Source organism: Bemisia tabaci, chromosome 2, assembly GCF_918797505.1.
Source record: "Bemisia tabaci chromosome 2, PGI_BMITA_v3".
Classification (NCBI taxonomy): Eukaryota; Metazoa; Arthropoda; class Insecta; order Hemiptera; family Aleyrodidae; genus Bemisia; species Bemisia tabaci.
The window spans coordinates 58,286,619-58,406,152 of NC_092794.1; the positions used below are offsets into that span (position 1 = coordinate 58,286,619).

Genomic DNA, 119,534 nt, shown 5'->3' on the forward strand with positions numbered 1-119,534 from the left:
TCATTTAAACCCATGAAAAAGTATCGATGAACAGGGTGTTCGCAGCGAACACCTTATGGATCGATTCTTCGTCATAGCTTCAAATGAGGAAACATCGATAATCGATCATTCACGCCTCGCCATTGGTATAGATCGGAATTCAGAAGGGAGGAAGGGGGAGTTGCCCGATAATTTCCACATCTTTAATCCTTGAATTCTTTACACAGTCAATTTTTTTCCTCCTAAAACACTGTGTACAGGGTGTCTAGCATCAGGATTTTCCCGATTCTCTCAGGATTTGAGGTCAGCCATGATTCAATCCCGATTTAATCAGGATTCGAGGAAAAATCGGTCGTGAAATCAGGATTTGAGAAAAATCGGCCGTTCGGTCGGATTTTTTTATCGAGCTATTTTTGTGAAGTTACATTCGCTTAATTTTTTCCGCAAATAATCAGGATTTAACAGTCAAATATCAGGGAAAATCAGGATTTCCAAAAATGAAAAAAAAAAACCAGACACCCTAATGTAATTTGCTTTTGGTTGAAAGTACACAAACCTCAAAATGTTACCTACATACGAACGACGCCCGGTTTTCACTTTTTATACGGAATGTAGTATTTATGAAGAAAGACGCCACGCAAAAAAAAAAAAAAAAAAAATAGTTTCAACCACCCTCCTTTACAAAAAAGGGGATAAATGACCTGTCAAGTTCTTTAATTGTGATTGAAGACTAGACACTACTGGACAGATGACGATGGAATCGTTTTGAATGATTCCAAATGTAATTTTCACCAATAATTCCGCCCAATGGCAGAGTGCAAAGAGTATTTCACTATGAATATAACGCCTAGACATGATGCAACTATTCGGACTCCACGGATGTCTGCGTTGCATACGCCCAGAATTGAAGGCGTTTTGACTCTTCAGTTACTCACCGCTTCACTCGCGTGGTGGTGGCAGCGGGCAGCCGGCAGCACTGTGAGGATTCTGAAAGGACATCAGATCGCCATCAATTCTTCGGCCTTATCCACTCGAGTACTGTTTGGGCGAATTGTATCCAGAATAGGGAGTTCGAGGAACAAGTTTTAGCCAAAACATGTTATAATAAGTCTCTGGAACAAGTTTGCCGAAGTTCCGCGAACTGCGCTCGTGATGGACAGGTTATATTTGTACTGAAAGAATGAAATAAATTTCTTTTAGGGAGAAATACACGCTCAAAAAATCATGCTATGCGCATAGCGATATCAAAACTGGAGCACAAAAGATACTGACACCCCACGCCTTTGTGCAACTATGAGTGCCCAAGAGTTGTCTTTGCGGTAAAAATGAATAATTGGGCTACATTTTGCAATTTGGAACTAAAAATTCTAGCTCGGGTTGAAAATAACGTATGTGTCATTAGTTTCCCTATGCACATAAGTGTTTTTTCAGGAGAGCCAGAATTTATAGTTCTAAATTGCAAAATGCAGTCCAGTTGAAGGTGGTCTATCCTTCTGGAGCCTTGCCGCGTGAGCCGCGGGTGAGACGGTGAGTGTCAGTGCTTGTAGAGACAAAACGCCTTCGCTCCCCTGCGTATGCAACACGAACCTTACTGGTGCCCGTTTAGTTGCATCCAGGCGTTACAGTGAAGATCATTTAATGTAAGTCGCATGCGGTACTAACGAAGGGCGTTCTGTGATACTTTGAGGCTTTGAGGGCTGCATGATGCCGTCACTTACACCTTTACTTACTATCGGCTTCGTGTTACGCGCCAATATGAAGGGAACTATCGCTGATTTTTATAGCGAAATCGTCCATTTCCCGAAAAATGCTCTGGTTATTTTCACGTATTACAACATTTTCCTCCTAAATCCTCGTCTGCGCTGCTAGAACTCGTCGTTTTTGTGACGGAAGAACGATTTTTTATTTTCATCGAAAAATAAACTAAGGATGTCAGGTTCGGATTTTTGTCAAATATCAATGTAAGCCTTGAAAAAATTAAAGAAATTGTAGTCACGTCATAAATAACCGACTTGACGAGTAACTTTAAAACTTTATTCACGTATAGAAAAAACGCGAAAAATTCCTAAGTTTCATCACTCGTTTCACCATCATTCAAGTGTCTATTCTGCTTGTAAATAAGACGTTTTTCTCGAGCTTTTTACACACTAATACAGAGATAAGAGTTTTGCTCGGACACACGATCAAATTTAGAAGTTTTAACCTTTCCTTTACAAAATTAAGCCCAACGCGGCGTAGGACCGGCCAATTCCAATTCAAGTAATAAACTAGAAGTTCTTGACCCGGCCGTGACTTTTAATGATAAGCGCAAAGATTAGCTGCCGAGGAAAAATTAAATAAATAAACCAAAAAGGCTTTTGACGCCTGTATACCGTATTGAGATAGCCAGTGCATTATATATAATTTCACGATTAATGAAAATTTCAAGGTCAGATTTTCGATTTTAAAGTCGTGGTACCTATAGGCGAGTAGAATACAGAATCACATTTCGCGATCATTTTTTAGTTTCTTTTAAGTGCTTTGTGCGTTGTCATCTCCCTCAAGGCCATCGAAGCTTTATTCTGTCTCGCCGCCGTTCGTTACAAAACATCAAGATGAAACTGTTTTTCATTTTTATTGGTCTTCTAGCCTTCTTTGGTAGCTTCCAAATGTATGAGTCCGTGTGCTGTATCAGATGGCATCTGCTGGCAAAGTGCTGGCAGAGGGACCACATCCCTAGCAGACTTCCTGGAAGCTTGACATGCTGTGGAAATAAGTGTAACTCGTCTACCTGTTGTGGTTGTGACAGTTGCCACGACTAGCTTTTCGACGACTTTTCCTCACCAATTCCTCCACTTACAAGTATGAAACACCACAAATATTCATCTCATTATTGTGAACGTCATTTATTCACTTTGTTTACCTGCCAACTCAAAATATTTCTTTCACGTATTCTGTGTGTCTCTACGGCACTTTTTTGTCAACATGTTTGATTAGCTGATATTAAAATTAAATATTCTGATATAGACGTCTTTTTTAATTTTCCTCCACGTGGGCCAAATCCCATCCGCAAATTTAAAGAAAATTAGGTGTATTAGGTACATCATATGATGTGATATGAAATTCATTTACAATTGAAACTTTTTAATGAGCCTGCTATAAAATTTTGCTTTACGTCAATTTGTGTGTAAAATTGCACAAAAATAACATTCAAAAAGCCCCACCCCTCCCCCCCCCCCCCCCCACGGAGATCCAACGAATAAGGCGCATCAAGCATAAAGATCCAGAAGTCCCAGAACCATTCATGAATGTAAATGTTACGAAATTGCATAACTCAAAGTTGTGCGATTGAATCTTCAACTTACAGCGTTACATATCGATAGTGGAACTCCCAAATCACGTATCTCGGTTTGCAACGTTGCAGACTTCCCCTCACACTATATTTTTTGAATGGAAAAATATTCTGCACCAATCCTTGAAAACTTCCGTGATTTTTCTTCTCTGTGCGAAGGACCTTCTGTGAAAACGACTGCAAGGAATGACGTTAAATAATTTGTTCTTCCTCAAGAAAGTAAAATAAGAGCGGAGATTCTTAAACACCACAAATGAGATACGTGGTTTCAAGGCCGCATTTACTTACTTGCCGCCCATGGGCCGCCTGTATTTTGCCGCCCCCTTCTCATTCGTTTTGAAACATCAATAAAAACCTTCAAGGGTACGTGCCAGAGGGGGAGGGGTGCATAAGACGCGTTTACTCATGTTGGATACATTTCATGCGAAAGCCCTGTTAACACTATTAGCAAAAGTTCACGGAACTATGCGCGAAAGTTAAGTTCCGTAAACCTATTTCTGTGTGGACAATTAAAGGCCTTCCATTTATAGGAAACGAACAAAAACATTATGAAAGAACAAACTTAAATGTGGTTTAATTGTTTTAACTTCCGCCGCCGCCCCGCGCTGACCACACTGTGTTTAATGCAATGCGTAAATTGTATTCCTACAGTCGTGTATGCCCTATGCGTTTCACGCCGACCGCTCCTGAACGCACTGTGTTTGACGCAATGTTTGAAGTATTCATGCAGTCTTGTAGGCGCTAATATGTTTTACATGCCGACCGCCGCCGCCCGCGCGCCGAGCCGAGCCGAGGGGTTTACCCTTTTCATCTCATGTCCTCGTCATCATTTCTTCCAAATTGCGTGGTCGGTTTCTCTCATAAGTCGACTAATTAAAGGTGCTGTCTCTTGTATCACCGAAAGACGACAAAATTAGAAATATACCCTCAGGAAATGAGAGATTTTGTCACCTTTTCTCCTTTGGAATTTTTTTTCTGAGTCTGATTTTTTTTATACCTACATTTAAAAAAATTGCAAAATGCGCCGCCTCCTAAATGTGCCGCCATGGGCCGCGGCCCATGTGGCCACCCCCTGAATCCGGCCCTGCGTGGTTTGGGAGTTTCATCCTCGATATTTTATGGCCTGGTTACACGCTCAAATTTCCGTCAAATTCCGATCAAAATGATGACCAAGATGGCGGTCGAGAGATATCTAGATTGATGAGTAAAATTAATTAAAACAGCGTGTTGATTGAAATAAGCATGAAATAAGCACGGTTGTGTGGAAATTAGATAAAGAATGAGCCCCACAGCTCCATCATCTACCATCAAATGTTTGCAGGCCGCAGAAATTTGATAGTAGATGGTGCGCACCAGTCATCATTTAATCGGAAATTGATGGAAATTCGAGCGTGTAACCAGCACATCAAGCGTAGAAGATGCATAAGAAAAGCAGTGGTGTTCCGTGCTTTTCGCGAAATACTTCAGGTGGATGATGGTTATAAATCGAAAATCCACGCCGACCGCTCCTGAACGCACTGTGTTTGACGCAATGCGTGAAGTATTCATGCAGTCTTGTAGGCGCTATGCTTTTTACGCCGCTCGCTGCTGACCGCAGCGGCGCAGCGCGCAGCGTCCGCACTGTGTTTGACGCAATGCGAGAAGTATCCTTGCAGTCTTGTAGGCGCTAATATGTGTTACATGCCGACCGCCAAGCGCCGCCGCCCGCGCGCCAGCGGTTCATGGTGAGCGGGTTCATTGCAAGATCTATCACGAGGGTGCGGAGTCTTGCTTGAAAATAAAATATCAGCCACAACAAGAACGGTGACGTCAAAGAGACGTCTAAGGATGCCTCGATTTTTCTCGGGCGAGGGATCGATTCCCTCCGTTTTAATATCCGTCGCCTCCGCGCGCCCCTCCTTTCAACGCGATCACTTAATTGTGAGCGATACACATTTTATTTTTTCGCCCGAGTCGGAGGGAAACCTCTCAAAGCCTTTCGGGAAATACTTTCATTTGCATTATTCCGAGGGCGTGTTAGAATGTAACGTTCAGCGAGGAAATTTACCCCGCTTTTGTTTCGGTCTCCGTAAAGTATTTTTACTTCCATTCCCCCCCCCCCCCTCTTTCTTTTTCCTTCTCTTTCGTTACCTCCCCATGCTGTTTCCCGCCTTTGGCTTCAATTTTCGACCCGGCGGCTAAAACCGTCCTCGATTTCACAAAGGCCGATTTCGTCACCTTTCGGCCGATGTATCACAAGCGCTATACGACGTTTCAAAATCTCCGTCGCCATTTTTATTCTTTTACAGAGAAATTGTTCGTAGAAGCTGACCGAAAATGTCGCTAAATTTCCTTTGTGCTGCCAATAAAATTCAGTGAAATTTTCAAACAGGTTCACCCAGACAATTTCTCCGTAAAAAAATCGAATGGTGGCGGACTTTTTGAAACGTCGCATGGCGCTTTTGATATTTTGGCCGGAAGGTGACGATTTGAGCAATGCCCGGACGCCATCATGCAGGAGGAGGGGGAGATCGCACACTTTCCATACATTGAAATGATTTAAGGTGATTCGTCAAGCTTAAGTGACGTAGTCGAACTGGCATGCGATATACCTATGGCATCGATTAGGTAAAACAACTCGGCAGATTTTGAATTTTTAGCAAAAAAAAGGACGATAGCCCCTGCGCATGAGCCTAAGGAATCATTTCAAACCCAAAAATCGGCAAAATTCAGAGAAATGAAAGCAGAGTAGTGTTTGGGAAAAAAACCTCGCATTCGATACAGAAATCGATATCTGAATCGAATGCGAGGTTTTTTTCCAAACACTATTCTGCTTTCATTTCGCTGTGTTTTGCCGATTTTTGGGTTTAGAATGATCTCACGCGCAGGATCTATCGTCCTTTTTTTTGCTAGAAATTCAAAATCTGCCGAGATTTTTGACCTAATCAAAGATGCGATATATCGCACGCCAGTTCGACCACGTCACATGAACTTGACTAATCGCTTTAAGCGCGAGACCACGTATCTCCGTTTGCGGCGTCGCACTGTGGATCGAGTCAATGGGAGAGGTCGGACAAAATTTTGAAACTTTTAAAGCTTATAACTCCGTTTATATAAAACTTTGAGTTTTTGAAAGTGGTTCCATTGGTTTTCTCGTGAAATTTTCTCCTACTGGCACCCCTTAAAATTTAAAATTTGACGAATTTAACATCAAAATTTGCAGTTTTAGTCAAAAATTTCATGTCCGACCTCTCTGATTGACTCGATCCACTGTGCGTCGTAGACTTCCAGCCATTCTTTATGTGCTTCTTGGATAACCAGCCAACGTATATTTTCTTGAAAACTTCCTCAATTTTGCTTCTCTGTTAGGTAGTAATACTCTGTATATTTTTCAAGACGTGAAGTTTACTTGTTCCTCTTCTAAAGAATAAACTAGAAGCGGCAATTTTGAAACAACGGTCGACATACCTTGCATCGATACCCCCAGACTGACGCTCCAGAGGGGCCATTGAGAGGCGCTAAAATTTCTGGAGAACGATATCTGGGGAGGCGCCAATTTTTTCGCAGAAAAACCACCCATTTGCTAAATACAATTGTAGCTGAGGCGCACTTAAGCGCATTCATGACTGCAAAAATGACAAAGGAAATCGACACGTCCAGCGTGCATGGAGGCTATTCCCATTTAAATCTTCCGTCACATTCTTACGGCGCAATGATACAACTATTTGAACTCTCCGGAATGCGTGAGGTATCACGTCGCATTTGAAGGCGTTTTCAAAACAGCCAAGTTCCGTTATCGGAATAATCGTTTTGCATAGTTCATATTATTTTGTTTCCATTTCTAACCACTTGTTTATTTATAATCCTCGTAGAAAAACCACCCATTTGCTATATACAATTGTAGCTGAGGCGCACTTAAGCGCATTCATGACTGCAAAAATGACAAAGGAAATCGACACGTCCAGCGTGCATGGAGGCTATTCCCATTTAAATCTTCCGTCACATTCTTACGGCGCAACGCTACAACTATTGAACTCTCTGGAATGCAGGTAACGTCGCTTTGAAGCAACTCATCCGTTTGACATCGCTTAAGACGAGTAAACGCAATTCGTCTGAATTAGAACGTTTCTAAGGTTAATTTCCATCCAAAATGAAAATAGAAATTATCCAATCATTTTTTTGATCAATGTTTGTTGTTCAGACATCGCAGATTCGATCCTTATTCATATCGTTTTGCACTCTTTCCATAAATCAGCTGATAATCGAGTTGCTTTCTGATAAATAGTTCCGTTATCGGATAATCGCATAGTTCATATGTTTCCATTCTAACCACTTGTTTATTTATAATCCTCGTAGAAAAACCACCCATTTGCTATATACAATTGTAGCTGAGGCGCACTTAAGCGCATTCATGACTGCAAAAATGACAAAGGAAATCGACACGTCCAGCGTGCATGGAGGCTATTCCCATTTAAATCTTCCGTCACATTCTTACGGCGCAACGCTACAACTATTTGAACTCTCTGGAATGCGTGAGGTATCACGTCGCATTTGAAGGCGTTTTCAAAACAGCCAAGTTCCGTTATCGGAATAATCGTTTTGCATAGTTCATATGATTTTGTTTCCATTTCTAACCACTTGTTTATTTATAATCCTCGTAGAAAAACCACCCATTTGCTATATACAATTGTAGCTGAGGCGCACTTAAGCGCATTCATGACTGCAAAAATGACAAAGGAAATCGACACGTCCAGCGTGCATGGAGGCTATTCCCATTTAAATCTTCCGTCACATTCTTACGGCGCAACGCTACAACTATTTGAACTCTCTGGAATGCGTGAGGTATCACGCCGCATTTGAAGGCGTTTTCAAAACAGTCAAGTTCCGTTATCGGAATAATCGTTTTGCATAGTTCATATTATTTTATTTCCATTTCTAACCACTTGTTTAATTTTAATCCTCCTATAAAAACCACCCATTTGCTAAATACAATTCTAGCTGAAGCTCACGTATGTTTTGAATGCAACAATTCGCAAGTATTTTGTGCTGAAAGTATAAAAAGAAAAACATAATTATTCCGTAGAAATTGATGGAAAAATTCTTTATGGAAGCTTCAAAATGCGTCCGATTAGTCGTATAAATTCTCAAATTTCTCGGAGGATGCCCCTCGGACCCCCCCCCCCGCCCCCCCCTCCGTGCTTGGGGCCCGGACCTTAAAACTGATACCAGGGCCCGAGATGGGGTGTGGCGAGCCTGTGCCTGATAAGAGAATCCCTAAGTTTCCGATTAAACTTTTTGGATAAATAGAGAATAAGTATGGAACCATTTAGATTTCCCATGAGATCTATATTACAAAGACCTATCCGGTATCTGGTCAATGAGTCGTCCGCAAGATCAGTTGAAGGTCTGTATCCCGTCATATCGTATTTTTAAAATTCGCCTTCAATTTTGCCGCATAGGCAATGTATCCACTGAGGACACGAATCGTATCCCGAACAACGCAAAAATGTCTTATTCCAGGGGAACTTGAGCTTATGGCTCATGATTTTTATACTGATAACATGTATACTATTATATATTATTATTTACACGTATGTATATTATTTCATAAGTCTCAGAAAGCTACAAAATAAATGTAAATCTTACGATATTATAAAATTGTAAGCCCTAAAATTGTGAAGATCCGGTCCGCGCTGTCCTGAAGTTACCGCCGTCAGAGCGAGAATATAAAAGGTTAACGGAGATGTGAAACTTTATGTCTTGTCACGCGGTTCAATCTCCTTTTTTCGAATTTTTCATTTTTAGCCGAGTTAATACGAAAAATCTGCAAATCTATTTTTGCCTATTTCATGACTAATATTGATCCTATGAACTTGAAATTCGTCATGATGAAAGGGCGAGCTGAATTGGTTATCTACTTGATCTACATACTTGAGTCTATAAAAACTTCTCGGGCTGGAAGTCGTAACAGAATTTTTGACAATTTGACATTTCTCGTAAAGATTGTGGATTTGACGTAAATTTGGGATGGGAAAATTAAAACTTGGTCATCGCATGCAGACTGTCTGTAAATTACATAACGCTAAATATCAGGTGTTTTAATACCCATCTTCAAAGTTCAACGCTTCTACAACGTTTCAAAATTCAGGTTTGTACGTAAAGATTATAAGCTACCTACACGCATCTATGCTCTTTCGTATTCTCGTAATTTGAAGGCGATTCAAAGCCTCTGGGCTCTCCTACTGAGGTCGTAAGTTTATTATTCTGAAAACAAAGGTTGCTTATTCTGGAGGTTAAGTGTGGTTTTGTGTGTGATGGTGGAAATTTCATTCCTAACTTGTTTTGCACCTATTAATCGTTGCCGGATTTTGCGTTAAATGAAAATATTTTACATGGATTTGCATCAGGGCCGGATTTATCTACTTGCCGCCCATGGGCCACCTGTATTTTACCGTCCCCTCTTCATTCGTTTTGAACATGTTTTGAAACATCAATAAAAACCATCAAGTGAACGTGCCGGAAGGGGAGGGGTTTATAAGACGCGTTTACCTACTCGTATTGGATACATTTTTTGCGAAAGCCCTGTCAACACTATATACTGGCAAAATTTCACGGAACTTTGCGCGAAAGTTAAGTTTCGTAAATCTATCTCTGAGTGGACAAGGTCCTCAATTTAAAAGAAATGAACCAAAAAATTATGAAAGAACAAACATAAATGTGGTTTAATTAATATTTTAATTTCCGCCGCTGCACCGCGGCCGCGCTGATCGCACTGTGTTTGGCGCAATGCGTGAAGTATTCCTACAGTCTTGTAGGCGCTATGCGTTTCCCGCCAACCGCGCCTGATCGCACTGTGTTTGGCGCGCAATGGATGAAGTATTCATGCAGTCTTGTAGGCGCTAATATGTGTTACATGCCGATTGCCGCTTCGCGCCTAGGCGCGAGGGCTTGTCCTTTTCATCTCAAGTCCTCGTCATCATTTACATCGTCTTCGTCTCAGCTGCGCTGAGCTCCAGGCCAAACTGCGTGTTTAGTCCCTCTTTTAACTCGACTAATTAAAGATGCTGTCTCTTGTATCACCGAAAAACGACAAAATTAGAAATTACTATACTCTCAGGAAATAGAGATTTTGTCCACTTTTCCTCATGGATAATTTTTATTTCTGAATCCGATTTTTTTTACCTACACTTAAAAAAATGGCAAAATTTGCCGCCCACGGCGGTAATTTTTTTTTTTTTTTTTTTTTTTATTTTTTTATATAAAAATGGTAAATTTTTTTGATTAGCGGTGGTCAAAACTATTTCCATGGCATTTGTCAGGAAAGGGAAGGGACACTTCGGCGTCGCAAGTCACCAAGCGCAATAATAAACTGGGATACGACGTTTAGTTTTTGTTGTCTCCCCCCCCCCCCCCCCAAGTCGCTCTTCGAGGACCATTTGCCTACGTCATTTGAATGGCGGCCTTTTCTGCTGTGCCAAGTGCCAACTTTGTTCATTCCGAAAATGCACGTGTTTACATACATGCACCTAACCTAAAACTAAGGCATGCAGGGTCAAAAGTAGCCACTTTTTTGTTCCACGTCCATCTCCAAAGCTATATCTGCAAGAAAGGTATTCTTCTAATGCCCATCAAATAAGGTAAATTTTTAAGTCCCATACTATACATCTTTCTTACTTTCTGAATGTACCCCTATAGTTAAATTAGTTGATGTATTCATTCAAGCCTCATCATGGAACCACCGCAAAAAGTTTTTACTATTAGATGTTTAATCCTATAGAGAGTAGACAAAAATCCTTTTCAAATATTTTTTTTCCCAGCTGTTGATACTTACCGAAATAGGGGCATCCTAGAACAAGACTATCCTGAATGTCTCAATGAGAAATTCCTCTTGTTGGAGGAAATAAGTACTAATCTGACATCACTCACAACTCCTACATAAAAGCTTAAATACCATAGATTATTTAAGAGGGGCGCTCAAGCCGTATGTTTCCTGGCATATTCAAACATTGCCTCAAAGCCATAAGGTCCTTGGCTTGGTTTCAAGATTGAACTACGCAGCACCTTTAGAATCTATTCAGTTCCGAGGCTAAATTTTCACCAGCTGGTTTTAGTTATTGAAAGTGGCTTTTTAGTTACATTAGTACAACAGTCTAGGAATAATTTTCGGTTTTCAGCCTGCTGTGACTCTATTTTGACCAAGCAAATGAATTGGTTATTTTTTAAAAAAAAGTTCTTGTGCTAGAGGTTGCGCCCAGAGTGATAGATAGATGATCCAGAGGTCTAAATTCCTGGCCAAACTCAGTAAAGACTGAAGTGGTTATTAGTAGTTATTCAGTTAAAAACCTTACTTTCCTGTTGGGAGGGCTTGCAATTCTCTTAAGGATTTTTCTAATGAATATTAACATGTAAATTCACATGAACTTGTTGACTCTTACGTTGAGCCACAATATGTGACATTTTTGTACGTAGGTAATTGTAGCTAATAAAAATTAGTTCTCTCAGTTTTTAATTTCAATTGAACTAAATCATACAAATGCATACTACTTTTGAATTTACTGATAACAGTTTTCTCCCTTTTTTAGATGCAGTTTGATCTGATTTTATTCATCTCAGCAGCATTTCATCTGTGCCTGTGCCCTTTTACAAAAGTGGAGGAAAGCTTCAACTTGCAGGCTATTCATGACATTTTATACTTGAAGGCTAACTTTTCCGAGGTAATCCATGGTAGAAAGTTAAACATGCAAAACCTGCTCAGGTTTTCATCATCTTTCAAGACCAGTTGTCTTTAATTTTTTGTTTACCTTTTCACAGTTTGGAAAACTGTCATCCTCATAAAAGTAAATGATTTGAATGAAAGGGAAAATATCTCAACACTGAAATAGGTTTGGATGAAGCTTGTGGTAATAATAATATTTGGATTGTAGATGGGTAAACTGTAGGAAACATGTCAAATTAGTCAGTTGACTTCCTCAAAGTAAGTAATGATAGACTGCCCATCTTAATTGATGGATTGAAATCTAATAAAATAATCAAGATGACAAATCATCTGCCCCTCCACACTGACGAGGGACGCCTTGTGAGCCTTCAGACGTTTTCACATTTCCTTCAATAAAACAAAATCAATTGATAAAATTGTGAATATTTTTCCTCCGATTTTTTAACAATTTCCTTAGCAATTGAGGCTTTGGATGCAAAAAAGGGCACTTCTCGATTGCAGTGTTTCAGAATCTCTGTTGCTAATTAATCCCTTGGAAAAGAATTTAATGAGTGATTTTTCCAGAATTCTCTTTGTAGAAAATTGTAAAATCATGAGGAATATTCAGTAAAATTCTCAGTGAAATGGATGCATTCACTTTCCTTACAACGCATGAAATATCAGAGGAGACTCTGAAACACTACAACCGAAAAGTGCCCTTTTTGCTTCCAGTGCCTTAATTTAATCTAAAATATCTGAAAATTTTAAGGAAAATATTCATGACTTTCCTAAAAGATGAATGTTTCATTGGGAGAACTTTGGCAACATTTGGAATTTCATACAGCATTCCTCTTTAGCAAGGCAGCTATGCACTGCCGAAGTTGGTTGAATGATGTTTTAGCCCCCTTACACAAGGAGCTTCATAGAATTTCAGGACGTTCCAGGTATTTTTTTCTAACTCAGAATTTTCACAGATAAAAATATCAGATTTCTAAGCTGTCAAATGATTTAATGATTAATTCTAATTCAATGTAATTTGGTCTCTAATGTAGGCATTATCTCTTCATTTCAGTATGACCATCATGTTTTTCCTGGTGTGGTGCCTCGTACATTCATTGGACCCCTCGTGACCTCTGCCCTAGCCGCCCCTTTGGTATTCCTTCTTCAGTTTCAAGAGATGAACAAATTTTTCTCTCAAATCGTTGGTAAGAAATTGTATGATAAATCAATATTAAGGGAAGAACTTTACAGTATCATCAGCACTTTGTTTCTTTTTTGCCTTAACTCGTTGCATTGTCCTTTTATATTTACTTAAAAAATATAAGGAAATAGTAAAAACCACAATTTATTATAACAATGTGCATCAGAAAAATGAATCACAGGAGCAGTACTCAGCAACAAGAGCAGCTAACTCAAAACCAGCATATGTCAATATTCACCTCGTCTTAAGATGTATTCAGATCTTTTACCCTGTCTTAAAATGCATTCCAGATCACTAATTAACTATCTTAACTAAAATATTTTGCCTATCATTCTTGTTACAATCACTGAAATGAATGTAATTTTGATATTTTTTCAGTCAGAGCTGTTTTTGGTTCCTGTGTTCTGTTCTCTCTTATGAAACTGAAACGAACAATCATCCACATTTTTGGAACACATGTTGCCAAGTGGTTTGTTCTAATCTCTGCCTCGCAGTTTCACTTCATGTTCTACCTAACCCGGACCCTACCAAACATAATGGCGTTACCATTAGGTTAGTCTTATGAGATGGGGGTGGTTTCACCCATCATCTGTGCTGCCTCTTGACTTTCTGGTTCCCATCCTCGGAGTTATTGTGAAAACTACCCCTAGATTTGGCATGCGGCTCCAGGGGACAAATGAACTTGCACACCATCCACGGAGAAATGTATCCGAAAAGCAATGCCAGGCTATGATGACACAGCCAAGTTGCTGCAAACATGGGTGGTTTGAAGGCATTAATCATACAGACAGTGTTGTTGTTTGGTCCTTAAGAGCTAATTTTCTAAAATGAAAAAGCATCTGAAAATTTTTAATTAAAGAGAAAAAATAAAATTTTGCTGATATATTCCTCAAAGAGAGAGACAGCAATCTGATGAAAGTCATGAAAGCCAATTACAGAGCGTTTCCTTTTACCAGTTTGAAGTACAGAATATGTGACTTGATTTCGAATTGTAGAATGTTGTACGTGCACCGTTTCGAATTACAGAGCTGATTAACCTGCTGATCAAGGTCTAAAATTTTGGAATTAATGAGAAGAAGACAGACATATGCATCTTTTTTGAGTATATAAAGTTGCTATCATTGAGTTTTTTGAATTAAAGAGGTTTGAATTAGCTAGTTTGACCTGTTATGAAAACGCAAATAGTTGCCTCAAAATCACCGTAACTCAATGAATTTTTAATCAAATGAGCTCTGCAAGGTTTGTTAGACAGCTATTAAAATGATTATATAAAATATATAAAACTCGCACAATTTGCAATCGGCTGACTTTATTTGTTTGATAAGAGGGTTGATGATAAGACTTCGGGACACTCATTGTATATCAAAAGAATGTGAAATACTAGAGTTTCCACCTTATTGGCCTTTTCCCTTTTTTTTAAACAATTTGTCTCACTTTTTTCAATAGCATGGCAGAAGTGAGACTTTAAATAACAAATGAATTAATCCTTATCTTTCTCTGTTCTAGTTTTGATGGCTTTGCATTGGTGGATAAGGCGTCAGTATATGTCATTTCTCTGGGCTAGTGCTGCGGCTGTCATAATATTTCGTTTTGAGCTTGCCCTATTTTTTGGATTTCTAGTGTTGTTTGAACTGTTCTATAGACGAATCTCTCTCCTCAAGTAAGTTTTACCACGGCCTTCCTATGGAAAAGTTTTGGTCTGTAAATATTTATATGATTCTTCACACTGGAATATTAAATTCTCCTCTTGGATATAGACATGTTTTCCGAAGATATAATTTTTAAAATACCTTCAGGAATCTTATTTATTTAAAAGTGTTCCATCCAAGAGTATGCTCTGGATGCTCTATCCAAAACGTTTGCCCTGAACTTAGGTGCAAAAGTGTATCCTTTAGCTGAGAAACGCTTTTTAGAAAAACTGCAATTTCTCAAGAAGTGACAATAACCAAAGAAATACTGATTGGAAAAATTAAAAAGTATGGTTCATGTTTCCTCATAATATGTATCCATTTTCTATTTCCTTCAAAGAACATTAATCAATATCCCTCCTCAGTTTCGTACTGGTACGCATTAGAGTTCAAAAAATAATTTTGACCCTAATTTTAATTTTTGGAACTTTTCATTAATCAATATCTTTGCATACAATTTCATAAACAAGTAGTGATTTGTTTATCTTTTTGAAAGTAAAATGTGACAAGACAAATAATAAACAATCAAATAGAAATTTCTACGTGCGGCGAAAAGATAGGTAGATATTTCTTCTTTTTTTTACTTTCATAATGTTAATTTTTCTTTCAGGGTCCTTCGAATTGGTATTCCTGCAGGCATCGTATGCTTGATCATAACTGTCGGAGTTGATTCATTCATGTGGCAGAGACCGCTTTGGCCAGAAGGAGAAGTACTCTATTTTAACCTCATCCTAAATCGAAGCAGTGAATGGGGCGTATCCTTTTGAAACATTTTTACTTTAACTTACTTTTGTATTGCGCAATGATGGCTATCTGTATTGCAGAATTTTTATAAAAATATTCTGCTACTCTGCATGGAACAGCTTAATGGAACTAGGATAGAGCACCACGACGGCATAAGTCTGCAATCACATATCTTGTTTGCGGTGTCTGAAAATCTCCGCCTCTGTGTCATTTTTTTAAAAAGAACAAATTGGCATCATTCCTTGAAGTTTATGTAGAATTTTCTTCGCACAGGGAAGAAAAATCACGGCAGTTTTAAAGAATTGCTGTTGAGTAGTTTTCCGTTTTAAAAATAAAGTATGACAGGAAGTCTGCGACGTCGCAAACCGAGTTATGTTATTGCTAACTCATGCCGTTGACTAATATCCTAAAGTATTGCAAAAAATGAAGCTGCACTATGCTTGTGTTGGTGTGGAAATGAGTACAGCAACTTTGGTTTGAAGTGGTTGTACATTTAAATCTAATTTCTCCTTCTCAAGCTTGTACTTGTGTCATTTGATTCAAAAAATTTTCCTTGACAGGATCCCTCAGACATCTCCATTCTTATGGTACTTCTACTCAGCAATTCCACGAGGCTTGGCATTTTCTTTGATTTTTGCAGTTTTGGGTGCATTTTTTGATTCTCGCATACGGAGACTGCTGATCCCGCCAATCCTATTTGTGTTTGCGTATTCATTTTTGCCTCACAAAGAACTCAGATTTATCATCTATGTTTTTCCAGTATTCAATATTGCTGCTGCAGTAGCTTGTGCCAGACTGTAAGTTATCAAATTATTTTACTTTTGAATAGCTGACAGTGGCTCATTGTTTGACAAAAAATGCATTATGTTAGTGGAATGGAATGACATGGCGAATTTCCACGACTAAACATGTTTAATATTTTATCATACTACATGGGAGGTTCTTTGGTTGTTCCTTCTTTTTTTTTCTTTGCCAGATTTCTCTTTCTTATTGTTCACATCCGAAATTATCAAATAGGCTCTAGACAGGGCTAGAAATTCAAGGCTCCTGGCGGTCTGGAAACCGAGAAAGTCAGGGAATTTACACCAAAAGTCGGGAAATTTAATGTACTTGCATCCAGCAGAAGTGAGTGTAATTTAAAGGAAAAAAACCAAAGTGGAAGTTTTATTCTATTGTCAAAAAAGTTAGGGAATCAGAAAATTCCAGCATCAGGGAAAAGCAAAAACAGTCAGGGAATTTGAAGATGAAAAAAATTATGGCGACACCGTAAATTAAGCATTGTAGCAAATGCTTTCTCATCAAAATTTCTTGCAAAAATGTTGAAAATAGCGAATAATTTGATTGAACTAAGTCAGAAGTGATAAGTGATAAGTATATGTTTGTAATTTATGTCATAAACAGTGAATTCAAACTTCTTGCTCGCAGAAAACCGACGACCAGAAATTCAACGTGGGCCTACTTTGGCATTGAAATCAACATATGCTTTAGGCAAATAACTAGAGCTTACTTTTGTATATATTTCCACCCTCCTCCGATACAAGGTATCTTTGATTTTGTCAAAATAAGTTAGTACACAGGAAAATTCTTCCATTGTAAAATATACTATAACTAGTTCAGTGCTTGATTTGACTTGAGCATTTCTGTGAAATAATTAAAGTCGTTCTTTGAAACTGTTTTTTTCTCACTCATCAGTTAAGTTTGGAAAGTTTTAATGCCTCCTTCGTATTCTATGAAAAGTTTAAGTAAAGAGTCATATATTATGGCTCTCAATGTCGTACCCTATGTAGTCTTTAAACAAAACTTTGCATCTCCAATTTCTCTGCATAGAGCTCAATAAAATGAATATGTTATATGACATGGGCAAAGTTTTATGTCCACAGGCACTGACCTTACCTTTAATTATTTTTTTATTAGATGGATGCTGCGTTTTAAAGGTCCTTTTCGAGGGTTTCTCTCCTTGGCTGCTGCCTCGCATTTAATAGGAAATGTCCTGTTCACTGCATTTTTGTTGAGTATCTCAGCAACTAACTACCCTGGTGGTTATGCAATATCCAAATTGCATCAACTAGAATCGCCGGATGCCAATGTTTCGGTTCATATCACAAATCTGGCAGCTCAAACAGGAGTGACTCGCTTCACGCAATGTAATTCAAATTGGAAGTAAGTCTTGCCATTATTATCTATGTATCTTGCTCAAATCACGGCGAGTTTCTCAAAAAAATAAGACTCGTCTATCAAAAATTTTCATTCAGTTTAAAAAATTACAAATACTCCAATGGAACGTGAAATACTTAGGAATTAAGATCAAAACAATCCATGTTCCAATACATGTTCATGATTTGCTGTGGAGCACAGTGCCTATATTAATTTTAGTATTAAATGACAATTTTCCTTGTAAATCAATTCAAACAACTCACCCGCTGAGTAACCAAAGTTTTCTTGGCTCATGTAAACTTGGGTTTAACTAGAATCAGCCGAACTCATGTTTAATTTCATCTACAGAGAACTAAACTACGTATTGCCTTTAAACTCTTTGTAAATTTACCCTAAATTATGAAGAGTATACTCACAAAATTCCAAGTTTCAGTGTTGCATAGTTTTTTTGTTCAAAGAATGAAACTTTTAAGAAAACGAGGCAAAGTCTGATGTAATTGGACTGATTTTGGCTCAATCCATGCAATTTGATACATTTAAACTACACCTATTGTGACGGAAGCTCTTTCATCCATCTATTCTTAAGAATTTCAGGGCTTATATCAACATAGCTATAGTTCCTGTTGATTTAAATACGTCCAATTGTACTCCTCACTAGCACTAATTTTTTTCTTTAAAAATAAAAGTTCCCTTTAAAATGATACATTCTTAAAGATTCTCAGAACTACAAGTTACTCGACAGTGATTGATTGCTCGCAAATGTTCAGTTTCCGAGGGTGCATGCTCAGGTTTTCAGTCTTATTGTGTGATAATTGAATGCTTTAACTTTAATAACATTCATCTCAATTTAAAAATTCCAAAATTATGCGGGCATGCGTTATTTTTTGAGAGAAGAAAAAAAATCAAAATTATTGCTTTCAATTTTTACAAAATAAACTCAGTATGGTCAAAAATAATAATAATAATAAAGAAAAAAACCCAAACTATGAAGATCATATTTTTTCCTTTATAAAAATGAAGTACACATGAAAATTAAGGATGATTGAGATTGAAAAACTTAATTTTGTAGTGAAGCCATCATATTCTCTCTAGCTTAGTGTGTGTGTGTGTGTGTGTTTTTTTTTTATGCTTTCATTTCTTTTCTTTTTGATAAACATTTTCCAAACCTTTTTAGCTCTCCTTACCGATGAAAATGCTTGCCTATACCCCTGCAATTTCTTTTTTTTCCAGTTATGACAAGCGAGAAAATCTCACGGTTGACAGTCCTGAATTCTCAGTTTCACGCATCTTCTTTTCGAAGCTAAAACTCGTCACTCATCAAATATGAAGGCACTATCAGAAAGCCATGAGATTTTGGACACCATTCAAGGTTTTTCGCATGTCGCTTTTAATTACAACTCGTTTCCTCCCATGAGGGTGAAAACGAAGCCACGTATTTTTATTTTAAAGAAACGAGAAGGTTTCACCGGTAAGAAAATCACTGCAAAGAAAGACAAAGCATCCACCCAAAATGGAAAAATAAAAGACGATCCTACCAAAAAGAAAATTGTGAAGACTGAAATGAATCCAAATTCTAGCGTAAAACGCCAGGAAGCAACGCCCAAACCGCAAAATGTTTTACCAACTGCAAGTGTGAAAGAAAAAATCAAGAGCACAGTAAAAGCTGAGAAAGATCTGATAAATGGAAATCTTTCTGAAGTGCAGAAAACTGAACCAGGTAAAAAAAAATTAAAATCAAGTGGTAAAAGCGTCGATGAAACCAAATCGTTGAGGAATAAATCTGAAGCTGACTCTTACTCTAACAAATCTTCCGTCAAATAGTTTTGACAGGAAAATAAAATCTGTGACTTGATCTGGACTGAAATTTTTCTTTGTCCTCCAGCTAATTTTAGAGAGCAGAAGCTCTCTAGAAGAAGATTGCATTTCAATATGAAATCTGTGGCTTGAGTGCTTGGGACTTGCAATAGGTAAGACAATGGGGCATGCCACGCTCTCCTCCCCTAGCTCAAGAGCAAAATTCTTCCATAATATTGTGGACTATATTTAAGGTGGATTCACAGATATAAGTGCAAGATTTTGCTATCGCGTGGCAATAATTTTTTTGCGATCCATAGCAAGTACGTTGTTTTCAATACAAGCAGAAAAATTTGGGGTTTCATCCCACCAAACTCAGTCTAGGTTTGGATAACCATGTATTAGTCTCTAGGCAAATCATTAAAAAATGCTCATGCAAAATGTCATACCTCAAAATCTTAATATGAAGTTCAAAGTAATGGCCCGATTTTCAATTAATTTTAGTGTATCAATTGTGATGATGAACTGAACTTTTAACTCCACTTTAAGATTTCATAGGAAGATTTTTCTACCTCCTTAACCACTGATTTTTAAAAAATGACCAAGATTGTTGCCGTCCTCTATGAATTACCTTTAAGGGTCTATGATAAAAAGAGCTGTGGTTCTAGAAAAATCAGTCAAGATTTCTGCTGCATTAAACAAAAGCAGTAGCACTCCAGTCCAGATTTTGCTGATTTTTCGAACATTAACGCATCTCTTCCATTCACATGATTTGTTTCTTTAAGTAAAACGAATTTTGCCTAGTGTCTGATGACAACATGATTGTTTGTAATCTTCAATACTTTGTGTTTGGTACCATGCACGTGCCCTGTAAAAGAATTGAGACGCACTAAGCATTCGTAAAAACAGTACTGTTTTTATAGGTATGCTCTTCTAACCTTTTTAGAATTATGCTCCTTGTAAGTATACTTGAAAAGTGTTCTGAAGGTCTGGGATTTTATCTCTGTTGAGGTGACTAAGTTATTTTGTCAAAATAGCACTTCAGAGTATTTGACTCCCAAAAATGAACCTCTTCTTTGTTGTTCTGTATATATTTTTAAATGTCCTTTTTGTTTTGTTGTTTTGAAATCTAGTCTTCAAGTTCTCATGAATGTTGGGTTTTTTATCTGAATAATGGAACTCTAGACAAGGTTAAGTACTGAAGCATCACATCACAAGTATTCTCATCAAATTTTCGTGTTGAACATGGTGGACACTTTAAAATTTTCTAATTTTATCTTTTGAGCGAGAAACCAACAAGTTTATGTCCATAAATTCGAACTTCCTGCTCAAGAATAGAGCTGTTGATGCAAAAATGTCGGCCTTTTATGTGTTTTTACCTTAAATCTAAATTTTAGGTTTTCAGATAAGCTCAGATAATTCTGAACACCATCTTTCTAGGAAAGTTGAGTACTAGTAAAGGAGTCAATATCCGTTCAGCCTTTTGAACAACTTTGTTTAAATTTCCCTAGAAAATAACAAGCAATTCTCAAAGAGGGTGTTTGCTTGCCCCTTTGAATGGAAAAGCCATGAAGAATATCAACATTTTACTATATTCAAACAACTTCTTACTGAGAAAAAAAAACAATTCCTCACGTACCAAGGAATAAAGATGTAATTGACAGTAAAGTACAGATGGATGCTTTAGTTCTTACTTTGCCTATCATTCTGATCAATGTACTTAAGAGAAATGAATTCTTTCATACACCGCACAGTGTTAATTCTGGTTGTCAAGTAGAATTCTTAGTATTTTTATTTCAAGCATTCTAAGTGATAATTTGCAGCTAGCTGTAAAATTTTATCACCAGTGACGCTCACTCAAAACTTTTAAGTGCTATCAAAATTGTCGATAGTCTTAACCAAAAACTCATGAGCAATCTCAAACAGAATGTAAACTTTTATCTTACATTCCTTGCTCTACCATTGTGCCTTGTTTTGGAGTGTCATATCTGCAGAGCTCGTGGCCAACATTTGGTCAAACAAATGCTAAAATTTTAAAGCTTTGGAAATTAATTTGTTCAAGCGATTTTATCTTGATTAGCAAGTCCAGCACAAAAATTCAGAGTCACCGTAGTCAAGGCAAAAAGTGATAAGAGAAAAGAAAAAGCTGAATTTGGGGGAAACCGAAAATAGTAAAGAAAGACTAAAGAGAGCGAGGTAGTTTCCCCCAAAAATAGCTAAATATTCAGAAGAAATTTTAACTGGAACATTCATGCTGATGTGCCCTGAATTTTCCTAAAATGGACAAAATAGGCAGGAAAAAACCCATTGAATGTCAGTCGGTTTTCAAGTGAATCTGAAAAACACTTGGTCTTATGTACCAAAGGTTGCATTTTTACATCCTCAAGCATTCATTTATCTTTTAAAGATGCCTTCATCAAGCCCATCGTTTTGCCATTCAAGCTGTTCAAATTTTAATGCAGGTTTGGCGAAAATTAAATGATGTTTTGGAATAACGTCTTCATTTGCTCCTTTTTTGATGTTGATATTAATTTTAAGTTTACCAATGCCAAAGATTAATTATTTATTCGCACTTTGTAAAGTGATATTTTTTATAGCTATTTTAAGTGATGTGTTACTGTGTGAAGTCCCAAAATATAGTCAGCAGGCATCTCACAGTGGTTACTGTCACAGATACAAGACTTTTGAGGGGCTCAAAAGAACCTCCCAAAAACTCACTGACAAAAATACTAAAACAAGTCAGTTTAAGTTTTACTTGAACTCTCATTTATGATAAATATTATTAAACTCTGAGGTGGAATCATTGTGACTTCCAATCGTTAATGTAATTTGGGGAGGGGGCGCTCACTGAAACTACTGAAAGCTTCAATAATGTGAAGGAGGCATTGAGATAGTATAGAATAAATTTACAATTACCTGAAGTTTTGAATTCAAGCTCAAAAGTATTTTACCAATTAGGAATTCTAAATACTATGCAATAGGTTTGGCTATTTTAATTCTTTTGTGTTCTAGAATAAAGTCCTTGGTTCAGAAAGTTAATTATTGTCATACATAAAAAGTTAAATTAATTTTGTTTTTTCTCTTCTTTTTTAAAGAGTTGGATGTTTTTGTATATTGAACCTACCATTAGATTTACTTATTAGTTTTTTTCTTAATCGCGCTTTTAAGCAAAATTCACATTCACATATCATAGAAGAAAGGATCTATTATTCATCAGGTTTTCGAATTGTTTTTAAGTAACAATAGCAGAATTGTAATTTTAAGTTCAGACCATTTAATTACGGAAAAACATCTGATCCGTTTCACTTTTGAAATTGTTTTACTTACAGTTTAATAACTATGTCTTTGTTACTTTTGTGTTCTTTTTTTAATTCCTTTTACTTTGGCCGTTTTGATCAAGCACTTCTCGTTACATAAAATGAATTCTCTTAGTTTCCTCTTCATTTCTTTGTGATGAAGTTACTTTCTGTCAAATTGATTTTGTCTTTCATCATAATAAATCTATGCATTATTGCAAGTTATCTGTCTCTTTTTTTTGGAAAGACAAATCATTGCTGATGCACTAAATATTGTGTAATTTTTCCTTGCTCTGCTGTAAAGAATTTTCCCCCAAAACGTGATGCAAAATCGCTTGGAAATACCGCTACAAATGCATCAGGAGCAGAAGTACAAAAAAATAAATTAAATAAAACCTGCAGTTGAAATATTAGTTTTTGCATTCTAACCATAAGTAGATCAGGATACCTAAAGTATCAACAATTAAAACTTAAAAATTTTGGTTTCACCTTAAACCACTTTCTTGTGAGGTGATATGTCTCGAAAGGTTCATGTACAGAGACAATATTTCAAATGCCAAAATGCAAACCATGTAAGAGACATTAAAAACTTTTAAGCAATGGCTGGAGCTGTTATTTTAACATGAAATTTCACACGTGAGTGTTGAATATGTTCACTTAAATGTAAGTAGGTGCCTATAATGTAACCAAAGTTTAAAAAAAAATCTAATTTTTCCCTATAGAGTTAGAGTTTTGCAGTTCAGTAGGATGTCAGATGAGTCTACCTATGAGAGGTGAGAGGGGACTTCCTGAAACACATTAACATAAAAAATTTGAAAATGCAAGCAAATCCAACATGTTATTTTCAACGATATTTTAAACCAGTTTCAAACTGTAGAACAAAACAGGACCTTAGTCACTTTCTAAGATAGCTCTACAAAATTACTTGTATGAGACCCACATATCGACGGTGCAAGTCGGCAATCACATAACTCGTTTGCGGTGTCTGAAAATCTCCGCAACTATGTTATTTTTTTAAAGGAGAACAAATGGACATTATTCCTTGAAGTTTTTGCAGAATTTTCCTCGCACATAAAAGAAAAATCACGGAAGTTTTAAAGAATTACCATTGAGTAGTTTTCCGTTTAAAAAATAAAGTATGACAGGAAGTCTGCGTCGCAAACTGAGTTATGTGATTGCCGACTTTCACCGTCGATATAACTAATAAATGTTTCAAAACAAAATGTTTACAAGGTATGAAAGGGGGAAGGGGGGGTGTGATATTAAAATTCTCTGCTTGATGGTAGTAAGCAAAATGTTGAAATTCCAGAATTTTTTCATGATAGTCACCCTCTTATACTATTTTCTATATCATACACCTGGACAAATAATATCCTGCGTTTCATGTATACTGAATAGCTTTACTTAAAATCCGTAGGCACTTTCGGGTAAATCTATTGAACTCGCCCAGGAAAATTCCGAAATTTAATGTTTACCCATATTTTTTGAATTCTGTAACATCTCTAAGTGGTTCTAATTTCAGTGGTTATATCATTTGACTACTCGAATAGTAAAGGCATTCCTACTTCATTTTAACCATAGCTTTTGAAGTATTAGCAATGAGCTTAAAGAGCTGCGGAGGACAAGCGCTCGCAAGGTGCAACTGTGATCGCGAATTTGAAAATTTGCGCGTCGGCACCTAATTAAATTAAACAGCGCTACCAATCCTGAGGAGAAATGTTCCAAGGTGGCAAATGAATTCCTGATAATTATTTGATGGTTTGAGTCATTGAAAATTGTATGAGAAACTTGGAAAAGTAAAATCATCCATCTTGAGTCTAATTTTTTACTCTTTCTAAATCGAGGGATATGAAAAATGACTGAAATCAATTGCCATAATCTACTTGTCTCAGCATGTTCAGGTTGACCTTCCTGCCAATATCGTTTGCCATTTTCCCAATGTTGTCGTTGCTCTTGTTATTTGCAAAAAAAATACAATCGATTGTTTACTTCTTTTGGTGTTTACATAACGCACTGTTGTCAAGTTGCTTCTTTCTGATTGTTCAAGAACAAAACATGGCTTTCAGTGACGTAAGTGATGGCATCAAATTCTGCACAAAAAGAAGAGGGGAGCGAATCGCGACCGTCCTTTTCGCTAACCCTGGTCCCCTGGTACTGTTTGCGTCATTAAGATGGCGATCGTGCACTCTGCTAACTCAACCTGATTAGTTTGTTTTTGTCATTTTTCTTACACAACAACATTTACATGTCGGGTTCATCAATTTCTTATCACAATCTGAGGTATCGAGTGGAATGTGAGAAGTTTACTACAACGCAACTCTCGATGGCAGTCAGCTTAATTACGAGAGATTTCTCACGGTGAAGCCACGTAACTAAGTTTCCTCCGTCAAGTATAAAATACAGTTCATCTCGCTACTTAAAAAGATCAATCCTTTAATTTCAGGAATTCCATAAAAACAGCGAGGTCGCGCACCACGCTCATTTCCTGATTATATAACGTGTTTTCCACTGAATATTAGCGTGCGCGGACAATACTGCATGTTACCTGAAAAGTTTTTTCGCGCTTGATTTTTCATTCCAGTGTTTTATGTTATCAGTTAAATACTGCTAAGTTCTCGTATTTTTTGACTATTGGTGCCACAGCAAAATGAGGTCAATTTTAGTTTTCGACCAAATGAATGGTCTGACTTTTCATAAGTGTGATTCTGCCTTCATCATACACATTTTGAAATTGGGAAAGGAACAAGGATTGTACCATAACTCTCAAGGCGAGGTAATTACAGAAATTCGCATCCTTAATTCCTTGTGATTTTCTCCTGAGTTTGGGTCACTCATCATTTCGATGTGATCCAAATCCTACGTTTTGGAGTTGTGCTTGTCTGGAAGTTTTAAAGTGCATACTCACCTCGCAAGTCTTTACTCTGCGAATACAATTTGATTCATCCCATCACTCTTCTTATCCGCTGTTCTCCAACAACTTTGACCAAGAACAACATTCCCTCACGGTCTACTTTAATGGAAAGCACTTCTAGAAACACCCTATTAGCAGAGCGTGCATGATACCTATGATTCTGCCTCATAACAGTTGGCATGGACTTTTTAGGGTACTGTCATGTGCTCAATACAACATACTGGCCGGGGTCTAATTCTACTTTCATGCCAAATTAATTTTTTCTTCATGGAATTTCTGACCAATAAACTTGGTATTTATGAACAATGAATCTATTGTGCAACTCGTTCAGATTGTGTAATTTTTTGCAGGTGCAGGCTGCATGTACTCTCTTGATGCAAGCACGTATCTTGATTTTTTGCAATGCATGCCAGATAGTCATAGGTAGGAAAGATATCAAGCCAACCAGCACGACACAGAAAAGTCTACCAAATCCAAAACTCAGTATTTAAGCATGTTAAATTTTGAATCAATAATTTCATTTGCATTTGTTTGTTACAGCTTGAGAAAATTGTCGAGAAAGAAAAGAAGTTAACCACGGCGGAGATCGATGAAATTGTCAACACACCTTGGTGCACAAATCTAATCATTCAATTGTTCTCACCAATACTTACTTCTTATAAAGTTTTGAATTCACAATTTGCCAACTCATACTCATCACTTCAATGTGAAAACAATGTTAACTTCATATTTGAACAGGTAAGCTTGGTTCTCTTTGTCATTGTTTCTCTGCAAAAAGGATGACTTTTATTTCTGCTCCAGGTACTGCTCTTACTTTCAGCAATCCTTAAGCATCAATTGATGAAGTATAGCTCCCTGAAACATGTACTGCTAAACTTATTTCTATTCTAGGTACTGCTTTTACTTTTAGCAATCCTCAAGCATCAATTGATGAAACATACACTGCAAAACTTGTAAACGATGTAAACAGACTCAAGTGTAATGTAATGAACTTCTTGGCAAATGGTTTTTTATTACAGGGTAGTGGCAAGGAATTTTTGCAGAGTTATAGTATAGTTTTTCCAAAGTAAAATTTCGTGAGGATACCACAATTTTTGTCTATTCTCTTACAAAGCTTCACCTCGCGCCAGTGTTGGTTTTTTGCCCCCCCCCCTCACCCCCCGCCCCCCCTCAGGTAACCATACCAAGATGAAACACACTACAACAAAACTTTTTATCTGATATGCTAATAAAATCAGAAATCATTGAAGATAAGGAATACATGGAGGAAAATGGAAAAGTCGAATATGACAATAGGAACAACGTGATTTTACACTTTAAGCGGATGTGTTGCTGCTGTTGCCAAGCTGGGGGGGGGGGGGGGAGGCTCTGAAGGAAGCTTTTTTTTCTTTCTCTTCTGAAAAAAATTCAATTAAATATCATGAAACTCTGCAGAAATCAAAAAACATTAAATAGATAGCCTTTTTGATGAATAAATTTGAAATATTGCCTTCCTATTAAAGCAAAATATGCATATTGTTTCAGTTTATGGATCACATATTTACTTTTATCGGAGACCACGATGTGAGCTACATGAAGAAAATCTTGAATTTCCTAGTCTCAGCAGTCAAATACTTTTGTGGCCCTGATGTTGCACTGTAAGTCATATCTCTTCGCAAGTTCTTCCGCTCACATTGCACTATCATTTTTTAGCTAAATCCAAAAGAACAAAGTCTTGTGATATCCTGTGCTTGATAAAAAGTCAACACCCAAATAATTATTTAGAGAGAGTAGAAGTTTATTTAATTTTGCTTTGTGTTTGACATTGATAAAAATTTGTTTACCCATCCATCTTCAAATTTAATAAGATGTTGATAAAAAAAAAAAAAAAAACCCCTCTCTCACTTTCCTTGCATGCAACATGCCGAAAGTCCACAGTTAGTTTTTCCCCTTAATTTTAAGACTTTCATTGCTTTTGCCCTTTTCATAATTTGCCTTATCATTGGGGGTTTTCAATATTTTTGTCAATGTGATGCCTAATTATTGAATTAAGTGTAAAAATGTAACAAGGCTGTTCGTGTGAATGTCGCCTGCTTTTCTTGCATGTTTTGCAAATCAAGGGATCTAACCACATGCTCCCATGACATCACTAGAACTATCCCTTTTGTGTTGTATTGCACAATACCCAGTGTAATTTTGTTCAAGTACACGCAAGAGCCACTTTCACAGTGTCCTGCGACAACTACCTGCAATAGTCCCCCCCTCTCCAAGGAGTGTACACTCTATCATTCCTTTATCATCCCTTGTCACCACCCTTTTACAGGGTGTCTCCTTTCCTTTATTCCAGGGGAACCCAATTGAGCATCTTTTTGGCAGCCTTTCTCTATCATCCTGATTTCATGACCACATCAGACTACATAGCTAGAAAATGCTTTAATTTTCGACTTCCATGATCTGATAAAATCCATCACTTTTGCTATTAAGATATACTGTGTTCACTTTTTTATGCCTCCGTAATTTCAGATCATCTGTCCATATCTCTCTTCAGTATCCTCAATTTTTATATGTTATTTCATTTTTCAGCCTTGCCAAGTACAAGCAGTTTGTCTCCTTGATGATGGATACCTGGGATCAATTAGTGAACAAAGATCAAGCATTTCTGCTGGAAGCAGTTGAGCAGCTCAGTATCAATGGACAAATCGCTGCAACAACTATCAGTGTTCTGGAAAACGCTGCGGAGAAATTTGAAGCTTTGATAAGCTACCCTAAAATACACACCCTAATTTTTGTAGAAAATAAACTCCTATCCCTTTATTCAAGGTAAGGTGATTTCTTCTTTTCCTTTCTCATGTATTACACTTTTTTTTTTTTTTTTTAGAAAGTTTAGGTTTTCTTTTCCTGGTAAAAGTGTTTTGTTTTAAAAAGGTTGACAGTTTTTAAGAAATTTAAAAAGTCAGAAATCCAAATTTTTAAACATTTTGATTTTTCTTTATTTATAGTATTTTTTATATACTTCTTTACTTTTTATAGTGTTATTTATAGCGGCTTCCTACTCCTTTTTTTTGGACAAGAAAATGCATGGCCCTGTATATGCCCAAGTTGCAAGATCATGGTGTCATTTGCCTTGATACTTCAGTATTGAAAATTTATTTAATTCATTGTGTAACCTGAAAAACGTTTATGTATAATATCATTTATCCATGTGACTTCAGACTTAACTATCTATTGAGCTGACTGGTATAAAATTCAAGTTTTACTCCTTTGCTTTTTATTTACTTGCAAGGAGTATCAATTTTGAGTATAACAATGTCTCAGAGCTGAGTGTGACACTCAATTGTCAAAAATTTATTTAATTCATTGTGTATATGTATAATATCATTTATCTATGTGACTTCAGACTTAACTATCTATTGAGCTGACTGGTATAAAATTCAAGTTTTACTCCTTTGCTTTTTAAATTTACTTGCAAGGAGTATTCCCCTCAATTTTGAGTATAACAATGTCTCAGAGCTGAGTGTGACACTCATTTTAACGCGAACTTTGGCCTTAAAGAATCAGCTTAAAAAATTTCTAACTTTAGCATAAAGTAAAAAAAAGGAAAACAAAACTGTAATATTCTTAATGCTATTTTGTTGCTCACAGCAAAGGAATTTACTATGCTTGGAAAGTACATAATTTATTCTAAAAAAATTCAGTAGACCTTGTATCCTGGATGCTAAGATTAGTGATATCCTGTTGCATTTGATTAGAAGATCATTTGTTGACAGGAGCTATAAAATTACAAGTCCGTCCCAAACAACCAGAACAAATTTTAAGTCTTTAATTACTTATATCTTGAGGCTATCTTGAAGTTTGTCCTTTCACTATCTGTAGATAATCTCTTTTGTTGCTGTAATTTGTAAGTAAAAATTTTCTCGAACATCAATTTTTATTTTCTCTCTTGGTTTCAGCCGAAAAGCTAAGGAGTTGACGCCAGCAGACATCTTATTTTTAACTGTTGTTGCAGACACAATTAGGTATCAAACTCCTCACAATCCTATTTTCAAAACTGCAGAAAAGAAAGCAACATCTTTAGAAGAGGTCCCCGAGACTAACACACTTAGTAAGTCCAAAACGATTTTATTTATGCGCAATAGATGCTATTAGTATCACATCAAAGAAAAGTCTACTTTAAGTCTAGGTGCAATATTTTACATTTGGATGTGGTTTTCAAAAGAAATTCTTTGATGATAGATAGCCAAAATCTGATTCCAGACCATAGATCCATGTTTTGCTACACACTTGAGACAGTCAAAAGTTTCAACAAAAATTTCTATATCTTCATGATCAAAAACTTCTGATGAGATTATTAGTAAGTAACTTCAAAGTAAGTGAATAAAGTTTAAATACCTATAAAATAAACTTACAAAACAAAAACTTCTTTGAAATCATCAATAACAGTTTTTGTATTTTTCCACAGAAAATTTCCTTCCAAAAATATTTGGCCGTAGCAACAAAGTCTCCTACCTTGGAAAAGTTTATTATTTCCTAATGATGATGGGCCCACAAAGTTGTCCCAGTTATGTGTATATAACGTATCTTGCAGATGGCATTCCTTTATTTTTCATCTGCGAGGTTAGTATTCTGGTTTCTATAGCCTTTTTTTTATTTGGTGCGTTGATGCAGTTTATTTCTTATTTTACATGTATCTAAGATTACTTCTACCAAGGCAATACGCTTTGCAGCCCAAGCCAGGTTTTATTTTTTCAATTTTTTTTCCTTTTGTTTGTTATGTTGAATGACACTTCACTCTACCGAAGTACATAATACCTTTGTTTGCCAAAAAATCAAAGTTTGGCTAGAATTTTGACCTAAGTAGTACAATATATAGAACATTATTCTAACCAAAACTAGTCCGAGGAAGAATTGATAAATTTTGTTATTCTTTAAAATCCTAAAGAATAAGGTAACAATTTTAAATGAGTCCTAATATCTAATGTCTACACTTTCATAAACTTGTAGCTTTTACTCGGAACAGTAGGGAGTTCAGAAGCAAATTGAAAGAAACCAGAAAACTTTTTACTGTTTTTGGTAGTAACTATGCATGCGTTATGTCCCTTGAATAATAAAGTATCATCTCTTTGATAGGTTTGGAATGAACTATTCAGTCAGAATCTACAAGAATGTCTCAAACATGTCATGAAACTCCATGATATCCAAAATCAGCCAAACCCAAGTAGTCATGCAGAAGAGATCAAATCAATTAGTTGTCTGATTGATGTTTGCCTCAGCAAAATGTTGAGCAATTGCAAGAAGAAACCAGCTCAATCATTTGTTGAAGAATCTATCAAACAGCTCTACGTCAGATGGGAACAAACACAAAAGTATGACTCTTTCTTTATTTAACAATTTTTCCTCTTCCTGCCTTTTTTTCTTTCTTCATTTTTCTTGTAAAAATTCTCAAAACTTTAAATGGTCTTAGGTGTGATACCTGCTATTATTACACATGAGAATATCTCTCTCCACTCCTCAGCAGGATGCAAACATCTGATCTGATATTATCCGCCATCGTAAGAATCTGTGTATGTAATATGGATTTTGGTTCTAAAAAAGATTCCAATTATTTGGGTCATTTCAAAAATGACATTCCTGGTGTTTTTTCTCTTTCGCAAATCTACCTCTGCAAGTATATCCATGCATGTAACTCCTTTTTTATGTAAATGTTAGTCATATTTGATCCTCCAAAACAAGAAGTCTCTTATGGGTTTTTTTTCTGCCTCTAATCTACTCAAATTGCCTGAAATTGCCTGAAGTTATGGAGGAATTAAACGTAGAAACTAGTACTCTGATGCCTGTCTGTTCGACAAAATAAAGCACATGATTTAGTAGACTTCAGTAGAATAAAAGTGATCTCTCTACATTTTGAGATTTTTGAGTTTAACTGTTGTAGCAACTTAATAATGGAGAGGTGGAAAATCACTCAAATCTCTATTGTATGCATCATGTCAAAGTCAAAGGCTAAGTAGTCTGTGTTATTTATCTGTTGTAAAATTTTTCTGATCAATTGGTACTAACCATCTTATGCAAACTCAACTGTCTAGCGGCTGAAACTAGTTTTGACGTGTCTAATTGTTAGGTCCCATTAAGAACAAATCTGTGTCCACTTAATTTATTTCTCAAGCAAATTCTATTATGTCTAATTTTCTGGTCAATTTCTTTTTCTTTCAGTAAATTCAAAGAATATTTAAAGAATCAAGATGCGGAGTGTCTCACGCGCTTAGAAACTTGCACATCAAATTTGGTCCATAACTTCAAAGACCTCATTAGAAGAACACTGTTGGATACTTCCAGGGTAAACATGTTTTGTGACAGTGCCAAAATCGTCACACAATTTGTAGATAATCAGCTCAAAGACTTTATCGAATTTCTCAGGGCCAAAGCACTGAAAAATTTTACGCTTGAATCTCGTTCTTCCTTGAATATTAATAGGTATCTAGAAGAATTCCCAGGTCTAGTCCACTTTATCTACATAGACCGCAGCAACCATCGTATCATCGCTCCTTCATTAAACTTCTCGGATGAAGATACCATTGAATTCATCAAGAAAAAAATTTGGTCATCAGTGAAGTTCTGCCAAAAACATTTGCAGAATGGTCATATGTCTGTGATATGGCGGGATGCAACTTTTAACTATGCTTATTTCCTCTGGTTCGAGGATTCCTCTGGTATTGCCATGAAACCCAACGTCTTTCCTTCAGGATCCTTAAAACCCTTACCAATGCCTGGCATGTTGACATCCAGTTTTTATCCAAATTTGATTAATGTTTGTTTTCCCAACTCAAATAAAACCATCAACTGTTATGAATTATACTGCGTACATTTAGGCATAGCATCTTCGTCCTGTGTGCTAGAGCACACGCGACGAATTCATGCAACCATTTGGGAAGTGACAGGTTTTCACAATAATTCTATTGATCTTCTCTAGCCCAAGAAGAAGGAGGATATGATTTTTGAATCAAAATCCTCAAAGAAATATTAGTGACTGTGTTCAGTGTTCTCCATAGTCTTGTGTGCTATTTATTTTATTTATTTGTATTAGCATTTTTTTTAAATAATTTTAACCTTACATTTCATCACTAAACGGTTGTTCTTTCAACTGAAATGATAAGTCTTTCAATCAATCAATTAATTATTTTTACCTATGCTATTATCCAACGAGGAATTTTAAGTACTCCGTTTTTCTTTTTTTTTTTTTTTTTAATTGACTGTTTTTGTATACACTTTGGTATGAATCACTGGATGGTAGAATAGTGCTGGTTCCACTCTGTTCTGATGGATAATCAAAGTGCAAAATACCAAAAATTAGAATCAGAACTAGGTACTAGAAGCACGCAAATGCTAATGAGTTTCAGCGGAAGACTAAGGGGAGAGCAAACAGTTCATGTTGGTGCATTGAAAATTCGTTGAAGGTGTTCTGTTGAGAGATCGGCACTGGTTTCACTCTTACTTGAGCATATTGGCCAGTGGTATCCAATCAGAGACCATTTAGCAAACCTGCATATCCTTTGCAGCACTGAACAGCTATTATAGATATTCTGCAAGGCATGGAACTGAAGCGCAATCGTTGTGTCATCTGCCATTGCTGCCAAACCCTTGAACAAAATTATAATAACATCTGAAAAAATGTATTGTCTACCTTCTCGTTATTTACAGTATTCAGGCCACATTTTACATGTTTTTTTTCTCCTTGGTGTGCTAATGTGAGATTAAGATAGGTACTGCTTGTTTTCGAAAAATTGAAATGTGTTTTACTACGATAATTTTATTATTGGAGTACAAATCTGGTGCTTCGAAATGTTACAGTGGTATTTTTCAGCTTTTTTTTTGTAGGTTTGCTGATAATGATATAATTTTTGACATTGAAGCCTTTCACTAAACGATGTACCGGCCAGCAAAATTTTATGCATATATTTCTATCCCATAACTTTAATCCAACCCGATTATGTTACTCAAAAATTATTTTTACTAAAATTTAAATGTAATTTCAATACTCAGGGACTAAAAGCACCTTTCAAGATTAGTGGCTTCCTTAATTTCGAATTCATTCATCAACAGGGGCGGACTGGGACCGAAAAAGTGACCAAGAATACTGGCTCATCAAAGCTCAGATTTGCCCAATTTTTTTTTTTTTTTTTTTGGGGGGGGGGGGGGTCCGTTTGAAGGGCACAAACCAGCCCAGAACTACATTAAATGTCCAGGAATTTTCCGGATGCTCTCGCCTTGTTCATAAAAAATAAGCATTCTCTCTCCGATATTACCTGAAGAGAACACTTCAATTATTGTAACTTCTGTTGAAGTCAGGTTGAACAAAAAATGAGTAGGTAATTTCTAGCAACAAATTGAATGTTTCACAAGCATGTTACTTTTTTGTACATGTTATTGCATACGACCAAATTATTAATTTTTATTCTACATTAAAACTTTTTTTTCTGTAAAAAAAAAAATATTAAAAAAAAGGTCCGAGAATATCTCAGTACGAAATACATGAAACATTTTCCAAAATATTGTGTACCTGCAAGTTACTTTTTTAAAACTTTGTAATTCAGTATTAAGTTGTAAGATTTCATTCGGAAACACCAAACTTTTCTGTTTACCACCTATTCAAAAATCTTGTTTTTAGAAGAAAACTGATCAAAATTATGACCTGTTAGCTCAGAGCCTGTACATTATACTTTGCTTTTTTAGGTGGGTGAGAGTCATCATTATTGTCATGTTAAACGGGATGGAATACGATTTTTGACAAAATAAAAAACCGAATGACTCATTAATTCTTAATGTTTATTATATTCTCAACTGTAACAGCAATACTCTCGATTTTTTTAATACTGAAAGAAAATCGATTTATCTGATGTATTAAACTCTTTAAAACAATGTTTGAAATTGACAGGGAGAGGGATGCTTCCAGACTTACAGACAGCCCAATGGAGTGTTATGGTGGGTTGATAGGCGCTGTAAATTTAGATTTACGTAAATCATAAACAGCCTATAAAGTAAGCGGAAAGCATTTAAAATTTTATCAAGTTTCTCAAACCAAAACTCCTCTAATTTTTTGTAATTCGAGCATCTTATCAGAAGAGACAGCCACTCTTTCTCGCCAGCAAAGGAATTCGATGACTCATTGCACATAATGATGCACAATGCACATTCCGTAGCCGGATTCCTCCTGCCAATGAAAGAGGGTAGCAGTTCTCTTTGTAATGGTGCTCAGGGAAACATCTGTTTAAAAATAAGTTTGTTTTAAGACATGACTTAAAAAAATTGAATCAAAGTAGTCGGCTGAATTTGATAATAATAATATAATGTAAACTCCTGTTAGGCAAGATTTCCTCTCGAACGATTCACTGTTAGTCAGCTTTTAAGTAACACTAGAATTTAAAATTTGTCATTTTAAAGGCGCAGTTATGTGGGGCTTTTTTCTTTAACATTTTTAAATTCAAGTCATTGAATGAACTGTTTTGAAATTTTTTCAGTGCTGTCAAGTGAATTTTTCGGAGTCTCAGTGTTTCTCCTAGATTCACATATTTAATTTGAGTGTCAGTCTTTTTATGGCAAATTGTGATGTGTGTGTAAATCAGCGAAATAAACGATGAAGGTGCATGATTTTATCAGTAATTATCATCAGATTTCTTCTTTTAAGAAATCGCTTACCTAAGTATGTGCATCGTATTTTAAATTTTGTATTTACTCTCTATATTTTTCTGTCTCAGATCACAGACTTTCCATGAGTGATGAATCAAAAAAAAAATAAATAAAATTATTTTCCTTTTCAAATGTATCTTTTTTTTATCCTCCAACTAATATTTTTTGTATAATTTTCATGCTTAATTAGGTGTTTAAAATTGTAATTTTGACTGTTGAAGTCCCACACAAGGAGGCTTTACTTGTGTTTTCAGCCCTATCACTGCATAGAAAGTTTGACTGAAAAAGAGACAAACTCTCTCCCAGGGCAGGTATGCTCCTCCATTACAGCCTCAACTTTAAAAGCTTTTTTTTACAACTTGAAAGTTGCCAGTCGACAAAATCAGAGTTACTTTTGGATGTTTTTCTGCCAAACGGAACTATGTGTATTAAGACATGAACCCTAAGACCCATAAGAAGGTATGCTTAAAAGGGCTCATGTCATAGTACACATAGTTCCGTTTGGCAGAAATATGTCCTATCGTGCCACTACCAAAATTCCATGAAGGAATGGTTTATTGAACTAAAGCTCCAAGACTCTTGCGGGAACTTACAATTCGTTGCTAAGTATGTCATGGGAAATAGAAGAACTGCGCGATTTTCCCTTAGTATCAAGAGTGTAAGAAAAGAAGATATGATTCTGTGATGCTTAACTGCAGGAGTATCGTCAGTGCATAGGAAATATGGATTGCATTTTGCAAAAAGGAACCACTAGCATTGCAATATGCTAAGATTGTGCAACTTCATCTTTTGCAATAAAATTGCGGAAATCGTGAAAAACTATGAAATTTAGATGGTAATTTTTGTCTTAAATTTACAGTTTTTAGCGAGTAAAATAGAAACTATTAATGGATAATCAGGTTTTTCCTCCAAGACAAAAGAAGTTGCACAATCTTAGCAACATTGCAATGCTAGTGGTTCCTTTTTGCAAAATGCAATCCATATGTAGTTCAGCTAAAAAAGAAAAAGAAAGAAAAAAGTTTCATAAGGATGGTAGTTTGTGTATTTAATGATAGATTAATTTGTCACAAAATTATGTCCATGAAAAAAAAATATATATATAAATACACTTTAAACACTTTTTGACACATTATTTTTTCAGAAACATGAATACATCATGAGTTTGACGACATATTAGGTTTGATCAACAGTTGGACATCACCAAGTGGAATGAATCTGTCTACGTAAGAAAAGGGGTTAAAAGAACAATGTCATTCTACTTACATATTCACTACGTACATACTTTTCAATACTCCTTTCACAGATACATGTGTTTAATTCAGCGATGTTCAGTCAAAAAAAAGTGGGATGTACCTTTTCAGGTAGAGATATTGAAAGGATTCCTAAAAACCACAACAATATATTTTTTTGGACAAATGGAAAAGTAGTGCCCGTTGAGCACAACATTTGATCAGAGGAATAAAAATTTGAAATTCAACATAACTTGGATGTAAAAGAACTTGCCAGATAACAATAAAAAAATTGTCACCATCGAAGAAAGAGTCCTGAATATAGTAACCGAACACAAGTGTACTTTCTTTGAGATAATGCAAGGAAAAACTCGAAAATTGGAAAGTATAAAAGTACTATGATGGTTTTGTCTCTTTTATCAGTCTAAAAACTTTAAGAGCACATTTGATCATAAATGTAGAAGGCAAACTGAGCAGAAAGCAGGGTTTCATTCCTCCAAGAAAATCCATTAAAAACGATCACAGCGGAAAAAGGTTTGAAAACATTGTTTCTTTTAAAAAAGAGTATTAAAATATGAAGCAAATTAACCATTTACCACAGCCACTGCAAAGTTGTTCTGACAATATATAGACATTATCGGGGGAAATATCGAGGTCTAACTCATAAACACCAGAACACCTACGTAAATATCCCGATCATTTGATACAGCAATGGTTCTTTTGAAACTTTTGAACTTGAACAGTTTTTTCCAAGATCTAAAATTTTGATTGAATTTTTCTCGAAATCCTTGAATTTTTTATTTTTTTTTTTCGAATTTAAGAGCTTTGAGACGAGAACTCATTTCTTGAATTTCGAAATTTTCTCCATAACTTTAATGAGAACTCTATTGTATCAATATCAACTGTGAGTGATAAAAGCATTATGAACTAGTGGATGGAGGTACCTATGTGACCATACTTGAAAAAGAGACCTAGGTCCAAAAAAACTCAGAATTGAGGTATTCATACCAAAGCACAAAAAAGTGTGCTACAAACACTTTGAGCCCCCCACCACCACCAACAGAACCCCCAAAAATGTCGAACCAAAGCGGATTCATGGTGGTCTGCAGTTTACAGTTCGAAAAAATGTTGTTTCAAGACAATGTTACATGAAATTCTAATCTGCCATACTCAGGGCACAGAACTGTAGAATTTTAATGCCATTTCATGCTTAGTTCAGATATTTAAACTGATTTAACTGCTCACAATAAGGTCTGTAAGACGTATTATAGTTTTTTGTTGAAAACTCAAAATCTGATTTTACGGCCTGACTTGACAGCAATTGCCGAACTGAAAATGTTGCCTACATGGACTATCTCTTTTCCCATGGATGCTCACTAATAAAGTATTTTTTTCACTCTTCAAATTCGTGCTCTTCAAAATTACAAAATTCATTAGAGGCTCCAAGTAGTTTATCACAAAAATCCGTTTTATTGAATATCAAAGAGGTGATTACTGAGCTAAAGCCTTTGAAAAATTGGATCCCTTTAATATTGATCAAAAGAGAGGCTCAGATGTTTGCAAATCGAAATTCTAATTTTTTATTCGCATGCAACTCATACATATTTTCTAGGGAATGTTTCTGTAGGAAGTATGACCCTTGCTTTTTTTACAGATTATAAGCAGGACACTCTGCATTATGTACTTTTGATAGTGTTGTTAGAAAATAAAACAGAACTATATTACGTTGATATGAAATCATTATAAAGAAATGTTTAATGTAAAGAAGTTACAAATTCAATGTGTAAACAAATTGGATGAACCCTCTTCCAACAAAAATTTACATTTAATACTTTGATAATACCTTGATTGCAGTGTAACAAAATTTTTTGTTTCACTTCATTTGTTCAGAGAAAAACTGATCACTAAAGAAAAATCATGCTAAATTTTATACTTTGAAAACACTTGATTTTTCTGCATTGAATGGTAGACATTTTGCCAAATGGTGGATCATCGTAAACTAAAATAAAGGCACTACTAGTTTAACAAATTACAAGTATCTGTTTTACTTGGAACAACTTTGTTATTAATGACAATGAGACTCCAATAAAACTAACTTTGTAAATGACTTTCGTAAAAAAGATATATTTTAATGTAGATGAATTCGATAAAGACTGAGAATGAATGTTTCCATTAAAAAACTCTGAGAATTATGGATCCAGAAGAGTGACAGTTCACTGTATGACAATGAGATTCTAAATGTAAAAACATCAATACGTGTCCAGTCTTTCTGATCTGATTTTGAAGTCAAGCTATAACTTCACCATTTCAGGTCAGCAGTAAGATATATTTACATAGCTAGCAATAATAATACTAATCTCATTTACAAGGTTGAGAGGAAAAAGGGAGGGGAAAATAATACAAAATACTTATCCCATACTTATAACTAAAAGGCACATAGTAAATGCATGTTTCAAATGCATAATCTTGGACAAGTATTCAATTGCGGAAGACGAGAAAATCACATACAAAAATCACAAATACGAAGACTACGTTCTATTTAAGCTCTTACGATAAACAATAACAAAGTTCTGCAAAAAAAAAAGGTCAAAAGTTTTCAATGTCAGCGAGAGAATGATCACACATACATTCATTATGAAACACTAGATCCTAAGATAACTGCCGCTTTCTTTGTAACAAACCTAGCATTTTTGGGAGAAATCAGTTTTCTGCTGAAATGTATTGCTTTCATAACGATCATTTCACACGAAAAAAAAAAAAAATAGCGGTGTCAGATGTGAAAGAATAATTACACATTGTTGCACAAAATAGACCTATCTACAAAGGGTGGTTAAAAAAACAGGTACTTCAGGGACAATATAGTAGACTATACACTGATTTTTAAACCTACCCTTGTAGGTGAATCCATTCAGCTGGAAAAAGTTAAGTTTTAGTGTATTTGGTGCAGCAGCATCCAAAAATTGACTACCACTCTCGCCATTCCTTCCAAGTTTGAAAAAAATGCTTATAACAGTTTGATACGGTACGTTAGAATCTGTTGCATTGACAGCTCTTTCATACTCTCTATGGTTCTTAGTGTGTAATTTGAACCATATTCATTTTCAGCGATTTATTTCTCCACTCTTGTAGTGCACATCAAATTAGTTTGGATTTATGACTAATTTTGTATTTTATTACGTTAATTGATCCCACAGGAGGTAGTTAATTGTCCAAAGGGTAAAAAATTAAAATCCCAAAGTCAGTGTGCCAATAATCGAAGGGCCCTACTGAGGGTTTACTATGTCGCAGTTTGATAAACTTTGATAGATTTTTTTTTGCAGAATATATGTGTCAAAAACTAATGGAAATATTATTAAGGAAGGAAAATGAGTAAAAGGATACAGGAGGATGATAGAAAACTTTCCAAGTACATACTTGAAAATTAATATGAAGTCATTTAGACTAAAAACTACAGATAATGTACATCAATGGATGCAATGGATGATAATTTTTCATTCTGACGACAAGATGGATTTCGCATGGGAAATTATTTTCTGCATACAATTCTTTCCATAAATGGAGCCCTTCATATGGGAACCAAAGTTTATACATTAAAATGTTAGACAAAGGAATTACAGATCTTCAAACTTCATTTTAAAACAATGATTAGGTTTAAAAAATTAAAAAGAACTGATATAAAAATTTAAACTGGACATCCACTTGAGAAACAAAAATATAAAAATCAGATCTCCTAACAATTAAGAAATTTAATACTGACCTCTTAAAAAACTTAAAATACATTGCAAAATCCCTCTAGAATCCTCTTCCTTGAATTTTTAATTAATACTGACTTTTTACAAAACTTAAAATACATTGCAAAATCCCTCTAGAACCCTCTTCCTTGAATTTTTCGGCATTTTTGGGGACAATGAGTAATAATATTCCTCAAATTAAATAATACTGACGTAGCAAAAATGTATGGACATTCATTCAGATAAAGGGACTCAGATCTAGCAATTTCTTTCTGTGAATAATTTTAAGATTGAATTTTAGCCTCCTTTCTGATGTAGCTATGTAAACACAGAAGCACCTTGAGATTACACATGAAATGGATCAATAGGACGAAAACAATCTAAAAGGCAGAGGGTAAATCTTGAAAATATATGCAAAAATTTACTTTGACTGACTACAATCGCCAAAAAATTACTTTGAGGCTACAGGGAATGCCGCTTTTTGTTAACTCGGACAATGTCAATGAAAAAGGAGTACCTACAGTCCAAAGTTTGTTCGTGTTCACTTATATTTTGTTCTATAATTGATTACATTAATTTACGTAGGAATATTTCCAAAGCATTCAAACGATTAATGAGTCTTTCTACAAAATGGAGAGAAATATAAATAAAATTTCACATTCACAAATAACAAAAATCACATGATTTTAAGGAGTAAAACCACTCATGCATAGATAAAATTATTAACAGCTGAGAATCAGATCTAAACTCCATCCAAATTTGTCATTTATAAGTCTAGATAATGGAGGTTTTTGCTCAAAGGTGACACTTACATTAATGGGTAAATATAAAAAAATTAATTTTCTAAAAAAAAAAAAAATAAAAAACAAGCTATTACTATGTGTCTGAATTGTCTACTTCACTTTGAGAGCCAGGAGATGAATATTTCTAAAAATTTCGGCACTTTTTCTTCATACTCCACGTAAGGTTTTCAAAAATATTTAGGCATTCAGTCTCCTGGGTTACAGGTAACGGGATGAGACAGTGTTCTGCCTTCCATAAGTCTAAAAATCGGGCTTGGCACCTAAAAATTGGGAAAGCTGGGTCATCGAGGTGCCTGGAAAATTGACGCACCCAGTAGATTTTTTCCAACTCGCAAGCGCAAAGCAGCGTTAGTCCTCTTCATGCACTGTTCACCGCATGGACGCAAGAGAGCAGCCCAAGAAAGAGAAGATTTGAGAATGGGACAAAAACTTTCAGCAAAACAGCATAGCCTATGCAAAAACTTGATTTGACTCCGAAAAATTGAGCTTTCCCGCTAAGGTAGCTCCTAAACATTTGAGGGTAAGGCAGCACACTGGGATGAAGCAGTACAACTCTGGAAAACAGTAATAGATAAACCCCCTGCAAAAAATCCATTCGACTGTAGTTTTATTTACAGAGGCAGAAGTTATTATTGTTTTACTTATTTCTTCTCGAAATCAATGGAAGGTTAAGGAGGAAGAAAGCTCTTCCTCACTTTCTCTTCTAAAAACAGTCAATTGGTAACCAATTTGACTGAATTGGACGTATTTCTGTCAAACAGAACTATGTGCATTATAACGTGAGCCCTGTTATGCATGCATTCTTATGGGTCTTAGAGCTCATGTCATAATGCACATAGTTCCGTTTGACAGAAATGCGTCCAATTTTCTATTCAGAGAGCGCTGTAAATCGATGGTGAGAACTAGAAAAACATGTACCTAGGTTTAGGTCAGTGTAGATTTTTTGTCGCAGTTAACTTTAGAGATGAAAGATCAATGATGATTGTTGCACTGAATTCCTAAGGATTTCTCTTTAACTTTTCAAGAATAATTCCTGAAAATACCTTGCAGGTAATTCTCACTTGAAAACATTGCGATCAAGATGTACATTTTTCTAATTTCACCATCAACGAATATTATATGCCTTAAGCTTTCTTTGTAATAATAAGCTCTGGTTTAAAGTTTTAATTTCAGAAAATAAAAAGAAAATCACCTACTCCTGAAATACATACAGCCTGAATTTGTTAACAATTAATTACTTTTAAAACAATTAACTGCATACATGCAGTTTTTTTACTAGTTTATTTCAATTTGCTCGTTAGTTACATTCAATGATTTGTCAAAATAGTATTTTTACTGACATTGATAATTGTAAAGTAATGAAATGAACTTTTGAGATAGACAATGGGCCTGTGGGCTTCTAAAACATGATATCTTAAAATAATAACAGTCAAAAGTTATTAAACCATTCACAATAAAAAAATGGGATTATAGCAGTCAGAACATTTCTACCTTTTAGCTTTGCTAATATCAAAACAGTGCATCGCAGCATTCCGATCACGAGAAACGCCTGAATGCATCTAAGTACATATAGTGCGAGTATTCAGACTACTGGTTGCCCCCGAAATTGAACAGAGTCAAGCTCTTTCTTTGAAAGAGCAGTCAAAACTTCCGATACAAAAAACATAAAATACTGTAAATGAGACTTATAAAACAACGCTTAGTATCTAATAAATGGACAATGTCATCTACAAAAGCATTTGAAGTTAATATAAAATAAAAAACAAAGTTTCAAAGAACAATTTCAAACTATATACACACAATTCAATGGTTGGTAATGAAACATGATTCATGTTCCCGATACTTCTGGTAAGGGTGAAACCAGATTGAGCTATGGTCTCGGTGTGTTTCTATAAATAGAATCTTTAAAATTAAACAGTTTTTTTAGAAGAATTGAGTAAAATTAGGAACAATCTCTCAGTTTTATTACATAGAGAGGTAATGGAAACTCATCATTTTAAACGCGCTAATGCCTATTAGTGCAAATGCTTTTACAGAGGTATTTACATATTATGATTTAAAATCGTTTTCTGTATTGTAATCTATGAACAGATGAATCTCTGGCTAGGTTCATAATGTCATCTGAAAATTTTCGGCAATCAGAAATTTTCACTCAAAATTTGGAACATTAATGATGGCAAAGTTCCCAGATGAAATATGATACACAGATGGAAAATTGTGAAAAGTCCAATCAAACAATTCTATAAGGTCTTTCACTTAAAGCAGAGGAAATTGACAATTGGAGGTGACTAAGCAATATGATTGAGAGATTTCTAAAAGAACACATCTTTCCTGCCAGTATAATGTCATGATGTTCTCCTTCAAAGTTCTCTAAGGGAGATTTCCTCATTAAATTTCAGACTAATTTGTTGCCACAGAGTGGGCTAAATCAATATGATCTAACCTCTACAATTCAGAATATAAGCTCAGCTTGATCATTTCGAAGAAACGGAAATTCTTGTGGGATATGCTTATTGTTAACAGGTTTGCTTAGGATTTTGCTTGAATGAACAGGGCATTTTGATAAAGATGTTTCTTCTGATAAAGAAGAAAAATTCTTTCGGTAAAAATTCAACATATTTCAGACAAAAATGATTCAATTAAAGGATTATTAATTGACTTAATTCTGCGATTTTAGGTTGCCCACAAATTTTATTGAGAACCAAGGTTGATTTACCAAGGCTTCTTTAGACCTTAATTGTGAAAATGCATGACATTTTTTGAGTAATTATTTCCTGATATGCATTTTTAAAAAGGGCAGCTACTATCATTAATTCTAAAACTGACTCTAAGTTCCCGGTTTTCCTAATCAATAATTGGAATTTTCCAAAAATCTTATTCGTGGAGCAGAAATTAATTACTTAAACCATTCAGAGAAATAAGGTAAGAGGTAAAAATTACCATCTTTTTCTTGACAGTCTCCGTTATACTGCAAATTTGTGGGTACATTATTACCCCTTATTCTTTCCAGCTTTTAAAATCCAGTGCTCACTCAACATTCTGAATTTTAGTGGTGATCAATAAGATTCAGTTAATACATAACATTCAAAACAGGGAATTCTACACACTCATTATACATACATATGAAAAGGGTGAAAAAGAGAAGATGCATTGTCATGGGCTAATGATGAGTTCCATCAGAACAAAAACGGGACACCCTCATACTTAAGGGAAATTGAAAATTTCAAATCTTGTGCCTTGGCTCTTTTAACATTATGAGAGAGGCCATTTGACTGTTTGTCTCACTGGATACGATTCAAAACGTTACTTGACGAATAAGAGCGTGATGTGATATGATACGTTAGTTTTATCAGAAAAAAAATAAGCTGCTCTTCTTTGAAAGGTCAAACAAATAGTCAAACGATCAGTTGAGCAGTCAGTTGAACAACTGCCTATACAGTTGTGTATAGTTGATTGCATTGGGTAAAAAGGGCTTTACAGAAAGTCCAGAGATATGAGATTAGGGCCTAAAATTTTGAGTCATAGATCATTAATTATGTCAAAATACAAGATGGTAATAAATAAGAAGAAATAACCTAAAATAACAAGCGAGATTCTTGAAACGAAAAGCTTCTTCCTCTAGAAGGAGTCCAATCAAGTTAGTTTCTACTGACTTATTTGACGCACACTTGGCTTCAATTACATAATACTTATTTTTGATCATGATACAGCATCAGAAATATGGACAAAAATACGGACATGGGAAAAAGATTCCTGGTCAGCTTTAAAACCTTTCGAATACTAAAGGCAAAAGAAGATTTACAAAATTTTCCTTCATCTTGTGCAAAGATCTTATCTCTTTTGAAAACAAACTCGACCAGCTCCAAATTTTAAGGACAATAAAATGCTAAAATATCATGAACATTTGATGACATGAGTTTCACAAAAAAATTGGGGCAATTTGGATGCATTGTTTCAAATTAATCGATCTAGTTATTCCATGATTCACAACGAACTGACACATACTTCTGGAATCCTTTTCCCACATCTTAACTTAGATTGCTTCCCCAGTCGGATAACACAGCCTTTAATGAACAAATAAAAAGTCAAGGATACTTAAAATTTATCACTTCCACTTCAGGAAGTTTTAGCAGTTTCAGATTCCTGACTCCGCAATACCCTCGTCATCTGCAACAAAACCACATTAATTAAAACTGAAGTCCTGAACAAAAATTGAGAAGTAAGAAATGTATTTGAAAACAGAAACAATTCCTGATACAATGCAGAAAGCTGAAACTTCAAGAAAACTGCCTTATTGTTTTTTGAGGAAGCACCTACAAAATTGGACCACTATTTACGGTCTGAATCTAATATGGGGAGGCTACTGATTGTCCTCCTTAGATCTGGTTTAGATTTGGTAAGGAGGGCACTCCGTGTTTTCTTCATCCTCCAGTTCCTGGTCGTTTTTAAGAGATGAATTTTAGAAATAGTTATTTATTTGCGTCATTCTAACTGTGTGCTACTTTGGCGCAGAAATGAAAATACTTGTAAAAGAAAGGGCAAACTTGCATGCACTATTGAAAAAATTCTAAAACCATTGCACTGGCTTTTAATTGAGTCTTGAAAGATGCTTGCTTACTTCTCATCTCCTGGTTCATCATCTTTTTGTCCTTATCTAATTTGGTATGTTTTCCTGTCATTAAATTTTGCGAGTCCTAAACTAAATTTTGTTATGAAGATATACTTCTTCAGGGTTGCCAGCCAAATTATTTTTTTCCATTCCCTGACTTTTCCCTGACTTTCCAATATTTTTCCCTGACTTTTAAGTATGGATCTGACGCAGTCTGTTAAAGTGAAAAGTAGTCAGTTGATCCTGCAACGCGAGCCCGAGACCGCCCGCGCCTAATTCCACGAAAAATCAGAAAAATCCCTGACCAACACCGAAATTCCCTGACTTTCCCCGGTTGATTTTTTTTCCCTGACTTTTCCCGGTTTTCCCGGTCGCTGGCAACCCTGCTTCTTCCATTTACATAAGTTAAAGTAACATATAGACAATCAAAATGGGAAAATGATTAAGGAATAGAGTTGAGCATACCTTCATAGCCTTGGTTATGATGGATCTCTCTGAGGGGACCATTGTTTTCATTACCCTCCAGCACAGCCAGTAAACATTGGTGGATACAAATATACTGCTGCTCTGTTTGAACCATCCAGACGCGCTCTTTGCGCATGTTCCATACAATGCCAAATATATCCACATGGTCGCTGTGATTTATTTGTTGAAGGATCCTATCCAAAGCGATAAACGTACCGGATCTGCCTACTCCAGCACTGAAAAAATTCATGAGACAGAATCGTTGCAAATTTTAGTTGCTCGGGTATTACATCAATAAGCTGAGTTGTGACAGCAAAAATGCATTCTTTCTCTCAAACTGGCTATTTTAATTTAACTTCAACTGGTAACATGACAAAATAAAAAGTTCGATGCTAAAATTTTGTTGACGGCGATGTTTTATTTGTGGTCAGCCTCAAGTTCAGTCAAGGTTATCAACTGGTCCTAAAAACGATCAAATTCCCTGCAAAAATAGAGGTCTGCTTGGTAAACAGGATTGAGAGAATTTCATAATCATTCTCATCTGGAACATTTTTGTAAAAAAAATTGTATTTGAAAGATTTCGGTGGCCAAAGTGAAAAAACCACATATCTCTATCATGAAGTTTAAATTTCTGCTCCTATTTTATTTTATCAAAGAGAGACAAGCCAACTTTACACCTTGAGATCCTTGAGATACATACAGAATACATTTTTTTCACAGAGAGGAAAAATCAAGGCAATTTTCAAGAAACTACCCTGCCTATTTTTCAAAGAAGAGAAAACAAACAGGAGGTATCACAACATCAAAAACGGCATCAAAAACATGGCTTCGTACTTTGGCTATCGATTTGTGAGTTAGTGTTTCGCTTATTTCATGGTAAGGCAATTAAATTCAGTTGAAAAATTGTTTTCATTTATTGCTAATTGGCTATTTTCTGTTTGTGTTGGAGGAGCTAATTTAAGCACAGGAGGAAACCGAGTGATCAATTGACTCCTATGTGCTTGCGTATGAATGAAAATGAATTGTCAAACATGATTCACATTGATTATCATGGAGAATTTTGCTGACCAATTAACAGGCATAATTCTTGTTTTCAAAAACACACACATTGATCATTGATTTGTAACTTGCACTATTAAAGCTTTGCGAATAGCATACACTGACTGGGTCAACTTCTTTTGTGCTTCACAAACAAGTAGTTCGTTTGAAATTCAAGCTTAGTTTTGATTTCTGTAGATATGGATATGAACTTACCTGCAATGGACAACGATGGGTCTTTGGTCGGGACCAATCCGTTCTCTAAAGGCGCGAACAAATCTTATTAAAGTCTGTGGAGGACTTGGTACACCAAAGTCAGGCCACGTTGTGAAGTGGAAGTGACGAATTATACGTTTTTGATCACCCTGATAGGAGAAAAAAATATCTTGGTCAATTTCTTAGAACTGATAAATTAGGGAGAAGTTATGAAATCAAAATCTAACTTATAGATAGAGAATCTAAGGGGAGAAACTTCTGAGTATCTACATAAGTCAGAAAATGAAAATATGGTCATTTTGTATGACATCCTCATCTGAAACTACTATCACAATTGCTGATTTTTACTTCCACTTTCGTTCTATTTTTTTCAAGAGAACGCACCAACTATGTAGCTTTAAATTTTCGTAAAATATTCTGACTTCTAAATGGAAAAATAAAAAACTTTCGGAAAAAATGTCAATTAGTTTTTCACTTAAAAGTTGCAAGGTGAGGGGCAATTTTTAATGTCAAATAATAAAAGTAAGTAGTTTTTATTTTTAGTTTCTTTTCTGCCCTTTGATTTCTTGCTCTCAGTCTTGTATCTTCACCTTGCTTTTGTCACAGGTAAAAATTACAAGAAAATAGGGGTCAGTTTATGTCTCTTAACTTACTGATGTATAACACTGAATTAATTCTTATTTCTCTGTTTACTTTTAAGTATTCAAATGCTGTACTCAAAAATAAAAAAACTGCTAATAATTAGAATTATGATTTGATTAAAAAGTAAAATTACTCAGAGGGTTTGTCATTAATGCTTAAAGAAATTAGTTTGTGATGTAAAAAGAAAATCGTACCCGGCACATGATGAATTCAGTGACGATCCAGTCAGGATAATGCGTATCATTGAGCATAGTAACAGAGATGTCACCATAGTAGACAGGCAAAGTGTCATATGGCCAGTAATGGTCGCACTTCTCTCGCGCTTTCTCAATGCACCTTGTGAGCATCACAATGGCACGACTATTGCTCTCCCAGCACATGCGCCAGAAGTCATCTCGGGTAGAATGCAAAGGTCCTTGTGTTACAATAAACTCTCTCGGAGAGTTGTGACCTGTGACATAATTGGCATTAATGTAGTCAGAGCCTTCTTCATCATCCACTGGCTGCAATTTGAAGCGTGAATGATCATAAGGTAAAATATTTGTGAATCTATTTTTCGGACGGTTACAAGAAAGATCCGCAGCACTGCAAGACTGCTCTCGCCCGACATGTTTTAGCTCCTCAAATTCCTCAGAGAAACGGAAATCAGAATCAGCAGACATGATTCTATAGTGTTCTGCGAACTGGTCTAGGCGAATCGGCCGACTGGTTTCAATAATACTGTCAGCAAGGGAAGCACAATCTTGTCCACGATGATCAGTCGTATTTTTTGTTGCAAAACGGCGTCTTCGTAGAAGTAACAAGCTCACAAGAATGAGAACTATGAGCCCTGCTAGACCAATGATCCCCAATACAATTGGGGTATTATCTTGGTCTGTCTGAATAGGGAAAGAATATGCAGTGTCAGTGAATTTCTCCAGTGCTGTAAATGCTCTGATCTTGACTCTGTATGTTGATCCGCTTTTCAAGGGACCATTGCAGTAACCGGTTGATTGTCCCTCACAAATTTCCTCTCCAATGGTAAAGTCTTCAATAGATGAGTTCTTGAATGGATAATATGGTTCCATAACCTGATAGGGGGGCCACACGCTATAAGCTTGAACGTCCCTCCAACTAGGCATCTCTAGACCAGAGGCATTTTTAGAGTCATCTTCTGCGACAATGATTGTGTACATAGTCACCTGTCCATTCTGTTCCGAGAAATAGTTCTTCCTGAATCTGATTTGAATCGTCGTGGAGCTGCGACACACTTCTGTAGGAACCACTTGACTGTTCGGCTTTGGAGGAGGCAAAATTGGCATTTTCTCAGACCATACTACTTCTGGTCCATAGCCTATTCTTGTTTCAGCTTGTATCCTGAACGTATAAGCTTTACCAGGTTGCAAGCCTTTAATAATACCACGGAACTCCCAAGGCTTGAAATCTCGTGCTTCCGTGTGAGATGATCCTTGTAGTCCATAAGTTATGGTAAACTTCCGGATGATTCCGTTGGCTTCGTTGTCTGGTAAAGCCCACTCAAAACTGATTTCACTTGGTCGAATGTCAGTTGGGTGGAATTTCTCAACTTTTCCAGGTACAGATTCTAAAGTTTGGAAGATGGCCGATACAGGAAGGGAGCGGCGAAGAATGAACGACTCAGTGCCAGAGCGAACAACGACTGTGAACGTGTAGTTACGATGTGGTTTTAAGTCTGAAATTGTGATGGAGTTATGCAGAGTTAGGTTCTGGATTAGGAGTCCCTCAGTATTTAAATACTGAACTTCAAATGCATTGAATTCTCCTGTTGGGGTGTCCCAATTAAGAGTTACGGTAGTGTCAGTGATTTGAGTTGCATTAATGCTTGTTATCGGTTCAGGATATAATCTGTCTTGTCTTTGCAGAGGCTGGCTGGCTACACCATCCGCTACTGTCCAGACAGTGATGTTGTAAAGACGGCCTGGCATGAGGTCATTGAATGTTACTTTCCATTCTGTGTCATTGGCGGATTTCTCTTTGATCGGAATGCCTGGTTCCGACAATGAAAATCTGTACAGATCGAAGTGTGACTGGGATTGGGGCGTAGGCGTGTAGCGGAGTGTGACAGAATTGGTTGCTTGCTGATTGTTGACCACGAGAACTTCTGACAGAATAAGAGGGAGTGTTCGGGTGGATAACGAAGTAACATCACTCTCCAGACCATATGAAACGGTATAGATGTCAAAGTCGTACTTGACACCAGGCGTCAGATCTTCAACAAGAGCTTGAACAATCACTTGTTTCCCTTCCTCCGGGCCAGAATCCGTCATGTTCTTTCTTCTTACAGTTTCTGTTTTTGCTTCTGGCCCAAGAGGAGTCCAAGTTATGACATAATACTCGATGCGACCCTCAGGTCGAGGAAACTCTAGAGTTACATTGGTTGAGTCGATGAGAGGAGCAATATTCGATACTGGATTAGGTCGCACTGTGTGATTAACTTGTAATGGATGAATCGATTCAACTCCGTAGCTCGCGGTGTTAACCTGAATTATATAGCGTTCCCCAGGGGTCATTTCAGCTATCTCTGCTTCCGGAGGGCCTGTTACACCAGGTAACCGTACCCAAGTTTTTTCTTCCTCTGTCCGGTACTTGATTAAATATTCAGAGAAAATTGTATCGGATGGTTCTTTCCATTTGACAATGACCATATTGCTGGTTATTTTTTCAATGGTTAGATTTTTGGGAGGCCTCGGATAAACAGCTTGGAAGTATTCATGCGGCTCACTTCTGAGACCATGACTGATGGCGTAAACTTCTATTTGATAGCCAGCGCCAGGATAGAGATTGTCCAAGAGGAGGTTTGGTTCTGTTGTGATCGTGGTGATTGGTTTTTGGTTCGTTCCATTCCTCAAATGGATAACCTCAAACTTCTCGTGCTTTGAGTTGACATCAGACTTCCATGAGATGTTCAGTCCAAATTCTATTGGTTTCAGATCTTCAATAATAGGAGCGGAGGGACGAGTGACGATGTAAATTGTTGTCTCATTGCTTTCCATGCCATTTGAAACTGCCTGGACTGAGATGGAAAAGTTGCGTCCAGGCAACAGAGATTCAAGCACATATTCAGTCTTATCTGTTGTAAATTGGTTATATTCTCCATTAATTGATTCTGCTTCAGCATAGCTTATCTAAAAACAAATTCACATCAATTAGAGGGAGAAAATTTATAGAGTAAAAAAATTGGCAAGTTTTGAAATAAAAATTCACTTAAAGTAAACGAACATTACATTTTTAGCAAACATGTGATAATTTGCAGCAAAAAAAAAAAAGCCCTTTTTAATTAGAAGCATTAGTCTGCTACCTCATTCAGGAAACTTTCCAGGACGAACCTTAGAGTAAATTTAAAACAAGCTGCACTCACATTTCACTGTTTAATTGGACTTATCAAGCGGTAATAAATCGCTCAGTTTCAAACGAAAAAAATTGCTAGAATATAATTTTTGCTTTAATTTTGATTTTGAGAACAAGATTTTTAGAGGACGGGAACTGAGAAATGGTTTGACACAAAATGAAGTGAATTCTGGCAAAACACTGAAACAAAAATATTATCTCCACAAACTAGGTTCTTACTTCTTAGTCAATGTCATTTTAAGACCACATTGTTTTTGGGCATTTTTAAGTGAGTGTTACAACGGTACCATGATTAGAGAAAAAAACGTAAGATTTAATGAGGATTTGGCTTGCTAAATTCTTTTTTTAAAAAAAAACAATTGAAACATCCTGCATGGCTAGCTTATTATTGATTGTAAGTTCACTTAATTGTCTTCCAATTAAAAAACTACATAGGTAATCACTTCTATCTGCTTTAGGCATTGAATTCTAAAACCGCAGTCCCATTGCCCTCGGCATTGAATTATCGATGCTGCCATACATGTAAACTTATAAAGCTGTTAAGATGACTGCTCTTGTAGGGAACATACCTTGTAGGCTTCTTGATAACTAGTGTTATCGGGAGTCCATGAGATAGTCAAATCACCAGTCGAATCATTTATTGAAGACTGCAAGTTATAAACTGGTAGAGGTTCTGAAAAAAAGAGGCACAATCATTTAAAAAAATGCTTAAAAGGTTATTGCATGCATTTAATCAGTGCCTTCAGTTGGCATAGTTGTATGGGGCCGCCGTAAACTCATAAAAAAACATCACATCAGCTGATTATTTGACCTAAACCACTAGACCATTCAATAATTTACACAAGAAACGTTTTAGGAAAATTGTCCAGTATTGCAAAATTAAGATTTTTATATCATTGCATCAATGACAGTCTGACTAACTTTTAACTTAAACATGACTGAAAATATGAATCCAAGTAAACTCACAGAAGTTTGGAATTTCAAATTGAAAAACTATGAGCCAACACAAACTTGAGAAAAAGGGTTTGGATACTTTTTTATTCCATATTCAAAGTGCAAAATACCCAACTAAAGAATAATGATGTGGCTTTTTACTAACAGAGAAATAAGTAAATCAGTATCAATTGATAATTCAACTGCTATCAGTCGCAACCAAGATTTTCAGTAATCATCTTTGAAGATAGGCTGTAATAGAAAAGAAGAAGAAAACTTACTTAATGTGACATTGACAGCAGCAGGCCAGCTGGCGACTTTGCCAGAGAAAGTTTTGACGAGAACAAGATAAGTGCGACCAGGTTCGAGACCATCACTCAACTCGCACTCGGTTGGTTCATCGCGACCTTTCAGAATAGGGGTAGTTGAACGTGATTGTTGACGCACATTCACAGAGACTTGATATTTATCGAATTCACTGAAATAAAAAATAAAAATATTGATTATGTATCTACTGAACATGAGATTTTTCCAAAGGATTTATCAGTTAGTAATATAAATTTCAACCATAAAAACACCAAAAGTTAGTCTTGAGCTTTCATCTGATTGAGAAAGTATGTCAAAGAATTACGCAAAAGTCACAGATCTGGCAAAAGGAACAGAAAGATGAGCAAAAGAATCTCTGGGTGCATTCTAGATTGTAATCACAGAGGGTGGTTAACACAGCAAGTCAAACAAACAGCTTGAGCCAATTGTGCTTGATTATTCCGATTTTATTGTCAATACAAAATTAGAATTGGATGTTGGATTGAGTTTGAGTTGTCAACAGTATGCTATTGATGCATGAAATGATGCCATTAAGGAAAAAAAATCTATTTAAAAACGGGGTTCTGAGAACCGCAAACTTACTACAGCACTTCAATGAACTGGACGTTGTTTTTTACAACTCCCTCCATAAATAAATCATTTTTGGTAAAGGATATCTGGTAGAACAAAGTTCAGAGGAAAGGAATCAACTACATTGAAATAGTTTAAAAACAACCTATTTGCATAAGGGAATTGCAGATCAGTCATTTGATTCAACCAACCTCCAGCTTTTCAGGTAATGAAGAAAAATAAAATTAAGGCGAATTTTTTTTACCTGAATCCTTTGGGTGGTTCCCAATGAACTTTGAAGCTATGGGAAGTAACAGATGCTTTGTCATAAGTTAGTGAAACAGGACGCAACGGTATAGTTCCGTATTGAGCTGTGGTTGGAGCAGAAATTTCGTCTTCACTTACAGTTTGGACAGATATGTTGTAGGCCCGTCCTGCAAAAGAAAGGTGCACATTAATTAATGGAGTCAAATTAGACAATGTTTGAAAAAGTGGCTGTATTGATGATCAAAAGAACTCTGTGAAAATGAACTTTATCAAAAGGAACTATGTTCATAGGATTTGCATCCTACATGATTCATTTTGATTTAATTCATTTGCACATGGTTCTCATTAGCACAAATACACCCGAGAAAAAGATGCTTTGAGATTCTGGAGGAGTTTAAAAAAGATTCAAGAAAACTTCTTAATATCTTTTATTAATCCTTTATTTTCACTTACCTATGAACAGACGAGCTAAATTTTTTATTCTTGGGCATTGATGCCTGCTTACAAGTTCCTACAGCCATTCCTCTTAATTTGGCTGACAACAGCTCTGATATTGGTCACAATGAATTACTTATTTTTCCCCATATCTGATAAAACTAATATCTTTTAATTTGTAAAGTTTGAGGGATAAATTTAATGGACCTTTCACTCAGAAAATAATTTTTCGTTGAGGGTTGAGCTCCTGTCCAAATCGTGAATTGGACTAATTATGGAAACAAAAAGGAAATGAGCTGTCCATAAAACTGTCCTGAATTATTCATGATAAAAAGAGAATTTCATCACACAAAAAATACAAAACATAAAAATATTGAAGAATATAAGTGAGCAAACTATCTATTTCCCAAAGTTAAAGAGATACTGTGATTTAAAGAATTTTGCTCAGTTATGACCAACTTTCAAATGAAATTAAGTTAAGTGATCAGATATGGATCAAGATTCAATGATTGCTCTAAAGAATAAACACTTAAGCACATATATTAGGTGCAGAAATCAGGTTTGCCTGTAACAATAGAACTTTTGGTACAACAAAAAAATACAAAATCTGAGATGGAGATACATACAGTTCTCCTGTATTGGACAACAAAAATAATCACAAACTCAATGGGAGAACTATACACAAAGACAGAGACAAGCAAATAACAAACATAAAAACAATTTGAAATTCTGATTGTAGGAAAATATGAATTCATCCATTAAAAAAAATTCACAATTTTAAAACCACCTGGTGCGACACACACACCAAAAAAAAAAAAAAAAAAAAAAACATTCAGATTCAACTGCAAATTTTGTACTTCAGAAAGTACAATACCGCTCTTTTTTAGAGGTTTTTTGTTCCCTTCCTTCTAATCATCCACGTTAAAAACCTAGAGTTACTTACCCTAACAGCATAATAATCGGCATCTCAAATTTGCACCAGTTCATTAACCAAACTCGGCACAATTTCTAACCCTCTCCAAAATAACTCTGGATTATCTCTTGTTTATTTAAACAATTGCATAATGCTTGGCTCAATACTCAAAATATTTTGTAACAAAGCACTATATATCTCTTTTTAAATTTTGAATTATTTTAATAATTACAGATTAAGATTATAAGCCAACTAAGCAAATACATCCTACAAAAATAAAAAAATAGAGATAAAAAAAGGAGGAGGGGGATTTCAAAATCGATTTCCAATTTTTTGAGAGGGTAAATTTTGGCATGACATGGCTCAGAATAAACATGGGCTGAATGAATCAGACATGTTACATTTTGGAGCAAAAAGTTTCACATTCATAATGGCCATTTCACACAAATTAACTAACGGTCTATCTAGTATCAGCAAGCTTGAAAACCATGCAAAAACTTCTACAGAATACAAAATGAAGAATAGACTCTTTCAAAATGTTAAATATACCGCCAAAAAAATGGAAATAAGATACTATCAAGAAGCAACACAAAATAGCATGGTCACTCTTAAAGCATGAAGTCGAGGAAAAAGTAGGATAGGTGATCTTAAAACTATCACAGAAAAACAAACAAACATACGCAGAGAAAAAAGAAGAAAAAATTAGCAACTATTACTAACTCATTGCTTAAGTACGCTGGGTCAACAACAACAAAAAAAAATATTCAAAAGTAAGAGGTTCATCTAAAATATCAGTTCTAAAATTTTTATTTTTGAGCAAGGAGAGGTTGGTCAAGGCTCTTAGCTTTAAAAAGACCTTTAAAAATTAGACAATTCACTCAATTTCTTCTTTTAATACGGGGCTGACAAATTTTAGTTTTTAAGCTTTTGGGGAAAATTCAAGTCTCAAACAAATAACGTTTGGTTGAAAGCTACATTCTATAGAAAAAAAAAGAAAAAAAACTGTAATTAGAAAAATCATGAGCCACAGCAACATTGGATATAACCCAGAGTTCCTCTCCTTTTAATAGAATTGGAGGAAGAATGAAGTGAGTTCCTGTCCTGTAGATGAGACTAATTTCTTAGATGACCCTCCTTACAAGTAAGAACAGAATATTATCCTCTATCTCTACCAATTTTCTGCTGCTATACACACAAAAAAGGCAGGAATTCAATGCAAAGTGCAACCAACTAAAAAAGAACGATTTGATAAACGGGATACACTACATTTAATGCCTCAGATAAAAAATGAAAATCACAGACATCTGAGCTGGAAAATTGAAAATTTCTGTCTTCGACTTACATACTGTTGCGAATTCAATCAGTGTTGATTTCAAGAGTTTATGAAGCAAGTTCTGTTAGTGTTCTGTCTGTTAGAGGAGAGAGGATACCAGAATATGAAGAATTAGTTTATTAGACATCTCAAATGTTAAAATTAATTTGGAAAAATAAGGATTTGATGAAGTAGTTAATGCAACACTTAAGCAGCAAACCGTTGTTACGAGATGAGGATTCCATACCACAATTTTACTTAATTTTAATTGGCATCCCCAAAATTAGAAAATTAAACATTTTCAGTTGCAAAGGAATCACCTTGAATGGTTATTTGAGATCTATTCTTATTGATGTTAAACCGAACTGAAGAGCTTGATAAACGAGTTGTGACAGGATTGCTGCAGAGCTTAGAAAATGAAATTTCCTAACATATACATGAAAATATGCAGGATGGTTAAAAAGATGTAATTTGAGATTGTTTTCATGGGAAATTCGTTGTTCAAAAATACAAACCCATTCTAAACGGAACATACAGACTATTTGGAAATTTTGTTCTGACACTTTGGTTATTTTTCATAGCGTTTCCCGGTTTTTTCTGATTTTTTAAGATTCCCTGACATTTCCCTGTTTCTTCAGTGTTTCCTGACTGTGGGAACCCAGATATAGCTAACCTTAATATATATAACCATAATATAACCCACATATAAATAACCTTCAATGAAAAAAGAGACTTCTTACTTCTCATGATTCCGATACTTGATGTGAGAGTGAAAAAGGAACCCTGGAGGTGCTTAATCATACTGATCAAAGTGACAGAGAGGTACCTCTGACTGCTTCTCTGACCTCCTTGTGGAGAGCAAGATATTTTATGAGGCCATCTTGTATTTTTTGGCAAACAGGTTTCAATGAAAGCTTAAAATACACAAATTTTTACTTGCTTTTTGTGGTTAAATATTTTTAAAAAAAATCCAAGAGAAGTGTAAACTAAGTGCACTCTCTACTTTTCAAAAATGCAAAAATGAATAAGCTCAATGTTGACACACAAAATAGTGCTGAACTGAACTAGATTGCAAGTTGCAAATTGGTTCTACTGAAGAATCGGGTTGAGAATTTTCATCCAATTCTGTGACTAAAATTCACCTCTTGAGGATATAGGGATCATGTTAATGTGCTAAGAAACTAAACAATCGGGTTTCGATTCAAAATACAAAAAGGTTCTCTAATAAGTGAGTTAGAGGATATACCGATGGCAGACGTGGAAAATCGTGTATCTCTATTTGGGACATCGCAGACTTGCTGTCGTATTTTATTTTTTCTTTGGTTTGGTCAATGCAATTTCTTAAAAACATTCTTGAATTTTCTTCTCCGGTAGCAGAGTAATCTTCATAGATTTCCAGTTATAAAGTTGGTTTATTTCTATTGGATTAAATAAAATAGGAGTGGAAATTTTGGAAAATCACAATGGAGATATATGATTTCATACTTTGGTCATTGGTATGAAGTTAATATAATTTCACATACAGGGATTATAATATGTTACTCTGTGAAGTTTTGGGATTGAAGGGAGGTGTAAGATAATGAGAGATTGTGTGAGTTAAGTCATCCAAAAGCTAGGATTTACAATACGATAAAAAATAAAAAAATACTAAGAATACATCTGGTTATATTGAAGATCTGGATGGTGTTGCTACAAACCAAACAGAAAGAAAGGAAAAAAATTGGTAACAAAAGTTCGTATCAAATACTTTTATTTATTGAATCTCATAAATGAGATGTAGGTCGCAAGTTTCCCTGATGAAGAAACAATTTTAACAAAAGATTAATACTTGATTCCAGAAACGATAGATTTGTTACTCATGGTTGGAAAAACATTGAGGAAGATTCCCAGACTGAATAAAAGCAAATTTTAGGTTAGGTTTATCTGTTTTAATTTTTTCAAAATTAAATGAGAGGAACTAGTTTAAATAAGAACGCTTTGTTAGAAATCAATTTTTTTATATTTTAACCAAGTCAAGCTCCACTATCTCGATCCTCTGATTGTATTCAATAACGGAGCAGCCATGGGGTCAGGAGGAAATTGAATGATTGTATGTTTAGCATGATAAAAAATAGCACATTGCAACTTGAGAGGAAATTCAATGAACGGCATTTGAAAAAATACTGATTTCTACTTGGGTTTTAGGCAAGAAAAATAGTCATACTTTCTCTACCCACAGGGGGAGTGAGAAAATAAAAATTGGTTAGAAAAGTACTTTTGTTAATGAGATGTATAAGCAGAGAGATTCCTCACTTTCTGACACTCAGAAGTAAGTAGCTTAGCCTAATATGATGCAATTTTCAAGGTTTTCCACGATTTTCACCCTTTTTGCGTAATATGGTACTACCAAAGAAGATGAAAGTTTCATGACTTGAGAAGGCTTTGAACACAACTTCATTAACATGAGATGGGGAGGAAAAACCAGAAATAAAGAAATAGCCGGAATATCTGCCCAATCGCAGATTGCTGTGACAAGCTGGGTTATACCTAATAGCACCAGCTATCATTAAATTAAACAAGATATTGAGCTGACGATTCATATTCTAGGAGTTATTTACCTGCCTGACAGAAATACTTACATTGAAATTTTTTTGAAGAATATAACTATGAACAGTGAGGAATCCAACATTGACTTGTTGAATGCTGAAGCTTTTTTAGTCTATGGTCCCTTCAGACCAATTCAGGTCCCAGTGCAGCTACCCCTACTGGTCGGCTAGTTTGACTAAGAGTTGCTGCAGTATCTTAAAGAGCATAGAACTGTCATTCTATTGTAACTTTTATACTCCTCGCCAGGTTTTAACATGTGTTGGTATCTGTGAGCCAGTGCAGTAGTCAATGTTTGGAATAGAATATAGGTTTTTAAAGCGGTTAATGACTTACCAGGGACGAGTCCTTTGAAGGCTGCTTGTGCTGGGCCAGGGGGTTCTCCCTCCTTCTCGACATAAAGGACACTTTCTGGGGCATCCGGTGGGTGTATTGACACTTTGTAGTGGGTGTAAATATTGGCTGGGTAGGATGGTTGCCATAATACAAGGAGTGTTGTCTCATTTCGGAACCAGACAATAAATTTACCAGGTGTGTTTGGCTCTGCAAGAAAAGAGAAGAAGAATGATGGGTTCAACATTTCAAAAACATGGCAGATAACAAGTCCGTTTCAGTAATAATTTTTTGCAATTAATTGATACAGATCAATTTCAAATGGCAACCTTGAAATTGAGCATTTGAATAGTTTACAACAATTTTTGGATCCAAAATTAGAAGTCAAACATTTCCAAATCTTTTCAGGAACTTAGAGCAACAAAAAAAAAAGCTCAAGCTGATTCACAATAGCCGCGAAGAGTTTGCTGAAAGTCCGTTGATGAGCAATGGACCAGCTGTTATATTTTCCCGACTTTCCTTGATTTTGGGAGACAAATCCTACAGGGAAATCAAAGAAATCCCCTGATTTTCTCACATATTTGTATGGGAGAAATTAGATTTTTCTCCGAAGTTGAGATCAAAATTAATTTTAGTCAAATTTTGGGTAATCCGATCGCCCTCAGTCAACATAACCACCAAATTTCTAGGCAAAACGGCCTCAGAGTAAAGATATCTGGTTTGTAAGATTGAGTCCTTTAAAAATTCTTGGATTTTACCAGATTTTTCATTCCCTATAGAATCACAATCTTCCCAGGTTTTTTCAGATCCTACACATCCTGCATCAGAATCTAATTTTACTTTGGGCTTCAGTTCAAAATTGTTAAATTCAAAACGGATCAGCGTTCTGCCTTTCCCCTAAAATAATAAGCACCATCTACGATTTTTTAGGAGTCAAATTAACTTTTTGCATACACATCATAAGCTACTGCTACTTTGCTATTGTGAATTAGAAAAAATTGGCAGGGAACATCAACTTTTTTGGGTGCCTCCATCGCGCCCCCAATTTTTTATGCCAAAGCTCGATTGTTGAGCGCACTTGGGGCATGGGAAGGGAAAATACTGAAAGAGATTTAAATAGTTCCATACAAGATTTACATATCATCATTGTGAAAAGTTGGACAATAAGGCTTTGAAAATGTAACAGAAATTTTCTTTAGACTTGCACTAACATCTGTAACAATCTTAGTTGAAATACATGCATTGATTTCTGATTACTATGTGAAGGGGAAGATACACCTACGAGCTAGACAAGCTTCTTCAGCAGCAAGTAGGCCTTCAGCTGTATTCGGCAATGTTCATAGCCAATCAGGTTGCAACTTGCCACCTGTAACTCACTCAAAGTTGGATCAGATCCTACTTTTTGGGTCAAGACGCGCATGAAGCACGCAGGTGTATCTGACTCTTTGGAGAAAGTTAACTTACTTGTAGTAAAATTCCGAGATATGTATGCGACACTTTCCTTATTATCATAAACACTGAACAGCTGGACTTGGTATGATCCTCCTGGTGTTAGCTCTCGCAACATGTACGGACTGGCATTTTCTCCTAGGGGAATGGTTCTAGGAGGCGTAGAGACTCTTAATGGAGAGGCTTCCGATAAACTCGACACCTTGAATGAAATAAATTATATTAGTTTACCTGATTAATTTGACACCAAAAATCAACATTTTTGTAAAATCAAACTTTGGAGTGCTATGCATTGAGATTTACTCATCTTATCTACGAAAGCATTAGTTCAGATAAAATTCATTTGAAATTCTCCTTAGAGGCAATGGTGGCAATACGGTCATTATATTATCTCTCCTATCAATACAGTCCTATCATGTATACACTGTCACACAATTATAAAACTTGAGTTTGGAGTATCTTGATAACCTTACCTTTGGTACATGGTTGGACTATCTCATGCGAGATAGATCAGAAGTAAAATTTCAATTTTTCATTTTCCTAAGCTGTACCAACTTTGGCACAGGTTGATACGATTATAGGCAAAACTGGAGATATACTTCCTAGAAACTTTCAAAACAAGGTTTTGATCTGGGGACAAAAATGTAGATCCTATGCAAACTTTGTGTGCCATTTCTTGCGTGTCCAATGAAAAAGAACAAAGAAAAATCTAAAAACAGCAGTAATTAGAGATTTTATCAGTCTAGAGGTGCAGAGATTTTCTAACCACTCACTCTGCTTAGAAGCATGAAATAGAAAAACCCTATCGGATTTTTCTTTTAAATTTTTATTTTGACAAAATTTTGGCAGAGAAAGGTTTACTTATTTTGGAGGAAAAGACTTCTTTTTTTTCCTTAAGGGGAACTGACAATGAATTTTGGTAAAAAATACAGGAATTTCAATTGAGTGTAGGGAAAGAGCACCCCCTCATCAGTTAGGCAACATTAGCTTTCGTCTCTTACTATTCATTATCAAACAAAGAGCTGATTTTAAAATTGATCACATATTAACCCTCTGAAACCTTTACTTTTATGTAAGTATTACTTCTTCAGCAAAAGGAGTTTCTTTAAAGTTTCAATTTTAAAATGATTAAAGTTTTTTTAAATTTATTATTCCCAATTTTTCTTCTACAACCAAGAAAAAAAAATTACAGTATACGAGTGGTGCATAGTAATGAGTACCTTTAATTTGAACCCAGAATAGTGACCCAGTGCTGGTGGGCTCCAACTAATTTGCGCCGATTTTCCACCTTTGACATTTACAGAGAGATTTGATGGTGGGTCAGGGGCTGAAATGCATAATAGAATTTATAGTGAGTAAAATTCTGGTGAATACACATGCTTAAGGAAATAATATCATCTGTAGTTACATCTGTAGATGTAACTGGCTAACTGTATTTGTTGAGGCATAAAAAGGAAAAAAAGAATCTGTTGAATATTGTAAGATTCACTGGTATTGACTAGTCGAAAAATATGAATTAAAGCGCAATGCACCACAATGCATGTCTCACCCTAGAATTTCATGTAAAACATGATTTTCACAATAGCTGGTTTGAAAACCATCTGCATAACATGGAATAAATGAACCAGCAAACTTATACTTATCAAATGAAAGACAAATGATACCTGGACAGATGGAAAGAGAAGTTTACCCGTCTTTCAAGAACCAAATTTCATGAAAGATAAGAAATGAGACGAGTCTCTGAGTGCCATTGGCTAAAAACTCAAACGTGTAAAATTTGAATATGCTTCAAATGCTCTTAAATGGGCTTGCAATGCTAGGCATTGGGAGAAAGCTCATCGGCAGGGCCGGATTTACCTATGGTGCATCAATGCAGCTGCACAGGGCGCCAGATTTTGAGGGGCGCCAAATTTTGGGTTTTTTTTTTCCAAACTCTGCAAAAAATTGAGAATTGCGTCGAAATTTCAGAAGCTCTGATTGTTGATTGATTGTATAAAGGCACTGGAGACATAGACAAGAACGGCGTTACAATATTAACAATGTAAATATTGCATGTTATTACTCCATATGTGCCTGTGCATGCATATGAAATGCCTATTTTTGTCCCACCAGAATTTTCTTGCAAAATTAGGTACATCAGAGAACCATTAATTTATTGTGTTCCATCTTTTAAATGACTTGATCCTAAACTTTAAGGGTCAACATTTCTCTTAGTTTCGTAGTTAACAGTAACAGGAACCTGGTTTTGGTTTCTGCACCAGAATCATTCACTCACTCGAAAAATTCGTATTTAGTGAGAGTTAGCACGTAGTAACCAAAGAAGACCGTCAGGTTGGGATATGCACGGGCGGGGGCGGGGGGGGCGTGCGAGGGGGGGGCGTGCGAGGGGGGGCGTGCGAGGGGGGGGGGGGCGACTCGAAAATTTCTGCACAGGGCGCCAAAAACGTAAATCCGGCCCTGCTCATCGGATCAGTAGTATTTACAATCCACTTAGGGTAGAAAACTAAAATCAAATTTAAGAGAATTAAATAAAAACTAAAAAATCACCTGTTGTCACAGAAGCCGTCCATGTCAACCAATCATGAACAGAGGAATTTGAGTAATACAGCCAAAAATCATACTTGGTACCAGGAAGGCACTGAGAGAATTGAATTACATCCTCGATGTTATGAGAAGCGATTGTTGTGTTCGGGGCAGGTTTCCCATGAGGAGGTGAGTAGTCAAGTCGATAGGAGCCACTGTCTTGACTGAGGTTTCCTGGAATCTGGATCACTAGATCAGCGCAGAAGCATGCCTTGAATTGAAAAAAAAAAGTCTGATAAATTTTTAGGATAAATAACAATTGTTAAGTTAACAGTTTTCTAATTAAACTGCAAAAATAAGGATCTTGTTTGTTCGGGAGGAACATTTTTTTTTTTTTTAATTTTCTTTCACTCAATTTAAATTGCCACCCCCACAGTCAACCCCAGCTTTGGAGAAAAGTCTGGGGACCATCTACTCTTACCCTGAAAAGAGGTTTCCCTAAAATTAACTGTCATGACAGCTATGGAAGGGTGGAGGAAAATAAAAAAAATTTGAAAAAAAACGAAAGTAGGTAGCAGCATGAAATCATTTGAAAATTAAGTTAAGTATGATGAATGGAGCTGCTTGAAAATTAATCTTCAGAATAAAATGACAAGTTTCCTCTAAGAGACTTGGATGGAGATGAAAAGACCCTTTACTCAATGAAAATCACTCTCTCGTAAAATGTCCCACTGCCCTGTTCTTTCAGTAACAGTCACAAGTGGAATTTGTCAGCCTTGTGGAAAGTGCAGACAGTTGCTGCTTTTATACAACCATTCAAATGATCATTTAGTATGCACGCAGTTAGATCAAAGCGTAAAAACTAGTAAATACATCATTTTCATGACACACTCTCCCTCTTCATATGAACATAGCAATATAGATCTCTGAAGGCTAATGTACTTACTCGAGGTTACGCTCGCGTTCACCTCAAAGGCTGACATTCTGAGTGCACCTATTTTTGAGATTTGTCAATGCTGAACCTATGAAAACATACATCTTCATTGTGGAGTTACCTACATAATTTTCCCCAATATATTTATCCAAGTTTCTAATTTTGAAATTCTAAAGGAGTATTCTTGAGAAGGTGAGGAGAAACTAAAGGAGAAAATATGTAAAAACCATCAGTAACATCATAGAGAAAAAAATGAAATGTGCTGAAAACTGAGATGTCGCAAACTGAGATATGTAGTTCTATAGTTGCCCCAGTAGCATGGCCCTTTCACCAATAAAACCTGAGAAGTGAGGGACTGTAATGGGTATCCAATATCAAATTATCTAAGCCCAAGTATGTAGTTGGATGAGTCTGTTGTAGTTTGACATTAATTCCATAAAAACACAGCAGCAACTTCAATCCACAATATGCAGCCACCATCGCAAGAGACTAATTCACCTGCGAAGGACACCCACTGGACATTAACCACCAAGTGTAGCAGGCCCCATGAAGCTTCATACAGATTAATAAGACTAAATTAAAACAGAATTTACTTACGTTTAATAAAACTAGGAGATAAACGGACACAAAGTAATGAGTATTGATGGATGGAATGGAATAAATGGAAGATTTCATTGTGTGAGTGAAATTGAGATGTGCCCTACTTATGAATGAAAACAATCACGGTAAAGCACGGGTAGACACAGCGTCTACGAGGGATAACATGGATTGGCACTGATAATTGATTGGGATTTTATGAGATTCACTGATTATCATGACTGCGAATTATCGACACTAACATATTCTAAAATCTAAAAAAAGTTAAAATCTAAAAAGCGAAATCCATACGGTACCACACAACACAACCACTTGTACTTGTACCAGTACACATAACAACACGAACCAACACCAACGGTTTTCTTGATGTTTGATGGCATTCGTCTGCCCTGTCTCTGCCAGATCTCGGTGACATGGAAAAAATGATAAGCTGAACCTGAACGTATTGGATAAAAACAAAAAGGCGATCGCGTAATCATCAGTTACCTAATTACTGCATTTTTTGTTCTGAAAACGTGTTTCTCGGGCGCTTCTGAGGTGTATTGATTTCAAATCGCTTCTTCATCCTGTGTAGTTACTCTGCGCGCTTGTGTTTCATTTTTCATGATCGAAATCTGAATTTTAGCTATCCAAAAATCTCTACTATTTACCTCTTAGGTTAAGTATCCATGATTTTCACAATGCAACGGACAAATACTTTAACGTTACTCAATTTCTAATAACTTTCGCGCTGAATGATTGACTATCCGTCATTTCATTCACAACAGATTTTCTCTGATAATATGGTCATTGGTCACCCGGTGACATGGTCTGGAGACGGAACTCGGCTGATCGAAGAGGATTAATGGGTAAGTTTAAAGTGAACATCATTACAATTTTTTTTGTCCATGAATTGTAATCCTGCAAACCACTGCTGTTTTAGAGTTCATAGTATGTGCATGCAAGATACTGCCTCTCCTCTATAAGATTCGAAAGCGACTCAGCAGTGAGAGCCCCTGGGATTTCTACCAATTCTACTTCGATGTTTTTGACTGAATCCTATCCTGTAGTCATGCATATCTTTGATACATGATTAGATTCGGCTAACTTTAGTGTGGACATTTGACTAGATTTCCGTGTAGGGAGTCCGTGTAACTGTTGGGCCTTGTGTTCAGGGGGGCCAGAGGCGTAGGAAGGGGGGGCCTGGCCCCCCCTAGAATTGGAAAAAGTATCATCTGGCCCCCCCAGAAATTCTGGATGTTGCAAAAACACCTTCTTCAATGGTGAGTCTCTGTCGCTGTGGCCCGCGAAAGGATGCCTATAAATAGAAAAACCTGTTGAATGCAACAATTTCAAAGTATTTTAACCTTAAAATGCAAACAACTGGGTGATTCTTAGGCAGAAATTGAAGGAAGAGTAGCGCCACAAGTGCCTCGAGATGCGCTCAAGTAGAGTTCAAATTTCAAAAATTTTCCGGGGGAGGCCCCCCCCCCCCCCAGCAAAATGACCTAGCTACGCCTACGAGGAGGGTGGGTGGCTATGTGAAAACCCTTGATGAGGGAGGCTCAAACTGTTTGGTGTACGACAATTTATATACTTGAACCAGGAAATTTGATTAAACGACCCGAGGGAAAACGAGTTGGAGAGAAATATAGCCAAGGTGGTAGAATACTGCTGGGTCCACACTATCTTGTGGGGAGAGCAAGGCAAACAAGTTCAAACATTTCCATTAGAGTCAAAAGTTTGAGTGTTAATGAGCAACAGTACAAGATTGAGGGAAGGAGAGTGTTAAGTTCAGGCAGATGCATTGGAAAGTTAAGCTGCGGTCACGCCGAGAGATCTATGACGTTTTTGGTCTTATTAGACCTCATCAGTAGATTACACTTGTCAGTGAGCCCAGCTTAGCATCTAGCATCAAAGACGCCATTGAAATGCTGTCACGAATATGACGCAAGGCATGACACAAGTGTGTGATCCTCGCGCTATCTATTGTGGCTACGAAACAACTCTCAGGACACAAGAAGGAAAACCCAAAAATAATTTTAATCGGTTCAATGATCTTATTAAATAATGATAGGTAGTTGAAAATGCCAACGCGTCAAGACTCAACCGCCTGCTCCTGAATGGGAAAAAGATTGACCAATGAAAATTTTCAAGTTATGAGTAATTATTATGTATTTTTTCCGTATTGCTCTTAATGATTGCTCAAGCCTTACTGTTACGTGCCTAAAAAATATGTTTTGAATGACATCTCAAAACACAGTACATTCGGTCCTCATTACATGGAGAGAAAGTGCACGTCTTGGTTCATCTCCATAATGATACGCCTACTGTTGATTTCGGAGATGCAAATACATGCCTTTTCATTCAAGCCACAAAAATGTCGCCCTCTTTTGCATAGTGCCATCCTTTTGCTGAAGTATTTGGTAAGGATGAGCACTTTCTTCCAAACCTCCCTCCCCCCATTCTTAATCATACCACCTGTTGGTTGAATATAAGTAGTTCTGGGAGAAATTTTTTGAAGTTTAGCCATTCTTCCCCCCCCCCCCCCCCTCCCTCAGATCTAATGGAAATTACATCTCTGGAAGAATTTCATTAATATTCACTACTTTTTTAACTCCAATTTTGTTACCTACTGAGGGAACAGACTGGTGGGGCACCAACCACTGGGGTACAAAACATTTTTTGTGTTTATTTTTTTCAACTTTCAGAGATTTTTTATTTTTAACTCATCATATCTTTATCCTGATCTATGCACGCCCTTTCAGAACTTTTAAAATTATTTTTAAAAAATCGTAATTCTACCTGTCTGTTTTCAGAAGATTAATATCTTACCTTTTAGAAGGTTTTATTTTCACTGAGATTTTGTAGCTCCCTCCAATTTTGCCTCAACTCTGATGGAGGGGCTTGGAGGACAAGGCGCTTAAGTGCAGTTTTTGCTATTTCGAGAATCACATGTTTTAAGTTTTGAAATTACATGGACACTTATGGTGGAAAAAAAGTTAAAACTGACTATTCGATGCTTAAAAATTGGAATTTGGGAGCGAATTTTTCACAGAATATGCAGGAATACGTTGGAACGAATGGTTATGAGAGTGAGTTATGAACGTTGTAAGAAGGCGGTGCACACAGCACAAAAATCCTGCAAGCAAATATTACTGCTCCTAAGCCGCCCACATTGCCTAACGAAATATTGAAGACGAACTGGTTCTAGTGAGTGAGGAACAATAGGAGTAGTGTATTAAAACTGCTATAGCTATGAATACTTGAATAAGCCGAGAGAACGTGTGGTTGAAATGTTGCGAGCAACTATTACTGCTCCCAAGCCACTCACATTGCCTATCGAGAAATTGAAGGCGAATTAGTTTTAACGAGAATGGAGTCTTTTTACACCCTAAACTAGCCTTTTTCTTCGCTCGACACCTTCGCTTCAGTCCAAGCAACGTTTCAAGCTCTTGATTAAGCGAATTTTATTTTAAGGCTTGGAACTACTCTCTAGATTTATCCAAACAACCATCAACTCGGAACTCAGTTAAATGATGATCATGACATGGAACTTATTTAGGACCACCTCTCGGTAGGTGGGCTCAAAATAATCAATCAGATTTTTGTTAGGCTCCGGCTCAACGTCACCAAATCGAAGGTTCAGACCTCAAATAAAATGCACGCAACCACGAGGATCTGTGTAGGTACGAACTAGCACCAAGCCTCAAAATAAAATTATCACTCAGTAGAGGCTTTTTTGGGTCCACCTCGTGAGGCAACTTAAGCTTTGTAAGATCCACGCTTTTGATGATCATCGAATTTCATACAGTTTACGATTATGTCTGTCTGCCCTAGTAGCATTTCTCAACGGAAAAATCGCTACATATTGCGATTTTATCGGTGATATAATCACCTGGATCATCAATATCTGAGCGATTATCCTCAATCTCATCGCGATAAAATCGCGCTTTTATCGCTCGACAATTTATCGCGATATTTTTGAAATTAAGATCGCGATAAATGGCGATTGAATCTCGACTCTATCGACGAAAATTGATCACGATTCTCTCGAACCGTAAATTGCGATTTGTAGCGATTTAATCGTCATATATTGCAATTTATAATGCGATAATATCTCGATACCTATTGCCACCGATATAATCGCGCTGACCAACATATAAAATCGGTATTTATCGCGATCACCGCTTCTTGGGATGAGGCAGAATCACACAGAACCTCCTCTGAAGTCCCGAACTTCGGAATGAACTTTCCGTATTCTCAAAGGCATTAAGACACCGGGCTCACTAATTAGAAAGTGTCTCGCAATAGCCGGATAACCGAGATACTCGGTCGATCTCGAGTTATACCCAAGTCAAAAAATTGAATTTCAAGATGTTCGAGAGATTTTAGTAATGGTGATATTTGGCAAGAAAGCTTTGGGGGTGAAAGAGACGGGGGAATAGGGGAGCGAGCGCCACACCCTATCCGTAGCCCGTTTCCTGGAAGTTCGGTATGCACTCCCGAACAGCAGCGTCTCGAATGTTACCCAAAACTCTGATACGTCGAAAAAAACAAAAATCCTCTCGTTCCGTTGTTGGAAAGGTCTCTTGAGCCTACTATACACACGCATTTATCCCTCTCATGGGTACGCCAGTTCTGTTGGTCGTAGAATCGCACCTGGATGGAAGTCGTGTACGTAGATCAGCCAAAAGGAAAGCCCAATTCACACTATCAAACTTTTCATTCAAATCTTGAATGCAACTTGTCGTGATGAAAAGTTGGAAAGTGTGATACTGACGCGAAAAAACGACAATTCGATGAAACATTGAACGGAAACTTGAATGTGACGTCACATTCAACTTTTCGTTCAATTATGTCGGATGAAAAGTTTGATAGCGTGGATTGGGCTCAATAAGATCGATCCGATCGATAAGTTTCTCCTTCCCCTCCACCCCCCCCCCCCCCCAAATACTTAAGGTGAATCGTCAAGGTTTCTGACGTGGTCGAATTGCATGCGATATATTTCATCGATTATGTAAAAAAATCTCGACAGATTTCGAATTTTAGCACTACATGGTGTCTACAAGTCCGGAATTTCCGGAAAGTCTGGAAATAGTACTGATTTTTCAAGGGCGGTCCGGAAGTACTGGAAAAGCACGGAAATTCCGTAAGAAGGTCCGGATTCTCTTTTCATTTTTTGGCTTTTTGTCGCAGTTTAAGCGAGAAATTCAAATTTTTGAAACTTTTCGAATTTCGTCAAATGGAAGTACTGAAAAAGTGCTGAATTTTTCTGTTGAGGAGGTACCGAATTTTTTGGGAATGTATCGAAAAAGTACTGTAAAAGTACTGATTTTTGGCCAGCCTGTTTTAGTAGACACTGAGAGGCCCATGAGAGGACGGCAGCCCTTTCCCATGGGTCTGAAGAATCATTCTAAACCAATGAATCGGCAAAATCCAGAGGAATCGAAGCAGAATCCTGTTTGGGAAAAAGCTTCGCATTCGATACAGAAATCAATGATTGTATCGAATACAAGGCCCTGGTAAAAATTGGCGCTAGAATGTGTGTTCCAAAATACTATAGACCTAAAGCCGCGGCTGTAAGATTTCCAATAGCTTCTGTAGCCGGCTGTACAATTTCTTACAGCCTTTTATATAACCGATGGTAACTAAGCAACAGCCAGACGATAAAGTTTATGCTAAACGTTACTAAATACGAATACTAGGACTTAGTTAGTTTTTGGACCACCGCTCTCTTTTTGTGCCGTAGTATCTTGATTTATTTTGCGAGGAAAGCTCCGTACTTTTGAATGATGCCTGTCATTCTTAATATGTTGGAGCGCCTTCAATTTCTAATGATACTTTGCAATATCTCTGGTGTGAAATAGTTGCTTCAGACGCCGTGGCACGCTGCGGCGCGGTCAGCGGGCAGAGAGCGCGAAACGCGCATTGGCGCCTACAAACCTAACAGGAATACTTCACGCATTGCGCAATGCTTGAAGTATCCCTGTTAGGTTTGTAGGCGCCAGTGCGTCGCCGCTCCGCTTTGTGTTAGGCTCTAATATTTAATCTCGCGGATTCAGCGTTTTTCAACTCATGATTTTGAAATGTTTGCACACTCTGTATGGACTATTCTCATTTTAATTGAAGAAAAAAAATATGTTTTAAAGGAGAATATAATGTGTGTTTTGTAAATATTAAGGTAGTTCCGTATCAAACTTAATGATTTCCGAAGCACACGAATTTCTACACAATTTCTTACAGCCTTTTATAGCCAATGGCGACAAAGTGTAAAGCCCGGCGATAGGAACTATAGCCCGACTGTATACTTTTCTATAGCTTCGTATAGCCCGGCTATATGATTTGCTCCGCTTTCTACAGCCAGCTATATGATTTTCAATAGCCTTCTTATTTAGTCGGCTACAAGAACTCCTATGGTATTTTGAAACGCAGCTCGTATCGCCAATTTTTACCTGGGGGTTTATTTCAAGACCAATAAAGTTTTTGACGTCGATGCGATTTATCGCATGCCAGTCCGACCGCACCAGAAACCGTGACGAATCACCTTAATCGCTCTTTAGCAAGTTCAGTGGATGACGTCATCCTCATAGTATAATGCCCACTGTTTTCGAGACTCGACAAAAATCAGAGAATTTCATACATTTTTTCCACCAAACTCGGCGCAATACCGTTGCAATGTTGCCTTTTTGCGGAGAAGTAGCCATGTTCTTTACGATGGTAAATGCCAAAAAACAAGATTGTAATTACGACGTTCCAAAATCGTTTCCATTGTTCATTTATTTATTATTACTTTTTTAGAAGGGAAAACTAAGGGAACGTTTAAAAATGTCGTAACAAACTTTTTCGGCATTTTTGACTCCCCCTTGTAACGCTTATGTGGCATAGGTCCCTATCCTTTGACACGTAAAAACAAAATGATGTAACGTAATCTTTTCGACTCCCCTTCCCCTCTAAGAACGTCACGTAATTTATCCCTAATAAAATTAACCGTTTGAAATTTTTACATATTTTTCTGCATAGGATAAAGAAAAATCAGTCAAAATCCGAAGAAATACTTATCATTAGTTTTCCATCAGAAAAATATATTTTGACGAGAAATCCATAACATCGCTTATCGAGTGAGGTGCTTGTTCTTCGAATTTCACTATCGATGAAGATAAAGAACACTACGGTAACAAAAGCGACGCACGGAAATTGGCCACATTGCAGCAGTGTGGTAATTTTTCCAGAGATGTTTTTCACTTTCCCACGAGTGGCTTTATCAACATTAACTAAATTCGTGGTGTAGTTTTTACTGAGAAAAGTCAAAATATCGGTTGTCGATAAGTGTACTGAGGATCCATATTGATGGATCGGGAAAATATTGACTTTCAAAGGATCCCATTATGATGCATCAATGACCAAATGTAAACAAACTCAGTGAGAGAGAGAAAAGAACGAGAAATTTATTTTTATGGGAAGAGGTGTAATTCGCTCCACGAGAGCGGCGTTAACCCTGCAAAAAGAGTTTGCTCTGCCCCGCACTCCGGTAACGCTAGTCGTTAGGGAGCAACATTCGCTACGGAGTGAAATGCACTCCGGATTGTACTCCGAGAGTTTAAACAGTAAAACAGTGCAATATTGGACCGAGTTTAGCAGGAACGAACTTTTCTCGCTGATTTCGAAAACCGTGTAGGTAGTTGCCACGAATCTCTCGATATAAATGTGTTTTGGTTGTTTGATAGGCTTTTGATTGAATGTATCCAAACTTTTCGCTCGTGCCCTTCTCTTTCTCGGCATTTTTTTTTTTTTTTTTTTTTTTTTTTTTTTTTTTTTTTTTTTTTTTTTTTTTTTTGGCCGTCGAAAAAACATGGCAATCCCGCGAGATGAGACCCCGTCCGTCTTTTATATCCCTTCCTTGTTTTCACGTTTATTAATGTTGTTTTTTATCTTGTCCCTGCGTTCGTCTCTTCCGCTCGCACTTAATCAAACATCGCTTTTAATCATTGTTTACCTTTGCCCGCCCCGAGCGCCGACCTCGCTTGTCCCTTTGACCAGTCACCCCCTCTCCTCCCCTCCTCTCTCCCGCCCGGTCTATCGTCTTAAATCAAAACCCTATCTCCTCCATCAACCGAGGTGATGTTTGTTGCCTGGCTTTATCACAGGTCCCATTTCCCCCTTCTCCTCACTGATTTCACGAGTTATCACTCAGAATATGTATAAATACAAAAAAAAAAAAAAAAAAAAAAAAAAAAAAAAAAAAAAAAAGTTGTCTGCATGTGCGTGTGTACACGCACACGTCCCATCACGTATACATAATGTTCCAGGGTAAAACGACAAAACTGCAAAAGCGTGATCTGTGGGCCAAAGAGTTTTTTCCCTTTTATTTACGAAGCTTGCCCCAAAAAGTGCCCTTAGTTGCAATCATGCAGTTCAGGTTACCCAAGCACTCAAGAAGCTCGATGCAGCGAAAATACTGAAATATTTTTGCAATATAATGCGATAAAATTACAAATATTTCACTGTGAAATTGCGACATTTTTACATCATTCGGTCCGTTACTGCCGATTTTAAACGTTCAATAAAGTGTGAGAAAAGGAGGAAATACTTAATGGAAGAAAACAGTTATTTTACTTTTCGAAAAATTGAAAAACTCCGAGTGATATGAATGCGAAGTGGAATTAGCGCCATAAACTCGCATGACGCTCCGTAAAAAGAGTAGATGTCATTCCGTAAGGAGAATAGATTCAGTGGCGTGGCGTGAATTGCGATACATCGATTGTTATGCCATTTAAACCTATGGTTAAGAATCGATTATTAAGGTGTTCGCAGCGAACACCCTGTTTGTCGATCCTTTTCCATAGGTTTAAACGGCATAACAATCGATATATCGCAAAGCACGCCACGCCACTGAATAGATTATTTCCGCTCCGCATTCATATCACGCGGGGTTTTCGGGCGCTATATGTATAGACTTCTGCACAGAATTTCATTCCGAAATGTTTAACAGTGTATATCTATCGGAGGGGATGTAGAAAGTTCCAAGCCTTCCTCCAAATTCAATCAATCCTCCTCCATTTTTAACCGAAATCCGTAGTAAGCTCCCGTGAAAGGAAGGGAAAAAAGTCTCTGCTCCAAAACAAAAGTCGGACTTTTTCACCGCTCAAACGCCGTATTTCGCCCAGAATTCCTTCATTTTGTCTCGTGTTCATTGTGACTTCTTCCGTTTTTCCCATTCTCGCGAGGGGAGGGGGGGGGGGGGGGGGAGCGGCTCCCATTTCACGTAGGTAACCATCGCACAGCGGATCTAGTCAATAGGAGAGGTCGGACGCAATTTGGAAACTTTAAACGCTTATAACTCAGTTTAAACAAAACTTCGAGGTTCTGAAAGTGGCTCTATTGGTTTCCGCGTAAAATATCCTTCTTGAACAACCCCTTTAAATTTAAAATGTGACGAAATAAACATCCAAATTTGCATCCACAAATTTCATGTCCGACCTCTCTAATTGACTCGATCCACTGTGCGTTGGGAGGTCTCTTCACCCTTGGGTAGATAAGAGACCCCAAATTTAAATGTTTTTCAAAATTCGAACAGCGAGACCGTAGAAAATGAAGGTGCTAGGGCAGTGGTCCGATCCCCACTGAGCGTAAAAACAAGTGAACCACATATCATGAATTATCTACACTCCAAGCAGTGAAGCAATGATCTACATTTCAACGAGTTTTAGAGCTATCATAGTCTGAACTTCCAAATGACAACTCAACGCGTCGCGCCGAAGAGCGAAAAAGAGCAATCCTTTCTCCGTTAGTATACTAAGCGTTACAACGAACAATTTAAGACAGGTGAAGTGATTCAAGCGCATCACACTTCATGAGGAAGTACGACTGTAGGCTGCTACTCCTTTGCCCTTTAAATTGACTCATTCATTAAAATGTCATGCAAGGTTTATTTACGGGGTCTTTTGTTCGAAAGGTCGATAGCTCTTTCCAACAATGAGTTTAGCTATTACTGGTAGGACGTATACGAGTACATCGTTCGAACCTCTTCAACCTCCCGAAAATCCAACGAATCGAGCACATTCTTCGATAAAGGTTGAAGGTTTTCGTTACATCAAAAAATTCTTCTGTCGCTAGAAAAGAAGGGTAAGAAAATATGAATCAAGATTAGCAAGAAGGAACCGGAAATACAACAATTCCTCTAAAAATGAGATTAAGTATCTTTCCTCCATTCAGCAAAAGGAAGTTGAACAAATTTGTAGTCTTACCTTTCACCCGAAAAACGAAATTAATTCATATCGAAAGTTATCGTGCGTACTTCGTTTTTTCACATGATCTTAGTTAATTTTATTACTATCACTTTTTGTAGCTTTCTGTTCGAGATAATTAGACAAAAAAGACGAAACTTTCCAATTTTGATCTAGGGCTTTGCCCATAATTTTGTCGCAAGTGTACCTCCGTGATAGAAAATGTCGAAACGTTGCGGGGCTTTTGCATTTGTTAATGAGCCATCGACATACTGATTGACCATTCCGCCCACTCCGCCTGGTATCAAGAAGCTTTTAAATGATAAGTATCAGGCTTGTACACTGTTTCCTAGTCGGTTTCAATAATTGGACGTATTGCTGCCAAACGGATCTATGTGCATTAAGACATGAGCCTTGAGACCCATGAGAATATATGCATAACACGGCTCACGTCATAATGCACATAGCTCCGTTTTGCAGAAATACGTTCAATTGACACCGGAATCGCACCTTTTAATCGCTTTTAAAAATAGAAAATCCATCATTATAGTGAAAGGAAAATCAGATGAAACCGCTTCATAGGCGGACCTTAGGGCGTACGCCAACCTCTCCTACCCCGCTTGCCTGAAAATGTGAGGAAGGAGAAAAGAAGGAAGAGAGCAAAAACAGAAGCAGAGGTAACAGTAAGGATGACGCTTATACCTGGTAATCGTTCATGACGAAACTTACTAAAACTGCATGCCGGATGCTTTAAAATTCCGAAATTTCTTCCGCGCCCTTTTCTCGTTGGATGGGGTTCAGGAAAAAAATCCTCCCCTCCCGTTTGATATTTCTCGATCCGGAAACTAAACCCAATTGGACCGAGTTTATCAGAAAGGAACCAGCCCTCGTTTTCGAAAAAATTGAGTCAAGAATGTTTTTGAGTTTCAATAATCGTTTATTTTCTCCGGTCAAAATCTGAGAGTCAAGAAAAAGAAATTAGTCTGTGAAAAGACAGGTTGAAGTTTATTTTCCACGTCGAGTCTGACGCAGGAATAGAACTTTAAACCTCTTTTTTTCAGTTTCAACTGAATATCGGTTGGTTCCTTTCTGATCAACTCGGTCCAAATAGAGCTCATTCCTGTACAAAGCGGACGTTCACGCTATGTGACGTTTCACGTTCGAAATATCTTCCTCGACTTGGAATTTTTGACCGGAGAAAATTGACGACTTGGTGAATTCGGAATTACTCTCAACTTATTTTTTCTCTCCGAGCGTTTATGTTTGACTTGGTCCAGTCGGCAATGGCCTCTTTTTCGGTGTCCGCGGTGGCGAGTTCGGTGGCCGCGCTCTTGAGGGTCCGGCGCGGCGCCCCCCCCCCCCCCCCCTCTCTCTCTCTCCTTATGCGTCGCGGCGCCTCCGACGAAATCCCTTGGCGTTCGAGTTGGGTATCAGTCTTCCGTCCGGGTTCGCCAGGACGTCATGACGTCGGTCCTTTTGCCCCGCGTGCACGTTCCTTTTCCCGCCAGTTCAGTTCCTTCCCTCTCGCATCGACTTCGCATATCTTATTCTAGTCTTTCATTTTTTCCATTTGTCAAAGGTGTTTCCATTCCCTGGCTTAAATTCACATTTGAGCTTTTTTGAAATTTTCCGGAACTTTTCCAGAATTTTTCAACCCCCGTTCGACTATGTTCTGGTACTTCCCCCAGTTTTCAAATCTCTGCTTCGGGTTTCCGGGCTTAAATTCAGCTCTTTTGAAATTTTCCGGAATTTGTTAAATCCCCGTTCGACTGTTTTCTGGTACTATCCCCAGTTTTCTAATCTCCGCTTCGGGGTTCCCGGCTTAAATTCATATTTCAGCTCTTTTGAAATTTTCCGGAACTTCTTCCGGAATTTTTTGAATCCCAGTTGGACTATGATCTGGGGCTATCTCCAGTTTCCTAATCTCTGATTTGGGTTTTTCGCGGAATCTTGGGTCTCAGTTATAATCGAGTTGACTTTTTGCCTGAGGACGTAAGCAATCCGTGTAACTTTTCGAGGTTGATTTCAGTTATAATCGAGTTAACTTTTTGCCTGAGGACGCAAGCAATCCGTGTAACTTTTCGAGGTTGATTTCAGTTATAATCGAGTTAACTTTTTGCCTGAGGACGCAAGCAATCCGTGTAACTTTTCGAGGTTGATTTGGAGATAATCTTATCCTCTCACGGATAGACAGCGCGTCGTTTTTCAGAAGGAAGGAACGTAGCTCCAACCTGAGGAATCTGCACAATTCACCGTAACAACCAGAGACAAAACAACTCATTTTTTTCTTCTTTTTACAAGAATTGACGAGCTGTGATTTTTTGCCCTTTTTGTTTGTGATCAGAGGAACAAATCTGCGAAATCTCCAGTGAGATTTGCTCAATAGGCTCTCAGAAGTGCACACGCCAGGTCCTGCAATCCTAAATTTTAGTGCGCGCACTATTACATTGCGCGGTCGCGTTTATATTCTCACAAATATTTGAGAGCTTGCAATTATTTTCACTAAAATTAAGCGCAATTACTGTAATTTTCACCAAAAGTCAGTGCGGTTATTTTAGTTCTTAAAAACACTACTCTCAATGCTTGTAGTTGAAATTTTCTTTAAGCGTGTAAATGAAGAGAAGAAAATAGGTTGGATTCTCTTCAATTCTGTATCAGTTTAAATGACAATAATCCAAACAAATTATATGAAAACTGCAAAATCCCAAGTTGATAACCGCTGACGCCGCAAGTTTGAGGAAACGCGTCATTGCGTCGAACACAGTGCGGCCGGCGCGGCGCAAAGCGTATAGTAGCGCCTTACAAGACTGCACGATACTCCATGCATTGCGCGTAGTGCGCGCAACCCATAGCGCCTTACAAGACTGCAGAATACTTCATGCATTGCGCGTATGGACACTATTTCCGAACAGTGCAAACCGCGAGCTTGCAATCTTAGGATCGCTCACAGGACTGTGGAGATTGTGCACCCCTGTAAGTTTCCCGGTAAAAGTGTGATTTACGAGTGGAAATTTTGCAACGTTGGGATGCTGTTACGTTCTTTCGTTCAGAAAACGACGGAATTTCCAGGGGGAGAATGTGGACTTTTTTTTAATCATAAATTTGGCAAAATTTTCAGGGAGATATTCTCGGTGTAACATTCACACAATAATGAACTCTGGCTATCCAACCTAACTTCGGCGATTCGGGATCTTCGTGGACTTAAGCCTTCACGTAAAAAATCGATTCAATTCAAACGCGCAAAAATAAATTTTGGTATTTGCAGAACCGTAGAGCTTAAGTTTAGAATCGTAAGAGGCAACAACATTTTATTTAAAAGAAATTATGAAAATAATACTAATTAACTCCGTCAACATAGTGATAATTTTAATTTTTAAATATTATTAATGATAGTAATCATTACCAAGAAAGTCAGAAAGCCTGTACCGTTGCACCCTCGGTAAATTTTATTTCCAACATTACTCACGTTGAAACAAGTACGTACCTTCGCTGTAATACAAACAAGTCCCTACCCCGGCTTACAGAAATAGCAAACCCTCGGTGCACGGAAATACTCTCTTTGTCTTAAAGTCATCAAAATGTTTACCGCTGTCTTTTTTTGTCGCAGTCATAAAATTTATTCGGTTTCTTCAGTTCTGCTAATTACGTTAATGTAGGTTTCTTTTTCCGGAGTGGGGAGGACTCATCGAGCGAATTTCGCCTCTCCTCTTCCCCCCGGTTCGTTTAGATTTTGTCTCCGTTTGGAAGGAAGGACGCAACTGCATTTGCAGTTCAGCCCTGTTTTGAACGTATGCATTTACATTTCGTAGTCAACTTGTAAATCGACCCCCGTTCTTTCATTAGAAGTGCGACACGGCGCTTTCTATAATAACCAATGACTGGGATGAACACAACTGAACGAACCGGCGCCACTCCAGCATTTCGTGGTAAGGCAAAATTACAAGAACATAACACAGTGTGTGAAAAAAGTGTGTGGTATGTTGTTTATGTTCCATGAGTGAATTAGAGAAAAGTATGTAGAATTAGTAACATGTCTATATTTTAAAACGCTGCCATTACGATTTTGATAATTTGCACCGCATGAGAAAGACAGCAGTAGGTATTATTAATGTAATAAAATTAAGGTATCATTAAAGTATGTAGCATTCACATGCGTTTATTCTAAAGCTGTGGTGTAAATGAAAAGAGAAAATAATTTATTAATAGACCAAGATTCAAGAAAGCGACTGATTGCTGAGTGAACGATGCTATAGTCAATAAAAGTTTGCTGTTGGTCCTTTTTAAATTTTGGTCCGGGAAAAAAATACACAAATCGAACAGTTTGAGAACGTAATGCTATTACTCTTATCATCAAATTTTGAAATTGTTTTACGACCGTCCATGAGAAACGAGACCCCAGAGATGCATAATTTAGCATTGACATAATTTAATTTTTAATTCTTGTTTTCTGTCGTTCTCAAATTAGGTTGTTTTTTTTTTTTTTTTTTTTTTTTTTTTTTTTTTTTTAAAAAAAAGAAAAAAAGAAACCTTACTTTAAAGAGCTGTAGCAGTACTCTTCTCGCCTAAATTCTGAAATTCTCTATGAACCATACGTTGCGGTCGGGTTGGTATAATCAAAGTCATTTTGCGTGATAAGCGGCTGTGATGATAAATGAATCCTTTTGTCAGGCGGTCTGTCAGAACAGGGCGTCAAGAGTGAATTGACGGCGTGATTAAAAGTAATTCTTCAAAGTCAATGCTAGTCACTACCTACTTTTTACTAGATTTTCCGCATTTTAAGCAGGCGCACGACAACTATGTCATGCTGAGGAAGAGGGATTGAGCTCTCGAGCGTCGCAAAATTTCCTCAAATACCATTAATAGAAATTTCGTAGAAAGATCCGGAGTCCATTGCACTCTACAAACGACCTAAAATGACCTTCATGGGGCCTATTTGACTCCACAAGTATAAAATTTTTCGTTCCTATAGTAGTAACGCAACATGAAAATTTGAGGCCGTGGAGTATGGGATTTTTCCGAACAAGCGGAATTCGTGCTTATCTTTACAGTGTTAAATGAAAAAAAATACTGAAAACAAAGTTTAAAAAATACGCATGACCCTTTTTTACAATAAAACGGGATTTCCGTTTTTTCCGAGTCGGGCAATTTTCGAAGCAAGATATTCCGTTCGTAGGAAGATCCGGAGTCCATTGCACTTTACAAACGACCTAAAATGGCCTTCATGGGGCCTATTTGACTCCAAAAATGTAAAATTTTTCGTTCTTGTAGTAGTAACGCAACATGAAAATTTGAGGCCGTGGAGTATGAGATTTTTTCGAACAAACGGAATTCGCCTCACCGTTTGGAAGCAAAAATTAGTCGGAACATATATAGCCGCTCTCGCAGTAAGTTGGGCAGTAATTTCTCTGAACAATATTAATATCGATCTTAAGGAAGAGGAAAGGCTGTGATTTCCCGGTTTAGGTAGCATCAAGAGTCGTCGAACTTTTTCAATAATAAATCGGGGGAAGGAATAACAAAGCAGTTGGTCACGCTTTTTCTTGTTATTACTCATTCACACCGTACCATCAGTGGCGAGGCGTGAATGATCGATTATCGATATTTCTCCATTTGAAGCTATGGTAAAGAATCGATTATTAAGGCGTTCGCTGCGAACACCCTCTGTATCGATCCTTTCCCATAGGTTTAAACGGCCAATCAATCGATATATCGCAAAGCACGCCACGCCACTGCGTACCATCATGCTGCCGTGCGAAGGAAAAACGCCGTATGAGCCCTCAGACGTTGCCAAAATTCACTCGATAAAATAGGCATTGCTTGGTGAACTTACGAATGTTTTTGATCAGTTTTTTTAGCGAATTTTCTTCACAATTTCAACTAAAGTTCCTGAAAATTTCGAGAAAAAATATTCGTAAATTTCCACAGAAATTAGTTTTTAGCGAAGGAAATTCGGCAACTCTCGAATGTTCATACGGCGTTTTTCCACAGCATGGCAGTATGGCTGCGCCATGGAATGCCGGGGAGCACTAAGGGGGCGAGAACCGGCATTTGGGGGGGGGGGGGGGGGAGCTGGTGGCAGTTTACGGTTTGTTTACACCGTGATGTAAGTGGGTACATCATGATGTCAATATTTCTGCAAAATCTGAACTTTAAATGATGGAACACGGAACGTAACGTCCGATTTTTTTGGCGTTATTCAACGCAAGATACATACTGCCATGCTGAGAAAAAACGCCGTATGAACATTCAATAGTTGCCGAATTTCCTCAAATAAAACGTTTATTTTTGAGGAGAGTTATGGATATTTGATCCTGAAATTTTTAGATGAATCAGATCTAATTAGGGAGCAAATCTTCTGAAAAATTGAACGGAAAATATTCCCGAGTTTCCCTGAAAATTCGCATTTAATCAAAGGAAATTTGGCAACTAACGAAGGTTCATACGGCGTTTTTCCTTAGCACGGCAGGGTAGACGTTCATAGTTGGACTACATTTTGCAATTTGGAACTATAAATTCTAGCCCGGTTTAAAAACAACGTATGTGCCATTAGTTTCCCCATGCACATAAGTGTTTTTCTAGAAGAGCCAGAATTTATAGTTCCAAATTGCAAAATGCAGTCCAGTTGGCTCGCCGAATCCACAGCCGGCTTGGAGTAGAGACATGGCTCCCATCTGTTGACTGTTGATAGAAAGCCTTCACACTATTGCGCATGTGTGTGATGTCCGAACGAGGAACTTGCGCATGTGTGCAACCCTCCTCCCTTTCAGCCCCCTGGAACAGAGGGTGGAAGGAAAAACAGGGTGGCACAGCACGGCAAGCGGAGATATCCTTGCACACGAACGTTCAAGGGGTGTTCAGACTGTTCGCCCGATTCTGTACGACGAACGGAGCCCGAGAAAGAGGTTGTTCCATCCCCCATTAGATTTGGCCCCCTATCAAATATGATCCATCTTTTCAGGAGTGATACAGTAGCATGCGAGACGTTCAAATATGACGGTCATTTTGACTTAGGCCCCCCCAGAGAGGGGGGGCGGGGGGGTACAGAGGTTACTTACGGAAAAATACCGTACGTTACACCACGGCCACGACACACGAAGCGAAGGAGATCCATCCGTGCGAGGCATCTTTAGAAACGGCGCGTAACAGCACATAAAAATCCAGAGACGGATACGTGTTTCTACGAAACTACGCACACAGCTGGTAACTTACGGGAAACGGTGCGTAATTGCACATAAACATACGGCGGCGAATACGTGTGTCTTAAGTACTACGCACGCAGCTGGATCCTGTTTGCTTAGTTAATGGCGTCTAACGATAGGAAGTATGCACCTAAACGACACCCTACCAATACAACGGTGGGCGAGAGATCCGTGCGTGCAACTTGTTAATTGTGACGGCAGGATTCGAGGCAGGAATGGAAGGAGCACATGGGACTGGATCGATGGGGGAAAAAGGGTGGTATACGAACCGATGTCGGTGAAAAGGCGTCGGCAGTTGAGCCGCTTGTAGAGCGAGTAAAGCAGGAGAGTAGCCATGCACTCGCGGTGGAAATTCGAGGGAGTTCCGAGGAGCCGAACCAAAAGGCGACTTGGTAGGCGGAAACATATGTTTCGGTTGACGAGCGGTCGATGCGCATGCACGCATGGTCCCACGAGATAGGTCGCGCGCCGCGGCAATGCTCCTTGCGCATCTGCCTATCCTCGCGGGGAAAAGGGGTGTTCACACTGCGCGACAGCGACAGGTTTGACGAGTCATAAACAAAATGAGGGGCTCGGAGGACAAGCATAGGATACATAGAGTTGTAGTGTAGGTGGGCGAGCTGGCGCCACTTTTAAGCATTTTCCAGATCCTGAATTCCGAGACTCCTGTGTGACGCCGGGTCACTTTTTCGGTACATAAGCGATTTTTTGCGATACACGGGTACCCGGCCATCCGATGTAAACAAAGAAGATAGGAATCACCACGTATTCCACACCGCCATTTTGGATCGAACATGTATCGAAAAAGTGACCCGAACTCGGCGCACACCGGGCTCGGAACTCGTCGAGCAGAACATGGCGCCAGCTCTCCCATTTACATTACGACTCTATGTACTCTATGAGAACATGGCGCTCAAAAGCAGTTTTTGCTATTTCAAGAAATGCGGGTTTAAAGTTTCAAAATTACATGAAACCTTATGGTAGAAAGGAAGTTTAGATTAGCTTGTTGATGCTTTAGAGTTGAATATTTTAGTCCTGAGTTTTTCACAGAATATACTTTCAAAGTTCCAGTTACAGTTGAGTTCATGAAAATCTCAATTTTTATTCAAAAAATGCACTTATACGCCTCGTCCTCCGAGCCCCCCAATTACTGCCTAACCCGAGGCAATATGTCCCCGTGAAAAGGAGAGATGAGAGATGGCGCTATACTTGGGTTAGGTCCGCCAAAATTGGTCCCACACACGGGATTCTTTAACATTTGGACTGCGCTAAGCAGAAAGAAATTAAGCCACATTAGTTATTGCCAAAAACCGAGCAATTTAATTTTTTACAGGAAAAATTTTGTGCGGGTTCCTTTGAAATTTTGGAGGGATTTGCTTCATACTATAAAGGAATTCACTGAAATTGGCAGAAAAATCCGCACAACCGTTTCAGCGTAAAAATTAACTTGCCGAATTTTTGGCAATAGCAGATGTGGCTTGGTTTCTTTCTGCTTAGCGCGATCTATTTGAGGGTATCTTTTCATTACAGTCTATGAGAAAAGGCAAAGAGGACCAGGGTCCACCAAAAACTCAAAATTTAGCAAAGAATCAGCCGCGCTGATCACGGAATCACATTCTAATGGTAAAAAGCTTCTAAGAGTAGGAGAAAATAATATAGGTACATCCAACCAGAGATGCGAAAACTGCACGACAGGGCGAGGACGGGTCGCCAGTGAAAATGCAAAGGCCCCAAAAACGGTGTTTTTAATTAAGAAAGCTGGCAAGATCGCGTTTTTTTTGCGGAACAGAGGGAAAGATCACGTGTTCGTCGTAAAATGGCGTAAGAAATCACAATTTTTGCACAAAACCGAAGCAATTCAAGCTTACAAAGCCATAAAAAGTGATTTTTTGTAAAAAAATCCTGAGGATATAGGGGTTTTTAAAACGGGTGGGTCAATTTGAAAAATGGGAAGGCTAAGAACTTCCTACGTCACCGGAAAAAAACACATTGGATCTAGGGTCCATACTCTTAAAAACATCGACAAGAAAAAATACTCTTGATTCAATCAGATTTACGCTTAAATCAAAAGGAAATCCGCTCGAATTAAGAGGCTTGGTTCTTGATTTAAGCTTAAATCTGATTGAAACAAGAGTCCTTTTTCTTGTCAATGTTTTCAAGAGTCTGGACTCTAGATCCAATGTGTTTTTTTTTCCTGTGATCCCTGCGTCCAACTGGTTACTATCATACCGACGGTGAAACTACCAAACCACGTATCTCGGTTTGCGACGTCGCAGACTTCCTGTCATACTTTATTTTTTAAATGAAAAACTACTTGACGTCCAGTCTTGAAAATTTCTGTGATTTTTCCTCTTTGTGCGGAGAAAGTTCTGTGAAAATTTCAAGGAATGATATTGCTTTGGTCTACTTCAAAAAAATAAAATGTGAGCGTAGATTTTTAAACACCGCAAACGAGATACGTGGTTTGGCAGTTTCACCGTCGATACGTCCTATACTACCGAAAGTTCCGACCTTCGAAACACGGCGTGATGGTAATGCATTACCATCACGCCGTGTTTCGAAGGTCGGAACTTTCGGTAGTATAGGACGTATCGACGGTGAAACTGCCAAACCACGTATCTCGTTTGCGGTGTTTAAAAATCTACGCTCACATTTTATTTTTTTGAAGTAGACCAAAGCAATATCATTCCTTGAAATTTTCACAGAACTTTCTCCGCACAAAGAGGAAAAATCACAGAAATTTTCAAGACTGGACGTCAAGTAGTTTTTCATTTAAAAAATAAAGTATGACAGGAAGTCTGCGACGTCGCAAACCGAGATACGTGGTTTGGTAGTTTCACCGTCGGTATGATAGTAACCAGTTGGACGCAGGGATCACAGGAAAAAAAAACACATTGGATCTAGAGTCCAGACTCTTGAAAACATTGACAAGAAAAAGGACTCTTGTTTCAATCAGATTTAAGCTTAAATCAAGAACCAAGCCTCTTAATTCGAGCGGATTTCCTTTTGATTTAAGCGTAAATCTGATTGAATCAAGAGTATTTTTTCTTGTCGATGTTTTTAAGAGTATGGACCCTAGATCCAATGTGTTTTTTTCCGGTGACGTAGGAAGTTCTTAGCCTTCCCATTTTTCAAATTGACCCACCCGTTTTAAAAACCCCTATATCCTCAGGATTTTTTTACAAAAAATCACTTTTTTATGGCTTTGTAAGCTTGAATTGCTTCGGTTTTGTGCAAAAATTGTGATTTCTTACGCCATTTTACGACGAACACGTGATCTTTCCCTCTGTTCCGCAAAAAAAACGCGATCTTGCCAGCTTTCTTAATTAAAAACACCGTTTTTGGGGCCTTTGCATTTTCACTGGCGACCCGTCCTCGCCCTGTCGTGCAGTTTTCGCATCTCTGGTTGGATGTACCTATATTATTTTCTCCTACTCTTAGAAGCTTTTTACCATTAGAATGTGATTCCGTGATCAGCGCGGCTGATTCTTTGCTAAATTTTGAGTTTTTGGTGGACCCTGGTCCTCTTTGCCTTTTCTCATAGACTGTAATGAAAAGATACCCTCAAATAGATCGCGCTAAGCAGAAAGAAACCAAGCCACATCTGCTATTGCCAAAAATTCGGCAAGTTAATTTTTACGCTGAAACGGTTGTGCGGATTTTTCTGCCAATTTCAGTGAATTCCTTTATAGTATGAAGCAAATCCCTCCAAAATTTCAAAGGAACCCGCACAAAATTTTTCCTGTAAAAAATTAAATTGCTCGGTTTTTGGCAATAACTAATGTGGCTTAATTTCTTTCTGCTTAGCGCAGTCCAAATGTTAAAGAATCCCGTGTGTGGGACCAATTTTGGCGGACCTAACCCAAGTATAGCGCCATCTCTCATCTCTCCTTTTCACGGGGACATATTGCCTCGGGTTAGGCAGTAATTGGGGGGCTCGGAGGACGAGGCGTATAAGTGCATTTTTTGAATAAAAATTGAGATTTTCATGAACTCAACTGTAACTGGAACTTTGAAAGTATATTCTGTGAAAAACTCAGGACTAAAATATTCAACTCTAAAGCATCAACAAGCTAATCTAAACTTCCTTTCTACCATAAGGTTTCATGTAATTTTGAAACTTTAAACCCGCATTTCTTGAAATAGCAAAAACTGCTTTTGAGCGCCATGTTCTCATAGAGTACATAGAGTCGTAATGTAAATGGGAGAGCTGGCGCCATGTTCTGCTCGACGAGTTCCGAGCCCGGTGTGCGCCGAGTTCGGGTCACTTTTTCGATACATGTTCGATCCAAAATGGCGGTGTGGAATACGTGGTGATTCCTATCTTCTTTGTTTACATCGGATGGCCGGGTACCCGTGTATCGCAAAAAATCGCTTATGTACCGAAAAAGTGACCCGGCGTCACACAGGAGTCTCGGAATTCAGGATCTGGAAAATGCTTAAAAGTGGCGCCAGCTCGCCCACCTACACTACAACTCTATGTATCCTATGCTTGTCCTCCGAGCCCCTCATTTTGTTTATGACTCGTCAAACCTGTCGCTGTCGCGCAGTGTGAACACCCCTTTTCCCCGCGAGGATAGGCAGATGCGCAAGGAGCATTGCCGCGGCGCGCGACCTATCTCGTGGGACCATGCGTGCATGCGCATCGACCGCTCGTCAACCGAAACATATGTTTCCGCCTACCAAGTCGCCTTTTGGTTCGGCTCCTCGGAACTCCCTCGAATTTCCACCGCGAGTGCATGGCTACTCTCCTGCTTTACTCGCTCTACAAGCGGCTCAACTGCCGACGCCTTTTCACCGACATCGGTTCGTATACCACCCTTTTTCCCCCATCGATCCAGTCCCATGTGCTCCTTCCATTCCTGCCTCGAATCCTGCCGTCACAATTAACAAGTTGCACGCACGGATCTCTCGCCCACCGTTGTATTGGTAGGGTGTCGTTTAGGTGCATACTTCCTATCGTTAGACGCCATTAACTAAGCAAACAGGATCCAGCTGCGTGCGTAGTACTTAAGACACACGTATTCGCCGCCGTATGTTTATGTGCAATTACGCACCGTTTCCCGTAAGTTACCAGCTGTGTGCGTAGTTTCGTAGAAACACGTATCCGTCTCTGGATTTTTATGTGCTGTTACGCGCCGTTTCTAAAGATGCCTCGCACGGATGGATCTCCTTCGCTTCGTGTGTCGTGGCCGTGGTGTAACGTACGGTATTTTTCCGTAAGTAACCTCTGTACCTAACCATTGGAAGCGAAGGCTGTGTTGAATGCTGCAGTCTGTGTTGTCATCCACAGGTGGGCTTTGGCCTGTTGTCATCAGCAGTATTGCCACCCGTGCCATCTGTTGGATATTGCGCGTTACAAATATAATAACACGTTTAAAAACGCCATGGTTCCGCATCCAATACTCGAGGGCGCGTCCGCGTACGTTACTTACGTAACGCTGAAGGGGTGTCTGTGGTATCGTCACGCGGATGGTGTCAAGTAACTCGAAACAAATCTTACTTCGTAATTTTGCACAAAAAAAAAACAAAAATGAATTTTTTTAAGATTCTATGCTTTGTCTGGCTACTGAAATACTCGATTGATTATTCTCTATAAGCAATTATCTCGACAGTGTTTACGTTTCATCTAAATACGAAAAACTGAGATGAACTGAAGCATAATGTGGAGATTGGTTCCCAGAGAATCGCCATGGGCTGTTGTAGAGATGAACGAGTGTTCAAACCCCGCAAGAGTACCCGTCTCGTGTAGTTTGGACGGTGTAGAGAACCTTTATTTAGAGTGTTTGGTCTCATGGAAACCACCAAGATCCAAAAAAAAAAAAAAAAAAAAAAAAAATGCAAAGCTACACGGAGAAAAAAACTTCGTGCATGGGACCCTAAGTAGAGGTCGAATGGGTCTCTGAAGTTTTCGGATCACGCATCCGAAAACTTGAGGTCCAGCTACCGAAGTTCGGGTCAGACATCTAAAGTACTTCGGTATGCAACGAGTACTTCAAGCGTATGACTTGAACCCTTCGGTATATACCGAGGTACTTCAGATGTCTGACCCGAACGTCGGCAGTTGGACCTCAAGTTTTCGGATGCGTGATCCGAAAACTTCAGAGATCCATATGACCTCTACTTCGGGTCCCATGCACAAAGTTTTTTTCTCCGTGTACTACGAATGGGAGGAGGGTTGTTGCGGTGGTCATCACGCATGCGAAGATTGTTTTTTAACTTAACGGAGTCAGGTCAACCACACCGCGCCACACTTCATTCCAGATCTCGGTAACAGTTTTGTTTGAAGGGGGGGGGGGGGGGGGGAGAAAAAAAATTTCTCAAACTTCGGGAAAAATCAGGCACGAAGCTGTTTTGCGGTTTGGAGCGCGGTTTTGGAAGAACTAATATGCCTCCCAAAATTTTTTTATTTTGATCCAAAGAATCGATTCCTGAAATCATTCCGTCTAATGCTCATATCAGTCATGGAGGAATTGGAATGTTTATTGTAGCCAGCGTTTAACCAAAGCAAAAGCTCCGTAACGTTTTTCCAACATTTTACATTTTTGCCCCCTGAAAAATATTGAGAGTTTTTTAAGAAAATAAGTTGGCATGAACCTCATCTCCTCACAGAGGGATTCCTCGTAGAGAACGCTGACAGTAAAGATATAAGCCCTAGGCTCGAATTTACTTGCAATACAGCACTAAGTTTTTATGAGAGATACCGAATATGTATTCATTGGCGGATCCAGCAAATTGGCAACACTATTTTTCTCCATTTAAACCTATGGAAATGTATCGATTCTCGGAGGGGAAAGTGCTCCAACAAGAATCGATTATTTAACATAGGTTTAAGTGGAAGAATTCCGGTGTTGCCAAATTGCTGGATCCTCCTATGTATGTATTGGAATTACGACGTTTTTGCGCCGGACGGAAGGGAGATAAGCAGGCCCGTTCGAAAAACGTCTTGATGTTGCATTCACTGTAAATGAAGGCGTTTCGGAAGTTTATCGGCCTCAACGCATGTTCAAACAAAGTATCTTATCGAATCCCTCAAGGATCTCATTGTGAGTGAGGTGACACTCCCGTACTAAGAGTCATATTCCCTCAAACTAGTTATCGGGTGAGTCCTCTGATTTTAACTTCCGCCTCACAAGTGTTTGAAAACGACGCGTTGTCGGTCGCAGTCATTTTTCCTAGAATATCCGCAGCTCACGGAACAATCGAAATTTTGGTCGATCGACGTTCGCGCTTTCCAACTTTGCCAAAAGTACTATTGGTGTTGTGGTTTTATTTCATTGCATTCAGATTTTTTTTATTTATTTTTCAATATTCATGTATTTGATTTTCTTTTATTTCCTGTCGTTCCGACCCGACGTATTTCTTCACACGGTGATAATTCGTATTTTAATCATGTCTACGACGCGTTCGCTGCTCTCTTATTCTTTCATATCACTCGAGATAACGCAAAAAATTCAACAGCGTTAGTTAGAAAATGAGAAGTTTAACACTAAGTCCTCGATCTCATTTTTTCCTGAAGTGAACTTATTTTCATGCGACTCCGAAAAACTCCCGCCGTCAGTTCGACGTCATTATGGAATTAAGCAGCGCGGCTCGTTCTAGCAGTACGTATTTTTTTAAAAATTTTCACGCTATGACGTCACCAATTTTAACGATGTCAGCTCGTTGAGATGCGCTCAAGAAATGCACTATAGTAGTACAGTCATAAGATATCATTTACCTCGTATGAAGACTCTCACATTCAATATTGAATCTACCCACTTGAAGAAATCCTCTATGAATCCATTTACCTTCTCCTCTCATCTTCTCACTTGCTCCTTTTATCTCGTGGATGATTCACCTCATCGTAATATTGATTTAACATCACCCTTTGGCAAAGGTGGAGTCGAAATACACACGATCCATAGAATAGAATAGAATACATTATAAAGTCATAATATTATAAAGTGGTGGTTCTGATTCTTAACTTAGTAGTTCCCAATAGAACAGCCAACATGATCTTAGTTGATGAACTTATCTGTGTAAGGAAATAAAAATTAGCCATGTGTTCCTTTAGCATAGTGGCAATGCTTGCATATCGGCAAGACTGTCTTTCTTCCGTTTAAATTTAATTATGTTTTTAAAAAAAAATAAAAAAAAAAACCCAAAGAAAACACTAACAATGGGACGTATTTCTGGACGGAACTAAGCGCCATATCGACGGTGAAACTACCAAACCACGTATCTCGGTTTGCGACGTCGCAGACTTTCTGTCATACTTTATTTTTTGAATGAAAAACTACTCAACGTCCAGTCTTGAAAATTTCTGTGATTTTTCCTCTTTGTGCGGAGAAAATTCTGTGATAATTTCAAGGAATGATATTGATTTGGTCTACTTCAAAAAAATAAAATGCGAGCGTAGATTTTTAAACACCGCAAACGAGATACGTGGTTTGGTAGTTTCACCGTCGATATGGGAAGGAAGGTAGCAGGGGGCTTGGATTGGCGGCGGAATCGGGCGTCGGGCTCGTTCCGTCCTATACTCGCAATGCTTTTCCATGGCGCTTAGTTCCGCCTGACAGAACGCGCTATCCGGCATTCTAAATTCCTCAAAAGGAACTCAAATTGGCGCTTAGTTCCGTTTCACAGAAATACGCCCAATTGATTCTAGGTGAGTTAGGTTGCTGCCTCAACGAGACTCGATGTTTTTGATGGGCTTAACTGAAGGAGGTATTTTTTAATGCTGCCAGCTTGTTACAATCTTCGCTACTTGATTGATGCAGCGTGTTCCGCCTTCATTTTGAACGGTTAGGCAACTATATTGACACGTATGTGGTGCTCTTGCTCAGTCGTGAAAAATGAAGGCGAGCAACTGTTCATGCTTTACAAGACGTGATTCCAAGTGAGCGTCGGTCGCCTTTAATGCCATAATTAGGCGAACTTACTCTCTCTGAAAGAAAAATTTGATACCTCAGTGATTGCTCTGTATATAACAGCCTTTGACCAACTAAGATGGCTCGCTGAGGTAGTTTAGAGAGCTGGGAGAGGAGAGGGGGTTGGGGGCCACCCTCCTGTGAACTTGCGCATCGCACAAGTCTTTTTTACAATTTTTCCTAATAGTCACTGCCACTACGAATACAATTTCATGAATGACGTCTCCCATCAAAGTTAATGAAGTGTTTTTGAAACAAATCGGATAATTTATACTTTGTTTCGAACATTCAACGTCATCATTGCTAATTTTTTATTTCCTTTCCTTATTAACTCACAAAGCATGCCAGAACAACCTCTTTGGGCGTTTGAGGAAAACTGACACTCTCTGTTTTTGTGCATCTTAGACTCTATCCTATATTATTCCCTGATATGTCTTGTCTTGCAGATACTGAAAGTGAAAGAGATCTGACAGAAGGAACCGACACAGTAGACTGCATCGTTGGAGAACCTGAGTCTCGGGTGATCTTCATAAATGGCCCGCAGCCGATCAAGTTTGCGAGCAACAGCATCTCTACCGCCAAATACAGTATCATCTCTTTCCTGCCATTCTTCCTCTTCGAACAATTTAGAAGATATTCAAACTGTTTTTTCCTCTTCATTGCTCTTCTCCAAGTAAGTTGCGCATCATATGGACTGCATTTTGCAATTTGGAACTATAAATTCTGACTCATCTGAAAAAAAAAACACTTATGTGCATAGGGAAACTAATAGCACATACTTTGTTTTTAAACAAGGCCAGAATTTATAGTTCCAAATTGCAAAATGCAGTCCATATATTACTCCTGCAAAGTTTTTATTTTTAAAGACTTAGGTACCTGTGCTCGCAAAATTTTTATACATTTTCTTGCTTCAAATTTTTGGGGATTTGCTATTTTTTTTTTTTTTTTTTTTTTTTTTTTTTTTTTGTTGGAAACGTTATTGAAAGTATTTTAATTTTTTCGTCCACTTTTCTCTAAGTGATCAGAGGAGAGCAAATGCAATAGTGTATCATATTGCAGGCGTATAGTATGTACCTATGTTTATATTTTCAAGAAAAAAAGAAGTTCCAGTTTCTTATACTTTTTTATTGTGTCAGAAGGGTTAAGGGTTGCAATCATCTAAATTTTTGCTTCCACTATTGGAATTCTCTTCTATCAGTTACCCGTAATTCTCAGTCAACTTACTTTAACTTTTTTCAATGGTCCTTATAATCTATTTTAAACTTTTTTTCAGTGTCTCATAGTTTAAAATGCTATGCAAGATGTATTAAAACTCTCTATGTTCACCTTTTTGTTAGGAAAATAAATTTTCACACAATTTGCAAATCTCTCCTATGATCTGCAGACTAGTTTTTTCTGTTCTCTGTGCTTGACGATCAGTGAAAAGTATTCAAAAATTTCAGTGTTCATATTTTCTAAACAACCAATTTTTGATTTTAGCAAATTCCAGATGTGTCCCCCACTGGAAGATATACCACATTGGTCCCTCTCATTTTCATTCTACTTGTATCCGCTATCAAAGAAATCATAGAAGATTATGTGAGTATCCTTATATTTTGTTCAATCCCTGCAATGTTTCATAAACTATTTACATTTAGAATTATGGACTCCTCAATATTTGAATCATTTCACTGGAGCGCCTATTTTAGAGCTATCATATCATTTTGTCCAGTTGTCACAGATAACTAAATAAGTACTCTGGAATAGTAATGAAAGTTTCCAAGGAAAGTAGGCTGACAAGACTAGGAATAGGAAAGTTTCCAGTTGTATATTTAGGCATCTCTGCAGCAGGGAAAGCTCGCGAATAATTTGCAGAAGTTTTAGAATACTATCAGTTCCCTGAAATTTGCAATAAGTTAATGGATGGAGGATTATTTTGCAATAATGTGAGAATTACGTTTCCAGTTCAAAAGCAGGGACGTTTAGCAGCAGGAAAGTTGTTCAAAATATGTAACGTAGTTATAAAATTGAGCAATTGTAACAAAATATCATGTGAAGATTGCTTAATTTATGGAAATAATATAACTAGGAAGAAATGCCAACATTCTAAGCTTTCGGGGATCGATCTTTAAAGCAGGGAAAGAGCCTCGCCAAAAAGTGGTGTTTTTTAGCCCCTTTTTTTATACCCGAGTTGGTCAACCGGACAGCGCTCAAATGAAAGCCTATGGTAACGCAAACTTCCATGCAAAGTTTCAACTTGAAGTGACCCCTGGTTCAAGCTGTACAGCGTTGCCAATTTTCCAGTTTCATGTGCTAAAATCATGGATATTGGACTATTAGTCCGGTATATAAGTAGACTATTATACCCAAGTTGGTCAACGGGACAGGGCTCAAACGAAAGCTTATGGTAAGGCAAACTTCCAGGAAAAGTTTCAACTTGAAGTGAAACCTCGTTTAGGCTGTACAGCGTTGCCAATTTTCCATTTTTATGCGCTAAACTCACGAAATACTGAATCATCATGGTTCAACAGACTATTATGCCCGAGTTGGTCAACGAGACAAGGCTCAAACGAAAGCTTATGGTAAGGCAAACTTCCAGGAAAAGTTTCAACTTGAAGTGAAACCTCGTTTAGGCTGTACATCTTGGAAAAACCCTAATTTTATGTTAAAAAAATTAATAATAAATTGGCAACACTGCTTCGAAAAGTTCACGATGGCCTTTAGTTGCGCTTCTATTCGATCAGAGGGTAGTATTCAGCTCGTAGACCGATGCACTAGTCTGTTTAATTATGATGCACTGGACTATTAGTCCCTTCATTTTGGCATATAAAAATGGAAAATTGGTAAAGCTGTACAGCCTAAACGAGGTTTCACTTCAAGTTGAAACTTTTCCTGGAAGTTTGCCTTACCATAAGCTTTCGTTTGAGCCCTGTCTCGTTGACCAACTCGCGTATAATAGTCTGTTGAACCATGATGATTCAGTATTTCGTGAGTTTAGCGCATAAAAATGGAAAATTGGCAACGCTGTACAGCTTAAACGAGGTTTCACTTCAAGTTGAAACTTTTCCTGGAAGTTTGCCTTACCATAAGCTTTCGTTTGAGCCTTGTCTCGTTGACCAACTCGGGTATACTAGTCTGTTGAACCATGATGATTCAGTATTTCGTGAGTTTAGCGCATAAAAATGGAAAATTGGCAACGCTGTACAGCCTAAACGAGGTTTCACTTCAAGTTGAAACTTTTCCTGGAAGTTTGCCTTACCATAAGCTTTCGTTTGAGCCTTGTCTCGTTGACCAACTCGGGTATAATAGTCTGTTGAACCATGATGATTCAGTATTTCGTGAGTTTAGCGCATAAAAATGGAAAATTGGCAACGCTGTACAGCCTAAACGAGGTTTCACTTCAAGTTGAAACTTTTCCTGGAAGTTTGCCTTACCATAAGCTTTTGTTTGAGCCTTGCCTCGTTGACCAACTCGGGTATACTAGTCTGTTGAACCATGATGATTCAGTATTTCGTGAGTTTAGCGCATAAAAATGGAAAATTGGCAACGCTGTACAGCCTAAACGAGGTTTCACTTCAAGTTGAAACTTTTCCTGGAAGTTTGCCTTACCATAAGCTTTCGTTTGAGCCTTGTCTCGTTGACCAACTCGGGTATAATAGTCTGTTGAACCATGATGATTCAGTATTTCGTGAGTTTAGCGCATAAAAATGGAAAATTGGCAACGCTGTACAGCTTAAACGAGGTTTCACTTCAAGTTGAAACTTTTCCTGGAAGTTTGCCTTACCATAAGCTTTCGTTTGAGCTCCGTCCCGTTGACCAACTTGGGTATAATAGTCTACTTATATACCGGACTAATAGTCCAATATCCTTGATTTTAGCACATGAAACTGGAAAATTGGCAACGCTGTACAGCCTAAACCAGGGGTCACTTCAAGTTGAAACTTTGCATGGAAGTTTGCCTTACCATAGGCTTTCATTTGAGCGCTGTCCGGTTGACCAACTCGGGTATAAAAAAAGGGGGCTAAACTTGGCGAGGCTCTTTTGAAAGGAAAAATGAAATGAGTGGAAATAAAGAGAGCAAATAGGAAAGCATTTGAAATAATTATTTAAAGGTCTATAAACCTTATCAGGCACCTAACAAAGGTCTTGAATTGACCGACAGAAGCCTGATGCTGGCAGAGGGGGGATGAGTCTCAAATTGTCAGTCATTATCCACCAAAAAGACACAAATGCAACTTGAAAAATACATAAAAGAAAAGAGGAAAGAAAACTGTGAAAATGCCTTGTTTAAATGAAGGAGAAAGGTGCTTCGTTAAATTGTCCATCCACTCACAGCATGGTAAATTCCTCTAAGTTTCTGCTCAATTTCATAAATTTATATACCTGATAATGATTCAAAGATAATTAAATGTCGTCCTGTATATCTTTACATGTCAGTATATCCTAATGTATGTGAGGACATAATCATGCTGAACATTTTGAAAAAATACTTTTTCTTCCTCACATGCTTTCTGAGAGGAATTCCTGCCCCGATTCCCCTCGCTTGAAGCACCCTCAAACAAGTCATTAAAACAAATATTTTTCTTATGAATGAATATGATGAGGCAGGAACTTTCATGGATCTTGCCTAACAGTATTTCAAGGTAGAGAGAAATCATGAAATTTTTGTTTGTTTTTTCAAATATGTCGTGGATTTGGTTAAATGTATGATTGGTTGAAATCTTTGTAACTTTGACCACAGTTCGATAACAGAAATTCCATGAAACTTCGGAACTTTCCATAGAGCATAAACTTACATAAAATTTTGAACTATCAAAAATTATTTCGTATAGTGTCGTTGGTACTTACAAGGTATTGCAGAGATAGTGCAAAAATATTTGGTATATCGCTCGGCAGAATTTTTTTTCTTCAACATTAGTTAGCCAAATTATGCTAATGTAAATCAATCTTGTTCTATGTTAAGAAAGGAGACCTCAAAAATGAATACAAAAATTTTACACTATCCTGACAATGATGAATTTTGAAATGAATCAGTGTAATTTGGGCACTGTTGTGAACTTTGATTTTTATTGATTTGTGTACAATACTTGCTTCAACTTGAACCAAAGTAGCTGTAAATGATTCTATGGTTTAGAAAGAAGCTTTATTTTCTGTCGCCAAGTTGTGTCTTAATCATCCTTTTTTTACCTTGTAGAAAAGGCATTTTGCCGATAGGGAAGTCAATCACAGACAAGTTGAAACATTGCGAAATGGCAACTGGGAATTGGTTCAGTGGCGGCATGTTGTCGTTGGGGACATTGTCAAAGTGCGGAACAATCAATTTTTTCCTGCTGATCTCCTTGTCCTTTCATCCAGGTATGTCTTATCACCCTCAAGATCTTCACTTTCTAAGTTGTATTTTATTTTTTTCTCTCCATATCATAACTGGTCATTGAGAATTTCAGCAAAGCCTTTTTAATGATTAATTTGCTCCTCTGTGTAAGATGTTCTGTATAAGTCCAGTTTCCTCGGTACCCACAAATTTAATCTGATAAAGTTCGTGCTTTATTATGCAAATAAAATTTCTCTCCTCCTTTTTTAGGGGGAAAAAAATTCTGGCGCCAAAAATACTGAAACAAAAGGTTCATCAAGCATAGATTCCTAATCTTTTCTTCATCAAGCAGACCATGATGGTTCCTAATCTTCTGTGGAAATCAGAGATGCATTGTCACTGCCATCACTCTTGGAATAAAGTTTGACACAGACAATATATTTCAAATTTCAGCAGCTTTGGTTCATTACAAGGACTTTAACTGATATGCCTCCTCCATGTTCTTTTCAGTGAACCCCAAGCAATGTGCTATATAGAGACGATGAATCTAGATGGTGAAACTAACCTGAAAATTCGACAAGGTTTGCCAACAACAGCCAAAATATTAGATTTAACAGATTTAGTTAGGTTACGAGCCACGGTTGAATGTGAGCTCCCAAATCGCCAAATTTATGACTTCACCGGCGTTTTACGAGAAGATGACAAACAGTAAGTTTGAAACACATTATGTCTCTCTTTTATTATTTTCTCCTGTATTCATCTTGCAAGAAGCATGGAATGAGTGGTTTGCAACTGAGCTGAGAATCGACAATAATGTACCAATGCTATATTGTTACTGAAAATAGTCTGATTTTATGAAGAGATTTGAGCAGTTTCCCATATTGTCTTTTAGGAAGTGAAGTAAGAGTAAAAGAACAGTTGGATAATCTTAGCAAAACTAGGTTAACGCATATCCTTTTCCAAATGAATTGACTCGTGCAAAAGGGCAGAAGTCCAAAAACTCATGAGCCTTGACTTTGGTGGTAAACAATGGGAGCCGGGGCTCCTAAGGTTTTTGACGTCCATTTTTTTGCATAAGTCGATTCATATGGTTATCCAGTTAAAGGACAATGTATTTCATGTAGATATTTGAAGTAGAAAAATATGCGACTTACTGCGGTGTTTCAAATTTTACCAGCAATTTTACTGCTCAAATCGTACGTTTCCAAGGGAGTGTTACCTCACATATCCTTGATAGGGTAAAATAAGATTATCTGAACTTTCTTGCAGAATTGTTGAATAGCTGGATGTAAAAAATGGCAGGAAAAGTTTCAAACAATTGTATATTTTCCACCATTGATTTGTATGAAATTGAAATTTTACAAATTTGAATTCTTGTTTATGCAGAATTAGGTAAAAAGTTTTAAGTCGGACTTTGTAGGCTTTGTCAGTATCTAGTATTCTCCCTAATAATTTGTTGATCATGAATGAATTTTTTCAGCTAATTTTTGCCTTGTTTTCAGAGGAGTGCCTTTGGGACCTGATCGAATCCTACTTCGAGGAGCTGTTTTGAGAAACACGGCATGGGTCTTTGGAGTCGTCATTTATACAGGGCACGAAACAAAGCTCATGAAGAATGCGACAGCAGCTCCACTAAAACGCTCAACAGTTGATAAAATAACAAATTCCCAAATTTTAATGTTATTTGGTCTACTTCTCGGCCTGTGTGCTGTGAGTGCCATAAGTAATGAAATCTGGACCTATAACAGACTAGGTTTCGACTGGTATCTAGGTGATGGAATGAAGAAAACATTTCTAAACAATCTACTAACTTTTATAATTTTATATAATAATTTAATTCCTATCTCTCTTCAAGTTACCTTGGAAGTCGTTAGATTTCTGCAAGCTGGTTTTATAAATGTGGATGAAGATATGTACCACGAAGAAACAAATACGTTTGCCATGGCCAGAACATCGAATCTAAATGAAGAGTTGGGCATGGTGAAGTTCATCTTTTCAGACAAAACAGGCACCCTTACACGCAATGTAATGGAGTTCAAAGCCTGCTCTGTTGCCGGGAAAATTTATCCCAGGAGCTGTGAGCAAAAGTGTGAGCTTATTGAAGATTTGACAGAGAAGAAAGCTAACTATAAAATTATAGAAGAATTCCTAACGCTCATGTCGGTTTGTCACACTGTGATTCCAGAGAAATCTACAGACAAAAATGATATCATTTACCATGCTTCATCTCCAGATGAACGAGCTTTACTTCTTGGTGCCAAAGAATTCGGGTTTGTTTTTGATACAAGGACTCCAATGACGGTCGAAATAGTTGCCTTGAATCAAAGGAGAAAATATGAAATACTAAATGTTTTAGAATTTACGAGTGCCAGAAAGAGAATGTCTGTGATAGTTCGAACAGAGAGTGGCCAATTGAAATTGTTTTGCAAGGGTGCCGATAACGTCATCTATGAAAGATTGTCAACGACTGGGAGGCAGTTTGGCGAAGTCACGCAGAAACATCTTGAAGAATTTGCATCAGCCGGTTTCCGAACACTTTGTTTTGCTTCAGCAGATATTGATGAAGCAAAGTATAAAGATTGGCAGGAAATGTACCTTCAGGCCAGCACTGTCATCCACTACAGGGAAAAGAAACTTGAAGAGGTTGCCAACATGATTGAGCTAGATTTAAATTTGCTGGGGGCAACTGCTGTTGAGGATAAATTACAGGATAAAGTTCCAGAAACAATAGCGACTCTCTTGAAAGCTGATATCAATGTTTGGGTACTCACAGGAGACAAACAGGAAACAGCAATTAACATAGGCTATTCTTCAAAGCTGATCAGCCAGGGCATGCCATTGATTATCCTAAATGAAAAAACTGCAAATGTAAGTTCCTGCTCACTCATTTCGTTTTTTTAAACTTCATCTCGTTTCTCCTTTTAATTTCTTTGTTTATTCAACTCAGCAAATCATCGTACAATTTATTTGGTTCAAAAAATTTCCCTTCACTACCCTGCCAGAGAAAAAACACAATACCTACAAAGAATGGGCTTTCAGAGATAACGGACTTAAAGGTCACCTCAATTACATGACGTCTCATGACCAGTCCTATGTTATTCCTCATTTTTCACACGTTAATATTTCAATTCTTGTCATTATATTTGCCTAATTGTGTACCTTCAAATGCCTAAAACAAGATTTAAAATTAATAGGACATATGCTGTATACCTATTTTTCTGGGATGTACTGTGCTTTTTTTGAGGGGGGGGGTAGTTCAGAAAGGGTGCAAGAGAGGGATAGGGCGGCAATTGTGCCTAGATTTTAAGAAAAAGCGTTTAAATTCCTTTAAAAAAATTTTATGAAAACTTAAAGGGAAGTATGTGTTTAAGATATCAATTTTTTCTTCTCTGAAATGGAAAATTACTTTTAGGAGACGTAGCAAATAAAAAAAAATAAAATGTTTCTCCTACAATTTATGCCAACGATACACGCTGTACAAGCTTTTAAAAGAAAAGTCTCCAGGTGCTGAGAAAAGTTAAAACTTGATTCTGCTTTTCAAAATATTCATTTAAAATTGGACGTATTTCTGCTAAACGGAACTATAGGCAAGTGGGGAAGATGGGGTGTGCTCTAGAAGGCTGCATCAGAAACAAAGGAAAAGTGGGCGTAATTCCCTTTGAGGAAATGGAAAAGCGGGATTTTACATTCTACCAAACCAAATTAAGCGCCAATTGTATGCGGTTCTCATGAGTTGTGGGCATGGGAAAAGCGCATTGTGAACAGGGCTCATGAGTTAAAGCGGACCACGAATGAGTGCGGCAGCAGCTTTGTCACCGCTGAAGTCACTGGTGCTTTATAATTCCCATTCATTCTTATGGCCCTTGCCTAATGAGGACACCCCTTCTTGCCCACCCGTCTCTAGTTCCATTTAGCAGAAACACGTCCAATTATATCTCAAAATAACATTTTATAATTGGGCACCTCACATTTTAAGTATCAAAATGCTCTAGAACTTCCATTTTATCTCAATTTTCGAGTTTCCTCCGTCTTATTAAATGCAATACTGTTGCTACAGCCAAATTGTGTATTTATTTCTCTAAATCATGTGATTTTTTGGAGCATATGACTTTTTATACCTTAATCTTAAAGGGCTAATTGAGGAGGACGAAACAAGGGGCACAAGTGCAGTTTTTGCTATTGCAAGAAATGCGCATTGAAGTTTTGAAATTACTCAAGTATAACACCATCTCTCATCTCTCTTTTTCACGGGGACATATTGCCTCGGGTTAGGCAGTAATTGAGGGGCTTGGAGGACAAGGCGCACAAGTGCAGTTTTTGCTGTTTCGAGAAATACGTCTTTAAAGTTTCGAAATTACATGTATCCTTATGGCAGAACGGAAGTTTAAACTGACTTTTTGATGCTTAAAAATTGGGATTTGAGAGCGAATTTTTCACAAAAGATGCATTAAGACGAGTTTGACTTGAAATGATTAATAAGTCGATTTTTTCTAAAACTGCACTTATGCGGATTGTCCTCCAAACTCCTCAATCGTCCTGTCCCATCAAAGAAATATTGAAGTTTCTCTAAAAATTACTCCAAGATGAATCACCTTCAAACTAAAACTGCATCATCATCTGTTTTGGTTTCAGGGAATACGTGAGTCAATAATCAGGCATTCTAATGACTTGGGTGATCGTCTCGGTAAATCAGGAAATCCTGTGGCTCTTGTCATTGATGGACAAGCTCTGAAACACGCTCTTGTACCTGTTGTTAGAGAAGATTTTCTCAAATTATGTTTAAGCTGTAAATCTGTCATTTGCTGTCGTGTTTCACCCATTCAGAAAGCTGATGTAAGTAACGATCAGTCATCTAACCCATCTAAAATATTTTAAGCGCTCAGACGATAGGCAGCTGCTTCTTGATTTCGTTCTGCCACTAAAGTTCTTCTATAGTAGAGCGCCCAAGCAATTGAATGGTTCACCTACTCAAAATTTTGAGTAAAACTTGTTTCAAAATAAACTTTAGCAAAAAAATGGTCTGTAAACTTTTTATGAGCAATAATACCCACTCCCAAACTTCATTCTCTCAATATCACAATAATAACCACTTAGCCCTATCATAGAGCAGGGACATCAGATCATAATCAAAACATAACAGGATATCGTGCATTGTCCAAGTTGAGTGTTTATCGATTAAATTAGAACATTAGCATTTTTATTAACAGCAGGAATTTTCAAGCCGCACAGATATAATTGTTGAAATCAGGTTCGGTTTCTCAATTTTTTTCCCCCACATAATCTCACACCCACTGCCAAAATGCCTCGACCACTACTGAAAGGTGCAAAAATATTTATTAATTTGCTGATTCTTAATTTGGTTTCCTTGATTTTAGGTTGTGGAGCTGGTGACGCAAAATACAAAAAGCGTGACGCTAGCAATTGGTGACGGAGCGAATGATGTTGCCATGATACAAAAAGCACACGTTGGCATAGGCATCTCAGGTGTAGAAGGTTTACAAGCTGCTTGTGCCTCCGACTATTCAATAGCACAAGTATGTCATCTCAATTCCATCTCTCAACTTGCCAATGGCGTACACAAGGGGGGGGGGGGGGTCCAGGGGGTATGGACCCCCCCCCCCCCCCTCAGCCTCATTAATTGTACCTTTTTTTTACTTTTGGAGAGCAGATATAAAATATAGCAGATATTAGGGATGTACACGAAATAATGTAAATTTGAATGGACCCCCCCCCCCCCAAGAATTTCTAGCTACACCACTGCAACTTGCATTAAAAATTCTCTGTCCTGTCAGTCATTTACAACATCATGCACTTTCCTCTTACTGTGAGGAATGGTTCCTTGTATTTGTCATCTGCAGCAAACTAAAAACAAAGATTTGGCGTAATCCTCATCTAATAGATAGGTTCTCATTAGAAAATTAATCAATGTGCTATGAATGCTGCGCCAGGCCCTTTCCGCCAATGAATAGTATTGTAGTTGGTGTAGATCCTATAACTAAATCTTTGTACCTGTAATTGTTATCAACGAAAAAACTAAAGGGAATAGTTTTTTACCTGAATTATTGTGACATTTATGTCAAGTTCCTTCCAACCAAAATTGGCTAATTTTTCATACTCTCTGAATGCTGTTGATTTTAATCGTGTTATTTACTCTGGTTTGTTTGCAGTTCCGCTTCCTTTTAAAATTACTTTTTGTCCATGGCGCCTGGAATTACAGCCGGGTCTGCAAATTAATTTTGTATAGTTTTTACAAGAATATTTGTTTATATGTAATCGAGCTATGGTTCGCAATCTACTCTGGTTGGTCGGGCCAGATTCTCTTTGAAAGATGGACGATAGGTCTTTATAATGTGGTAAGTGTGCCAAGTCTCATCAGCAGCTGTATAAAATTTTGATTGAAACACTGTGAAATTAATAAAATCCTCAAGGAAATTTATCCTTTAGATGCAAAATTTGTTTCACTTGAAAACATTAATATAAGGAAGAAGATTCTGGTTTTTTGGAATCATGAAATCATTAAATGTGCATGCAGTGCTTCAATTAAACCAATATTTTTCTTAAGGGCCAAAGAGCCATAATCCAATTATCAAGAAAAAGGGGGAAAAGTGTGCCATTTTGCATGAATTTCATCTCTTAAGTCCAATCTTAATACATATTTTTCAGACAATTACGTGTTTTGGGCTCAAAAGGTGAGCACACACGAAATTGCATAGTTTTCCCTATTTTTCTCGAGACTTTCATTTTGGTGCTTAGTGCCCTTAAGAACAATATCAGTTCAATTGTCATGTTAGATAGTAAATCTGTGTCAATTTCATCAACTATCAGGTAGTTTGTTGTATGTGAAAACTGGTGACATTTCTATGACATCACCTTCTCTGTTACCATAATATTTTGTAGGAATTTCAAGCTATAAAGTTGGCTTGTTCCCTTCAAAAAAATTAAATAAGAGAGGAAATTTTGAAGCACCGCAATGGAGGCACATCGTCTCAAATTTTGGCTCTTAAAATATGAAATAAGTCACTCACCATCTGTTTGCAATCATCAATGATCTGCTCTGGACTTCCACAAGTGATTCTTTTAAGTAGATGGCAGCAGCCAGATTTTATTTTGAATACACGTCTCATTTAATCGTAAAAATCGCTGTTTTTGCCAGGTGTACTACTTGCTCTTTTTACTATGTTTTTAATGTCTGGTTCTTTCTATTTTCTTTTCTCAGTTATTTACTGCAGCCCCTCCCTTGGCGATAGGTCTTTTTGATAAAATATGCTCGTCAGAGACAATGCTAATGCATCCAAAATTATACTCTCAAACAAGCCAACTTTTCAACATGAAGATATTTTGGGTATGGATTGCAAATGCCTTGTACCATTCAATTCTACTCTTCTGGTTACCGAAGATAGCCTGCGAACAGGATAGTGTCTGGTCGAATGGTAAAGATGGAGGGTATCTCCTTCTTGGCAACTTTGTTTACACCGTAAGTTTTAACTCTGTCTCTTAATTTCAATTATTTGTGCCTATCCATAAGAAAGGGGACCTTAATGCATGCAGATGCATTAGAAATCAATTTTTGTCTAAAGGGGTCAACAAATTTAAATTTTATAGGTTCTCATAGGAAAACTCTCAGATTTATCCTGTAGTGTGAGTTATGAGCAATTCATTGCATTTTTGTGCTAATGGTTACCTCAAAGTTGCATTTGAATCTGATGATTTTGGTCTTTTATCGTAGCAAATTGAAACTTCAAATCATTCCTCTCTAAACCACGCTTTTTTTTAACCTCAGAGTATCATAATTTTGGTTTGATATCACATTTTTAGGCATTTCTTGTACTGAATGCTCATAAAATATTTGTCTAAGTATCTTCCTCTTTTTTTTTTATAGCACTAAGATGCCTTACTTCTTAGACGCTCTTATTTCAAAAGTAGATTGTTTGAACTAACTCGCAGGGTGCATTTCTGCGTCTCTTTTTTGGCCTCTGGTTTGTTCCTAATTTTTTAATAAATTATTTTATTTTTCAGTTCACAGTTGTTACTGTCTGCCTAAAAGCAGGATTACATATGAACTCATGGAACATTTTTAGTCATATTTGTATCTGGGGGTCCATTCTACTGTGGTTTGTCGTTCTAGTAGGTTACAGGTTAGTTTCTAATTTTCAGTCAATACAAATCTTGATCAGATTTTCTCATCCTTATTCTATATATAATATGAAAATTATGAGATTCAACAAATAGTATTTGAATATATTTGAATCGAAGCAACAGTGTTTGGGTATCGCAAAGAGCAAAGCCACACTGGAAAATCTATAGCTGTTTTATATTTATAATTGAATCGTTGTTTTTTATTCTGAATACAGACATTTTAGGAATGTCGGGTGCAAAAAATTCTCTGATCTTCTCCCTGCCAGAAACATCATAGTCTCCTAGATTATTTCTCCTTGAAAAATTAAATATTTTATCAAATCGATCATCCTCTAAATTATGTTGCCAAAAAGTTTATCTCTTCAAAATTGAGAAATTTATTCATCCAGAAGTTCAGTGTGGACTGGGCTGCAAATCAGTTTATTATTCTTAACATGTTTCGTGCTTATAAAAAATATTAAAAAATTTGATCCAATTCTGTCAGGTCATAATTGGATCGCGTTAAACAGAAAGGAACCAAGCCACATCAGCTGTTGCCAAATTTAACTGGGCAATTTAATTTTGTACATGAAAGCGGTAGTGTGGATTTTTGTGCGAATTTCAGTGAATTATCTAGATAGTGAGAAGCAAATTCTTCAAAATTTTCAAAGGAATCCGCACAAACGTTCTCTCGTAAAAAATTAAATTGCCTACTTAAATTTGGCAATAGCTGATGTGGCTTGGTTCCTTTCTGTTAAACGCGGTCCAATTATGTGTCTTCAATTGTAAAATTTGACGAATTCTGCACCCTTTACGCTATGTTGAACCTTTACTGATGGAATATTTTATTTGCCTCTTTTTTAGTCATTTCTGGCCCACTCTTCCGCTAGGAGTTGTCATGACAGGCATGGATACCATGGTTTTTTCCTCTCCTGTATTTTGGGTTGGACTTATTCTAGTGCCTGTTTCTGCTTTAATTTTAGATGTCATATTCTTAGTGTAAGTATCTCATAACAGGTTGTCTCCATTTTTTCTTTTTCTTGTTTTTTTAGTTAATTTTGATTTTCTAAATTATAGTCCAATTTAAAAGCTCTTTCAATGAATTGAAATCATGAAAAATTTGTTTGCAAAACTCATCATTAATCTTGGAGCCTGTTCCCCAATTTTAGGTTTTATTTTTTTCATTAGATTTGTAATTTAAAACACAGTTAAACCAATTTTTTTTTTTCTTTTTTTTTTTTTTTGCTTACGGACGTTAGTCTATTGCTTTGGCTTTTTTTTTGCAATATTTCATCATATGACCAGTGAATTTGGGGGTGATAACGTCTGAAACTTCCTTTTAACCCTAACAGACGCATTCTAAAAAATCTGAAATTTTTGGGTATATTCATCTCCCGATTTCAAATGATTGAAATATAATATGACGAGCCTTTTTGAAACCAAGCTTTTCACATACTCTCCATCCTCTCATCCTCTTTTTCTAGTACAATTGGACGTATTTATGCTAAAAGGAACTATGTTACATGCAAACCTTATGCGTATTGTTCCTTTTAGCATAAATACGTCCAATTAAATGACCCATTAGAGCTGAAGAAATTCGAAGCCTATATGGTCAGGAGTTTGTTAAAATTATGTTGGATTCATTAGTTTTAGAACGTTCATAAGAAGGACAACCCCTGTGCATTAGCCAAAGGAAGCATTTTAAACAAAAAAAAATTGGCTAAATTCAGAGAAATGAAAGCAAGATTGTATTTAGGAAAAACCTCACATCCGGTACAGATATCAATGTCTGTATCGAACACAAGGTTTTTTCCCCCAAAATGATCCTTCTTTCATTGCCAATTTTTTGGTTTAGAATGCCTGCAGGCACAGGGGCTATTGCTCTTTTTTGTCAAAAAATTCAAAATCTGCCGTGATATTTGTCTTAATTGCTGCGATATATAGCACGCCAGTTCGACCATGCGAGAAGCGGTGACTAGTCACCTCAGTGCTAAAAAATAAAATCAAACAACACTGTCAAGAACCAAACAATTACCCAGGATAAAATAGGTCTCATGATATGATTCGTTTGGTATGAATTCCAAGAAATACAAAAAACTCAAATAAAGTGTTTCACTGTCAACAGAACCCTTTACTTTTTAAAAATGTGTGATGCTCAATTTATTTATCTTTTCAGTGTAAGAAGTACTATGTTCAAAACTTTTACTGAAGCTTGTCGAGAAGCAGAGATCAAGAAAGAATCAACATCTACAATTCTAGGAGATAAGCACTCGTAAGTCCCGTGTTTCATTTTAAACTCCTTTTGAAAAAGTTTAATTAACAAATTAACTTTGGAGATGGGCCTGAGTTAGAAAGAAGGAGGGTTATGTCATGATTGTGGGTATACTTAACCATTCGCACGATAACATAAAAGGGTCAATCCATGATTCATTTTTAGTTGTGCACCTCAAAATCGATCAAATTTTTTTCCTTTTCCTTTGGTTTCACCTTTTTCGCTTTGTTTCCAAACATAATTAATTTCTGTTTTTATCATTTATTTCTCCCCCTTAAGAATCAGCATTGGTTCACCAATCAATGGTGAATTTAATAAACTTTTCCATCACCTTTAAGGACGCTTTAATTTCTTGAAAACAGTCACCACAACTAATAATGACTTAAATGAATATCACCAACACATTTTGAGTGCAAAATCAGTGATTTTAGATTTCAATGCCCCGGACTGCCTACTATTTGGAGCTTTTTAAATCTTTTAATCAAAAAAGGTTCTGAATGAAATTGTTGCATGCAGTGGGGATTCTCAATTTATTTATTTAATATCATGTATAATTTTGCTAGGAGTTGAATCGTGCCAATGATTTTCTACATCACTAACTCCAAAGCTGAAAGAAAAATTAAGGATGGAGGAAGTAACATACTTTATGAGAGAGTCCACCTCCAAATTTAGTCAAAATCTCCATTCAAAAATAGGGCCAAATCTATCATCAAGGTTACTATTAATTGAAGCCTAATATTATATTATTTTGAAATGTACAAGTTACCTTACAGGGTGGCAGCCCTGCTAATTTATCCAGCCTTTTCTCTACACGGAGAGTTTAGTTCAATATTTATAGAGCTGCGTTTGTTCATATAGTGGGTTAGCTCCACATTTGTGGCTTCTACTCTGAGAGCTTGGGTGCAATTTCATATCAGGGGAACTAGTGCACTAAGGTTTTCTTGCAAAATTCTACTAAAGACTAAATGGAAAAATCGGAAATTCCCTCTGCATGCAAGATCTCTATTTTTCCCTCTTTCCCTAACTTTTTTCCTGAGCTATCTTGTTATTTCCGTTTCCATCTTTTATTTTCAGTTTGAGTTACTCAATGAGCGATCCAGCGTTCAGTATGAGTGACCCATTTAATGATCCATTGTTCAAAGTGAGTGACTCATTGAGCGATCCATTATTCAGAGTGAGCGACTCATTGAGCAATCCATTATTCAGAGTGAGCGACTCATTGAGCGATCCATTGTTTAGAGTGAGCGACATAATAAGCGATCAAATGTTCAGTGTGAGCACCTCAATGAGCTTTCAAGTGGATTGTTAAAAACGCTCCTCCTTTTCCAAAACTGTGGCTGCGGAACCCCCTTCTCTCCATCTGAATCCTGTACCAACCAACTGTGGTTCTTTCTGTGCTACCTCATTCCACCCCTGCTTCCAAAAATGTATTGTTTCCAACTCGACTTCACTCTTCTTAAATTCCTAATGTTCCCAACCATTACCGAAAGTCTCATTTTTTTAAAGCATCTTATTGAAAAAGCTTTGAAGCAAACTGTGCTTGCACACCTTAGATAACTGTACCCTCAGAAGGCGATAGTCCCTTACCTGCAATTCAAATGCAAAACCTGTGCCTTTTGGCTCCCTCATAAAAATTGTTAAAGATCTTGAGGGATGGGACCTCCGCTCAGAGTCTACAAAAATGTGGCTAGATTTGCTTTTATTTATTGTTTTATTAACATATTAAGAATCAAAGGTTGAACATATTTGCGATTTTTAATTATATTAGTCTATTCTCTTAAGTAGAACTACTGATCCTTAAATTTTGAATTAAAGAATTGAAACCTTACCCGAGGGTCCCTCAAAAACTGATGTTTACTAAAACTGAGACTCCAGTAGTTGTACAATTGGTATTAATTTGGCATAGATGCAGTTGGCACCCTTGCTATCCTCTATCAGTTGCATTTGACAAACAAAATTATATTTCCTCAGGAACTTGCTCGTCATAGGACATCTTGCAAGATGTAAGTAGAGCGATAAGCGCTTTTTCCTTCCTGCTGTATTAGGCATTTTTAGTCGGAGCAACTTTTGTAGTCTCCAAGTAGCTGTAAATATAGTTACACCAGGATGTGGCAGCTTTTTCGAATTTCAGCTTTTCCAGTCTAGCGCTCTGTGTTCTAGAATCAATGTAAATTTTTCTGCAGGACTAGTTCTTTGTGCTTGGATCATATGTAGCTGAAGTGAAATTTTGTAATGTGTAATATTCTGTAGGGCTGAACCTTGAGTAAGTTTTTAAATAAGGCACTCTACTATGCTGCCATGCTAAGGAAGAATGCCGTATGAACATTTGAGAGTTGCCAATTTTCCTTCAGTTAAATTTTTATTTTTGAGGACAGTTATGAATATTTTTCCTTGAAATTTTCAGGGACTTTAGGTGAAATTTCGAGCAAAATTATCAAAAAAATTGGAGGAAGAATATTCATAAGTTTACCAGGAAACTCGTGTTTTATCAAGGCAAATTTGTCAACGCCTGAAGGTTCATACAACGTTCTTCCTTAGCACGGCAGTATGGGCACAGTTATGAGCACTCTCCTTCCCCTCAAAATTCTAACTGTCTAAAAATTTGCTTCAATTGGAACCTATAATTCATAAGCCAAGAGAAAAGGTGAGAAAGCTTTAGATAAAGTATGTAAGAAAAAAATGTAAGTTTAATGTGAAAAAATACTAATCACAAGTATCAAACTTATTATATTTTGTCACAATGTTAGCATTCCTCAGGTTTATTACAGTTTAAGTACAATTATTCTAAAGCTCTCAATATTTGGAATCCTGTTTTTAGTTTTTATTGAATCATTAAATACTCACTTCAAAATATTGTTCTTTTATCCACTCAATGATACTTACAAGAATTATATGAGTCAGCGGAAATGTCAATAGTTAAAGCCCATTTTACCAAATCGACCCAGAGGCTTCACTTGTATTGCAATTCAATTCTTAAATGCCAGAAATTGCCAGAGATCCATTTTGGCACACTAAACTAAAATTTTTAAGGGAAAAAATTGACTGCAAAATCATCGCCACATTAGTTAGATCCAGCCAAAAGTTACCTTAACGTCCCCTTGATTACGGAATCACTCAAAATTGTGTTGCATTAAATTGGTCCAGTGAAAGAGATAATTAAGACATCAGAGTTTTGAGGAAGAACTCTCTGCAGCATTTCCTGTTTTGATTGTCATGCAGGTGATATTGGCGTGTAAAACTGTCAAATCAGCAGAGCTCTTTATGGAAAACATGGGAGCAGTCAATGCACTGAAGACATCGACAAAATTTGCAAACCCATTTTGATGCATTTTCAATCATTCAAAGTGACGAATTATATCAAGGTTATGTTCAAAATTTTCGTTGAGTGTGAGCTGATGGATCTAGTTAAGCTGCAAGATTCTTTACTGAATCTTCTAGAAATTATGAGAATCCTCCCACACTGCTGGGAGATAGTATCAACCAATTTAAAGTTTTAGTTCTCTTTCAGTTTTCAATTTAAGTAGTACCCTCCATTGCACCAATCCTTCAGTATCCAATTTCACCAACCATCGCACTGTATTAATTTTTCATTATTTTAAGATTTACTCTCCCCTTCTTCTTTTTTGCACTCATTGTGTTAGCTGCATCATTAGGTTTTTCGTTTTTTTTATTGTTTTACCGTTTTGTTTTTTTTGTAAATATGTAAAAACTAATCACATAAGAGTAAATAAAAATCTTATTGTTAGTCTTCATAAAAGAATGCAAACGTGCTACGAAATTGAATTTTCATTCTAAAATGGTTTAGTTGCGCTTGTTATAAAATTTTGTTCCCATGGTTGAATCTTGTATCTAACCAAAAAGTACTAAGATCCATTCTAGCACCAAGTTTCTAAATTCAATGATATTGAATAAAGTGTTCCTTTAAAACGTTGTGAATGATAGCATTACTTGTGTTCGTCGTAAAGCAATCTATGTTATTAATTGGCATACCGCATAGTAATTTGGCTTTTGGACAAGTCTTAATATGCGCAACTGACCCATTCCATTCCTTGTTTTCTAGCCACATTACTATTGTTTTAGATCTCCAAGTACCTATTGCATAAATGAAGGGAATAGCCTTTGCGTTCAGCAAAGGGTAAATTTAACCCCAAGGTGGATTGACCTTTGTTAAATTTATTTTTTGGCTGCATAAGATAGTTTTTTCAGTTACTCTGAACTCAGAGTTAGCATCATCACATAATAATTATACCGGCTCTTTATGATTGCTCTAATTAGTAACATACATCAACTAAACTGATCACATTATTTTTGTAATTCTTGCCTAAAATTAGCTGAATTAATAGAAGAACCAGCTGAATGAAAAGCACTGTGGGTGTCAGTATGGAAGAAAAATATCTAATAAGTAGAAAACTGAGCTCTACCATCTTCATCAATGTCCACAGGATTAATTCCTTTATCTCTTATTAAATTTGCTAGGATTTCAATTTCCAAACGTGCTGAAAATATGATCCAAAGCAACGTTTGTCAGTTTTTTCCATCTTGATCAAACTATTTAGTAACTGGAGAGTCGCTGTCTTGGTATGGAAACAGATGCAGTAATTTCCATCTATAGATACTACCATTTACATCCATTTCACCCACAGCTAAGAATAACTAAGAATTTTTAAGCAATAAATCGTTGCGAAGAGTCAAACAAGTTGAAACTTGATTTTGAGCTCACCGTCGCAACAAAAAACCCTCGTAGCAATTCTCAGGAGTTTCATATCTCGCTTTTTCATAAATTTCATGGCTCTTTTTCCCCAAAATTTAGAATTTTGCACAATTCTCTGCAGCAATTGATTGCATCAAAACGCTCTACGTAAATAAGACTTCCGAAATGAACACAGCCGCAATACTTCGATCTGACCTCAGGCAATAAGACTCCCTTCTCAAAAGTTGTGTTTAATGAAATTTAGGATTCCGAAAAAGGTTTTTACTGCATCAAGCGATTGCACTAAATGGAAGATGCAAAAAGAAATACATGCACCCAAAGCTGAGGTTTTAAAATGGAAAGAATTTACTTTTGTGAATCTGCTCTGACAGAATTGTAATTTCAGGGAACAAACTCGAAAAATTTGCATTTAGTAAATTTTTTAAAAATATTTACCCAAAATCAATAGACTCTAATCAAGTTAGGACCCAGGTTGATGTCTCTATTTTTTCAATGTATTTATAAGAGGATCCTTTTACATTTTTTTATACCTCGTACTTATAATTCTTTGTATTTCCTCTGTTAGAAGTCATTATTTTGAATCAGTCATTTATCAGCAGAGATGAATGGGGAATTTGCGGAATGATGGGTAATTTTCAGAAATTGTATATATCTCTGCAATATATAGTACATTATTATAAATTCTGAAAGTCCAGAATAATGGCCCAGCACATCCATGTGTTTTACTTTACAGAAAGATTTCTTTTGCCTAGTAACACTTGTAATTGACAGCGTCCTCTCTGTTGAAGGTCATCTCCTGCTCAAAGTGTGGTCAGAGGGTGTTCTTTACAGGAAATAGGTAGTAATGTCCACAAATAATGGCTCTAAAAGTCGGAGATTTTTTTAAAAGCGTTAGGTAGTATTTAAAAAAAAAAAAAATTGCAGCTCAATCGGCAGGATCTATCCATGGAAGTACCGAAAATATGCGGAAATGATTTGAGAATACATGGAAATTTTTCTTAATACTTGGCAACAATATCTTGCTGGTTGTTCTTGAAGAATCAATGACTTCTATTTATACAGAGCTCAAGCTCCATGGAATAGTATTTATTTCCTTAATATACCTAAGCTTATTGCGGTCTCTATTACAGAGGCACTGAAAGAGCCCGACTTTTGCGGAATGTTCGCAGCGTTTTCAATCTTCGTTCTCCAACATCAAGTAGTACAGGAGTGGAATTAAGGCGTAAGTGTACATTACCTCCTACACTGTTCTGTCTTGTTCTTAAATTTTTCAGTATAACTTCTTCTCTTTTCTCACTGGACCTCCTTAAACTTTCATTCCCAAATTTATTCTCTTTTGAGTGTTTGCACCACCAAATAATGCCTCTTTGTCGAAACTCTCCTAATTTTCTTTATTCTTATTCCACATCAACGTCGTCCGCTCGGATTCTTGACCTTTTTTCACCTTACTTTTTACCATTCCAAAAATTGTGAGGTATGCCTTAATGCTGTTCGTTGTTTTCTAGTATTTCCTTGCAGTTAGATTTTGTAGGTTTTCTTTTTCTTCTGAGGTCACCCAGATTTCATCAGGTCTTTTCTTGTAGTTCAGAAATTATCATTATTTAGACTGTGCAAAAAGAAATCGTTCATCCTCTTTGCTGCTTCTAGTCTCCACGAAAGCAACTGGTGTGTTTTCGTGTAATTGCAAATTGAATAAATTTTCAGAGAAAATCTCCAGGAGTTATTTAATCCAATTCTTGGTTGTGTGAATTTTTAACATATTTAGCATGAATTGGTGTTCTGCTTTTTTCTCAGTTTGTTGTAAGTCATCGCTCGTTCATTATGTTGTCTATTAATTGCATCCAAGTGTTACTGCTTAGAATTTTGTTTGATTAATTTCTAAAATAACTCGTTTGGAAGAATTCTGTCATCCCAAAACTGAAAAGCATGTCCTCAAATTATTCTACAGTTTTCCCAAAAATTGAACTTTTTTTTTCAATACTCTTAAAGGTAATTTTACAATGTCTTAGATTTCACTTCATTCTTTAGTAGTTGTTCAGAAAAATACAAGATTCTCCAAATCTGGAAAAATTATCTTGAAACAGACTCGGGAGTCTAAGGGAAATCCATGAACTTTTGTCAGTAGAGCAAAACATTTCAGTTGCTTCAAATGATTTCCCTGAGGCGGATTTCGACACAGACATGTAATGGCAGGAAAATGCAGTGAATTCAATTTCGCAGAAAAACTTTGAAAATCACCGGCAATACAGGAACAAGTCATGATTTTCCATGTGGTTTCGAAATTAAACTTTGGCTTTCCTACATCCATGCAGACATCGGAAAAATTCTGGAAGATCGCATGAATTTTGAAATTTGGTAGATACTATGAACTCTGTTGAGTAAAAAAATCGCTGTCATAGAAATGAACATGTTTGAACCATGTGGGTTTTCCCTGTTATTTTGGAGCTTACTAAACATTTCAATCAAATTTCATCAGATCTAATCAGTGTTCGATTTTATGAATACAAATTTTAGTGTCCAATTCTGTAAAAGTCCCAAGAAAATTGCTCTCTCTTTCAAAATTATTGTGTTGCCTTTTTGCGACATCATCTACATTTTATGCCCAGAGCTTCATTTCTTATTTTGTTATTATTCATTAATTAATAAATATTTGATAATTCGACTTATTTATGTTCAAAGGAACTATGTGAAAAATTAATTGAATTAGAAAGAATTATGTGTATAGGGCTTGCATGTCACACAATTCATTTTTATTAAATTTATTTGCTCAACATTTACTTTAGCATGATTATGTTCGATCACTGATACAACAAATATACAAAACTACCTCCCTAATTATATGTAAGTAAATTAAGTGGTATTTTAGGGGTCTATAAATGTATGCAAATGGGTTAATCTTAACATACGAGAATTGATAAAATTCATAATTATGTTCATAGTGAAAATACCAAGAGTATTTTTACACTTGTGACCTCCAACAGTTCACATTAAATCTCCAATTATCGTTTAAAGTGGAGCATGGATATTTTTTTCGAAAGGTACTCCTTTTTACCTGACTTTTAAACGGACCACTAGATTGAGCACTATTTGCAGCACACTAAGATACGTATATTTCTTCATCAAAATGTACCACAGCATCCATTGAACATGCATAAAATCAAATAAATAATGAATAAAAATTAGTGCTCATGTCTCACATTTGAATCAGTAACTTCAAGCTGCTTGTTCAAAAGGAAACCAAAATCAACATAGATCAATGCCTAACTAAAATTAAATTGATCACCAATGACTAAATAGTGTTGGATGAGTCCATTGACTCCCCAATCTTATGCACCGTATTTTTACTGTTGACTAAAAAATTCAGCCCACTAAAAAATTATTCATTATGAAGAACACCAGAAATAGTTTACAGCGGTCAATTTGATAACAGTAGACCTCTGTAGTGTTTGACAAGTGAGGAGTGTGAATTTCAGATCAAAGGAAACACTGATTTCTTTTTTACCAAGCTGTGTTCTACAGAGAGATTTTGGTGAGGACACATATTCTATGATGTTTAATTAACCTTGTCTATTGTTCGTTGAGGAAAAAGAAAACATATATTTGCTTTCATCCTCTTCTTTCTGATCTTATTACCTACTCAGAAAGAGTCACAGGTATACATTGAAGTTTTTAGAATATACTGCAAACAGCGAGACAATCATTTTTTTTAAATCCAATATATTTAATTTGAACTTAAAAATTCTGTTGAGCTATAAATGGAAAAAAAAAAATATTACTTCAAAATTTGTTTGTGAAGTCAAGCAAAGTTCATCCAGAACGTGTCTTGCACAGCTTGCACCTCTTTATTCTTGCAATAATAAGGCTAGGATTGTGCAGCTTAAGTAGGTACATTCTTTGCAAGAAAATTACCGGAATCATGCAAACAATTAAATTTACAAAGGTATTTTCGTCTTGAATTTATAGTTTATTGGGAGTGAAGATAAAACTTGTTTACGTTTTTAATTTATATTTGCAAGGTAAAAGAAGTTGCACAATTTTAGCAACATTGGAATGCTCTTGGCTCCTTCTTGCAAAATGCAATCCATGTAATAATTAATATGATAAATATTTAATACAATAAAAATACCAATGATCCAATATTAGTACCCATTACCATAACCCACTGCAAACCCCCCCCCCCCCTCCCCTGACTCTGCAAGTGAGTACACAAGTTTTTTCATTATTTTTAATTAATTTTATTAGGTACCCAAACCATGTTGTTGTAAAAAAAGCTCTAATTTTTTTTACAACAATCCATGGAGTTTTTCCCATTTACTTTCTTAATGTTAATAGATTCTGCAGTTTCAGAAGAGCACTAACTTTATATTGTGTTGAACGCGCCTTTATCTTCTCCCGTTGTCTCTCTATCCTCAATGGGACTCTGACACTTAATTCTATTTTTCTTTGTTTTCCTTAGATGGTTTTGCTTTTTCTCAAGAGGAAGGTGGTGTAGTAACTCAATCCGAAGTTATTCGGGCCTACGATACCAATTTACCAAAACCTGGAGGACACTAGAAGCGTACTTTTCTTGTTGATCGAGAGGGTTACTGTTTTTTTGGATCCTTCGTCTTTGAAATTCCAGCACCAAGCATTTTAATCTACGAACTTGTTAATTTTTCTGGCAAGCTGTTTCTAAATCTACCTGTGTAATGAGTCAGTTTTCGGATTCACTTTCAAAATTATTCGAAATATTCACCAGTTAGAAACTCAGTCTTAGGAGTAATATTTTTCTGGTCATCTTGTTTTACAAATTCTATCATCGAATTCATCTATTCTCAAGACATGAGCGCATGACCTAAGTATTTAAAAATGTTCAGTTCCAATATTTTTGAACCACTTAGATCTTTTTAAAATATAACTGTATGTAAAGTCCTATTTTTATACTCTTCATTATCAATACTAATCATTGAATATATATATTTATATTTTCCTGAATCTGCATTAACTTTTTGTAAATATTTTTAACTTAATCCAAAAATTCTAGAGTGGAAATGTGAACCTCACTGAACTTATCTCACTCCCTGTGTGCTTTTCACAAAGCACAAATAAATACTAATTCTCACTTGAATATACCTCATGAACAAATCATATATTTGTCTGGTAGCTGATCATATAATTTATTCAAGTGTTCATAACTTAAAAATGATTTTCAGCAAATCAGCAGCTTTGCTTTCAGAAATAATGAATTTCCCCTAACATGAAATAGGTTTTTTCCTTGGAAAAAAACCCTTTGTCCTCTCAACACTACATTAAATTAACCAACATTCTTATGTCTTGAGGTAATTTCTATTTTTAGGACACAATGATTCTCTGCTGTCAAACGTATTTTTTAGTCATGGACATCACCGGTAAACACACTTTCATTGCAATTGTTTGAAATTTTTCTTTTTTTCTTGGGGGGGGGGGGGGGGGTTGGAAAGGATGGCTCTGCTGGCGAACCATACAGAGGTACACAGAGAATTCAGAAAGTGACAGAATTGTGAAGATGATAATTAGTAACTGAGATTCAGACCTTTCTTCTTTTAGAAAAGCGCCAGAGTTTTTGGAACTTAACTGCTGCAACAACATCGTTGGATGCACATGAGGTTTCCACTGGCGTTATGCTGCTTTACCTTTGTTGGACAGCCAAAGGAATCAATCATAATTTTATGTCTCCTTGTTCTGTTTGTTTGTTTTTTTGTTTGTTACTTATGTCCGTAAATTATTCTTTTCATTTAAATTGGACTGATCGTTTTCTAATTTTGTTGTTCCTTCACTTTTAACACTGGTTTTTTTTGGGTATTCTTTGTAAATATTGTGGCTTTTACTTTTTATAGTTTCTTTATTATTTATTCCTTTAATTTATGTAAGAGATGTCTGTTATTAAAACCCTAGTAATTGTCATAATGATCCTAAAAGTTGGAAAACACACTTCTTTATGAAACAATTCAGTGTAAAGTCAGTCTTACATCACACTGACCAGACGCTGATGTCAGTATGACGTCAGAGTGTTCAATAGACGTTATGCTGGAATCAGACGCTGTATTTGGCAGCTGAATATGGGAGCTATTTGTCGTTGTTCAGCAGCTAAATTTTCGTAATTAGGTATTTTTCATACACATTTGTATTAAACTTATTCGATTAGTTCAGAGAAAGTGATATCTGCTGAGTCCAGATCCTCCTCATCATTGCACGATGCGCAATATTCAGGGCACCACTCAACAACAGACTGATGATTGCCACATTCAGCTGCCCATATTCAGCAAGTGATTCTGGCTCCAAACTGATGTCACACTTCTTAATGAAACAAACAGTAAGAAATCAATGATGTCATATAAGTCTCTTGTGCAAGATTTTGAATTTAGTCGTAAGTGGAAAAAAAATAAAAAGTGGCATTTCCTGTTATGAGGATTTAAATTGAATGCCTAAGTTCCCACTGTTATGAATTACTAGCCCTACCTACATTCTATCACAAAATCAATCGCTGTCCATCAACATTCCTATTCTTGATCTGATCAGGTATTTGTTTTTTAAGCGCTCAGCCAATAGGCAGCGCTAATTGCTCTCTTCTTACAATTGTACCTTATCGAAATACTTTCGGCTGTATTTGTTATCTTCCAAACATAAATCGCATTCATTTCGATGCTTCATACCGAAGCTCTTGAAGTTAATCGTTCTGTTTCATGTTAATATCCCCAAAGTTTTACCATAATTTTAGATCATCACTGGAAAGGTCAGGTGATCCAAATGTATGGTTGTAATTTAATTAAAGCGCCAGTTCTTAAACTTTTATATTCCCAGATCATCTACTTTGATCCAACCTTCTTGAAAATACTTTTCCTTTTAAAGAACACTTTACGTTAAAATTTATGACCTGCATTATTTTCTTGTGCAGTTTATTTTGTGTCTGAATATTCAAATGCACTCAAAGCTTGTTTGCACTATGTCTAGTCCATTTATACTTGTTATAAAAAATTAAAATATATTTTTTACAATTTTGAATAAGTGAAGTGCTTTTTCTGTTATCTTGTTGATGATTTTATTTCAAATTTAGTTCTGACGGTAAATTATACTGTTAAAATATTTTTGTGCCCACAATCGTTGTTATTTTTGTTTTTATGTTTAAATTAAAAGCTTAAAATATGTGTCCTACTTACTACAAGCCCTAACAACAAAACATTGAATAATGCAACCAGAGAAGCGCTCTGTTAGATGTTCAAGGCGTTACAACTCTGAAGGAATTTTCAGGCGTTGATTAAGTTTCGATTCCTGTTTAAAATACATGTCATGGAACTGTCAAATTTTAATTAAAAATATTTTCGAAATGTCAGTCACCTAGCTGTTGGGTTTTTCATTTTAATTGTTTGTTTTTTGTATTAAAAATTGCATGATTAATTTATTACTATGGTTGAAAACTATAATTTTTTGGTTGTTATTCTGTCCAAACTTTTTTCTGTGCTTCCTTTTTAATATATGTAGATAAGTCTTCGCACTCTGCCATTGGTGTAGTAAGAGAATTTCTAAACTTTTCTAGCTTGCTCAGCTAAAATGAATGAAAATCTTACCATGAGAATATTGAAGTTTTTCAAATAAATTATTACCTATCGTAATGAATTTTTTGAAAAGAAACTCAAAATTCCCCACAGTGTTGATTAAAAAAGAAAAATAAATTTTGTATAACTTTGGTATTTTGCAAACTTTTGGAGAGCAGATTCTAAAAAACTATCATTACACCATAATAAAATAAGTGGATAATATTATGCATGATTTTAAAAATCCCTTTGCAGATAAAATTGTGTTCTTCTAGGAAATAATTTTACTACAAAAAAAATAACAGTTTGATGATGAGGCTCGGGAGCCGGAATCTTGATTATGGAATCTTAAGTTTTCATTTCCGTTTCATCTATTGGACAAGCAAGAAGAAAAATCAGAACAGTCATCACCTGATCACTTGAATGAGTTTCTACTTGGAGAATTTGAAGATTTTAGGAATTTAAAGAATGACAGAAAATTAGGAATGTTACAAACTGAGGTACATGTTTTCCCAGTTCAAAAATATGACAACCTCAATACTGGTGCTTCGGCTCAGCCATTGCACGCTATTTACACTTTGAATGACAAATAGTGGG

The 119,534-nt window shown here is 36.9% G+C and overlaps 4 protein-coding genes across 12 annotated transcripts; 3 read left to right on the forward strand and 1 right to left on the reverse strand.

The window, feature by feature from the left end:
• The first annotated feature begins 10,769 nt into the window (after positions 1-10,769).
• Alg12 (Alg12 alpha-1,6-mannosyltransferase) lies at positions 10,770-23,086 on the forward strand. The gene is given in 10 exon segments (XM_019040987.2): positions 10,770-10,926; positions 11,872-12,003; positions 13,057-13,189; positions 13,564-13,737; positions 14,692-14,845; positions 15,484-15,628; positions 16,188-16,414; positions 17,532-17,777; positions 19,002-19,039; positions 19,042-23,086. Coding segments are annotated over 9 exon segments (1,800 nt in total). The 5' UTR covers positions 10,770-10,926; the 3' UTR covers positions 19,593-23,086.
• Positions 23,087-25,108: 2,022 nt separating this feature from the next.
• HPS1 (Hermansky-Pudlak syndrome 1 protein) lies at positions 25,109-35,561 on the forward strand. Its single transcript, XM_019040837.2, has 8 exons — positions 25,109-25,634; positions 26,313-26,510; positions 27,297-27,409; positions 28,335-28,571; positions 29,702-29,853; positions 30,211-30,365; positions 30,879-31,114; positions 31,959-35,561. Exons 1-8 carry the CDS (start codon positions 25,509-25,511, stop codon positions 32,713-32,715), a joined length of 1,974 nt encoding a protein of 657 aa, XP_018896382.2. The 5' UTR covers positions 25,109-25,508; the 3' UTR covers positions 32,716-35,561.
• On the reverse strand, positions 34,225-65,010 carry Ptp10D (Protein tyrosine phosphatase 10D). Its single transcript, XM_019040836.2, has 12 exons — positions 64,684-65,010; positions 63,177-63,423; positions 61,850-61,956; positions 60,645-60,831; positions 59,184-59,390; positions 53,603-53,771; positions 52,743-52,939; positions 52,098-52,201; positions 48,357-51,305; positions 47,521-47,669; positions 46,267-46,502; positions 34,225-45,359 (listed from the first exon to the last, which is right to left on the reverse strand). Exons 1-12 carry the CDS (start codon positions 64,759-64,761, stop codon positions 45,328-45,330), a joined length of 4,662 nt encoding a protein of 1,553 aa, XP_018896381.2. The 5' UTR covers positions 64,762-65,010; the 3' UTR covers positions 34,225-45,327.
• A 134-nt stretch (positions 65,011-65,144) lies between these two features.
• Positions 65,145-118,826, forward strand: ATP8A (ATPase phospholipid transporting 8A1). 9 transcript variants are annotated; one of them, XM_019040864.2, is made up of 15 exons: positions 86,738-86,893; positions 91,446-91,672; positions 92,479-92,577; positions 96,173-96,333; positions 96,800-96,997; positions 97,792-99,157; positions 100,922-101,122; positions 101,665-101,823; positions 102,457-102,642; positions 103,506-103,763; positions 104,306-104,424; positions 105,269-105,403; positions 106,581-106,676; positions 112,518-112,609; positions 115,844-118,826. In XM_019040864.2, exons 1-15 carry the CDS (start codon positions 86,827-86,829, stop codon positions 115,939-115,941), a joined length of 3,462 nt encoding a protein of 1,153 aa, XP_018896409.1. In that variant the 5' UTR covers positions 86,738-86,826; the 3' UTR covers positions 115,942-118,826. The 9 variants fall into 9 exon arrangements, with proteins under 9 accessions (XP_072152040.1, XP_072152039.1, XP_018896409.1 ...); XM_019040869.2 differs by lacking the exon at positions 115,844-118,826 and adding an exon at positions 108,648-108,679; XM_072295939.1 differs by lacking the exons at positions 86,738-86,893; positions 112,518-112,609; positions 115,844-118,826 and adding exons at positions 65,145-65,531; positions 107,751-108,632.
• Positions 118,827-119,534: the final 708 nt, after the last annotated feature.

Coding starts and splice junctions, on each gene's coding strand:
- HPS1 (XM_019040837.2), top strand. CDS start 25,509: ATGAGGTCAATTTTAGTTTTCGACCAAATGAATGGTCTGACTTTTCAT. Junction 27,410..28,334: donor TGTGGCCCTGATGTTGCACT/GTAAGTCATATC, acceptor TTCATTTTTCAG/CCTTGCCAAGTACAAGCAGT. Junction 28,572..29,701: donor CTCCTATCCCTTTATTCAAG/GTAAGGTGATTT, acceptor TCTTGGTTTCAG/CCGAAAAGCTAAGGAGTTGA.
- Ptp10D (XM_019040836.2), bottom strand. CDS start 64,761: ATGAAATCTTCCATTTATTCCATTCCATCCATCAATACTCATTACTTT. Junction 61,957..63,176: donor GACGGCTTCTGTGACAACAG/GTGATTTTTTAG, acceptor TATGCATTTCAG/CCCCTGACCCACCATCAAAT. Junction 52,202..52,742: donor TGCTGTCAATGTCACATTAA/GTAAGTTTTCTT, acceptor TCTTTTTTTCAG/AACCTCTACCAGTTTATAAC.
- ATP8A (XM_072295937.1), top strand. CDS start 86,827: ATGGCTACTCTCCTGCTTTACTCGCTCTACAAGCGGCTCAACTGCCGA. Junction 91,673..92,478: donor TCTTCATTGCTCTTCTCCAA/GTAAGTTGCGCA, acceptor TTTTGATTTTAG/CAAATTCCAGATGTGTCCCC. Junction 99,158..100,921: donor TAAATGAAAAAACTGCAAAT/GTAAGTTCCTGC, acceptor TTTTGGTTTCAG/GGAATACGTGAGTCAATAAT.